This window comes from Mauremys mutica, chromosome 11 (assembly GCF_020497125.1).
Source record: "Mauremys mutica isolate MM-2020 ecotype Southern chromosome 11, ASM2049712v1, whole genome shotgun sequence".
Classification (NCBI taxonomy): Eukaryota; Metazoa; Chordata; order Testudines; family Geoemydidae; genus Mauremys; species Mauremys mutica.
The window spans coordinates 75,792,523-75,936,701 of NC_059082.1; the positions used below are offsets into that span (position 1 = coordinate 75,792,523).

The window sequence follows — 144,179 nt, forward strand, 5'->3', positions numbered from 1 at the left end:
AACAATGATGAATTTCCATAAATGACACCTCACTAGAGCACCCACTATGTGCAGATATGTGGTCAGATGTTCTAGTACGTGCCTCAAGCTGTATTACTGTGGAAGTCAGTTTCCCATGATGTAAGACACTGTATATGTAGTGCAAAACAAAATCTTGTCCACATCAGCCAGGCCTTAATTTTCTCCTCCATTTGACTTCGGAATGGCAGGACAGATGACTCGTATAGCCTGGTGGGTTTCACTTATAGTTCCACTGCATTTCATTTATAGTCCTAGACTTGCGTGTCTCAAGAGACTGATGCAAGACCTTCAGACAAGAGTTGTGCATCCACACTGATAAGTGGACTCCAGATCCTTGGCAAACACTGCACATGCAAGCAAGATCTGGTTACATATTTAAAGATTACATGTGGAATTGTGATTAATATATTGCCATTTATTCTCTAGTACAACTACCAACCTCATTATAATTTACATTAGTTTGACTGGTTAACTCAGCACCTCCAAACTACAGAGAAAGGCAGTCTGTACAGTTACTGTCCTTGCAAAACAACAGTTTTCATTAAAAGTCTTCCTTACATAGTTTGTCAGTTAGATTTTTCTAAGATAGGAAGGTGATTGTGTTATTCAACATTCCAAACTAGGTGTCAAACCCTACAACGGCCACTTTTTTCAGTAGTGTTACTCGTCCAAATGATTCAGTAGCTAACATCAATGTTTGACTCCTCCTGCCTCCATGACTGGCTAGTTTCAGCATTCCTGAGCCAAGTGAATAGCATGGGTCCTAAAACCACATGCAAGAGCCAAAAAGATCAAATAAAAGCTTTGACTTATAACCTCGGGTAGATTTCAACACGACAAGGGGTGCTCTTCTTCACTGCAACATAATATCCTTCAGATTCTCTTGAAGGATTGTGTCCTTCACTGCATGAAACACAAAGCGGATATTTTCAGTGTCTATGGCAGTTGTGAAATGATGGAAGAGTGGCTTACTGCGGTTCCGCCGCTTTCTGTCAAAACACTGCACCAAGTAACGCTGAACATCATCTAGCCTGTGAGGATCACCCTTGAAGTCTGAGAAATACTTCTTAATGCTGACTGTCTTTACTTTCTCTACAAGGAGATCCATTTTGTTCAGGAATAGGATGATAGAAACATTAAAGAAGAGCTTGTTATTGACTATTGTCTCAAAGATGTTCATGGACTCCACCAGTCTGTTTGTGCGTCTGTCTTCCATGAGAACCTGGTCATATTCACTGGAGGAAACCATGAACAAAATAGAAGTTATCCCATCAAAGCACTGGAACCACTTCTGACGCTGAGACCTCTGTCCACCCACATCCACCATCTTGAAAGGGATTTTTTTAATGATGAAGTCATGCTCTACGATTCCCTTGGTGGCTTTTCTGGCCAACAAAATATCTTGTTTGCTGGGGAAATAATTCTGTAAGAGAAAGGAGAGTAGTGTCAAATTGCCTCACATCTTCCTTTAAAATATGCATCAGCTGGCATTTTAAAAACAAAATGTATCATATCTCAATGTAACGATAGCTGTGGAGAGCTGTAATGTTCCTGTCCTAGGAGCTCTAGGTGACATCCGATACTGAGTGACCAAGTGAAGGACCTACTATACAAGATCAAAAGTAATGGACTTGTCGACCAATGGATTGTACATTGAAAATTTGCTGTTGAAAGATGGAGGAACGTGATGGAGCATGTGAAAGTTTATGTATAGATCCAGTACTTCCCTTCAAAGTTTCATCCCTTCTGCATATTTAAATTCAATTCTTCCTTTCCAGGTTGGAAACTACTTTATTATTAGGATATTCTTGCCCATGAAACTATTAATTTGTGTTAATTAATGCAAGTCTCCATAAAGTCACTGAAATTATCTTTTAAACCTGTTTTTTAAAAAGCTTGATACATTTACTACAACAACAACAACATTATCTTGCAAGCTTTAGTGACAGCATCCTTCCACAGTAGGTATGTGCTGACCACTACCACAAGTTGAATTTTGTTGTAAGTACTGGCCAGTCTCACTGCTACCTATGGGTACAATAGTGATATGGATGAAATTCTTCTGTCTTTCCCTATGCTCAGGAAGACGAGCAGCAGTACATCCCCATCTCACCTTCTCTCCCCGTTAGATCTTTTGCAAGAACCCAAGTTGTTTTCCCTATTACTGTGGCCCTTACAGGTGGTAGCAGCTCAATGGACAATTTCTTGTAAAATTCACACTGCTGCACAGGGCAATTGTGAATAGATCAGCATAGGAAATGGATGTGGTCCGAAGATAGTGAGAGAGAAGACAGAAGAGGAAGATGTGGATTTTGTTTTTGTTCATGCAACTTTTCATTGTATTCCTGTTTATTTGTCAATACAAAGGCTTAGTAAAATATTCAAATATATCAAATTGCATAGGACAAAATTTAACACACTTCAGGAGGGGGGGGGGGGGCGCTGTTTTCTTGATTAAAATATTTGCAACTTATGTTTACTAGTTTTAAACCAGGGATATTAAAGCATCTGCAAGAATGCCCTTCTTAACTTTAACCCCTGTGGACTATAAATAGTTACATCTCACCAGCTGGCCAATCCGATCCAGGTTATCCAGGAAGTATTTCACCGATTCACCCTGTTGAAAAGGAAAAAGATGCTTCTTAATTTTGTTTCTAGGCTAGCAAATCAAGCAGGTTATTGAATGAAAGCCTTTTTTGCCCATTTGCTTTTACACACACACACACACACACACACACACACACACACGATGTCTGGACTGGATCCTGGTGTGTTTAGAGGCTGTAATGAGAAGAGCATTGTATAGTTTACTTTGAAACAAACTGTTGGTAAGAATACTGGAGCAGCTTTAACATAAGCCTAAAACAGTGCAGCACTTCCTGTGGAAAAAAACAGACCAACGCACATTACTGGGAAAGCAATAAAGAAAGTTTACAGCAATAGGTTTGTGCAATAAGTGCTCAAAATTCATACACTGAACATCAGCTGCTGCTACAGCCAGCTCATGCTTTGTCTTAATGCACTGCGTCCTCTTTTGTATGTAGAATACAGCTTAAAAATCACTGGATAACAGCACAGTGGACTACATTTACTGGAAGCCAATGTATTTTTGTCTTAAAACTCATGGCAGAGAACAGCAGCACATCCTACACATCAATTGGCAATTTTTGAAGTAGCAAAAGGTTTAAGCAACCTGGGACTTGTCGGTCTTAAATTTTTACTAAGGAGACAAGCTTAGCAGAAAAATACATTTTTAAAAAAAATTTCCTTCAAAATATGGTCCCCCTCCTGAAGAATACAGTGATTTTCAAAAATCTAACCAGGTCGTTTTTAAAACTGAAGTGGCTTTTTGTAAAAATATATCAGACTATTGTTGAATTGAGTATATAATATTAAGCCTCAAGGGTTATTTATATGTATCTTTTAAAAATGCATTTCTCTGCAAAACCTCCAATAAATCATTTAAAAATCAGTCAAATCAAGTGTCATTTAAAGCTGACACACATGCAGGAATACTTTATACTCCTTTAAGTAGTGAAACTTTTTCCATTTAGAAGGAAGCTTCAATTTTGGCCCAAAGGGAAACAGGAATCTTCTTCCTCAAACCCATCTGTCCCAAAGTACTCCACATCCTAGATTGAGAATCTAAATTAGCATCCACTCCTTGTTGCATCACTAGTCACCATCCTTGCACCTATAAAAGTGTCTGAAATCTCCTTCAAAGCCCATCCACTGCACTCCTGGGGAGCAAAATGTATGCACTAGAGTGCTACCAGTAGACTGAACCAAGATTAAGATTGGTAGTTTGCGCTCACCAAATAGTTACATTCAGGATCAGATTTATTCTAGGAGTATAACCTGTTATCTCCCACTAGAAAGATCTGCCTACTTATTTGTATGATCCCCATCACCATAGTGTGGGAGGTGATAGAACCAAATTTCTTTCCAAAACAAATGAAAAGGGTACCATGTTTGGAAGTACCACATGGAAGACTGGAGCACTCAATACTAGTTTACTACAACTCAGCACAAGCTTTCAGACTAAGAGCCCCTCAATGCCAACTGGCAGAGGGCCCACCATACTATAACTCTACCACACATTCCCCAACACAGTGTTGTTATAATATCTATCTAAAAAGTATCACATAAGATATCATAACTTGTGTCACATGTGGTCCTGAAAATCATGTGATGTATATACAGGTTGTGCACAAAGAGTTGTGTGTGTGCTGGAAATATGTTCTTAAAATGTGTTTGGGAGGCAGTGCATAAGCCTAGCCTGCCCTAAACAAAGGAAAGTGTATTTAGCTGTCTGACCGTCTTGATTACTGGCAGAGGACAATTAAAATATATTTATATATACAATAAACAAAGCTATCAAGCAGCAGTTTAGTGAGCACACCAGGGTGCAGAGTCTGCACCCCAGGAATCCCTCCTGGCTCTTGAGACAGAAACAATGGATTTTAGGTAATATAAAGGAAGCAAAGAGACACTTCAGTAATCTGTCACTTGAGGAGCAAAGGGAACAGCACCCTTTGATTCTGTGTAGGTGGATCCCCTGGCCTGGAGATGCTGGTAACTTAGTGTAAGGAAACTGCTTATGCAAAGATTACAATGTGCTAAGATTAGTCACTAGAAAGTGGGATTTATTTTGTTTTGTCTGTTACCATACCTGCCTCTCTCTCATTTAGTATCACAAATATCATGTCTGTTAATAAACTTGTTCTTGTTTCATTACAAAACCATCTTGGCAGTACATTGAAGTCAAGCATGAGTCTTCAGCTATCCTAACAGGATGCTGTGCGCTCTGTCTCTTTGGAGACAGCAAACCTAACAATTTCTGTGTGTCCAGTGAGGGGGATTGGACACTGCAGGGAGATCTCTAATGAGCTTGAGAACTGGGATTCCCTGATTGTTACCTCTACAACCCCCCTTCCCCGGTCAAACCAACAAAAATGAAGGACATGGCAAGAACCAAGAATATACCAACATGTCATCTGAAGATTCAAGTAGTGTATCTACATCTGAACAGCCCACCACACAAATACAGCTATCTACTGAAGAAATAGGTCTCCAAAACCTAAAGGCAGTTCCTGATGTTCGTTGGTCAAACTTTTTCCATTCATTTAAGTTAGAAAAGATGACTACTGGCGCACCTCTTGCAAAAAAAAGCTTACAAAGAAGGAAAGCTTCTCACTGCTTCAATTAGTACAATTAGAGGAGCTTGGTTTGTCAGATCGATCAGGAAAGCCAGTGCTGACAAACTTATGTGAATGCTGCAAAAACACCAAGCCTCTGGACTGCAGCAATATGCAGCAAGTCTTATAAGCCAGTCACTGTCAAAGCCAATTTCAGAAGTACTTAATGAGGCTGTTAAGAATGCTAAACTCAACATAGTTTATGCGAACAAACGTGGCTGTTGCATCATACTTTCACTTAAGCAAGACATACCTCACACTACAAACCGGAGGCCAAAGTTAAGTGCATTGTCACTGGTTAACCCTGAAGTTGGACACTGGTTCCGAACAAGACCAGCAAATGCTCACTATCTTTCTGCAAGAAACTCAACTGACTGGTTAGAAGCATGAGGTGCAACAGTGAAAGACTCAGCAGTTGAAACAGTGAAGAACTCTCTCACCACATTAAAAAAAAATCCACATACATGGCTGATGAATGCCCCGATGCAAATAGGCATCAAGTATTAAGTCACTGCCTACGTTATCTTGATGTCAGTGGTAGGCCAGGAGATGCATTTCTAGATGTTCAGGTTACAATAGACACATTGGCTGCATCTGTGACATCCCCCATCTTAGAATTAAATGCTTGTAAACTGGACTCCAAACAGATGGCACAAGCATTTGATGGAGCTTCAAACTTCTCTGGAAGATATGGTGGGATACAAGCTTTGCTCAGAGAAAAGTGTAACCCTAATCTCTCCTATACAAACTGGAGAGGCCATCTTAACTTCAGTACCTGGAAAGATAAGCAATCAATTTGCAAACACCTAGAAGATAATAAGATAACAAATTGTGTCAAACCAACCTAATAGCTTTCTTTGACAGGGTAACAAGCCTCCTGGGTAGCAGGGGGAGGCAGTAGAGGTGGTATATTTTGACTTTAGTAAGGCTTTTGATACTGTCTCACAGGACCTTCACTTAAACCAGCGGTGGGCAAACTTTTTGGCCCAAGGGCCACATCGGGGATGTGCAACTGTATGGAGGGCCGGGTAGGGCCTGGACCCCGCCCCCTATCCGCCCCCCTCAGAACTCCCAACCCATTCAACAGTCCCTGCTCCTTGTCCCCTGACCGCCCCCTCCTGGGACCCCCATCCCCTATCCAACCCCCTGCTCCCTGTCCCCCCAACCCCTATCCACACCCCCCACCCTCTGACAGGCCCCCTGGGACTCCCACCCCCTATCCAACCACCCTCTGTTCCTCGTTACCTGACCACCACCCGCCAGAACCCTCCACCCCTAACTGCCCCCCCCGGATCCCACCCACCCTGCTCTCCATCCCCTGACTGCCCTCCTGACCCCTATCCACATCCCCACCCCAACAGGCCCCCCAGGACTCCCACTCCCAACCCTCCCAGTTCCCCATCCCCTGGCCGCCCCCCTCAGAACCTCCGCCCCATCCAACCGCCCCCTCTTCCCTGACTGCCCCCCAGGATCCCCCCGCTCCCCATCCCCTTACCAGCAGCAGCTCACAACCGTGACAGCCAGCCAGAGCCAGCTGCGCTCCCCACGCTGCCCAGCAGGAGTGGCAGGCCAAAGCTCAGTCCGCACAGTGGAATGGCTGTGGGGGAGAGGGGACAGTGTGGGAGGGGCTGGGGACTAGGCTCCCCGGCCGGGAGCTCAGGGGCTAGGTAGGACGGTCCCGCGGGCCCTATTTTGGCCATGTCTGGCCTAAACCAGCTAGGGAAATACAACCTAGAGGGAGCTACTATGAGGCAAGTGCATAACTGGTTGGAAACCATTCCCAGAGAGTAGTTATCAGTGGTTCACAGACAAGTTGGAAGGGCATATTGAATGGGTACTGAAGGGCTTTGTCCAGTATCCAGTTCTATTCATTAGCTTCATCAATGATTTAGATAATGGCAGAGAGAGTACACTTATAAAGTGTGTGGTCAATATCAAACTGGGAGGGCTTGCAAGTGCTTTGGAGGATCGGATTAAAATTCAAAATGATCTGGACAGTGTACTCTGGCGCCCGGGCGGCACGGCCACAACCTGCTCTGCAGCTGCTTTGGAGGCTGGGGGGGGGGGGGGGGGAGAAGAGCAGTGTGGCCAGAAGTGGAGAGACTCCGGCCCCGCCTCTTCCCTTCGGTCGCTGCTGGCTGTGCTGCCTCTCCTTGCTCCATCTGTTGGGGGAAGGGGCTGTGTCCCATCTCTCCCCCTCTATACCCGTTCATAAGCCGACCCCCGTCCCCGCTGCGTCCCTTTTTTACTAAAAAAATTCGGCTTATGAACGAGTATATATGGTAAATAGGATGAAATTCAATAAGGACAAAGACAAAGTACTCCATTTAGGAAGGAACAATCAGTTGCACGCATACAAAATGAGAAATGACTAGCTAGTAAGGAGTACTGCGGAAAGGCCATCTGGGGCTCACATAGTGGATCACAAGCTAAATATGAGTCAGTGTAACAGTGTTTGGGGGGCGGGGGGAGAAGCAAACATTTTGGGATGTATTAGCAGGAGTGTTGTAAGCAAGACATGAGAAGTAATTCTTCCATTGTACTCCACCCCGATATGGCCTCAACTGGAGTATTGTGTCCAGTTCTGGGCACTACATTTCAGAAAAAAATGTGAACAAATTGCAGAAAGCCCACAGGGGGAGCAATAAAAATGATTAGAGGTCTAGAAAACATGACCAATGAGGAAAGATTGAAAAAATTGGGGTTTGTTTAGTCTGAAGAAGAGAGGACAGAGGGAACATAACAGTTTTCAAGTACATAAAAGGTTGTTACAAGAAGGAGAGAGAAAAATTGTTCTTGTTAACCTCTGAGGACAGGACAAGAAGCAATGGGCCTAAACTGCAGCAAACACAGTTCAGGTTGGACATCAGAAAAAACCTCCCAGCAGTTAGGGTAGTAAGCATTGGATAAATTGCCAAGGGAGGTTGTGGAATCTGTCATTAGGAGGTTTTTAAGCAGGTTAGACAATCACCTGTTGGGGATGGTCTAGAAGGTAATATTTAGTCCTGCCTTGAGTCCCAGGGACCGGACTAGAAGACCTCTCAAGGTCCCTTCCACTCCTACGATTCTATGATCTACTCAACTAGCAGTAGTATGAGCTGCAGAATCTTCGAGACACATTTTAAAAGCCATACACTTAATGTCTGTGTTATATCTTTTCAACAAGAGTCCAAAAAGACTGGAAAAAATGCAAGATGCTCTGGGACTGATGTGCATATTAGTCCAACCTGGGAAAACCCGCTGGCTTTCTCATGAGTGATCCTTGGCTGTTGTCTTAAAATTACTGCAACCAGTATTACTGGCTTTGGAAAGTATCTACCGAGATGGGATGGATCTAAGTAGCGAGGCTGGTGGGCTACTTTTGCTACCACATTTAGAGAAGACAGTCGCTATTCTCTCTATGTAAGCTCTACTGTTGAAACCACTTGGGTCATTAAACAATGCCATCCAGGCATCTGCTACAACAGTAGCAGATCTTCGTCCAGCAATAGACAGGGCCGCCCAGAGAGGGGGCCAAGTGGGGCAATTTACCCCAGGCCCCGGGCCCAGCAGGGGCCCCCACGAGAGTTTTTCGGGGCCCCTGGAGCAGGGTCCTTCACTCGCTCCGGGGGCCCCGGAAAACTCTCGCGGGGCTCGGGCCCCCGGAGCTTCTTCGCTCCCGGTCTTCGCTGGCGGGGGGGTGTCCTTCTGCTCCGGGATAGAAGGACCCCCCTGCCGCCGAATTACAGCCGAAGCGGGACCCGCCGCCGGAGTGCAGCCGGGTCTTCGGCGGTAATTCGGCGGCGGGGGCGTCCTTCAGTTCCGGGACCCGCCGCCGAAGTGCCCCGAAAACCCGCGGTGGGGGCTGCACTTCAGCAGCGGGTCCCGCTTTGGCCGTAATTTGGCGGAGGGGGGTCCCCGCCATGGGTCTTTGGGGCACTTTGGCGGCGGGTCCTGGAATGGAAGGACCCCCCACCGCCGACTTACCGCCGAAGCGGGGCCCCCCGCCGCCGAAGACCCCGGGCCCCCGGAATCCTCTGGGCGGCCCTGGCAATAGAAGCTACACTTGGATCAGAGATATCCATTGAAAACGTACTGTAAGAAGCTAAGACTTCAGTCCAGAAGTTGGTTAATGAAGACTCTTATATTGAATCCTTAAAGTGAAGAAGACAAGCAATGTTTGTTAAGTTAGCTGGAGAAAGAGACAGACTTGAGTCTTACAAATTTACAGTAGCAACTTCTGGAGTCTACTCAACTTCTATGTAGCTTTTACAGATGTCTGTCTTATAAAACAACAGTTGAGTGAACTGAGGCTCTACCAGCAATGGGATCAGGACAAAATAGAGAATTTGAACACAAAGTGGAATGTCATGACGAATGAACAAAGATTTGACTTCAACTTTTTTATGACCGCTAGTGGCTTGATCTGATCTTTGTGTTGTGTCCTGGGATAAAAGAACTAGGAATTCATCTCTTGCTACTCCCAGTCACGACAGCTACAGGTGAGCATTCATTTTTGTCACTGACTAGAATTGTGTGTTCCAAAAGAAGTCACCTTCTGCCTGATCTTGTGAATGAACTAATGAGCATATCAATTCAAGGACTGGAAGTACAGGACACATGAGAAGCCACCAAAGATTAACGCACTGCATTCAACAAGCTCATTAACAGAGTTGTGCAAAATTACAACAAGAAATCAAGAAGGATGTAGATGTAGTTTTATAGAAGGCTTGAATAGCCAACTTTAATTCGCGTGATGATTTTAAAACATAGTTAAAATCTAATAAAATGGTTGTGAAACATTTTCCAGTTTTTACTATGGTGCCATACAGCTCACCTTCATCCTCTGAGTCTCATCCCTCGGCCCTTGCCCCCCCCCCCTGTAAATTTGAACACATCCCCTAATTTCAATTCTTGGGGAAAGTAATGTCTGCAAGGGAAAGTTTAGACTGGCAGAGTCTTGAAGAATTTGCTGGGAAGGCAGACAGGCTGATGTGTCAGGAAGCTGACACACAGCTTAGCAAGAGAGCTTTGCTGCTGCTAAGGCAGAGGAGTAATACAGTGGCTCAGAATTCTGGGCATCATGAGCAGGACATCACACTAATGAATGGAGATAATGGAGCTCTGACTCGTCATTTTCCATCTTCAAGTAAAATAGGAAGGGATCCAGCGCCTACCCACTAAAATGCAAATAGTCTCTACTTGTAAGTGATGCTGAAGGATTTATAGATGGATCGTAGGGAGAAACTATTTTTCCAGGACACATTTTCCAAACAACAATTGCTAAAATAAGAGCTTCTTCCTTGCAGTCATGAATTTTCAGAAGGTGAGTGTAATATCCTGCATTTTCTGGCACTCTTAAAAAGACTGTCTTGTCAAGGCAGGATGGGTTTGTGAAGAAGAAATCTCACAGACTCCAAGAATAAAACTCTTCCTGTACAGCATTAGTCATATGGGGGAGTGGGAAGGGGCGCCCAAGAGGGAAAGGTCACTGAACTAAAAGTGTACCTTTCCCCATATCCCTTGTCCTTAACAATGTCTCTAGATATGGTACAGGCTAAAAGTGGGCTGTATCTGACAACTTGTTCTTTTTCTTCAATTACTCTGTATGCACATCCTCCCACGCGCAGAACAGGAAACAGCTGTGTGCATGTAAACTGCTGGAATACATAAGTAAGTTTACCTGATTTACCGCTTGTGACTCCCCATATCCCCCGCCTTACACTGATTATTTTGTTACGTGTATATTACAGTTTTCAAGTCAAAACAAGGCTGAAGAATAGGGCAGTGTATTTAACAAAGCTTTCTTCAGTGATTTAGTGGAAACAGAATAATCTTTAGCTTTTTTTTTTTTTTTTTAAACAGAGGTTTTCCAAAGCCCTATAATTAAGAAACGCAATTCATTGGGAGTTCCAAGCAATGATTTTAAGCAAAACATTCTCTATGATAAATCCCAATCAGGAAGGTGACTACACTAGAGGGTTGAAGCAGATGCAAAGAACATAGAAAGAAATGAACAAATCTAAAGAGTTATGAATATTCTCCCCTACAAAGGAATGGAAAGAAACTAAGTGCTTAACAGAAACTACATGACCTCAAGGTAAGAACACCTCATAGCATTTAAAATGTCCACAAAAAGCTGAGGAAGGAGACAGTTTCTACCAGAATAACTTATCTCATCAGTTTGCCAACAAAATAATTTTTTTAAAAAAGTTTTCTGCATAACACACAACAGGACCCAAATAGAAATCTGAACTAACCCCATCAGTTTCACACACTGGCAATGTAAAGTTACTGCAACATAAAAATGGAGGCCAACAAATGGTCCAGTGTTTAGGGCACTAGCCTGGCACTGAGGAGCACGGGTACAATTCCCTGTTTTATCAGACTTCCTGTGTAATAGGAAGTCACTGTGTGACAGGAAGTCAGCATGTCACTGAGTCTGTGCCTCTGTTTGCCATCTGTAAAATGGGGACAACAGCATTCCTCTGCGTCACAGGAGTGTGAGAATAAATGCATTAACATTTTGATGTGTTCAGATACTGTGGTAATTGGGGCCATATAAATACCTTATACAGAAAACTCAAAGCTGTACGTAACAGGTGCCAAAGTAGCTTTTAAGTCTGAAACAGCATCTATTGTACCAAGTTATCTGCTCACCCTATCTTGGAATTAAACTTCTTCTCCTACAACTATTAGCAGCAATGAAATTTCAAATACAGACAGGAAGAAGTGTTCCAAATCATTTAATCAGGTATGTCAACAGTCTCAACTATCAGGAAGAGCTATCCACTTCAGGAAAGACGTCTCTTCCAACAATACCTCAACTCTGGGTTCTCTCCAGAGATACCAATACAACATAGAGTGTTTGGATATGAAAGAAGGCAATCAAGGTCTCTGAAGGCAAGCGACCAGGTCAGGTATGTTGTATGCAAAACAAAAAAGATCCAAATCTATATACAGTTAGATACGTTTGGCTGTTATACTGACTGCACTGTTGGTCCACCTGGTCTGTAACAGATTCTAACGCATTACCACAGTCCAACCTCCACATATTCTTGACTTTGCATACAGCTGAAGAAATTAACAAACAATGGACTTCAGCTCTTTATAGCATTAAGGCCATGTTGGACGACCACTCTAAACCATTAATCTATCCATTCTCTCAAATTCCATTTCACTGAGTGATAATATGCAACTTTAGAAAAAGCGTGCATGTCAGAGCCTCATTGAGTAATTGCTATGAAAAAAGCCAGAGAAGCTGAATAGTTGGAGGAAAGAGGGTCAGAGAGGAGTGTTGCAATAAAGAATATGCTCTGTACAATTTTCTTGGCTCCAGGAAAAAATCCCACAAACCAGAGGAAGGACAGTAACAATTAGATTAAAAAGTGAGGCCATGCTAAGACAATTTACACTAAAGGCTGCAATCTTCAGAGGTCACTGTTTTTAAAAAGTAGCTTCCTAAACATTCTAGAGCAGTGGCTCTCAACCTTTCCAGACTACTGTACCCCTTTCAGGAGTCTGATTCGTCTTGTGTACCCCAAGGTTTCACCTCACTTAAAAAAATACTTGCTTAGAAAAATCGGACAAAAAAATGCAAAAGTGACAAGCACACTATTACTGAAAAATTGCCGACTTTCTCATTTTTTATCATATCATACTGTGACAGGTTGAACCCCCCTCTTGGGGTGCCACCTGATATGCTGCAGTTCCACTGAGCCTGCCCTTTCCACTAGACTAGGTTTCCTCACCCTGTTCTTGCTATGCTAGACTCGCAAGTCTTCTCCAGCACACACACAGGCACGGCCACACCTAGCTGCAGGCACAGCCTGAAATCAGCTGTGTGGGGGAGGACTTCGCTAGGGGAATGGCAAGCACTCACGTGCACACCTCCTTTGGATATAAACCCAAAATAATATTGTCTTGCGCTGTATAGAAAGATCTGCACAGCGCAAGCTCATAAAAATTCACCCTCTCCCTCAAAGTGGAGAGAGCTATGCACAGCTTTCCCCCCCCCAGATATGAATTGCACACACTGGGTTTTGAAATAAATAAGAAATTTAACAACTACAAAAGGTAAATTTTAAGTGATAAGGAATAGCAAACAGAACAAAGCAGATTACTAAGCAAATACTATAACAAAACACGCAATCTAAGCTTAATTCACTAAAGAAACAGGATACAAAATGTAATTTCTCACCCTAAATGTTGTCTTAGGCAGGTTGCAGAGTTTCTGCAGCTTACAGTTCCAGTTATTTCTCTTTACAGACTGGACCCGTGTCTCTGCCTGGACTCAGCCCTTGCCTTTCCCTCAACTTCATTCCTTTTCCTTCAGGCGTTTTTAGCAATCTTCCTTCTTGGACTGGGAGGCAATGAAGAAGGAGTCCTGACTGACTTACTTCCCAGCCTTAAATAGAATTTACATAAGGTGGGAATCTTTTGTTTTCCAGTATGACACCCCCTCTTAATGGAAAAACACTGAAAGCCCAGGATGGGATGTAGTACCAGGTGACCCAATCACCTAACCCTGTAGTGTCAAAGCAGCAACCCCTGTATCTTCCAAGTCTTACTGTTCTTCCTAATGGCCCATTGAGGCTGATTGCCTACTGTCTGGTGGGTGTCTCCCAAATACACACACAGTTGTAACTGTTACATAGTCAATATTCCTAACCTCAGATACAGAAATGATACATGCATACAAATTGGATAAACACATTCAGTAGATCATAACCTTTCCAATGATACCTCACATGACCCATCTTGCATAAAACATATTAGCTATGCCATATTCATATCATAATATTTCTATGAAGAATATAGGGTGCAGTGTCACAATAATTATAAAATAAATCAATTGGAATATAAATATTGTACTTACATTTTAGTGCATAGTATATAGAGCAGTATAAACAAGTCATTGTCTGTATGAAATTTTAGTTTGTACTGACTTTGCTAGTGCTTTTTATGTGACCTGTTGTAAAACAAGGCAAATATCTAGATGAGCTGGTGTACTACCCGGAGGTCTTCGGGTATTTGTATCCCTGGCTAAGAACCCATTGTTCTAGAGTTCCTAATATCTGGGTACATGAAACATTCTGAAACAACTCCATAAGGCAAAATAGACACCGAAATCATTAGCTTACATTCTACTCAAGATTAAACCTAACTGATACCATGGTATCGAACACCTTCAACAACTAATTTTGAAAAAAAAAATTGAGATATAGATATATAAAAAAAAAATCATTCTCAAAATAGTTTCCCCTGAAAAAGAAAAAAGTGATCACGCACTTAGTTAAAATAGGTGAAACATCTTCAATGTGTTTCACTCCTGAAATATTACACTACTGATTTAGAATTAAGATCTTAACATTATTCATAGTAAATATTTAAATGCTGAACTCTTTTACTCTACTTTAGCTGGCACTGTAATTGTGGCCTATGGAAGTAACAGCTAGTAGCCTCAGTGAATTAAAGTGCAACTCTAATGGGAATATAGTTTTATAGCAAACCCTATGCTCCTTTTTCACCAACACATTTAGCATTAATCTGTGTTGCTCGAAAGCTTGTCCCTTTCACCAACAGAAGTTGGTCCAATAAGAGATGTTACCTCACCCACCTTCTCATGTGAACATCACCACCACAAACATTTAGCTCTAGGCAGTTATGTTAATGCTTGTGCAGCTCAAGGTTCTTTATCTATTACAATGCAGCTACAAATCAGATAATCCTGGTGAAGAAAAATATGGAGATATGTCAAACTGTCCAAAGTCCTGCCCCGACTCCATTTCATTTATTAAAAATAAAAATCACAACTCAGTTTTTACTTGTTTTGCATTACTAGGCAACTCTTGGTTAATGCTGAAGTGTTGAACATACTGGCTTCTTAGACTAAGTCTTCCTTAACTCCTACTTTACCACATGAGAGTTATCACAAACACTTGGATGACTCATTCCAGCCCTGCAAATTTCTTCTCCCTTTGCAATGCATATCCTCTAACAGCTTTGCCAACTGGAATCAAGTGAAGAAATAGGAGATGCTGTTCCCATTGTTCAGCAGCACGATGAGTCACTGCACATCTGGGAAATGCAGAAATGTAAAGAGCAGGCCTGAAATGAGCCACAAGTCCCAGTGTTCAACAACACTTCCAGTTTTACAAGTTTGCTCTTTACAGATTTTGTGAAGTGTAAGTTTGTGCTGTTTTCTAGAACTGCAATGAGATCAAAGGGTGATCTACAGAAGAAAAGGAAGATGGGCCCAAGTGGCCAAGCCTTTCTACTCCTTTATGATGTAATCAAGGAGTCCGGAAACATCCCTCTCCATCCCCCTAGAAGTTTTTTTAAATTTTAAAACTAAAAATAAAAATCCCAGGCCAGACAAGACCAGAAGACTATGGTAACTGGACAAGTGAAATTACATCACAAAATATGAAATGACTGTTTAAATTGATTTTTAAGCTTTCCTTCTAAATTCTTCGGCTTTCAGTGTCTTGTGAACACCAATCTAAAACCAATGCCAAACTAATACCCCTCCCCAAAGAATATTCCAGCAAAACCGTAACAGTAGATTTACATCACCGATAGTTCTAGAGTAGGAGGCAAGAAGAAAAAAAACTTGGCAAGACATCCCACAAACTTTTCAGGCCTTCTATATACAACAAACGTACAATCCATTTTTAAAAGATCCTTTGCAGGTCACTTTTAACAGTCCCATAAAAGCTTCATACTAAAAAGATTTACTAGAGGAGAAAGATAAAAAGTATTAACTTACCACTTGAAGTCTTGGCCAGAAATTCAAAGTAACGCTGGGTTGCTTAGATCAATTATAATGAAATATCAGAACTGTCTACACTATCTAAAAATATAGGCTCATTTCAACAGCTACTTTTGAAAGAAAGTCCTACTGAACTCTGCTCTGAACCAAGAGGACTCAAAACGGGACCCTCTGTTCTATATTTTCTGATTTCCTTTGCTTGTCCCAAGGCCCCTTTGACAAAATTAATTTAGCCCTTCTTGATAATTCTGTCTCTGTGAAGCCTAGCAGCTAAATTTAGATGGGACAATTTAAGGTAGATCCCTCAGTCTTTGCCTGGCCCAGATAAAAAACATTAAGCCATAGACATACTGTAAGGAAGATTATAACAGCGACAGACTCCCTCAAATCATAGCAAAATGTTCTCTTCATCATCAATTCTTCCTTGAGACAGGCTGGATGACAGGGAGAGATACACGCCTAGACTTCAGCAATCACTTAAAAGCTCAAGTGGATTAGCAATACAATGATCAGAATATAGTAGTGATGTTTATATCACACCTTCCATTCAGAGGGAACCTAGTATTTTGTAAGGTATTAAAGGGAAAGGAAGGACAGAGTCAGCTATCACAGCCAGCACAAATGACGAAAACTAGTATACCTCAAAAACAAGTCTCAGACTCAGCCTGGTGCATAGATTTCTACACATATGTACCAGACTTCATATTTGACTAAAACGAAGGTGGAAAGAAGCTGTTCTATTAGACCGTTTGGCCGAGCCTTCCTGGGATAATCTGTTACAAGCTGCACAGTATGTGAGGGCCCAGCTTTGGGGAAAGATGCCATTTGTCTACCATTTAAGTTTGTTTAAAGAAATTCACTGAGAGAAAAAACAGGTATATATAAAAAAGCAGATAACTGAAATACTAGTATTTCATGAGGTATGAATATTGAGAAGTCCATTCCACCATAATTCCCTGCAATCTCTCTAACTGTTGAAGCTATGAAGATGGATGTTATAAGTGAGATGTGTTATAGAAGCAGGTATCCAACCTGGCCAGGTGACCCACTTACTACACCACAGTGGAAACACGGGTTGGTAAACAACCATGGGTACGTCTACACAGCAATGTAAGCCTAAGGTTAGTGGGACTTGAGTCAACTGACTTGTGTCAGGGAACCCTGGGCGTGAGCATCTGAACTGCATTTTAACCCTTTCCCATGCTCGAACCTAGGGCTCTTGTGTCCACACAAGAGTGGACAGACCCATTAAAGTAACCCTATCCCAGAGTGCCTGGCAGGCCCCTCCCCCATGTCAACACTCAGCCCAGTGGTGGGCAACCTGCGGCCTGTCAGGGCAATCGGCTGGAAGGCCACCAGACAGTTTGTTTACATTTGCATGGCTGCAGTTCGCCATTCCAATGGGAGCTGTGGGAAGTGGCGGGGCCACAGGGACATGCTGGCTGCTTCCCACAGCTCCCATTGGCCAGGAACGGAGAACTGTGGCCACTGAGAGCTGCAGGCGGCCGTGCAAATGTAAACAAACTGTCTGGCGGCCCGCCAGCGGATTACCCTGATGGGCCACAGGTTGCCACGACTACTCTAGCCCTACAAGCGTGCTGCACTGTGGGGAAAACTCTGCAGCCAACCCTGTTTCCCAGCAGTGAAGGTGCTACTGAGGGGATTCAGATGCTCATACGGAGCACAAATACATAAACTACACAATTAGCTCCTTTGGTGGCTGTAGGTTGTGAAGGCTTTATACTGAACTACCATCTAACCTGAGAACTGGGATGTGCACCTCTAGGCTGAGTTACATTGGCACGAAAATGCCCATGTGCACCAGCTCTGAGGTTAATTAGGACATCAGTCTCCAGGGCTGTCAAATTATTAAAATGAAACTTTGAGATTCTTAACTTTTAAAATGGGATGTTCGAAGAAAGTGATTTTGCTCATTTGTTTTTATTCATTTTTGGCTCTTTGAAGTTCAACAGTTTCAGAGGAGAAATACACCCCACCCTCCTCCACACACCCACAGCCAGCCTGGCTGAAGTGCAGCTCCAGGGGTTGGAGTGCAGTGTGCTCCAGCACCCCCCAGGATCCCTTATCCCTGCCCTTGCCACACCCCAGGAGACAGAGATAAGGGATCCCCAGGAGGAACAAGGGACAGAGTGGAGTGGGATCAAGCAGCTGCCTTGCAGGGAGGCAGAGGGGCTGTGTGTTGGGGGTCATCCTCCCCGGGCCATGCTAAGCCAGAAGCTTTGCTGCTTCCACTCCCTGCAGCGCAGCTGCTTAGTCACGCTCTGCTCCCCTGGGGCTACCTATGCAGGGTGCACCAAAATCTGGCTCTGCTCTTGTGACCAGGTAGCAGCTCTCTTTGCAAAAAGCTTCTTCTAATCAGTGTCCATCAAAAACCCTTTAGGCTCTCTGACAGTATGCTTGCAGACGAGTGAGCAGATGGCAATGCGTTAACGCTGAACTGAGCTGCTGCCATTTGCAAAGGGAGGTGTGGCTTCCGTTTGCAATAGACTGCACCACAGATTGTTGGCATAGAGGACTAAGGAAGTGTCCCCAAGGAACTCTGGGATACATCCTAAAGACTTCCAGGACCCAAGTCAAGCTAGAACTACATGTACACAGGAAAGCACTAGAGCTCAGACCGTAGGTCTCTGCTTAATACAGGCTGGGATCCTCTAGCTCTGCAGGGTCCTGGGATCCTAGGTTAACACAATTGGTGTGTGGGCACAAGGGAGTTAAACTTGAGCCCAGGCTCAATCCCAGGCTTACACTGCTGTGCAGACATACCCGAAGAGACTAGTGCCTACAAACTATGAAGACCGTGCTTGAGTGGGTAGGTCCCTTTAATAGGGAATTGGGATTGACAACACAACACTGTTTTTCCTACTTTCCTATTTCAGTGACCTAAAATTCAAGGCCTATGCAACACTGCCTGTAGCTTAGCATCCTGCCACGATAACCCACTTAGGCTCTGAATGCTAACATGCAGCCATGCCTTCAGCCTGTCCTCTTGAACCACCACCCAACTTAGAGGGGAAAAAACCAACTAACAGATGTCAGCAGAAACCCCTCATGAGCAGCCATTGTCAAGCTGCTTTCAACTGGATACGTCATATGGACAGCACCAACAAGAGCAGAACATTTACCATTGTATAGTCAGACTGGTAATACTCCTGGGAACTATGAAAAACTTTACTACCCACCCTTTCACATAAAGCAATACTATAAATACGGTTTGTTTTGAATGAAAATTAATGGAATCTACATTAGCTATCTTGCAAGGGAAGAGGTACAGTGAAGATGTTTATGTTAACAGTTCCCCCCAAAGGTGCCAAAGTAACTAAACATGCATCTGAAATGTTTAAGCCCATTCTGTATCTTATGTCTCCGCTTCAGTGCATTCCAACTCCTGTCTGTGCACTGGGATTTATTGGCACTCTGCTTTTCAATCAACAAATAATTAGGAGGTGGAAATTAACCATTTCTCCTCATTTAAGCCGTACAGCATTATAGCTGTATCAGATCTTCCCCAATACCATTTAGATTTCCTCCTTAACTGCTGACTGAGTTACTGGCTCCCATCCACGTCTCCAGTGCTTATCCAAGTTGCTGCTATCTGCACCCTGCAAATACCAATTACAAAAAAGTTTACTACGAGTTTCCAAATTCTTACCCCACCCCCACCCCCCAAAAAAAGGCAAGCTCCACACACACCACGTCCCCTTTCCACTATGTAAGGGCTGGCAGTGAAGCTACCAAGCTTCAGCACCTGCAAAAATCTTAGAAATTTGTCATTTGCCAGCTTGGTACAAACAGGCTATGCAAAATCCTGTTCATGCTAGATAAGCACAAGGGCTCTCTGCAGTTTCACCATGGCGGCACCTTAGCAGACTTATCAAATATTTCACGATAGGGTTCAACGTCAGTCACTTTTTAGTTTTGCAGTGTACAGGTTAACTATTGGGGACTTGATGTTTGAGATATTGGCAACAGTGACAAGTTGCAGACAAGAGAGCACACCAATTGTATTGTGGGGGTCAGTGGGTCACACCATGCCCTATAATTAAGGTCTAGAGCCATAAATGGCCTTGACAAGAGACTATCCCCACATATATATCACCTCAAATGATTTCATACGTTCCACAAAGCTCCTATGAATTGGGGTTTATCCCTCATTTTACCAATAGGTAAACCCGAGAAAAGTAAATTAGCTTACCTAGGTCCCAGTCTAAGAGTCAAGAAAAGAATCTGAAGTCTCATTCCTAGTACTCTGTTTTAACTGCTAAACCACAATTTTTTATTCGCACTGGAACCCTTCCTACTAGAACAGCCCTTTCCTCAGAAGTAAAACTGGAAAGAGGTGCCAGTTTTGTGTACTGATGTCTTAACTAATTCGGTCCTACATGGAGACAAAAGCTAGTCCCAGCACAATACCCAGCTGTGAACAGATGATCAACTCTTTCTTCAAACAAGAATGCAATAGCAACCTCTTACCAAACTGAGAGGCTGGAAAGTTGGCATTGCTACAGGAGCAGAATTAACATGTTTTAGATATCTTAACTGTGCATTTACACACATTCACATTTGGGTCTCAAATATAAATCTTACCTCAACATCCTGGGTTTTAATGGTAGTTTGGTAACTACAACTTTGTCAGTATTGTACTACCAAGCTACTGATATGTTCTCTCAACCCTCACTGAGACTTGAAGTTACGGCTGAAATTCAGTTAATTTTCATTTTCAGTGTTCTAGGGCATGAGAAACTAAATGGTTGACTGCTATAGATCATTGCTAGATAAATGATGTGAAGTAATCTGTTTGGTTTAGACTTTATCTAAAGAAAGCACTTTCTGAACAATTAAATATTTCATAATGCTGGTCAAAAGCTTTCAGTGAAGAGGCCACACTTCAAAAAATCCTAGCTGCTCCTATCCTAAATCTTCAAGGAGACTGAGCACCTCTAAGATCACATATTGTAATGTAGTTACCAACACTGCTATTTAAGCAAACTAGATTTGAATTGGATCTTTTCACTAAAAGTTAACAGCAGGAACAGGTATTGAAACTGGCCAGTCTCCACAGCAGTGGATGACCATGTGTCCGACTATAAAAGCTCCTTTTCAATAGGGGCAGGGCATATTACTAAGCACACAACCCAGTCTGTCTGTCTCACAAATATGCAGATTACTGACTGTGCCTTAAAAGTGCTGCCACCTCCACACACGAAGCCATTTTCTTGCCAGGAGCAAACGCCAACAAAACAGCTTTGCCACTATCTCAGCTGCCACTGTCTACAAGCAGGAAATTAAAGAGGTGTGTTTTATTTACAACCAAGAGGGGTGGGGATCTTGGTTGCTTCACAGAGTTTAACAAGCCATTTACATTAAGAATTTGGCATATGCAGCTGTCTTTAGGCCATGCACATTTCATAGTACAGGAAAAAGCCGTTCTAGTACTATTTTGTATAGTCTTTCTGCAACATGATGTATTCAACTTGAGGGAATCCTTTAGATTTAAAATGTCTAAAAACAAAACAATTCTCACACCAAGTCATTAGTTCAGCTTCAGCCAAGTGACCAAAAATTGTCATCATCCAATGCCTTCCATGAAATGAGTTAATGGCATCAGCCTGCAGGCAGGGGTCTAAATTAGCTTTTTGGACGTCAGACACAAAGAAGGAGCATGGACACCCAACAACCCCAGGAAAACCTGAGCTGTTTCCCCTGCTGCCCTTCAGCCATGCTTAGAGTGAGGGCTGCATAGCCATTTCCTTTGATATTCCTGTTTTGAGCTCACTAGGTGAATTCATGCAAGGGGAGCAAGTCAGCACATCTTCCCACACTAAGGCCTAGTCTACACTGGGGGGAGGGCGGAAAAACGATCTAAGTTATGCAACTTCAGCTACATGAATAACGTAGCTGAAGTTGATGTACTTAGATCTACTTACCATGGTGTCTGCACTGCGGTAAATTGATGGCTTATGCTCTCTCATCGACTCCGCCTGCGCCTCTCACCCTGGTGGAGTACCAGAGTTGACAGGAGAGCACCCGGCAGTCAATTTATCGCATCTAGACTAGATGCGATAAATTAACTCCCGCTGGATCAATCGCTGCCCGTCGATCCAGCGGGTAATGTAGACAAGCCCTTAGTAACCTTAAAAAAACCTAGATGAATGTTTAGGACAGGGTGGCCATTAGTTTAGAGGAGGAAACTTCATACCAGATGAACTATCTTAATATCCTGTACTCCACTTTAGGTGTGTGAAGCCAAAGAATGGTGGACTCCCACCATTTTCTTAAAAATATACCCTCTGTATGTATGCAAAAGTAGAATCAGATTTTTACCATCTGACTCAAAGATTAAAACAATTAAGTGGCTCATATGCCGGTACAAATGAAAGCAGTAAAATGTTGTTAGAATGCTGTGCTCCTTTATATTAATCATTAATTACCCTCCTCAAGCCAAACAAAGAAAAATCCCCAGATGAAGAGCATTTGTCAGAAATATTCATTAGTCTTGAACATGTGTACACACAAGCTGTAACAGATTTAAGTAAACCAGTTATGGCACAAGATAAACAGATATAATTGGTTTTAAACAGATAAGAATGTGTCCACACAAGAATTGCACATGTCTAACTAAACTGGTATGAAAAAAATCACACACTAGTAATACTAGTATAACTGTTTAGAGTGGGCCTTACTTGGTCCACAAGACTGCTCTCTTGAAGGGTCAACTTGAATGTTTTTAATTCATGATTCTAGGATTCTAAAATGTACTAATTCTGATGAGTTCCCACTGAACTGTTCATCTTGATGCATTTTCTTTAATCCCCTTTTAGAAACAAAGCTTTTCTGCTCCACTATTTATGTTTAGAAAGACTTTTATGCAATCCTGAAACCAACATGACTTCACACCAACACGAGGCCCACCCCTTCTCTGTACATATTGCTGCCTGCTGCCTCTTGAGTTTCAGCACTGCTGCTACTGGTTAACACTATTGCTCAGACTGGAAGAAAGGTATGTACCATTAACACACAAAAGGCTATCATATGCACAAAGCAAGCCCATACTGGAGATAAAAGTTATTTGTAGTCTTTATTCTATTATTTGCAGAGGTTACATTAAAGAGAAATACAATATTTTCAAGTTAATGTGTTCCCTCCTCCCTTCCTTGCTCACAGCATATAGGAAAAGATGACAGACATCTTGTAAGTATGACAGAAGCACAGGAATTCAGCAACATGTTAATTATTCCAGTTCTAAAATGTTATTTCTGTATTTTGAAATCACATCCTGCAGCATTCTGCATAACACCAGATTTACCTCATGTACAAACTGCATTTTTACTCAAGCTTGTAGGTAGTGCATCTGGCTACTTATTTCTCTGCATCCCCAAGCCTTCTGCTGACTAGCAGTTAATAAGGATTATTTTAACACCACAGACAGTTTTGGGTGTGAGGAGGGTGTGTGTGGGAGAGGTGAAATTGTTTTGGACACACTAATGCCTCATTACTGTATCCAACATCAGCAGCGTGCCTAGCTCACCCACTCAACCTGGTACAGACTAGAGGCCTAGTCATAAGTATCCCATTAAAAGATTCCTTCCTGTTGCCCTGCCAACTATCTGAGCGAACACATGGTCTGCAATTGCCGTAAGAACCCTTTTTTGGAAGCACCGGCAGTTCTCTGTGGATTTGAGCCATACAGGCCAACCCAACTTTTGATTCTAAATGACACTGACAAACAGCCAACTAAGCACAGAGAGGGCACAACTGAAAGCAGCAACTTTGCTGCAGCTAAAATAAAAACACCCCAAATCTGACTCAGAGGGTGTATCCTAGACCCAGGTTAATGATTGGCGAGTAAGTCTGAATTATTCCTAATGGATAGCTGCCAAGCAAAAATGGGCAACTCCATCTACTGCTTCAGAAATTTGTGAAAGCAATTAATTGCTTTGACAGGGTATCAAGAACCATGCATAATAAGGTTATGAAAGGGAACCTGATCCCATACTTTAGGTTCCAGTTTTTAGCCATTGCATACAAGGTCTACACACTTGTGTGCCTCCACATGAGGGATAGCTCAGTGGTTTAAAGCATTAGCCTGCTAAACCCAAGGTTGTGAGTTCAATCCTTGAGGGGGCCACTTAGGGATCTGGGGAAAAATCAGTACTTGTGCTAGTGAAGGCAGGGGACTTCCAGTTCCCTTTCAAGGTCCCTTCCAGTTCTAGGAAATAGGATCTCTCCATTAATTATTATTATTTATTATTATGACACTCTAAAGATAGATGAATTTAAGACAGAAAAGAGGGTCTTAATATAGACTGCTCTCAACTTGGAGATCAAACAAATCACAGCAACAAAGCTTACTAATCAGTTTCCCTTTCAAACTGTTTCATTAGGCAAAGGGATGTGAAATAAATATCCAGGGTCAACTCTCTTCCTTATGGACTGAGAAACAGCTAACACCAGCCATGAGAGAAGTTTGAGCTTGGACCTTTCCATGGCAGAAGGCCAGCTGGCAAGTTAAATGCTTTCAAATTACTTGCAACGTGCAAGTATTTCACAGAATCTTATCTAGTCTACCTCTACACCAATGCAATCATATTCCCCCAGTATTTTCTCTTATCCAGTTTTTAAAGAATACCATCAATTTAAAGAAACATGGCTGAACGTTTCACTACATTTATCATTCGTGCCTACGGCTACTATAACAAAGACTGGAGAGAAGTCTCTCTCACTTTGTAGCTATAAGAGCATTTTTTTAAAAGTGAGTTTTACTGCTTTCCTTGTATACTCCATTTCCCTTGTTTGTATAAGAGAAAAAATCTGTCATTAAAAAGTGATGTTATCGTGAAGCCAAAATCTTAGGGGTAGGTGCACTATCTGAAGCCCATTAGATTTTGAGTTGAACATTCCACTTATATTTTCCTTTGTTAACTGCACCCTCTTAGTCCTATTTATGCTCAGTTGTACTATCCTAAAGAATTCATCTCCTTCAGTATTTACACCATTCAAATACTTTTTAAAAAGTAAAGATTTCAAACGTGTCTAAGCCTCATTGACTGTCTGTGAAACTTAGGCACCTAAGTCACTTTTGAAAGTTTTACCCTATATCCCTTCATCCCCCTCAATTAATCACTTGGCCAACCTATACAGAGTTTCATTTTCAATCTCTTCAGATGAAAATCCCTGTGGCATGGTAAGCTTTCGACTGTTCTTCAATCTATTTTGTGTCTATTTGATAATGGTATCTACAGCTAACTACTGTAATCCCAGTAGTGTCTCACTAGTTATAGAAAGGAACACCACCTCCCTTTGCATATACAACCCAACTGGTCAGTTTAAATTACAAGAGTTGACTTATTTTGAAAACTGCTATCATGCTTGCTTCTCCAATAACTCCTCCAGATACCAGAATTTCACCACGTTTGCTAGCCACTATACTCGATACTATGAGATGTACATCACCCAGACCTGATTTTCATTTATTCCTTACTTATGCTTTGATTAGTATTAAGTCTCAATTTGGTTGGGGGGGGGGGGGACGAAAAGGATGGCTTTATATTTTCCCCCTCAAAAGCCTCAAGTGATTTGAAAAAGACTTCTGTGGTTCCCTGTTCACAATTTCTAGTTTTCTTTTTACTGAGATATCTAAGCAGTCCCTTGAAAACCATGTTGTAATCAGTGACACTGATTATGGTGTCCAAGGGCTCTTAGTCATCCTTCTTCCATCACACACAATGTTCAAGTTTGTTGCTTTTTAAAAAAAAGTTTCCAGCACTTGCTTCCTTGAAACTTAATACTATTGACGATTTAAACCATTTCTTTAGTATGCAGAATTCAAGTAACTTGATCAAGCTTTCCTATTTTTTAGTTTGAAAATTGTTTCTTCATCATGAAAGATTCAGGACTGTTCTTTTACATACCCTCACGTCCCTGCCCCACCACTCCACAAAATCAATGCACTCAAACCCCTGAAGGGAATTGTTGCTAGGAAAGAAAGTACAGATCATTTACAACTGTTTCAGTTTCAGCCCATCAGGAAAGGCTGTAGTAGCACCTTTATGTTCAGGTAGTAAATTAATTCAGACAGTGAATTCTGGTCACAACAGCAAGGGCTTGTGAGATTATTTCAGTTCTATAGTGAACGGACTAATCACTCAGACACACTACCATGAAGTGCTATTCATTAAAAAAGGAATGGAACAATAGCCAATATTTACAAATGACATCCAATCAAAAAGCTTCTGTGTTATTTATTCTGAGACCCATTTGCTTTACACGTATCAAACGCTGCAAAAAAGACTTAGAACAAGACTGGAGAAAGGAACTTTGAGAATAGATGAAATATGAATACAGCCCCATCTGTTTCTTTAACCAAGCTGGTTAGAGTCTTGGCAGTTCACTATTTTAAGCTAGAAATACATAGGAAAAATATATACCATTAAAACTCAATTTATTCAATCTGAGATTTTACTGAATTATTTTCCAAGAAGAATTAAGTGAGTATCATGAAAAGTGAGCGGAATGAAGAGGCTTTGGGGGTGTAGTGGGGGAGCAGACTTTCTTAGGACAAACACCAATGGTTTGTTCAGGAGTAAAGCCAAGTGAAGCACAAGTCCACCACAGTCTGAACTGCAGGAATCTGTGTTGTACACAGAGGAGACATTTGAAAGGTGTCAATAAATTACTTCTCAAAGCAACATGTTTTCCACCTTCTCAAACAGAAAATCTTGCATGATGTTTCCAAGAGCTTTTTTTCAAAATGCTAAGTAAATAGAGTGAATTAAGTTTACTTCACATAGCCTCTTTTCTTTAAGCATAGCTGAAAACTAGTAGGAAGCAAAGAAGGGATTTTGCCCCATTTCTACCTTTATACTAGTGAATATTCCCCAAGTTACTTTACCCTCCTTCTTGGGATGTCAACCAATAGTTAGCCTGTGGAGTTTAGTATATTCCTTAGAGAACAGTGACATCTTAGCAGTTCTGCTCTCTCCGCTGGGTTTAATAATCATCTGGACAACTTGTGACAGCATGGAAACATCTCAAAATATTTTTGGCAGAAAAATTATACCCATCCTCTTCACCATTTTAAAGAGAAAACCCTAACTCTCAAAAAATGATGAGATTACAAGCCATCTGCCAGGTTTCCTCTGTGTCCAGGAGTGGAGGCAGGGAACTTGTCTGGGACAGCAGGAGTCCAAAACCTCCTTTCTTTCCCCAAATTGAATACCATGAGGCAAGAGCCCTGAACCACAAGCTCCCATGACTCTATTCCAGAAACGTCAGTTTCTCAAGGAGGCAGACTAGGGTAGTGAAATCAACAAAGCCTTTACAACTGAGTGCATCCTCACAGTACTGATACAGACACTACCTGAATGTACCTAAATTATGACTTAACTGACATCAAAGAGACTTCATGGGATAAGTTTCATCACTGGAATATTGGTAGAGCGGGGCATCGCTTGCTGAGGAAGGAGAGGCAGAATAAAAAGGGAGGATTTGTTGCATTATACATCAAGAACAAACATACTGCTGAGGTCCAGGAGGTGGTGAGGCAGACCATGTGGAGTCCAGTAGAGAATATTTGGATAACAAAAGTTGGTAAAAAAAATAGGGATCTCCTACATACCACCAAATCAGGAAGAGGAGATGGAGGCATTTCTTGCACAAACAAGAGAAACACCCAAAAACAAAAGACCTGCTAGTAATGGAGGGCTAAAAGCCCAGATATCTGTTGGGAAAATAATATGACAAAACACAAAGTAGTTCTTGAAATGTATTGAGACAACTTTTTGTTTCAGAAAGTGGAGGAAGTAATCAGAAGGACATTTTAGACTTGATACTGACCAACAGAGAGAAACTGACAGTGAACCTGAAGGTGGAAGGCAATTTAGATGAAGTGATCATGAAATGACAGATTTCATGATTCTAAGGAAAGAAAAGAGGGAGAGCAGCAGGACTGGGACAATGGACTTCAAAAAAGCAGATAAGGTCCCGAGGGAGGAAAATCTAAGGGAAAAGTTGCTCAGCCAGGACAGCTGGCAGTTTCTCAAGGAGACAATATTAAAGGAACAACTGCAAGCGATCTCCATGTGAAGGAAAAGAAAGAACAACAAGAGGCTGATATGGCTTCACCAGGAGCTTTTTAGTGACATGAACGTCAAAAAGGAATCTTACAAAAAGTGGAAACATGGACAAATTGCTAAGGAGTACAAAAGAATAGCACAAGCATGTAGGGACAAAATCAGAAAGGGTAAGGCACAAAATGAGCAACGCCTAGCAAGGGTCATAAAAGGGGATAAGAGGTTCTTTAAATACATTAGGAACAAGAAAAAGATGAAGGAAAGTGTCCTCTACTTGGCAGGGAAGGAGAGCTAATGACTGGGGACATGAAGGCAGCTGAGGTTTTTTAAAACGCCAGAAAATATTAATGGAAGTGTTGTTTGAAAGACATAGAAGGTAACGGTCTCTCTCTACTTCACACTGGTGGGGCTTCTGCTGGAATACTTTTCCACATCTAGGTGCTACGCTTTATGAAGATGTGAACAAATTGGAGTCCAGACAGCCACCACAAAAGTGATAAAAAAAAGTTTAGAAAATCTGACCTATGAGGATTTAGTGAGGGTTAGCGAGAATATCATCAGTAACAAAAATTGTAAAGAAAGATCAGTTTGATAGCTGGCAGAAACACAATAGATGAAACTAGGAAAATGATTAACGTTTCACTCCTACTTGCGTAGTGTCTGTAAAGATTATAAACTCTTTAGGACAGGGCCTGTCTTGTGTCTGAAGCACGCAGCACACTTTCAGTGCAGCCAGTCATCACTGATGTTGCCCTGACCCTTTTAAGTGTTTCAAACATCTGTTCTCATTAGAAAATAAGCATTTACAAACTGATATGCTAGTTAGTAATAAAAACTTAAGTATTTGCATGAGAGATCCTTGTTGTTTACGAGTTTGTTTACAACTAACGCTTATTCTTCATTTCGTCTTTCTAGCCTACGTCAGGCTAGCCTTTCCAAAGGAGCCCAAGTGAGTTCAATACCCAAAAACCATTAAAATTCAGTGGGATTTTGACACCTAGCTCCTTTGAAAACTCCCAGCCTTAACTCAGTCAAGATTATAGCAGAATAGCTCCACTATGATCCTGGTGTACACTAAGGTTTATGTTTAAAGGCTGACTTTTACATGCTCTGAAGTCCACATGGTTATTCGGGTTGCACAGAACCTTGCTGTACCTCACGGAGCGGCAGTTAGGGCTAGTGATCAAAACTTGGAGTCATTTTGACCAACGGGTTCCAAAGATACAGTTTTTCTTAAAAGGCTGGAAATTCTGGGATTTTTTTGTGCAGAATTAGAGATCAAACTATAGCTCTGACCCTGGACAAAATGTCTTAATCGCTAGATATTTACCTCAGCTAGTGCATGGCACCCGCTAATTTGGAGGAGCAAAACTGAAAACAGTATTCAAAAATAGTTTAGCTTCAGCCCAAGCCCAAATGCCTATACTATAATTTTTAGCCCCGCAGCCCAGGCCTCACGAGCCTGAGTCAGCTGACCCAAACTAGAACCGCAGTTATTTTATTGCAGTATAGATTTACCTTAAGGAGTCACAGGACCCATGTAGCTTTGAGGGAATGCTGTGGCCATCAAATCTAAGCACCAGCCAGGCACTACAAGTTTAAATTGAACTCGGGAGAAATCTGAAATTTAAGAAGGAGGCAACTTGCTAGACTGTGCATTTATCATAATGTTTGTTTTTGGGGTGAGGTGGGGGGAATAAGATTTTATAATAGAAGATTCAGAAGGCATGCAAACTAAATGTGAAAAGAACAAATAAATGCAAATGTTTTCAGGGAGGACAGTGGGAATTAGGAAGCAGAGGACATGTGACGATAACAGGAGAAGAGGGGTTTGGGACTGCAGCAAGGAGAGGTGGATAAATGCAGGTGGGTCACAGAGAAGGAGAGGGGATTGAGGTTAAGAGGTAGGTGCCAGGCATGTGGAAAGAATTGGGCTGGGGAACCTGTCAGTCCCACATTCTCTCCTCTCATGTGTATACCATGATCTTGGGAGGAGGGGGAAAGTCCCTCTCCGTACCCCTTTGTGTGAGCTGGAAATGCCTGTCCCTCTTGAGGGCCTGTGCCCCTCTTGCTGTCACTTCTCAGTTAAACCAGGATTTGGGAGGGCATGCCCCTCTAGGGATGTCAACCTCCCAGCCCCATCTTGTGGGATGGGGGAAAGGGGGTCTTGTCCCTCTAGGGAGGATGTGAGCCCCTCTCCCTACCTCCCTTGTGAGCTAGTATCTGGGGAAACCCTGAATGTCTGGGCTGGGAGCTGAGAAAAGATATGCTGGGAGCAGGCACCAAGCACACATTGCTGAGATTGGCGCGAGGAGTTGAGAACGGGCATGCTTGCTGCATATTACAGGGTCTCCAGCACTGTGAATGGGAACACCTACTGACATGAATGGAGCAGTTCACACTTCTCAGAGCAATTGTTTCAGGCTGTATTCATCTCCACCCAGGTGATCTCATTCAGCTAGGAACACTGAGATGAATGGACCCCTTCTCACCTCTAAGCCTTCTATACTGCAGATGGACAGGCAGAGCCTCTTCACTCCAATAGGTCTCTATCCTTCCAAAAAAAAAAAAGGTCTCCTTTCTAAAAGGCAATTTTCCTAGCACATCATAATCCTGAAACAGCCTGCATGGTGGGGCTCCCTGAGCTGTGGACACAGGAAGCTGGTCCTAGGACTGCCAGGCTTCCAATTCTAGGGCAGGGAACCCGATAGCCCAGAAATCTCCAACTCCAGCGAGGAGCCTAGCAACCCCCAAGAGCACCAGCAGGTTCCCTGCCATGGAGCTGTGGACCTGGAACACCTTCAGGTTTCAGTGAAAGTTTAGTGGAATCTGCAATAGATATAGTAAAACATTTTGCCTCAATGAATCGGCATTTTTCAAGGAAACTGTTAAGAACATTTCTCAACCAACACCCAATTAAGAATTTCTCTCTGTTTAAAGGTTGACTAAGTGCTCTATAATCTGCATGGTTACTCAAAACGGGGATATGTTGTAGGGTTAGTGATCCAAATTTAGGGTAATTTGGAGAAAGTATTTCCAAGATATGCCTCCCCTACCAAAAACTTTTCTTCAAGTTCACAGATTCTACCAACTTTTGGGAGGCACACCTGGCTTCTAAAGTTATAATGGCTTAATGGGACAAGGAGAGGGTGAGGTGCAAGTGGTAGTGCAGGGGTGAGAGTAGAGAAAGACACCACGTGCTTGAATTTACTGTCATGACCACATAATAAAAGTGTCAAATTTTTGGACTTAGACCATGTCTGGATTCTCTCACCAGCCCTGTTAGCAACTACACACAGACAACATTATCCCCATTCCATGATAACAAAGTTTGTTTGGGGGCCAGAGGGCACTTAGGAATCACATATCAGTGTTTCATTATAGAGAAAAAGAGTGGACTGTTACTCAGAAAACCTGGGCTCTATTCGTCGCCCAGGTCACCTTGCAGGCCAGTGGCAGAGTCAAGTCACTTCAGTTTCCCCAACTGTACAATGGGGATAATGATGTTTTGCTCCTTGATAAAAGTCTTTCATACTTACAGATTCGAAGTGCTACAGAAGAGTTAAGTAGCATTCTCGTTACCTGGCCATTGTTGCATCTCAACTGGAAGCCTACATAAATACACCACCTCCATGATACTAACTCCTACTAAAAACAACTGTCTTACTGTTAAAAAAACAAACAAAAAATGCATGACAAAAGCCTCCATTAACACAGAATTAAGGTTGCCCAATGGTATTTCAAACTATTCCAGAACATTGAGTTTAGCACACTTCAAAAACTTTGGAAAAGCAGGGAATACAGAGTGAAGGTATACCACCTTAACTCCACCCCCATGCTCCCACTTGCCTTTGCACTGTCCAGAACAGGACTTATCTACACCTGTTCTATACTCAGGCAGTTAAGCTACTTCACAGAAAAAATACCATAGCTGCTAAATTTTTACAATCTCTTCAGCATCCCGATGCGCATGATGCTATCCAACACTATACTTTCATTTACGCTTCATTAAACTTCAGACCACACTCAGCACCCAGCTTAACTGCTGACAATCCCTAGGGTAAGACAACCCTGTGCCCACTACTGTCACAACATGGCACTGTAAAGAAGTATACTCTCAAGGTACATAATGTACCTCCTTCCTTTGATCATACACACAGGGGTCAGGGAGAGACACACACACGCACAGAGTTAAGTTTGAATCTCATGATTTTCTAAAGTTTAAGATTTGCTGAACTTGATGTTCTAGAAGGGTATGAGATGCCAGTGGGCAACCTTAACTCTGGGAAAGGAATGTGTCAGGGAATATTTTTTTTCCTTCCAAAGAAGCTTTCGGTAGTTTACACTTACAACACCATCACTCTCTCAGAACAAGAGCTCTTGTGAAGGGATTAAAATTTTAGAAGCTCTAACAAGGGTCTTTGAAACGAAAGGAAGCATGAGGCTTAGTTTTCAAGCCTCTGTAAGCCTCTGTAGCTCCCTCCAACAATTCAGCTTGAAGAAAAGTAACCTACCACTCAACCCACTCCCTCCCCATAGCTAATAACCAACATCTAGAGCCTGAGCCTTGCCAGTATCACTCCTCTGGCACCCAGCTCCAGCCTCCCACTGACAGGGCTGAACCTCAAATCCCCATGCATGACAGCAAGTGACCATTTACAAGAGAATGCCGATTTACCACAGTTAAGTGTATGGAATCAGTGTACAGATGACAAGCCCTCAACTCACAAGCTTGGAACTTTTTGGAATGCAACTGTGGGGCTGGGTTTGCACCACAGCTATGTCTTTACATCCTCTGACTACAATTCCAGTCACCATTCAGTTCTGTTCACTAAAATCTAGAGTTTTGTCCATATGCTGATAATAGCTACTTCATTCTGTGTATAGCTGATGTAAAGTCAGTCTTTGAAACTTGCCCACAGATTATATGCAGTCATTCTTCAGTAGCCAAAATAGGTGTCATTCATGGAAACATGGTACTAAAGTCTTAGAATCCATGAAACGGCAAAAGACCATGTAATTACAAACACGATTTGGACAATAAAGCCTGCCAAGGAATTAAAACATTTTTGAAGCAGAGATACTATTTTATGTGCATACAGCAAGATTAATTGAGAGTAGGAATTACTGTAGCAAAACTGACACCACGAAGTTATGTATCCAGTTAAAAATGAATCAGATTAACTGTATAGGCCTTTTGAAAGTTAACCAGCAACACAATTACATGATTGGAATATGAGCACATTAAACAGGAAAATGCTTTTCATAAATTGGAGTAAATTAGTTTTGTTTGGTAATCTGAAAGATGAAGGCCAGGCAAATGAAGTAATACTTATGTAACTAAAGGAACAGAAAAGGTGAACTGCTTTAAGGGAACTCATTTCACAAATCAGAGGGTCCTGCAGAACTACATCCGGGAGCACAGAAAATGCCTTGAGAACCCATGAAGTGGAAGCAGCAAAAGATAATGAACTAAAACTGCTAACAGTGCTTTGAGCCTGACATCTTCACTTTGCAGCCTGGTTTATTTGAAGGGGGAAGGGGAACAACCGCCCCCCCCCGCACCCAAACAAACAACATAGCACTGATGAACCATATTCTATAAGTGCCTTTAGATCCTCTTGTGAGGATAAGACTAAAATGAGGTGTTTAACAGCCATATCTTTGTATAATGGAGATGTTATACATGTCTGGATCAAGTTAGTAGTACCTCTGCTCATATTAAACTCTGGGGGAATTCTGCACCAATGCGCAATGCAGAATTTTACAGAAATAATTCTGTGCGCACATCATCCTTTTTTCTCCCCCACAAAAATGGGCTGCAGAGACGTCGGCTGACAGTAGGGGCTGCTGGACCCAGCAGAGTCCAGCTCACAAATAGAAGACAAGGCCAGGGAGTGGGGGAGGAAACTGGAGGGTTCCCAGCAGCTGCAGTTACTAGCACACCCTGAAGGATGGAGGGGGCAGTGTGCAGGAATCGCCATGCAAGCCCGGGATCCAGCATCAGGCTGTTTCTCCCTCTGGATCCCTGGGCAGCAGAGGGTGTGAGTGTCTGGGTCGGGGGGAGGCTCACAGCTGGCATCTGGGGTGGGGTAGGGGATTTAAGTGTCTGTGCTTGGATTGGTCTGCAGCTGAGCTCTGGGGGTAGAGGGCAGAGAAACAGGTACTGGGTTGTGGTAGGGTTTCTTTAACTCTTTACTCCTGGGGGAATTTGTGCGTGTGCCTGTACTGTTACAGACATACTTGTTGAATAAATTTGGAAATAAATTACCAAAATAATTGAAACTGGCGTGATTATATAATGTTATTTTGACAAATAAAATTTGCAGAATTTTAAAATATTGTGCACAGAATTTAATTTTTTGGCATGGAATTCTCCCAGGAATAATATTAAGCATGCACTGGTACCTCATGTTATCTAGCATGGAGAAATGCAAAAAACTGAGGCAAACAGGAGAAGAAATGCCAACATGACACTAAGCTGCAACACACCTGCATCAATGAAAAGTCTAATCAGGAGCAGATTCTTAGTGCAACTTCTTTATAATCTTCTGATCTATTTCTGATCAGTAGTAGTTTAGGAGGATATTAGTTTTAAAAAAACAAGACTGAAGTTTCTACCATAAAGAAAACTCTTGTGGGAGGTTTTTCACAAAGTGCCTAGGGATTTAGGCACCAACTTGCCTGAAATTCAATGGGAATTGTGCATCTACCTCCCTTAGGCACACAAATCCCATCTTAAAATTTTAAGATACTTTGTTTGACCTCCAGGACAAAAGAATACATTCCTGAAACTGGTATCTCTAAAAACTATTTCAACAAGAGACTTGAAAATGAAGATCTATTTTAATTACTTCCTAAACATGGACACCAAACAGCTTAATCAAGAGCCAACTGGATTGGATTTAGATCTGTGCAGGTCTGAGTTTTCTTGCACACTAAAGAGAAGATTACACTAGTGGATTTTAGCCACAGTTGGGTACTGGCTCAGAGAGAGGCTGAGCTGAAAGTTTCATCCCTTGTTTCTCACAGCATATGCCAGCATTTCTTGATGGGAACGCAAAGATTAATTACAGCTGGACTTACTCTGAACAAATCCCTATACTTAATAAAATCCTGCAAGATTTAGAGTAGGACTAATTTGTATTTTTGTCTTAAATACTTAAATTGTTACTGTAGCTTGGTTTTATGCATAATAAAATTAGAGCCTTTTGCTACGAGTAGAGAATGCAGTCTCAGGAATTACAATCCCAAATTAATTCTTCATTCTAAAAAATCTAAGATTTCATGCTTCAGCAGAAGTGTTTGTTGTAAGGGAATATGCACTGGTAAACATGAAAGACTGCAGCCACATGAAACAGAAAGAGCAAGGACTGGTTCAGAATCTAAACTAGAAAGCTATACAGGGGTTCAGGTAATTCTGAAAGTCAAATGTCACTAGACATGAGCTGCAAAGGCAAACAAATGAATCCTGGATAAGGACTGGTAATGTACATATGAGTAGGAAGGATTTGATGACAGGAAGTATTTTCAGAGCAAAGTACAGCCATCATTATGCAAGATGCAAATTATGCTCACAAATTCTGAACATGGAATCGGGATCAAATTACTTTCCACCCTGAACATACCAAACTCAAAATGAATACTCGCTTGCATTTGAAGAGCTAGAAGCAGACACTCCTACAGAATTTATTTAGTGTTATAAATATGAAGCTTTTTACTTACCTCCAAGACCAGGCTATTTGAACAGAACCAGACAAGATCTCAACCTTAGCAATTTGGAAGTTGCAAGCAGCAAACAATAATAAAAATGCCTGGAACAGATGTGTTTTGTAGTCCTAAAATATGGTCCCTGCCCTGAAGCGTTTACAATTTAATTAGATAGAATACAGATGAAGGATTGGGGAAGGGAGGGGCCAATACAATATAGAAAACCACAGCAGCCCATTGGCACAGGTTCTCATACCATATTTTATTTAAACATGAGCTATTCCCAGCAGCCTCTCTAGCCTCCCCCATGTCCATACCTGTTCCTTATTAGCAGCTCATGTTTATCATACAGAAACATGTTCCTTTTACTCTTTGCCTCATCCTGCCAATCCCCATGCTAACTGCACTTCATCCAGCTGTTGCTATAAACCTAGACTGGAAGCTCTCTGGGACAAGAACGGTCTTTGTTCACAAAGAACTTAGTACAGTTAGCTTTTAACCCTCAATTAGTTGGAGTGTAATTTAAAACATTGGAGAAAGGACACCGTAACACAACCATTCTCCAATGTTTTAAATTATAGATAAAACAGCCAAGCAGAAGATAACCCTGAAGTAGAGCAAAGGGTAGAAACATGTCACTTTGTCGTCCCTATTCTACCTACCAGAGGAGGCATCTCACAATTGCTCTGTTCATGGAGCAGCTTTTGTTGTACGTGCTCCAGCTTGGGAGAAGAAACAAGCCTCCCCCCATGAGGGAAGGATATTGCACCAGTGTTTCATAATCTACATGGACTTCCAATTGATTTCCAGTGAAAGATTATTTTTCTCTTTGAATACCTAAATGGTTTGAGTCTTACCTACCTTAGAAGCAGGGTTTCTCCTCATGATGTTCCACAGCATTTATGGTCCAGTGAGATGCTCAAGCTAAGAGTTCCTTTGTTTAAATGACAAGGGGATACGAAGTAGAAATTTCTTAAAAGTGGCAAGGGAGTCCTCAACTTAGGATTGCGGGGGAGTGATCTCCAAAGCGTGGATTTTGGTGACCTTCAAGACATGTTGCAAGGCCTCTTTAAGGCATTTTTTGAGGTCGTAGAGTAAATGCTGGTAGGGCTTTGGAGTAGGCTACTTGGGGAGGTTTCTGTTGGTGTTGGGTCAGTTTGTTGATCTCATTTAGTGACTTTTAATCCTGTAAATGTACATAGGATTGCACACCGCAGAAGTACAATGCTAAAACCATGCAAAGTTGGTCTATATCCAGTAATTTGTTTAGAATTTTGCAGTTTTGTTTTGCATGGTGTCAGCCCTCAAGTTTTAAGTTTTCAAAAAGTACAATACTTTAGGGGACAGAACACTCAAAACCAGGGTTTTAAGTCTTGGTTCTGACATTTAATTTCTGTGTGGCTTTGAGCATCTCACATTACTCCAGGATCAAGCAGAGAAGAAAAGTATCACTTCTCTCAAGGTCCACCCATAACTCAAGATCCAGTCACCTCTGATGTCAAAGCAAGATGTTATTTAGCTTGTTTGGATCTTAATATGCAAAAGTGGAGGAACTGGAATGTTTTGATCAGCAGTTAAATGGTTAAATGCTCACATTTAACTTCAGCATTAATGCCCCTTCAAATGAACAGGGGCAGTTTACATCATTGAAAACTATTGTTTCAGAGCTGTCTGCATACACTTCTACATCATATTACAGCAGGTTCACAGTCTTAAAATTATTTTCCCAGCCATGTGAGGCAGAGACAAATTTAAGTGAAAGTTTAGGTTCTGGAGCACAAGATGCAACCATCAGCACATAGGGCTGCTAAGAGACAGCTTACACAGAACTTTACAAATATTAGTAACTGCAAAACATCATGGCCAGTGAGTGACAAGAATGTTTCGGGCTAGTAGCTTATGCTGCTTGTAAGGACACCATGGACTTCCACATTGATACTAAAGTGTGGTGTTAGATAGAAATATAAATGATGTTGTGCAAAGCTTCCCCATGATGCTGCAATTTCACAGAAGTTTTGCAAAGTTGAAAAATCCTGGAAATTTTTAAAATAGTTTTGCAATGAATATTGTGTAAAGAAAAGGTTCTCTCTGTAGCAGGCACCTTGTTTAAATTATGCTCAAGATGAAGTAATGAGTAGTTTTGTTATTTCTTCTGTATATCTTTATCAGAAGCCTCCAGGGACACAATTGATGTAATATGTAAGAGTGACTGGACTGAAAAGAGGTCAAAGTTACAGAACAAGCAACATTTGCAGCCTCTTGTGTAAGTTCATGATTGAGCAGTGGTTTGGAGAACAGCGGTCTACCTGTAACATTTGTTTTATGAACTACTGTACAACAGAGCTAATTTGGAACTTCAATTTCCCGAAGAGCAAATCCACAATAAGTATATAGAGTTGACATTAGATACACAATTCCTCTTCACCATGATTGTATATTATAGTTATACTATTTCACCTAAGAAGGAGAGAGCAAAATGCTATTTGAGTCATGCGCTTATGTCTAAAATGTAAAACCACTGAGGGCCTGAGATGGAGTTATAGCTTTCAATCCATATTTCACCTTGAGTACTGGAGGGACTGCCACAGCATGTTACATAGAGCATGTCTACACAGCAATAAAACACCCTTGGCAGGTCCACATCAGCTAACGGGGCTCGGAGCTATAAAACAGCAGTGTAGATGTTCGGGTTGGGCTGGAGCCTGAGGCCTGGGGACCTGCAGGCAGTTAGAGCCTGAACATCCACCCTGTAATTTTATAGCCCCACACCTTAAATCAATTGACGTGGGCCAGTCGTGGGTATTTTACTTCAGTGCAGACAAACCAATACAGTGTTTTGATAAAACAATGCATACTACTGAGTTTTCAGATACTAAAAAAGCACCATAAAACTCCATTAGCCTTCACGCGAAGATGCTATGTAGGTGTCTTTTCAGCAAGTAAATGAAGTGAACCCTTTCGGGAGATAGTGTTCCAAACACAGGTGTCCCATACAAAGACAGGGAATATCAAAAGAACCTATAAAAACAGTTTAAGTATTTTCTTGAGCTTCTACCGCAAATTGCTCCTCCCCCGAAAAAAAGACTTCAGGGGTTCTAGATCACTTATAGCTATCTGCACAAGGAATTGCATGGAACACTCCCACCATTAGTAGTAGTTGAACATGAGCACAGCAGGAAGTTTCCTCCTACCTCTGCAACCCCCACAACCCCTCCATCCATGCCTCTCATGGATTGCTGCTTCATATAAAAGCTAATATTTGGTGCTCTCTCATAGGTTCCAAGGTCAGAACAGACACTGTAATCATCTAGTCTGCATTCCTGTAGAACTCTTCCAAAATAATTTCTAGAGCATCTCTTCCCAATTTAAAACTTGCCAATAATAGAAAAATTCACCACAATCCTTGGTAAATTATTCCAATGGTTAATTACCCTCACTGTCAAAAATGTACACCTCCTTTGCAGGCTGAATTCACCTAGCTTCAACTTCAGCCAGGTTATACCTTTCTCTGCTAGACTGAAGAGCCTAAATGTTTGTTCCCCATGAAGGTACTTTACAGACAGTAAGTCACCACTTAAACCTTGTTTGTTAAGTTAAATAAACTGAGCTCCTTTAATCTATCAAGGTAGATTTTCTAATCTTTAAGAGGGCTGAGGTGCTGGGATAAAATTCACATTTACACTGACAAACAGTAGTCTCTCTTTTTTGCTTAACAAGTCCTATTAGGCCCACGTGTGTTAAGGACTGTATCCATTGCTATGGAGCAACACCAAGATACAGATAGCTAATTTATCTGAGCTATGCTCACATATCAATTTTTGTGTGCACCAATTTTGGGTAAGAAGTCCCCCTCCCAGACATACTAAAGTGAATAGCCAGTGCGTGCACAAGAAATAGCTTTTGCAAGTTCTATCCCTTGTAGTTTGGGTGCAAGACCTGCTGGATTAAAAAAAAGGAATCTGCTGCATATCTTACTTTCAGAGAAGTGGAGAAAGAGGGTTGAGCCTATGCCATCTCACTGCTGCCAAAGAGAGTTGCCATGATTTCCCCCTCACACACACTGAGTATACCCAGTGCAGGAAGAGGTGAGACAGTAAATCTACCACCCTTTCTTGCATCCATAGGACAGCTACTATTCTTGCACTGCGTTTCCCTAGGGCCTTTTTGACACAGAATGGAGCCTTCAGCTGGACAGGAGGTCACCAAGTACTCAGTCTGATGGACTTGGGAACCAGTGCTGTTCCAAGAGGGTGCAGTCATGGCTGCAACACCTAAGCCCTACAACCCTGAGATGTTGGTACATATGGAACTCCTGTTTACACAAGAGCACTTGGAATTGCGCCCAAGCCTCAGATTCTTCGCTTCCATGTACTAGAGACAAGCAACCAATGATTCTGTAATAACAAGCTCCTTTGTGGAAGTAACCATGCAAATCAAGTATTCTGTCTCCACCTGCTGGCAGGGAGGAATGTAATCCAAGTATCTGAGGTAGCACAGAAGACCTCAGAAAGAATAAGTGTTACAGGGTATCTATAATGTAGTGATAAAATGTATTCCTTTCAAAAATACAGACAGAAAATATGAGGGAGTGAAGAGAGTCACACACTGATTACAAAAGTATTCTTATTCTTGTAGCTAAAAAAATGAGGACAGTGACCTGACAATGTAACCAAATACACAATGAAGCTTTTGTCCCAAAACTACTTACTTGCATACAAGGAACAGAGGAACTTGGGAGGGGGGCGGGATGTGAAGAGAGTGAAATTGGTTAGCCTGATTTAGGAGAGAGACATTGAAGTAAAGAAAATACTGCTATTGTGGAATCCACCCACTCAGTTCTAAGAGGCTCAAATGCCCAGACAGGGATTTACAGGCAGCACTTGAATGCATTGTGTATGAAACAGAAAGCACTGATAAATGCCTAGAGGCAGCTCCTCTGGTCTAAGTGAAGAAAATTTCAGATTTTATTAGGTTATGGTCAAATAGCCATTTTAATTCAACAAGCTTTCCACTGCTAAACCAATCATTAAGTTTAGCATTACAAAGGAAGGCACATATAGTGTCAATTTTTTTAGCTATAGGTAGTCAATCCATGCATCACATTTATATATATATATATATATATATATATATATAAATATAAATGTGATGCATGGATTGACTACCTATAGCTAAAAAATATATATGTATACACACACACACACTATATATATATATATATTTTACACACACACACACACACACACACACACACACACACAGTTCAAAAGCAAAACAACTGCTATAATATGGTTTGGTAGACAGGTACAATGCATAATGACTGTACAAAATGTTACTACACAGAGCTTAAGTTTAAAACAATAAAAGTTTAGTGTTAAATTGACTGGAAGACCATCCTGAAGATATTTTACAGCGTTAAGCAAGGTCTTCACTGCAAGCATCCCTAAGGCCTGTTTATACACAGTCGTACCAGTTAGGTGTTAAACGGTTAAGTTAAACTGGTGCAAGAGATTGTATAGGTACTTGTTTCAGTTAAGATTAAAAATCAGGCTTATTTCAGTTTAAATCAGTAATTGGTTTAAACTAAAAAGAACTAAGGAGCAAACTTCTACGTAGATAATTCTATTTAACTAAGTCAGTTTAAAGTCACACCTTTAGTTAAACCAATTCAGTTTCTCATATATACACAAGACCTATAAATCAACAGAGACATGTTAAATCTGGTTTACATCTATTTAGACAAATTTAAGTGCCCACGTAGGGATTTAACCAAACCAGTGCACAGGTGTGGACAAGATCTAAACCAGTATCTACAATATGGGGTTATAAATAAGCCTTCCACTTTATAGCATTTGCTTGTTGAAAAACTGTGGGTGTTCAACACAAAAAAGCCAGACCACAAGCTACTCCCAATCTCCATGACCTCAGCTATCAGCCTTTGCTACATCCTAATGAGATTAGGCATGGCATGAATAGCCCGAAGAGCCAACAAGAGGTGAAGCAGAACCATTCCATTTATTAAGCAGCAAGATTATTTTTGAAAGGTCTTGTCTAGTAATGTGTCAATCTGAAAACTAGTACCTATGCCCTCAAGAATATTTTAATTCCATGTACCACATATAGTAGAACCTCAGAGTTATGAACACCTTGGGAATAGAAGCTGTTCGTAACTCTGAACAAAATGTTGTGGCTGTTCTTTCAAAAGTTTACAACTGAACATTGACTTAATACAGCTTTGAAACTTTACTGTGCAAAAGGAAAAATGTTGCTATTCACCATCTTAATTTAAATGAAAAGCACAGTAACAGTTTCCTTACCTTGTCAAATCTTTATTTATTTTAAGTATTTTATGTTTAACACAGTACTGCACTGTATTTGCTTCCCCCCACTCCCCATCTCTGCTGCTGCCTGATTGCATACTTCCAGTTCCAAATGAGGTATGTAGTTGACCAGTCAGTTTGTAATTCTGGTGTTCATAATTCTAAGTTCCTACTGTACACTTATGAAGCTTTAATGCAATAGACTTTAAGGTCAGAAGGGACCATTATGATCATCTAGTTTGACCTCCTGCACAAAGCAGGCCACAGAATCTTACCCATCCACTTCTATAACAAACCCCTAACCTATGTCTGAGTTACTGAAGTCTTCAAATTGTGGTTTGAAAATCTCAAGCTGCAGAGAATCCTCCAGCAAGTGACCCGGGCCCCATGCTAAACTATAATTCTTTTATATTTAAGGCATCATTCCGATTGTATGTGTGTGCCAGATCATGCATTATCCAGTAGTTGATAACTTTGAATTGCTGTCTTCTTTCTTAAATTATATTATTCACAGCAGGCTGCGTTACAAGTAGTATTCTGTACTGCTACAGGTTACATCTATGCCTTTGTATATAAAATATTCCCAAGTAATAGTTCTGGGGCCCATAACAGTTTTGTTTCCCTTAGAATCCATATAATATATTTCTACATAACAAATTTAAGTCATGGTTACATTAGAACAGAGGTCCCCAAACCCCGTGGGGTGCACTGATGAGTTTATTGGAGGACACAAGGACCTGACAGGTCAGCACTAAAGGGCTGGGAGTCTGGAGGGGGCTCTGTCTGAGTGGTCTTGGCTGAAGGGACGACGCTCCCTGCCCATCTCATTCCTCCATTTCTGCAGCCACCAACCAGCAGTCACCCTCCTTTGCTGGGAAGGCCAGAGGGGACTCTGAAAACTACAAGGGAATACTGATACTCCTGCCTGACACAGCCCCCTGCTCACCCCAACCCTTCAGCGTGCAGAGCCCTGTCCCCTTGCCTTTCTGGACAGAGTCTGCACAGGGAAAGCAGACAGGACCACACTGAAGGACCAGGATCAGGATGGGGCAGTGTCCAGCGGGTGGGGAGGGGGACAGTACTCTACTCCCCTCTTGCCCACAGCCCTGGTAATTTTCCCTGCAAAAGAGGTGTGGGGGAGAGGAGAGCAAGGACAGGCAGGGAACCAGGACCCAAGAGCTGAGATCACCTGACCACTGCAGGGAGCAGAACACTTCCTCAGCTCCCAGTGGTGAATACCCTCATGGACCCTCCTATGGGTACTGGGCACCCCTCCCTCTCCCTCTCCATGCATGTGACATGACTCTGAACGGAGGAGCTCTTCAAAAAGAGTTTGGGAATCTCTGCATTAGATGTTACAAATACTACTGACTTCAACAGAAAGGTGGAAATCTGGTATCTTAAGCATGTATCTCTGCCTTCCGTTTGTTTAAAACTTGTAGCTGAAGTTCAAAAATGCGAATGCAAAAGCAGCCTTAATTTATAGTCTTGGAAAACTTCTTGTACCAAGGAACTAGTCTTTCCAATATAATACAATTTCATTGCTATTCAGTGATGTGGAGGGAGCATCTGACCTATGTGACAGTTCTTCACTCTGCCACCTGCCCCCACCCCCGCAATATACTTAGTCACAGTGTAATAGTCAAAGGTTGTTTTTCCTGTAACCAACAACTTCAGCCACTTACAAGGGGTGAGTTTCCAATCCCACTATGGCAGCTCAAGTGGTCACAAAGCATTTAGGGCTAAGCAGTCTCAGTTATTTAGGGTTAGCAAGTATAAGAAAATAATTTACAGGAGTTAGGTTGGCAAGCCGGACACCTGAATGAAAGACTTCGGTCTGCAAATTAAAGGATGTTTAGGTATGCTGAAAACATAAAAGATTAATTTGTAAACTGTTAAAATACCTAGGAAATATTTATCCTAAATAAATTTCCAAGGACTATTAGTTGTGGTGCTGAGGTATATTGGCAAGGGTTTGGTTGTTTGTGTGGGTTTTTGTTGTTTTGTTTTAAATAAAACCCCTTGTGGCATTACCACACGTATGAAATAGAATATACAGCCTTTTCTTCGAGGAATGCAAAAAACTTACTAAACTGAAAAAGCTCTAGCTATTTTAAAAGAGTCACTCCTGATCTGAGAATTTTTAAGTCATATTTCAGCAAAAGCACAATTTTACAGTTGAAGTTAAAATTTCTGGAAAAGGGATATAATGGAACTACTGACAATCTTAACCGTAATGGCACAAAAATCAGAGCTTTAACAATCTGGCATGGACCCTTACTACTAAAAGACACAGCTAAACAGAAATGTTTGTTTTAATCTTGTTATAAGCTATTCCATTAATTCCAGTTATTCCTTTTAGGGCCAAAAAAGGAAGACACAGCAATGCTGTAATTCCTGCCCTTAAACTTCAAGCACATTCCATTTCAAGAACTTCAGAGTTTATTTATGCAATTAGTTTTCAGAAACGCTTTTCCAGAGTCAGGCAACAATGAGAATATAAAGAATGGCATATTATATTTTAGGAAGTTATTGAAATTAAGCCAAAAACTTGACTCCTTAGAAAAAGAGCAGCCACTTTGCTTCCTTGTATGAAAGTACTAACAAAAACATTGCAGACTTGTGCATCTGTGAACACAAGAGTATAGTGCAAGGGAAGACAGAATAATTTCTGATATAGGCAAAGAATGTGTTTTAGTGCTATGCCTGGTCTAGGTGAATTATTAGTGTTACATTACTGTCAGTTGCATGACATTACAATATCTGTTACTTTTACACGTCAATGCCTAGGATGTAAAAGAACTAAGATTATTCTGGACTGCCTATTTCCTCCTTAACTGTGAACTGACAGTGTGGGGGTGGAAATCTGCACAAGTAACAGCTTCCCATTCCAGACCTTAAAAGTACACAAACTAATCTCAAATCTGGAGAATTACAATCCCTACCGGATGGAAGAGAGAGGCTCTTAAACCCAACGTTTTAAGATGTCTCGGATCACAGCAGCACCCAGAAGGGAGTCTTTAGAGTACTTGTTCATTTCCAATTTTTATGTTTGCTTAAATCTAAAACACTGCACTTGACTTTGCTTCTCTCCCTGTCCTGTCAGCCTCAAACACCATGGTTGCTCAGAGGGGGAAGAAGGGAGATGGAATGGCATTTCTCCTGCTGTCTGAGGAGAGGGGTAATACTGAGAGTGTAATATAGTAAGGGGAGGCCCCAACTTGGAATTCACTGCTACTGAGCACACCTTTGCATCTGGCAATTCTCACATAAGTCACATTCTCCATCACACAGAATTAAATTCCTTTCTTTGAATACAATGTTATTTATAGCAGAAAAGCAAGGAAAACATTACTTAGAATAAAAGTCCCTCTTTTCCCCAATTTTAGGAAGTCACAACATCTCTTTTCAATGAAAAAAAGTGTTATGTGAAGTTACAGAGCGAGACACATGGAACATAACATATAAGCAGAGAAGCTAAGCCACTTAAGTGACTGGTCAGATTTTAGTTATCATACCACTGTTTGAACCCAAATAGGTAGCCACATCTTGAGGTTAGCGACAACCAAAAAACCCCAAATCAACCAAAAGAGGCTATAGTCCCTCAACAACCACCTCATTATTTGGGGTTGGGAGCGGAAAGGGGAGAAGAGGAGTGAAGACGACAAGACAGGGGAATAAAGGGTATCATCAACTGCTCCAACAGGCATAAAATAAATAAACAAACACATTATATATTAAATGTTCATTCATATCAAAGACAAAAATGTTCAATATCAGAAGTGCTTTCTTATCATACCTGCATTTTAAATTATGCAATGAGTTTTGTGCTGAACTCTAGAAGTCTGTTTTAAAAGGAAAAAAGGGGGAAAAAAAAGGTTTTTATTTTTAGGCTGACATCCAAATGCTGCCTCAAGTGCAACTTGCAGATATAAAAAAGGAAAGGAAAAAAAAATCCAAGAACAGCTTGGAAAGGGATCATATTAACTTCAAAAGAGTTGATCTGCAAATAGCAGTAGCCTGCCAGCATCAATATAATACAAGTTGGCAAAACTGGACAAATATAAAAAAAGTGTGCATTAATTAGTGGCCTACTATGATCAGCCCAACTGAGCAACTCAGGTTTTTGGGGGCTTTTTGTTCAATCATTTCCTACCTTTTTTTGGTTCCTCTTGTTCTTCCAGTCTATCCAGTCTTGTCCACTTATTCCACTTTTTCTCATAGTTTCTCTCAGTTTGGCTCCAATTATTACTCATTCCTGCTGCTATAGAACACTCAGATTTATAGCATTGCTACAGCTTGCTTGTAGTATGGCCACACACCGGATTTAGCAATCTGTTCTTAAACTGGATTCAGACTGAAAACCCCCCGTTTACAACTCTTCAATCACCATACAGTTGGATATACTTACCAGCTGATACTCACTCCGACGGCTAAAAGCTTCCTTGATCCCAGAATCCCTCCACAGTGCGCTCAGTGCAGGTACATACAACTGGAATGTGGCAGGCTCTATAGACATTCCAGCTTTGTTTTCAAAAGCCATCAAAAACATTCCATGCTTCTCGTTCTCCGTGTACTGCCAAGGAATCCCTAGTTTGTCCCGTGCATCAACGAGAACCTTGCAGCCCTACAGAATGATTCAGATAAAACAGAGTCAGTGATCAAAAAATAAAAGTATAAAGGAACTCAAACTTAAAAGTACATGGACCTTACAGTGGCACAAGTCCGTAGTCCTGTGGGAGGACAATTCAGAAGGGGATCCAAAATATGCTCCATTGCAAGGAGAAAATGTATGAAGGAACAAAAACTTTCCTTGTTTAAGCAACATAATTGCTATATATCTGGTGGGGGATGGGGAGAAACACTTTTACAATGACATGGTCAGACAGCAAAGTATAAAAATGAAGACCTATATCAAATGTATACTCGAATATTTTCTGTTTAGCAACTTAGAAGCAACTCCTACCCCATCACTGTATTATCCAAACACCTACTGAAGCAGACACATGCCTGAAATAGTCTTAAATATTGACATCGCTTTTCACCTGTCCTTAGCAGTTGGATACTGACATCAGTTATGTCACATCCTACCCCTGAGAAAGTTAGACTAACTCAGCCCAACAAAAGGCAGTTTTAATGATGATTAATTGAAAGATTTGGTAGGACTGAAAAGCTGAAATAATTTTGGTTGCACACACCTGAAAGTCCTTCAATTCAATAGTGCACTCCTATCCCTCAACCCAAATTATTTTTTCCCCTAAAGTACTGCAGAGACCTGCAGGTCTATTGCACCTTATTAGCCATGACCTGAAATACACAATATATTGTAAGAGCTACCAGAAAAGTCTACTGGAATATGAAACTGGCTTAAAAAGGAGGAGGTGGGAGCACCGTGGAGGTTATTTAATAGATGGAGTGTTTTACAAAGTTTTCTTGATACAGAGCCTGGGGGAATACCTTAGGAAACTTTGACGGTTGCCATGTAAAATGAAACAGGAAGTTACCAAAAAACATCATTGTCAGTTGGGTATGTCACACATGGAGAGCTGGCCACACCTCCCCTCAAAGCTTAGAAAGGAGTTATTCAGCATGGAAGCCAAAAACTGTTTTAGAAAGGGCATACAGCATATTCTATTGAAGTAAACTAGACTGATTTACAGATCATGGTCTCCATGCCCAAGAACACTATGTCAAATAAAAAAAAAATGTGAAGACTCATGGGACATGTCTATGTGTTTACCACATAGCCTTAAAGAACCAGAGCCATTTTACTCAGTCATGTAGTTGGAGTTCACATTAGAAGGTGGCAATTTTAATTTTAAATTGCCATTGACAATTTTTAGTGGACTCCTAGAGATGTTCATGTTGCTGTGAAACAGAGCTTTGAAACTAGCAGTGTGGTTCCAACATAATACCATGCCATTTTCTAGTGAACTTTAAGTTAAATAGCTTAGATCCTATTCTAAGTTTGCTCTGTTCTCAAGACACCTTTTTTTCACCAAGATGGCTGTCTCCAGCCAGTTTGTAGGCAGAACAAGACATTTCAGTGTATTTGTAATAAATATTTCATATTGTCCTGTACGTTTTCATACTGCAGGGCTGGGCAAAACAGGCACAGTTTGTTCTCTAATAGCAAGATTCCTTTTAACTTGCCACATTCACAAAAAGGGCTTTTTGGTGAGTAAATTGCCACTTTCTGATTTCATTTTTCTAACAATCAGATTTTGAGGGGAGGGGAGGAAGATATCTAGCTCTCTAACCAAATAGTTCTTGACAATACAGACTAGACCGAGTCAGTCTTCATGGTTTGAAGTGTTACACAAGGTTTTTATGTCATGCTGAATGCACAAGATAAATAAAATATCTTTCAAATTTAAACTTTAAGAGCGATTAAAGCATATCCATGTTCAAGAGTTCCATAGACATCTAGTTTTTAAAAGCAGAAGCAATTTGAATGACGGATATATCAACTACAAGGTTTGGTTTTATATGAGCTAACTGATTCACTGGTACAACATTTGACATTTGTTGTAGGCCAATTTAAAAACGAAACTGATTTGTTCAGAGGTGTGAGGGTTTTTTTGTTTTCCTTTAAAAACACACAGCACTGAAGTCTTTTTTTCAGCAGCTTTCAGCCCAAACTTTGTTTAAAACACACATGTAATCTTGGATTACTTAACAAGTCTGCAATTAACATTAGAGTATAGATATAAATACCGCATCTGCTCCAGCCATTTAAAAACACACAGCAAGGATATTGTGTTAAAAAAATTGGAGAGGGACAGAGTTGAGAGACGTTAAACTGTATTGAGTGCCACAGAACATGAGCTTATAACCAAAGTACTTCAGAAACCATTATATAGTAATGTTCTTACTAGTGCGGCTTCCCAAATAAAGTTAATCTTGAACAATGTTCATTTTAAAACAACATAATCCTCCAGACACTGTTCAAAGAACATGTTTTCCTGACACCAAGCACAGAGTACAATTCACCATTTATATCCTCAAAATGAGGTACTAAAGATACGCATTTAGGATTTTGATTTATTGGACTGACCCAAAGCTGAAAAGCCTGTTCTTATTTCCAAATAGTTAATTCACCCCCTCACGGATCCAAGTCTAAATTTGTTACTGTATGTGAAGTTCGCACCATAACTAAGAAGAAGGAAGACAACAGAATATACAAGGCTATCTTTCAGAATTGCACAGACTTTACACATTCTTTAAAACTAATCACTTACACAAAAGTACCACTCTGGGAGGAATTCAAAGTCACTCCTTTTTTTTCCTCCCCAGAACTGGTTTTGTACTGACCAGTGGAAAACTGCTATTTTTGGACTTAACGTCAAGGTTGAGTTTTATTGCCTATCAATATACAGAGCAATGTTTGGGGGTTGTTTTTGTTTTTTTAAAAGAGGAATGGTTATTTGGGCTGTTCTCCAGGGAAGCTATCCAAAATACAATCACATCAGTTGTTGCCATTTCTATCTTCCATGTCTCTTAAGTTTGGTTGCAAATATGCATGTAGTGTTCCAGCCCATGCAAGCCAGCTCTGACCTTTCACCGGCTCAGGCTCCAGCTCTCCAGAACCATCTCATTCAGCCATTTACTGTCTAGCATCGCTAACTTACAATTTTAAAACGGTTTCAGGCTTTACCCATCTCATTGCTTCAGCATTTCCTTAAGACTCTCTCCAATGAATGGCTAAGTGATGTTACAACAACTGCTTACAAGATAATGGAATTCCCATCAATATCACAACTTTAGTATTTTTTAAATTTCGGATATATGTTTTATTGCCATACAATGGTCAGCTCTGATTTTTCCTGCTTCCACATATACAAAAATACCAAGGGAGTGGAGTTTATTCTTGTTAAGTTTCCCCATCTGTTTGGGAAACAACCTGACAGCTGATGTGGAGATGTTTTGCAACTGTCTGCCTATGTGAATAACGTAGCTGGAGTCGACATACCTTAGGTCGAGTTACCGCAAGGTCTACACTGCGGGTGGGGGAGGGGGGAGAGAAGTCAATGGGAGAAACTTTCCCGTTGACTTACCTTACTCTTCTCATCGGGGGTAGAGTATATGGGTCGACCAGAGCGTGATCTGCTGTTGATTTGGCAGGTTTTCAATAGACCCACTAAATCGACCACCAGTGGATTGATCTCAGAGTGTCAATCCCGGCTGTAGTATAGACATAGCCTTTGTTAGGCTAGAAGCTTTAGACTGATGGTTATAAACTTGAGCTCATTTTAGATCAAGCAATAGGCTGCTCAGACACTTAATACAAATAGTCAGCCGAGATTATAAGACTACTGTCAAGATGGACAGAGAAGTAACACCTAATCACTGCAATCCTATCACTTCTGCAACTTTTTTCCTCCACAAAGATGGAATTTCAGAAGCAGATATAGGACAAATGCAACATAAGAGAAAGGGCATCAGATTTTCTCTGTATGGCACAGCACGCCATGCCCTTTTAAAATATCTTCCCCTTCTCTCTCCAGCTCCAGTGCGGTACCAGCATTAGGAGTTGTTCAGAGAACTGCTTGCCTCTAGCTACCTAATCATCTGCCATTGATGAAAAAGGCAGATTAAACTGCAATTAAAATGAACAATTAATCATATCTTGGCCTGGATACTCTCTGATCTATATATTCACTCACTATGCAATAAGTGAAGATTAAGATTTTAGGACGAAGCAAGATCCCAACAAGAGAGAATCCAATCCCAAAATTTCTCCATCTCCCTAGAGAAACAAGTAAGAAGATGGGAGTGAATGGGAAGGGAAGGACTAAGATTTTCCCATCAACTGGAAGTTATTCAAGTAAAGTGATGCCCCAGGTTAAGTCTCATGGAGCACCAGGTGCCCACTTCAGAGAAGTCAAAAATTATAAGTAATATTTTTACCTCTCCTCTTTTAGGAACCTGTTGCTCCTTGAACCATTACAACTGGAAAGTAACCAGTAGTACAAGTTTCCTCAAAGAATGAAAGCACATTTCCCTCCCATCTCAAGGATTTTAAAGAAGAACCACCAAGAGAAATACTGCAGAACCTTTAGTCCAAAGGTCATATCAGATGAACACAACACGTGTAATTTATACCACTTGGTGAAGGAATGGCACAATTTAACTCTGTACTTTTATTCCCAGGAAGAAGCCATGTGCCTCACTGCGTGAGCCCTCACTGAGTGAGCCCTCACTGAAACGGAAGATATTTATAAACTGTATATGGGCTTGAACTCTTGAGTCATCTGGAAAGAGTGAATATGATTAATTTATACCACTTTAGGTCCCCCATATAATCCTAAAAATGGATCAAATGGATCAAATGATTAGTTTTGCCTAACCAGAATTTGAATGCTTAGGCTACACCTAAAGTGTGCAACTGCTTCTCCTGAGTATGGAAGGGCTCAGAAGATACAGAAGGAAAACAGGCTGACTTACATAAAACCCCTAGGCAGAAATACTGGTGCAAGTCAGAGAGACACTGCATTTGGACAAAACCTCACATAAGGATCCCACTTAAAGATCCCAAAACTGAACTCTCCTGAACAATCTAATGGCCAACAGGAAAGTTACTTTAATAGAAAACAGCCCTATATATAGTTTGTCAGGCCACCTCTGACCCTCCCATTAAAAATAAAATCAAGCCATTCTTTCCAGACTCCTAATAAAGACTCTTCAGGGACACAGCTTGAAGAAAACGGGAAGTGCCAGGATGTAGGAAAGGAAAAAGAAGACTAGAAGAAAAAGGCTGCGAAGATTTAACTTGTACCTTCAAGAAGCTAGGCTTTTGACCCAATCAGTACCCATCTTGATGGAACTCCAATGTGTCTCCGGGATGTGAGACAAATGGGATGCTACTACACTCCATCCAGAGCCTTATCAAATGACTCTGAATTGCCAACACAATGCCTGCATCTCTTACACTTGAGAACCTCCTGATGTTTCAAAAAAGGCATTTTTCATCTATTTTTATGGCTTAAGTACATTAAAATCAAACGTTTAACAGGTGTATTTGCATTACATAAATTGCACAGACTTTTCGATATTGAGACAATATCACTGCCTTGAAGACGCTGCAATCTAACAAAGAACTAAGAATTTCTATTGGATCCAGTTAGTCTGTTTTTCTATAACTTCATTGCTTAGTTGTGTTTTACTATTTCCATACAAAGCCTTGTGAAAGGAGCTACCTTTAGATTTAGTCATTCACAAGGGGACGCAAGAACTTCCAATTGGTCCCCAAAAGTGTTAGTGAGGAAATAGCAATTGGCATCCATCTAGTTACATAAACAACTTGCTGGGGGCTTGTACTGGTATACCCATACATCAGAGGAGAATTAGGAGGCAAAAAGATGTTTTCTAGTATCAATGCAGTGGGTCAGCATTACCACAGAAAGTTACAATTCCCTACTTTCAAGCTCAGAAGCAAGTGAGTCACAAAGTTTGTCTTCCCAAATGTAAGGAGAGATCTCATTTATACATTTTTGTTCATTTGAATGCTATGTCTGAGAGAATACAGATTTGCTGTACTCCAAAATACTTGAGAAGTGGCTTTTTACCAGATTAAAACTCTCAAGATTTTACAACTTACACAAGTGATAAAGTTTTAAAAATTCTTACATAACCTGGCCCTCTCAACTCAATAAAGTTCAAGATAAGGAACACAGAAAATAAACTATAAGAAATCCTCACCACTCTGGAATGCATCAAAATATCATATAACACTGTCCTTTGCCAAGGCAATCATAGCGTGACCCCTTGTCTGTCTTTTCCAGATCTTCAGTGGCTGAGCTTTCAAGAGCCCTCCAAGATGCTGATACCTCTGCCATCACTCTCAGCAATAACATTCCATTTCTTTCTTGCTTTGGAGAGTTTAGTTTGTGTTCTTGTCATGGTGCTATCCCTTAAAGTAGAGGTTCTCAACCAGCAGTGTACATACCAGGGTCTTCCAGGGGATGTGTCAACTCATCTAGATATTAACCTAGTTTTACAACAGGCTACATGAAAAGCACTAGCAAAGTCTGTACAAACTAAAATTTCATACAATGACTTGTTTATACTGCTCTATATACTATATCAGCGTTGCTCAACCTGGGGCCACAATTTCTTTTATAATTATATGGTAAACACGAGAAAGTAAGCAAGTTTTCAGGCAAGCATAATGTGCTGAGACTTTTGGATTTTTATGTTTGATTTTGTAAACAAGTAGTTTTTAAGTGAGATGAAATGTAGGGCACACAAGCCAAATCAGCCTGCTCAAAGGGGTACAGTAGTCTGTAAAGGTTGAGAACCACTGCCTTAAAGGAGCCAATAAGCAACTCCAAATAAACAAAGTCTAAAAAAAATGTATAACTGATTGAATGCATAGACAACTTTTGATCATCTGAACCCTAGTAAACCCAATTTTCAGTACAGCCAGTGTGAGAAAGCATTGCCTTATTAATGCAAATACTGTACTTGAAGTCAGAAGATATGGGATACAGTAAAATAATATTATTTTCAGTCATTTACTTTGAGCCCAATTAGAAATCTTATCGGGAGCTCAATCGCTGAAGTTGAGAAATACTGGTACACCCTTTTGCTCAGTGCTTGTCTACACTTGAAACACTACAGCCGCATAGCTGTGCCATTGCAGTGCTTCAGTGCAGACACTACCTACACTGATTGGAGGAGTTCTCCTGTTGGCACAGGCAATCCCCTCCTCTTCCTCCCCCGCCCCCCACCGCCCCCGAGAGGCAGTAGCTAGGTCAAAAGAAGAATTAGAATACAACATACAAAATATGAATGCCCTGGAGGCTGCTGCCTATGGGCTTTATTTTAAAAAGCCTTTTTTGGTCATTTGCCATAGATACTCCTTTTAACTAGTCCTGTTATATCTAGTTTGATTTTCCCAGTTACAGTACTAACCTGAGCCAAAAAGGCTTGTTTTGTAACATTTTACTTACACTCATGACAGCTAAAATTTCATTATTAGTATTGGTATTACAGTAACACAAAGAAGGCCGAAATCAGGACTGTATCTTGCCTATTGTCATGCACACCAGTTCACCTACAAAAATCCAAATTCACATGAGATGGTGCCTGTCCATAAATCATGAAAAACAGTTTCATTATTTCGCTATGACAATTAGCATGGAAAAAAGGATTATTTCTACTTGCAAAGCAAGTTCCCTCTCTCAGAAAAGATGAGTTTTTTGTAACTGATCATATTTCTTTAGATAATAACAGAGCAAAAAATGTTTACTTTAAAAAGTAATTAGTTAATTCGGTAGAAAGGAAAGATAGTTACACTGTTTTGAGATAAACTATTGAAGTGTTTTAGTTAACAGACACCTTCCATATGAAAAGTTAATTCTTAGCTGTAACAGAGGAAAAAAATCTTTGTGTTTAAGATAATTGTGTACTCCACTGGGTGAAGTCTCATGATCCCAAAAGATCACATACCTTGCTGAAGACAGCCCTACAGATAGACTGTGATATTAAAGGTGAGGGAGGCAGAGGTAAGTACTAAAAAGGAAAATAAACCATTTTTGGTAACCACCAGCTCATGTCTGTGAAGTCAGCACGGACATGGGAAGAAACCAGACAACGCAAGTACCACCAGCCTGATGGTTCTACTCAAGCACCTAAGTCTACTAACATGAAATACTACCCAGAGTTCTACTTAACTGAACATTACTAAAGTTTGCTCTAGCTGACCTAGGAATTGTCTTAAGGAGCCACTTCAAATGCATTTCAGTTCCCTTGTAATTAGCAACATGATTCATGATTTCCTACTTTACAACGGATGGGCAACAGAATGTAAGCAAGCTACTTGTGAAGCAGTGGAGCAATAACCTTTTAGCCATTAAAAAAAACACATTGTCAGACCTCATACAAAAAACTGTAGATGGCCAATAGTTTATACTACACCATTTAAGATAGTATATTCTAAATTTAGGAACTGATGTGACAAATGAATGAAGTTCTGCCAACTCTTGTGATTTCATCGTGACTCTAGCCATGTTTCTTTTTAAAAAACCTGTCTCATGAAAACATGAAGAAAGGTTGCCAACTCATGAGTTTTCACTCATTCAAAATGGCCAACATCTCCTATTGCTGTGAATGGGGCTGAAGCCAGCAAGATGGCTGCCATTTCATTACAGTCAATCTGCATGTGGCAATGAAACTGCCACATTCTACTGTTTTCAATGAGACTGAAGTAACGCCCATGTGCAAAATGGCTGCAACTCTATGGTTCAGTGGCCTAGACAGGACACAGGGACTGTGAGAAGCAGCAGAGACACTGTACAAGGTAGACGGGGAGAATGAGGAAGACCAGGAGGCAAATTAAGGGGCTGCAGTGGAATGAGGTGTGGAAATGAGTGGAGCGGGGTCCGGAGGAGTGTGGGAGGGTGGGAGTGCAACCCATCTTTGGCAGAGAAGTGGGAGAGAGGAGGGAAGCAGGGAAGTGTGCCTTCTTACAAAAGACTAAACCAATTCCATAGTCTGTACAGTAATATCACTCATATGACTAAGTTTTTATATCTTTATCTGTAACTCGTCAACCCTAAATGTAATATAAGTTTATGTACGAGTCTGAATCATGATGCATTAAGTCAGTGGCTCTCAAACTATTTACCATCCAGACATTCTTTTATCAAAGGGAATCAACTAGGAGGGGAGAGTAACAGGAAATGGACAGCAGTTCCCTTATCTTGGGGTGTGGGGGTGGGTAGGGTGAGGATAAGTGGAGTCTCCATCTGAGCAGCCAGGGAGAGGTGTATATTTTAGGAGTGACTTTGCAACCTAACACTATCACAAATGCATTGGTAGGGGAGTAGAGGGCAGTTAAAAAAGTCAAGACAGACAAAAAAAAATTATGGTTTTAAAATCTCGTTATTTTTGTTCTCTTGATATTGACAATACTGTGACTGTAAGCAACATCATCATTGTATGCAGTGTTGTTGTAGCCATGTCAGTCCCAGGATATTAGACACAAGGTGGGTAAACTAATCACTTTTATTGGACCAACTTCTGTTGACAAACAGAGAGGAGCTTTTGTTCTTGCATAGAGCTGTACTTCTCCAGACCCAAAGAAGAGCTTTAGCTTGAAAGCTTCTCTCTCTCTCTCACTAGTGGTCCCATAAAAGATATTACCTCACCCACCTTATCTCAGCAAAATCACTCACTGAAACACTGGACTTTACCATGAAGAACTGCTGTAGTTTTCAGACTAGACTCATTTTCCCCATGCTGTATTATATTGAAAACTAATAAAGTGTTTGGTAAACAGTATTTTGTAACAAATGAAGAATTTTTGATAATTTAGTGTTCTGAAGCAGTTGCTTGAATTCTTGAATTCACTCTTAGTTAAAATTCACAAGCTTTTTCCATAGAACACACTAATGGCATGTTTAAAATACAGCCACCTCATTTAATGGAGTGTTTGAATCAGAAAGAGATAGACAATACCATTAACTTCAATTTTTATATATCTACAATTTAGCCAAATAGATGTTTTACTCTCGATTGCTTATAGAAAAAATAGTCGTTTGAGGATGAAGTATTACAGTCTGCTAGAGAATGGAAGTGTTACTCAGTACAAGAGATACACCCTAAAATGTCAGAAAGATCTTTTGAGTCTTAACTCGCCTTCAACATGAAACTTACGTCAAGTACTGTACTTTATTTGCATGGTGGAACGATACATGTAAATACTTAATCCAATGCTACCCAGGTGAGAGCAGGGTAAACAGTAAAGATGACTACTCTTCCAGACTGCGAGCCCAAATAAAATATACGAACAAAGGAAAGTGTCATTTACTTAGTCCACAGGAACACAAACATTAAGAAACATTTGGATTAGCTGCGGAATCTCTGTATTTGTAGTAGCAGTGACGTCTGCTTGTCTGCAAACTGTGAAAAGACTTCTTGTTTCCAAAGAAATCCAATGAGATGCAGCAGAACAAAAACTTCATGCTGCAAATGAAGCTTGCAACTAGAGTTCAAGATAGAGTGACCGCTGAACCCAGAGGTGCAGATTGGTACAAACCCTTTGAGAACTTTCAGAATTAAGTTAGTTTTTTCATTTAATTTGGATCTTTACAGATCAAGTGCTATGAACTTATGACTGACCTCTAGCTCATAATTGGCTAATACAGGGGTCCCCAACGCGGTGCCTGTGGGTGCCATGGTGCCCGCGGGGGCATATAAATGTGCCTGCGTCCTGGCTGGCGGTCGAGCATCCGCCAAAATGCCGCCGAATTCGGCGGCATTTCGGCAGCGACGCCTCTAGATGATGCCACTTGCTGACAAGCGACGTCATCCAGAGGTGTCGCCACTGAAATTCAGCCGCATTTTGGCGGATGCTCGACCGCCGCCACGGTCCTTCATCTGGCGCCCGCCAGAAGAAAAGGTTGCTGAAGCAGCTTCTAGTGTTCTGATTTTGATGTGTTGATCCTGATCTATTAATTGGATTGAGACCACCCCTCCCTCACACTGTACTGCCATAGTTTCAGTCAACAGAAGTAGACACACTGTTACCATCTCTCATGATTTTGTCAAGAGTCTCATAGTTACTGGTTTCTTTTAAATCCCCAGCTCCTGGACTCAAGGGAATATGTGATGATTCCAGCCTTCATTCTTAACGGAAAAGTAAGTTTCTAGCTCTGTGGATGTGAAAAAAGCTTCAAAGTGTGACTCCAGTGAACTCTAAAGGCTCAAAAAGCAGAAGGCAAATAAACACACCACATCTATTATTTTTTACATGATCTCACGATTTTAAAGCCAATCATGATTTTTTTGGTGAGCCTGACTCATGATTTTTGAACATTTTGGGTTGGCAATACTGTCAACATGAACTCCTCTTGATCTGAAAGGGAGGGGAACTGCTGGTGGAGCCCCTCAGCTCTAGAACAAAGTCTCTCCTTCCCCCACTCCAAGATAGCCCAGGTCTGTTGACCTTTAGAGCACAATGCCAGGTGTTTCTATTTGCATGGAATGATGCAAACATAGGCTTTTGAGATGAAACAGATTTGCTAACGAGTAAAAGAGCTGTGGCTCTTTAATTTTGTTTCTGTAATTTACAGAAGGGGGTGCTTAGAGCCTGTATAGACACTCCTTATTTAGACATACAAACCTCCCCTCCCCCAGAAAACCAACAAATGAATTATCCTATGCACAGAAGGCCCCTGGGTCTCAAGCTCATACTCACTATGCTAATTGCAGCAACTCCAGCCATCACTCAAGCATATTTCAATGGCTAGAGAATCTGTTTGAACTGTAATTGGGTATAGGGGTGATTTCTCCACCTTCTGCATTCCCAAGTGGTTTAAAAAAATTAAATGCGAGGCTTAGCCTGGAAAATGTCAAGGTTTGTGTCTTTACTCTCCAAAGACTAATCATGTTCTGTGAGATCGGTGAACCCATATGAATTAACTGAATGCTATTTTGGATCAAGAGTGAATATTTATCAAAGAAATAAGTATCAATAGTAACTGTTGATGGTATTCGTTATCCTGTCAGCCATGATGTAGTCAGTTACATTGACCACTTTCCTTCTGACCCAAACAAGAAACTATCCAGATCTACTTAGGGTTGATGGAATGTGGGATTTATTACAGTAATTTTGCATTGTGCAATTTATTACGTGTCTTATTGATTCTATTCCAAGTGCATTGCAAATGGGCACCCGGAAACAAATTTCAACAACAACGGCCCTTTACAATTAAGTCAGGAGTAAAGGTGGCAGTGATGCCGGTAGTTTTATTACAAAACTAGCTATATCTTGAAGACATATTAAGAGTGGACGGAAGGTAACAGTAATTAAGTACCAATTCAATCATACAATGTAAAGTCTAATTACAAAGCCATGTGTATACTTCCAAGGGCTGACATAGTTATATTACAACACTTATCTACTGAATTTTCTTTAATTACAAAGTCAGCTTTAATGTAAGAAAATTCAATAGATAAGTCTGCTGTAATATAACCACGCCAGCCCTTTGAGGTGTGCAGCTGCCATGATCGAGAAGAAAATGATATTGTCCTGTGACAGACTAATGAAGAATCAACCATACCTACTACAGATCAAAAAAACACTAATCAAGAATGAATACCCAGAATATTTTACCTCTCCAGTGAAAGACTATTGAAGGTCAAGTTTCTGAATCCACCCATATGCAAACTCAAAACACTGTGGATCAAGACCAAATTATACAGCAGCTTGTGGAATTCCCAGTAATGATATGACATTTCTCCCTGGATTCTCAAACTAATATAAGGGTTACGGTTTTTCTGCATGCATTATAAAGAGCCAAGTGTGTCCAAGGAGAACAATCAGCTTGCTCACGTAAGTGCAATTTACAACTGAATTCAATGGTATTCTCCAACTCCACCCTTTCTATTGCCTCATAAAACGTGTCTGCTTCAGACAAACCTCTGATCAAGCACAAACCTTTTCACTTGTGCAGCCATAATGAGTGCACATCTGTACAGCATCCTGGAACTTTTCTATTCAAAGTCCACAACTTAAGTTATGGATTGGAGTGTCTAGCAACAGTTTCTCTGAAGTCCCTACTCAAATATGAACTTTTCAGTCACTCTCAAATAATTCAGGTTGTGGACTGAAAAAAAATCACTCAGTGCTCCTTACAGTTTTAATTGGTTTAGTCCATTTCAGTATGGACACTAATTTGAAAAAGCTCCACAGATTACACTTTGTTTTTTTAAAGCTGAATTTAACTGTTAGATTTCTGTTCGAAGTAATCACACATGCTGGCACAGGCACTGCTTTGGTGTTAGTGGGTAATTTTAATTGTTTTCTCATGCAGTGAAGCCTGGCTCATTTCCATTTTTGTGGTGCTCTGTTTTAAAAGTCAAAAACAAATAGAAAATAGCAACAAACGTATACAAGGAACATCAGAGTTATGACTCACCAGGTCACAGTACAGCGAGAGGTCCCTAAACCTTCATTAATTGTAGTCAGGAGGCGCAAGAATGGGAGCACTTATTTTATGTTTGAAGAGCAGTTATTCAGTTTGTTCTTTGACACTCAGATGGGAACGCAGACAAACATTTTTACAGAATAGCAGCAGCAATTAACCAGATCTGAAACGTGCAACATGCAAAGACTTCCTCAGTCTCTCCATACATTTGAGATTCTTAAAAACAAAAACAAAAAAACACACACACCACAGCAGTTACTCCTGTACTATCCATTTTCCACTTCCAGGTGGGTGTGCTGAAGTAATGGAGTCTGTGTACTCAAAGCAGAACATTAACACTACTGCTTTTCACTTCAATCATCAAAAAGTTTCAAAGTTACTTTGAAACTTAGCCTTGATTAACAAGCAAAACCCTAGTTAACCAGTGATTATTTACTTTAAACCGAAGCAAGACTAATGTATTTGAAGATTGCCCCACAATGCCAGAAAAAGCTAGCAAGGCTCTGAACCATCACCTGTACTATATGGAAAAGTAAATTTTGGATCACAGGTTTACTTATTTCAGCATTTTGTTTTTAAACCGTGACCTCCCACAAGGAGAAGTCTAAGAACCATGCATTCATGCTTAATTTGCAACCAGATACAGGAAAAGTAAGAGGCTGTGGAGTCAGAAAGGAAGAAGTGGGAATTTTAGTAATAAAGGAAACAAACCAGTTGACATCAGAGTCAATATGACAAACTATCTGCACCAACTCATGCCATTTTATTTAATCCATATACAATGACCAAGTACTACTTCCAGAGGCACCTTAGAAAGAACGCAATGCAAACCATCAGGAGGGCATAATCTATTCTCTATCAGAGAGAAATTTAATCATATTGGGGAATAAAAGGTGACCATTTAATTAAAGATATTTACACTACATTTCTAGCAGAGACCCCAAAACTCTAGAAGTTTTAACGGAACTGCTCTTTGATAATGCTGACGAGTAGTGTGGAAAGAGGAGCTAAAATGCAGTTCAACTGTCAGCAATAGGGTCAAGCAGAATTCATATTTTATAATGATAAAAATGCTTAAATTCTGGAGCACAAGACCCCAGGGATGAGGGGTTCAGGGCGTGGGAGGAGGGCTCAAGGCTGGAGCAGAAGGTTGGGGTTTGTGGGGATGAGGGCTCTGGGGTGGGGCTGCAGATGAGGGGTTCAGGGTACAGGAGGGAGCTCAGGGCTGGGGCAGAGGGTTGGGGTGCATGGGGATGAGGGCTCTGGCTGGGGGTGAGGCCAGGGATGAGGGGTTCAGGGTGCGGGAGGGGGCTCAGGACTGGGGCAGAGTGTTGGGGTGCAGACTCTAGGGTGGGGCCAGAGATGAGTGGTTTGGGGTGCAGGCTGTCCCCCGGGCTGCATTGGGGAGAGGACTCCCCCGACTACTCTCTCACTGCAGCAGCTCGGGGCTGAGGGAGGGGCGCCTCTCTCCACCATGGGAGGTCTGAACTGGGGCCGGCCAGGAAGGGCGCCTCTCCCCGCTGCAGCCATGAGCCCCTGCGCAGGGCTTAATAGGCAGCTGTGCGGCCATGTAGCTTAGAGGGAACTTAGGTTTGAACATATTAGCCAACTGAAAATAAGTTTGTTCCATGATACTGTATTTCAACGCCACCTATTAAACCCACGTTGAAATTACAAGCAGCTCCCCAACATCCATGGTGGAAGAATGAACTATGTTGAAAGGCGAGAGTACACCTACTTTTTGTCAACTGCGACCACTAAAAACTCAGATAGATGCTGTCCACTTGTCTAGGAGAGGGGCAAAATAAAGTTATTATAACCAGGGTTTCTCATTCTGTCCCACTTCTTTTCCTCCCCTCACACATTTCACTGCTCTTTACCATCATTTTAACTCAGTTTAAGGTAGCACCAAAATAAACACACTAATCCAAGATTCACATTGCTCACTTTTGGGTATACTTGAAACCTAGCGATACTCTTCTCTTCCCTCCCTTTTCCCCCATTCTGGAATACCAGGGGAAGAAAGAGAAGTAAGTTGTTAATCTACGGATTTTGTAGCCTGAGCTCTCCTTGTGCATTATATGTGCACACTTCTTCCTCCTGCAGTAGAGTATAAAGCCAACCCACAGCACTTGCTAGCACAGAGAACTCCTTTTTTCCTCCCCTTCCTACCACCCATTTTCAGTGACTTGCCTCATGCTTCTTAAAAGCAATTCAGGTAGTAGAATTAAGCTACAAATGGTCTTCCCATTCAGTTTGGATGGACAGGGAAACTTCTGAAGGAGATCTTGACTGCAAGAGTCACTTATTCGACTTGTGCTTAAAGAGAGCGCTGTTATAAAAAGGTTATCCTTGGAAGCACATCTTATGACGTAGAAACAATTTTCCTTATCTCAGATGGTGCACAGGCCCCTTCCTTGATTTCTGCAGGAAATCCCACAGCAACTACAAGTTTCCTCACAAGTATGGGTCCATGCAGAAGTGAGGAAAGTCCTACACAGATACATTAAAAAAAAAAAAAGGTAGGCAGGGAGCCTTCCTCAGTGGGGAACAAGCTCTCTTGGTAGCCCTGCATTTGTATGGAGAATATAAGAAATAGCCCCGGTACACACCATGTATCTATTTTTCTGTGCACAAGGGCTCCTTGTATTCCCTTGGTGACCAGCTTTTTATGCACCTGTAGGATTATTATAAAACTGTGGTTCTCTACTAGGAATCTGCCCCTCCCCTCGGGGGGGGGGCACAAGCAGGTTTCAGGGCATCTGCCAACAAGGCTGGTGGTATTAGATTCGCAAGGGCCCAGGGCAGAAAGCTGAAGTCCCACCATGTGGGACTGCAGCCCGGGGCCCCGAACCCTTCCACCTGGGGCTGAAGCCCTCCTTGATACCCCCTAACACCAGCCCAAGTGTTTATATGCAGAAAACAGTTGTGGCACAGCTGGGCCAGGAAATTGTTATAGCATGTTGTGGGAGGCCTCAAAGAAAAAGGTTGAGAACCCCTGTTCTAAAAGATGACCACCACTTGGTTATTATGCAGAGCACTTAAAGTCTCCAGGCAGAAGATGTGGGCAGTCAATTTCCCCAAGCTCTCTACATGTTGAGGATGTTCTTGTACATCATGGCCCTGAACTCCAGCAACCATTCTATCCGCTCACCAGCAAGTCATCATGCCATAAGCCTCCGAGCACTGGGGGCTCCACAATAAAGATGTAAGCACTGACTGAAGGTCCAACCTCTCTCCCAGTGTCCCAATCGGGGTGCTCTTAATCTTGAGGCTATCACTCAATGGCCTCAACAGACCCTTGGGCAATCTCCTAGATACATCTCCACAAGTCTTTGGTGTTAAGATTCCCCCTATTCTCTTTAAAAATGTTCCCCAAATTACAGCTTTGAACTCCTGTAATCTATGCACCAACACAGGGGACCTCCTCTAGGAAAGGATCCTCAACACCCACTCCTCAGGGTGGAGATCCTCCTCTCCCTCTCACCTTCTTCCAAATATGGGGGTGCCCAACTCCCCTGAGGGTGTTCTCATCATGGTTTCCCAGAACACACCTATACCCCCTTCTCCTCTGGGTCTTACAATTCTCCCCCGAACCCCTCCGTGGGTGCCTGGGCCCTTTGAAAACATCCTCTTGGATGATAACCCAGGAGGCCCTGTTCTCCAACCCACCTGTAGGCGACCCTCGTTCATGGCATGGCACGGCACCCCCACACCGACAGGAGCCCCCAAGGGCTGTGCCTGCTGCCCGATGGCGGCCCAGAGCTCCACCAGCCCGGTAACTCTTTGTCCTGCACGGGGTCCCCTCCGACCTTGTCCCCACCCCCTTGGGGGCGGTTCTCAGGTCGGCCCTTGCACCCCGTCCTCCGTGGCAGGGTGAACCCCCCGCCCCGGGCCCCAGCGCCCCCTCCGCCCCAGCCCGGGGCTCGCCCCTACCTTGACCACGTTCTCGTAGATGACGGCCCGGAACTCCAGCAGCGCCTTCTGGTCGAACTCGCGGCCGTGGATGATCCGCATCTGCTTGAGGAAGGTGGACTTGCCGCTCTCGCCGGCGCCCAGCAGCAGGATCTTGACCAGGCGGCGCACGGCCCGCCGCTCCCGGGCCAGCATCGCGTCGATCTCCCGGCTCCGCCGCCGCGCCTCCCGCTCCGCGTCCCGGCTCCGCTCCTTGCCCTCCCGCCGCGGCTCCCCGCGGCTGCTGGCTTCGGCCGGCAGCAGGCAGCGGCTCAGGGTCCGCACCACCCCGGACATGGCTGCTGGGCAAGGGGACGGGATCGGCACTCGCAGCCCCGGGGGACCCCACCAGCGCCCCTCGCACCGGGCGGAGCCGGCCAGACGCTCGGAGCAGCCGCAGCTGGGGGGCGGGGGCGGGAGGGGGCTAAGGGCCGGGACCGCCCATTCCCCCGCTCCGCGAGGCGGCGGGGGGACGCGGCAAGGGGAGGGGCGCGGCCCGGGGAGCCGCCGGCCGGAGGGGGAGGGGGAGCCGGAGGGGCGCGGCCCGGAGGCCCTGACCGGGGCGGGGCTGGTGCCGCGGCGCCCCTCAGCCCGTAGGGGGGGGGCGGGGCGGGGCGCGGTTCAGAAGCCTGAGGAGAACGAGACGCGGCCCCGCGGGAAAGATCCGGCCGCTGGGGTAGCTCGGGGCGGGTCCCTTGGTTACTAGCCTGGCTGGCACCTACAGAGCGCTGTCCGTGAAGGGCGGGGGCGGGACTTCACTCCGCGTACCCTACGCCTCATTGGCCAACGGGGTGTCAATCAACCTAGCCCGCGATCCGACTGGGCACGCGGCACTAAGGGAGAGTGGGCGGGGGGAAGGCAGGAGGAGGGGCAAAGGGGAGGAGCTCCCGCGGCGGGGGAGGGGAAGAGGAGGAACTCCAAGAGGGGAGGCGGGGTAAAGGGCAGAAGCACCAATAAGAGAGGAGAGATTGGGACAAAGGGGCGGAGTCCCTAAGGAGGCGGGGCAAAGAGGAGGGGCCTTAAGAAGGGCGTGGTCGAGGGGAGGTGGAGTTGTTGGCCCAGGGGAAAGGGAGGAGGTGTTGGGGTGGGGAAAGGAGGCTGGTGTTATCCTGTCTCTCCCAGTGTCTGGGTTTCACGGATGTTCTCATCATTGGTGGGGAAAGACAAGTGCTAAAAAATTCCCAGCCAAATATGTTGCTCCTCCCTCCCTGATTCTTTAGCCGGGGGTTGTTGGTTGAGAGCTGGAGCTGCCAATGCGTTTGGAATAAAATCAAATCAGAGGTATAGTTAACACTGCTGTAGAAACTTCCCTTATAAAGATTATTAAGAAAACAGTGTCGGGATGGGTGTATTGAAAGCCACTGGCAAGCTTCTAATTATTGGAACTACGCAAGGGCTTGTTCCTACACAGAGCAGCTGAGGAGTATGGCTAATGTATGCACCAGGTAGTCAGTGATGAGCTAAGAGGAACTGGACAGTGCATTAGGTCCTGATTTAGCAGCCCCAATGAACAAATTCCTATTGTCTTTAATTCATGCAGGATCAGTCCCTCAATGAGAGAAGGGCTGCATTACTGCCAAGTCAAAAGTTATTTGTTCAGTCAAAATGTTGTAATCATTACAGACAACAAATCTTCAGACAAATTTTTAATAGACGCATCTCTAAACTGCCACTTAGAATCATAAGCGGGTTCCTGAAACTGCAAATTTGACAAAGTGACCTACACCTCAGGAAAAGATAATGCTGCAGAATGTATGTTCAACTGTCTGATGATAAACTACTCTGCAAAGTGTAGAGTAGCAGACACTCGTGTACTTTTTATTATTTCTCAAGCTACTCCTCAGGCCCTAATAAAGGAAGAAATTCAGATTGAAACAGCATGATTGTGACTTTCTTGTTGTAGTACTAGTTACAGTACTTTTATATTTCACGACAAAGACTCTAAAATAGTTAAGGTTAGGAGTACAGAGCAGTAACAATGGTTTAAAAAATATATAGTTACATTATAGTTATCTCCAAAATCATGCATTACTAACCCAAGAAATGCAGAGTGAAGGTTACACTTAAAAGAAATTCAAACATGTTAATGAACAGAAATGCACAGGGAAAACACCCAATGAACATTAAGTGCCCTGTATTGACATCAGGCAATAACCATACAATTATGATTAAGACATTTTAGTGTTTGTCATCCCAGATTAGAGGAGACAGAGTTTTTTCATTTTTTTTCTCTTCACAGTGCCACTACAGAAGCAGGTTAAGGTTTTTGTTTGCTTTAACTATGAATTTCCATACACAAGTTAAAACAAAACAAATTGTAACCAGCAGTTAAGACCCCAGCAATCTCCAACAAAAGTCAGTCCCCCAAAATCTCCCTTCTTACAGAACCATCAGCCTCTATCAAGCACCCTCCTCCACCCAAAATGAGAGCAGAGAAATAGAAGTACCATGATGATCAGCACTTTATTTTGGACTAAGGGAGGAATAGATTCCAAAACAGAGAGCCTCTCTGAAGAATGCTCCGCCACTGGTCCCCACTCTTTCAAATCCAGGGGTTCCAGCTCAAACATTTCCTCCAGTAGCACCTGTGGCAGCATAAAACAAAGAGAGAAGCTGTCTCCCAAGTAGGCAGGTCCAAACCTGTTTGGAGTTGAGTTTTACAGGTCAAGACCAACAATTTAAATTCCCGTGGAGAGCAGTAATCAGCAAATGGAGATCATGGAGCACTGGTGTCATATTCACCAACAAGCAGACTCCAGTTTAAGTTTCCAGATTGACTTCAGGGGTAGCTGCATGTACAGCACATTGCAGTAATCCAGCACTGAGGTGACAAAGGCATGGATTATACAGGTCTGTTGCATCTTACGCGCATTTAACATGTGCGATTTCAGCTTTATGCGGTTGGCAAAACCAAAAAAAAAAAAAAGAGAAAAATAACAATTTTAATACTGTACCTGTAGTGCGGGCAATTCCGACCGCCATTCAACTCAATGTAATTTTGTCTATATGTGGTTTTTGCTTTACGCGCTAACCGTGGAACGGAACCCCCGCATAAGATGAGACTTGCCTGTAGTAGCAAAGACTTGCCTGTAGTAGCAAAACCATCACACAATCCTGGCCAAGCACTGGTGGAAAAAAGCATTCCTGGAACTGTTGCTTGTGATTGCCTGACAACAGCTGGGGATCCAATACCCTCTGGCTGCAAACTCAAGCAATAAATAGCCCAGGGCCAGCTCTAGGATTTTTGTCTCCCCAAGCAAAGAAAAAAAAACAAACAACCTCCTGGAGCGCAACTGCCGAAGCAAAAAAAAAAAAAAAATTGTGCCGCCCCTGAAATTGTGCCACCCCAAGCACATGCTTGGTTTGTTGGTGCCTAGAGCCAGCCCTGAAATAGCCACACACCCTCAATTCAAGACAGAGAGAGATGTCCCCATATCTTGTTGATTCTCCCCCCTCTCTTGTCCCCCTCTCAGTTATTGAATGCACAGATGTACAAGGAACAATTAAAAACAAACTCATCCTTTCTGGAAGAGTACTGACTGAACATTAACCACACATGATGCTCATAGACTCATAGACTTTAAGGTCAGAAGGGACAATTATGATAATCTAATCTGACCTCCTGCACAATGCAGGCCACAGAATCTCACCCACACACTCCTGTATCAAACTTATGTCTGAGCCACTGAAGTCCTCAAATCATGGTTTGAAGACTTCAAGGTGCAGAGAATCTTCCAGCAAGGGTCTGCAGAGTGCCAGGCAAAAGAGGAACATTGCTGCTCAGACTTGCTTCTCTTTTTGACAAAACATGGCCCGTTCTCATGGGCAGACTTTCCACTTGGCCTTTTCCAGGGGTCCCCGGTGTAGAACGGTGTTGGTGTATGGGGCCAGACAGCACTATGCCTGTGACTGGAAACCAGGTGCAAGACTAGAGCAAGGCAACCACTCAGAGAGGAGAGGATTCTCTTTGTTCTACAAGTTTTAGAAGGTTGGGAAGAGCCAGAAGGGAGAGGAATTGCTTAGACTGGCTCATGGTGCAGAAAAAGGAGCAACAATATGGAACTGTGTAGGGCAACATTTAGACAAGCAGGAAAAAATGTCCTAACAGTGGGGTTGGAAGCTGGATGGTTTGAGTCTCCCAGTGGAAGTAGGTGGAAGACCCACTACTTGGGTCATTTAAAACTGCACTTGGACAAAGACCCTAATACAACAGGGCACTAGGCAGCATTGGCAGGAGCGCCGGCAGCCTTTTTGGCGCCCTAGGCGGCGGAAGGTCCCACCCCCAAAATGGCACCCCCGACAGAGGCGGTGGAAGGTCCCGCCCCTGAAATACCACTGACGACCACGGCAGCCAAACATCCGGCCGCCACGGTCACCGCCCCCCAAATGTTAGCCCCCTAGGCGACTGCCTAGGTCATCTGATGGGTTGCACCGGCCCTGAGCATTGGCAGAGGATGGACCAAATTACCTCAGAAACAAATCTTCTCCATCTCTAATTCCTGTGAGCCAATTTCTGCCTCTGGATCCCTGTGTAACTCCTACTGATTTCAATGGGAGCACAGTCCAAAACAAACCCTTTAAGCCTTAGTAAGTGCAGTGACTTAGGTAGTGCAAGAATCAGGAGCAGCAGAGCATATCAGTTTGTCACAAACTGTCCTCTTCTCACTATTGCAGGACCTAATTTGGGGGAGTTTGTGTTCCAAGACCTTTTCTCTTTATAGGGGTTAAGATGCAGCATTGTCTATCTCCAAGGCCTGGATGCTAATATATTACATGTAATTCACCAATTCAGCCACCAGATGTCACCATTGTCCCACAAAGAAACGAGTCAAAAGAGTAAGCTGGGGGGGGGGGGAAATCCTATGGCCTTTCAGAGCAGCTGAGCACCCAGCTGTCACTCCAGCTGACATCAGTGAGATGTGCAGGTGCCCAGCACTTGTGAAAATCAGGCCCGAAGTGACTATGAAGTGAGCAGCCTGGTACTTTCTCATTAGTTCCAGAACCCTCCTTTAGTATAACGCGGACACCCCTTCCTCTCTGCACTCCAGGCTGCTTCAGGGATTTAGAGAGTTCAGACAAGTACCAACATTAATCTCCCTGGAGACTATGGTCCCAGATGAATTGCTCAGCAAACATACCAGCAACTAGAGATCCTCAGCTCCCATTATTGGATCCACATTAACCACACTCACTTGTGGTTTGAAGTGGCTTGTCCATTCATCCTTTCATCCAGCAGAAGGAAAAGGTCCATCCCCCCTCAGCGCTGTGGCTGTTCATCTAACCATCCCTAAACTAGTCTCACTGCAGTGCAGAATGAAGTTTGATCACCATTGCAAAGCTGCTACAATACCACTTCTGTCGTCATGCTGAGAGGGTGGGAAAGAACCTTGCTATGGCTGGGCAGTGCTAGTGTAGCCACCTATTGATGCCTTTGCTAATTTTGCGTGTGTGTGTGCAGCACAATTAAGTGTAAACACCCAAAGAAAACATCTTGTAAGCAACATACGGTGCTCAGTCTGCCACTACGCCTCAAATACACCACACTCCCCATTTCCTGGACCCCTGCCTATCACCCCGCCCCATGACTCCCAATCATCCCTCTCACCCATCCTTCCATTGAGGAGACATCAAAACCACAACCAGTTGCATGAGTAAATTAAATACAATGTAGTGACCATAATATTGAGTCTTGTCTATAAATTTCATTCTCTCACTTCCTCTAAATGGTAGAGCTGGCCCTGCCTCCACTTCCCAGTTTCATCCTTTCTTTATCTCTATTCCATTTCCCCTTGTTCCTTCTCTGTTTGTTCCTTTAATTATTATTGTTCTTTGTGTCTTTTTCCTCCTCCTTCTGAGGTGAAGAGCTAGCTGAGAAGTTGGGCATATTTCTTACCTGCCTGTCTCTCAGTTGCTGGCAGCGTAAGAAAGAGGAAAACATAGGGTGAAAGATGAGTGTAGGGGAGGAGAAATAGCGGCAAGGTGAAGTAACAGTCTCTCCATTTCCCTCACTGGCTATGCAGCAGTTGAGCTCTGAACAAAAATATGGCTCTTGGGGAGCTGCTGGATGATGTCGCAGGGGTGGTTTGCCCCTTTAGGGCTGGAAGCCTGGTGCCAGCCAACCCTAAATACTGAAGGAACTGCTCCAGTCCACCTGTGCTGTGCGTGGAGAGGGCCTGATGGAGGATAGTTGATTCCCCTACACAAGAACATAAGAAAGGACAGACTGCGTCAGACCAATTGTCCATCTAGTTCAGTATCCTGTCTTATGACAGTGACCAATGCCAGAGGCTTCAAAGGGAATGAACAGAACAGGGCAATCATCCAGTGATCTATCCCCTGTCATCCAATCCCACCATCTGGCAGTCAGAGCCCTAGGGAATCCCAGAGTGTGGGGTTGCATCCCTGACCATCTTGACGAATAACCATTGAAGGACCTGCCCTCCATGAATTTATCTAGTTCTTTTTAAAATCCAGTTATAATTTTGGTCTTCACAACATCTCCTGGCAATGAGTTCCGCAGATTGACTGTGTGCTGTGTGAAGAAGTACTTCCTTGCATTTGTTTTAACCTGCCTATTAAGGCAGCAGAAAGCTTTGAATAGATGGTAGAGAGGATGGAAAGACTCTTGCAGTGAAGACTCTGAAACCAGGGGAAGTTGCCCCACCCAAGAGGACTGGGAGTAGGCTGCTAAGACAGGAGGAACACCCTGCTACCAGAGCCTGAAGGCTGAGGTCCATCCAGGTAAAAACTGAACATTGGTGAACTTTAGACTCTGTGCTTGGAAGAAGGGCTGGGAGATCCCTACCAAAGGAGGGGGGCGGGGAGATATTGAACTGGGAATGTGGCTTGGAGGGCCAGTGTGAGTAAAGAATAAATAAACTGGATCCCACAAAGGAAGTGTTCTAATTACCTTTTGAACTGTGCTGTTGATTTATTGCTGCAGAGTGACCTCTGGTCAGGAGTGGGTGCTAGGAGGCAGCTGACCCACTACAGGGGGAATGCTGTGGATTGGAGGTTGTGAAGCAGTTGGGAGCTCAGTTGAATGAGGAAGAAGGTAGTAAGCTTGAACCCCCAATTCTCTGTTTTACTCTTCCAAGTTGACCCACTGCACCTAGAAGGCTCAGAAGAGGACACAGTCTCATTGGAGAGCACAGGCACAAGGTAACTGAAATGAGGAAGGGTGGCACCATGGTCCTGCCTACCTCCAAAGCATCTCCCAAGTGTTCCAGACACAGAGAGGGGCAAGTGCTGCAATTCTTGAAAGAAGGCAAAGCTGTCACTTCTGGCTAAGCCAGAATGTCTCATGGGGAACTCCATGGATAGCACAGCCCCTCCACACCCATTCTAGTGTTACAGAATTATCTGGTGGCAACATCATCCTGTTGTGATGAGGTGGCACCATCACTTCAGTTAAGAGCCTTGTGAACAGAATCAAAATTAGTAAGTGCTACTTTCATCACACACTGGACACTTACCCATACTGAGGACACTGACTAGCAAGAACAGGACATTGCGATCATGGTTGTACCTGCCAGGTGTTATAGAACTGGGAATCTTGAGAGGAGGCAATGACAAAATATGTAGTAATGGAATCCCTGTTGATAAATCACCTGAGTTGTTCTTTCTTCTAACCAGTGGGTTAGGCAATCAAACTGAGTCAGATTACCAGGCTACTATTACCGCAGGGCAAAAGCAGTCCTGGTTTCTCTAAGCTTAGCTTAAAGATACCATATAATTGCTTACTATGCATTTAGATGGCAAAGTTGAGATTTGAAGGAGATTTATGATCTGCGCTCCCTTTGCTTCTCTTACATCGTGGAGATTGTGGCTATTACTGCCCAGATGAGGAGGTGTTCAGTTTCCAGGTACACTTCCAACACATCACTAATCTAATGGATTTGTAATGTTAAAAGGCCAGGCTCCTGTTCCAGTTGCTGTGTTGCCAGTGGTTTTTATGTGAATCTCTCAACGGCCTTCTCTCTGTGTATTCTTGATAGCTGAATAAAAAGAAAATAGTCAGACAAATTAAACAATGACATTTATGAGGAGGAAACAGAAAAAAGTTGTTTAAATAGAGAGGATGCTTTCTAGCGATCTCAGCAATGGGACCAGAGGCTCCCAGTATGGTAATTCAGGCTTCTGGCACTGGAATCTTGGCTGAATAGCCTCCACGTCTGATCATCCCTACCACAACTGGCTTTTTTCTTTCAGGGCCCAGTCCTAGTACCTGTAATCCCCAATGAAATCAATGTAAATTGATGTCATTCAGCATCCCCAGGATATGACTCTGAATTATGAATTTGGCTCCCAGATTCTGCCTTTTTTCCATTTCACTTTACTTTCCCCCATAGTGGAGCCTGGGAATATTCAAACTCCTATCCCACACAATTGGCGGTAATATGGGATCTGAAGTTACCCAAGATGTAATGGGCTGCAGGTTCATAATTAAGGGCTTCATTGAGCCTTTGGGGGCAGGGAAAGACACATTTGAAACAGGACTGGACAAAGCACAAGAGAACAGGCAACAATCCTGAATTGGTCACAGTGGACTGGATGGCCAGATAGCTCAATAGCGCGTTCCATCTCTGTGTGATTTCAGTACATTTCTATGTTTAGTAATTCCTTCTCTCCTCTTTCTTTTGTTACGTTCACAAACACAGAGTCAGTTCTTGCTGTGTAATTTATTCCCAGCATGCGTTATGCTGCGGATGGCACACCCACCACTAAACAGCGCAGGAGCTTGAGACAGGCCTGAAGGGACAAAGCAAGTCTGTTTCTTTTATAAAATTTGTAGCAGAGGGATTTTTTGTGTGTGTTCTTTGTAGCACTCATTTTCTGTCCCCTAGGGGATGAAATAGGAATAAAAGAAATATGTAAGTTGTGGCTCTTTACCCAATTAATCTTAATTCACAGACTATTTGGCAGCAGCCTGTTCTTTCGCCGCAGCGCCAGCCAGTGTCGCTCAATGAACTAGTTAATTTTCAAAACACTAAACCTCCTATTAGTCTCCAAGTTATTAGTAGTTGAAAGAAGCTGATATTTTTTAATCTAACTTGAGGTTTCCCCATGGAATTTCTGCAACATGGTACATATTGTGTACACCAGCTAGTGTCCTGATGAATATAAGGGTAGGCCTTGAGAGCTCACAAGGCCTAGGTTCTGAGTATAGGGTATCTTGAGAGCATACAGGGACTGTGACTTGTGGTTCTGAGTGCAGGACTATGTCTTGAGAGTACAGGGACTGAACCACCAAGCTGTGCCGGGATGATGTGTTGTCACCAGAGTACACAGGCCTTTGGGGTCCAAGCATGGGCCTCTTTGAATGTGTGGTTATGTCCTGAGAAAACACAGGGACTGGCTCTTATGTTCTGCCTGGGAGAATGGATCTTGGAAGCAACAGGGACTGGAATCTGAGAACAAGCGTATGTCCTGGGAAAGCACACACAGCAGTGGGCTTGTGGCTTATGAGCATGGGAAGTGCAGCCTTAAGTAGTCCTGTTGGTTCACACTTGTCCATGAGACATCTATATTATAAAAACAACCGCTCGGTAATAACATGAGAAATGGGGAGAAAAGCAACATGGAAAAACGACAAACACAAACCAGGGAAAATGGAGCACCCTGAGAACGGAACTCATCACAATCACTGCTAAATTATGCCTGTTTTTTTCTGCAGTGTTTTTTAAAATGACTTATTTAGTGATGCAGAGCCAAATATCTCTATGGATAATATATAGCTCCCCAAACCACTAGGAAATTAGCAAGGCTTAATATAATTATGTGCATGACCTGCTAGTGAAGCTCAAATATAAAGGAGAAAACAGATGGTTCTCATTGGTTATTCTCTCAGATTCAAACAAGGACTCTATTAGTTACTTAAAAAAAAGAAGCCTGGTGCTAACTGTAAAAAGATTACAATGATGTCATTTTCATTAATCTATTGCAGAACTGTCCAGTGACCTCACAAATGCAGGGTCACTCACTTGCATGTCATCTGCTTCTTAACACCTACACTTTAGGAAGAATGAAACACTGTCCCCAGTGTTTGCATGAGGTCATTGAGGGACTGGTATGTTGGAGGTCCAGCCTTGGTGTGGAGATCAGTATGCTCACTCTGCCTGGGTTTGTTTCAGAGAACATACAGAGCAACTGGAGTATGAGGTTTGGTGGTATTTGAGTTGCCACTGAGCGAGTCCCTCTCTGAGAAGAATCTGAACTCTTTTACAAGGAACTCCTGGCTCGCCTCCTCTAGTTTATGGTGTAAAATCTGCCCCTGTAATTTTGCACTGAAAATTGCAGGTGGACAACCTTCTCTTTCCATGTCTACACAATATTTTAAGGGTATAAAACAGCAGTAAGTGTTTGCCACTTGAAAGAACATGCCACTGCCAGACAGTATGCAGATGTCCATGCATAGGGGTAACCCTCCTTTTTTCACTTTATAGATGTGCATCTAGCATAGATTTAAACTGCCAGCCACCAGTGCTTGAGAGTTTATTTGCTCCTGTGAAATGTTTATTCAGTGTCCCCTGGATGAGGTGATCACCTGCCTCCTCTAGTCTTCTGCAGAGGTTTCTGTGGAAAGGAGACACTTATTAACAGACAAGTATATTTCCAGAACAAAAGTGCAATACTTAGATATTCCTCCAAGTACTGACCTGGCATAATGTTTCTTAGCTGGTGAACAGTTAGGAGGTCACAGACAATCGCATGCACACAGACAAGAGACTACCACCTAATTTAGGATTTACTGGTCTCTGATGATGAGGAGGCGGGGACTGTGTAATTTAAAGAAATGGTAGTGAATGCTGCAGAACCTGGCCAGCAGGAAGGCAGAGGAAAGCTGGCAGAAAGCTAAGCAGAGCAGTGATCAGCATTTCACTAAGATGATATGTTTGAGTCCACACAGAGGAGATTAAGTATCCTACCCCCTTAATGCAGAAAGGGATAAATAAATCAAGCTTTACTGCAAGCAGGGTGGCAGGGAGTTAGTTAATAATGGGAAAACATATTTAAATTCACAAAGGAAAAGAAATGAGTGAGAAAGTAAACTGGAATAAACAGAAAACAGTTTGAAGAGCACCTGGGGAACAGAGACTGGGAATCTGGCAAGCAGCCTCAAGCTAATCTACAGCAGGGGTCTGCAGCCCCTGTGGATTCACAAACCAGGTACTGTGTGATCTAGCCAGCTGAGTTAAGAACAGAAGCCCAGTAGCGAAGTGGTATTGCTCTGCATTGCCACATAGAAGCCTAAGCTTTTTATGTCCTGTCCAGCTCTCACTCTCACCAGCAGCAAATCTGGTGGAAAATGGCCGACCTGTACAGACAAACCGGGTTCTGTTGGAAACTAACAAGATTTTAAAAATAAAAAGTTGCAAATAAAGATTCAATTTAAACTTGGGGATAAACTCGCTCAGTTAAATCCTGACAGGTGCTGAGCGCAAAGCTCTGACTTCAATGGCTAGACTGTGCAGAAGCTGACCTCTGGGTTTTACCCACAGGGCAGAATGTGGCTGGTTTTGCTACCAGAACAAACAGGCAAACTAAGAGAATTGATAACTCAATGTGCACCACTTAGTGGCAGTGTTAGAGAGGCAGCAGCAGGTCAGAGTACGGTGGTGAAGCACCTCCCCTGAGTCACTCAAGAATGAAAACTAATGAATGAGCTGTCACTGGAGTTATGCTGAGTTATGCCAACTGAACATCTGGCCCTGGGTTTATATATATCTGCCCAGTGATACAGAGCACCCTGCATGGGTAAATATTCTTCTGGATGAAATCTGACCTGACTAGCCAAGTGTCTATGGTTATACCACCCTCTAGCGTTTGGCCTACACAGAGACTATAGACCCTAATCCTAGTGACAGTTTATTGATGGTGGTTATCTTTTACCTCAGTGGCTCTCAACCTTTCCAGACTACTGTACCCCTTTCAAGAGTCTGATTTGTCTTGTGTATCCCCAAGTTTCACCTCACTTAAAAACTACTTGCTTATAAAATCAGCCATAAAAATACAAAAATGTCACAGCCACACTTTTCAGAGTCTGTATCTGCAAAAAGAACAGGAGGACTTGTGGCACCTTAGAGACTAACAAATTTGAGCATAAGCTTTTGTGGGCTACAGCCCACTTCAGCCACACTATTACTGAAGAATTGCTGACGTTCTCATTTTTACCATATTATTATAAAATAAATCAATTGGAATATAAATATTGTACTTACATTTCAGTGTATAGTAAATAGAGCAGTATAAACAAGTCATTGTCTCTGTGAAATTTTAGTTTATATTGACTTTGCTAGTGCTTTTTATGTAGCCTGTTGTAATACTAGGCAATATCTAGATGAGCCAATGTACCCCCTGGAAGACCTCTGCGTACCCCCAGGGGTACATGTATCCCTGGTTGAGAACCACTGTTTTACCTCAAGTGATAAAAGCCTGTGTTTTGGGAGCAGAAGATTGTGAGTACTAGGCCCCGGACAGCGTGTGTGCAGGATAACTGGTCACTGCTGTGTCTCTGTGTAGTACTGTGTCATCACCCAGTGGCACATGAGCATGAGAGAACAGGTCTAGGTTTTCCTCCCCATCCATTATTACAGGAGCACAGCTGTGCAGCAGCAGAGCAAGAGCACAGCTGTGGGTGGAATGGTGCAAGAGGGAAGTGAGAGTGCTGCCTTGCAGCAACTAACTCGGAGCTCTTATTTATGTTCCAAGTCACTGCTCCTTGATTCCAAAGGCATTTCAGCCTCTGACCGTGAAGCAGAACAATGCACTATTCCTGTTAAACACCCCCCTCCCGCCCAATCCCCACTCTTGTCAGAATGCAGGGATTAGCTTCAGAATAATGCAGTCCCTGCTCAAACCTCCAGCTTTAACTCAGTCTCTGGACACTGCTGCTCAGGAGTGCTGGAACAATTTGTATATTGGGGGTGCTGAGACTCACTGAACCAACCTGTAAACCCTGTATAGGATGGAAACAAGTTCAAGCCTGGGGGTATGATAGCACCCCCCCTGCACCCCTAGTTCCAGCACCTATGTTGCTACTGCCATAATTTTGTGAGGAAAGTGCAGCTGAAGCCGTTGGAGAACAAGAGCTGGTGAGTCCAATTGAATTACAACTCTGGGAGGCAGCTGGGATCCCCCTGTGCAGCACTATTAGTGGGCTAGTCAGGGAATGACTTGAATGAAACTGAGATATCATTATAACCTAGGCTGGAAGAGGAACAGGTGACACAGAGGGGAGTTGGGTGTGGGTGGCAGGACAGGATAGAACAAGGAACCCAAAATAACCCAAACCAAAGTGCCTCCGACAGGAGGGAGCAAGATGACAGCATCTTTGGTAAATCTGGAATGTTTTAGCAAATGGCTGCAATGCAGTGAGGATCCAAGGAAATCATTCCATGTAAGGGTCGGATGACAGAGACAAGGCAGATGACACAAGTCACAAGATGGAGGTATTTCCCTTTGACTCACCACGGCCCATTGATAATATTTTCAGGGTATGTCTATATTACCCTCCGAATCGGCGGGCAGCAATCGATCAGCAGGGGTCAATTTATCGTGTCTAGTCTAGACACGATAAATCGACTCCCGAGCGCTCTCCCTTCGACTCCTGTACTCCACCGCTGTGAGAGGCACAGGCAGAGTCGAGGGGGGAATGGCAGCCGTCGACTCACCATGGTGAAGACACTGTGGTGAGTAGGTCTAAGTACGTCGACTTCAGCTATGTTATTCACGTAGCTGAAGTTGCATAGCTTAGATCAATTCCCCAGGCCTCAGTGTAATCTGCCACACTGAGATTTTCTGGGCTGTTGCAAAAGGGACATAAGACCCTCTGGGGACACGTGAGGTAGATATCGTGCAACTAAACGCTGCCTCCATCACTATGAAAATGTCCGGAAAAATATGATGGTGCTCAGGAGAAGGAGAAGGGCTCAAAAGTCTCCAAAACCATCATAGTCCATCATTCCGGAGTCCAATCACCAGGATGTCGTGAATAGATAGTATTGACATTCTCATCCGATAATCATGTTCAGCTTGTTTTATGAGTATCCAGTTTTGGCATTATATGGATATTTACGGGCAGCAAAAAAATAAAATAAACTAACTAACTAAATAAAAAGCAGACAATGCTAAATATCAGTTGAAACTGGGTGAGGTACGGTTTTGTGGCATTCCCAATCTTGGAACATCCCCCCCCTTTGGTTCAATATTCTTTGTAATACCACACTAGGGAATACAGTCGGGCCCATGGTGATCAGGAAAGAACAGGGAGATGTGGAGTTCATACCAGAGACCAGGGCCGTCCAGAGGATTCAGGGGGCCTGGGGTCTTCGGCAGCGGGGGGCCCCCGCTTCGGCGGTAATTCAGCGGCAGGGGGTCCTTCCGCTCCGGGACCCACCGCCAAAGTGCCCCGAAGACCTGCGGCAGGGGCCCCCTACCGCCGAAGACTCGGCACTTTGGTGGCGGATTCCACCCCGGAGCAGAAAGCATCCCCGCCGCCAAAGACCCGGAGCGGAAGAAGCTCCGGGGGCCCGGGCCCCGTGAGAGTTTTCCGGGGCCCCCGGAGCGAGTGAAGGACCCCACTCCAGGAGCCCCAAAAAACTCTTGTGGGGGCCCCTGTGGGGCCCGGGACAAATTGCCCCACTTGCTCCCCCCTCTGGGCGGCCCTGCCACAGACCTAGAGATGAGAAGATCTAGGGAGCAGTAAAGCGTTCGTTTATAGCCAGGAACACATGATGGATAATTAAGAGGAAGTTACAGTTTACAGCAGAGGCTTTCAGACGTGGGGCTCACAGCCGGACGTCTGCAGCTCAGGGATGATTAGAGTGATATGGGACACACAGCAGAGGGGATGAGACTGGGGGCTGGCAGCAGGGGGCACAGGAATCAGACAGAGTTCAGAAGAGGCGGTGAAAAGTGCCTGGCTCCTTGGCTTTACGTACATTTTTACAGAAAGTAAATCAATATTGCCTCACTCCAGTGCACTTGTATCTTATGGCTGTGTTACAAGGTGATCAGGGCTTGAACATGTGTCATCTGAACTGAAAACAGCTTAACCCAAAGAGATTTTTTTCTGTAAAACATATGGAGTGTTCTATTACCCCATCACCTCTTGGCATGACCCAATATTTTATCCTACACCACTGGAGTTAGGAGGGAGAAAAATCACGTCCTATGACTAAAATGGGAATTCACTGTCATTCAGGGCATTTTAAAAGGATGTTATTGCAATGGGGGCATTAAAATGGGATTTAATATACAACAGCTGGAAATCAAAGATAATGGGGGTTTCTATGAGACAGAACATTATAAAAGTAAACAGCTAACACAGGGGCTTTGACCCCTTAGATTTGTCATGCCATTAATTCACATACATATGCACTCCTGTGCGCACACGTCTGCATGCCCATTGCTTCTGGAAACTGAAGTTAACCCCTTTCACCACTAGAGGAAGATAGAATTCTTTTAAAAAATCAGTAATGTCTTTTGTTGGCATAAGTGCACCAAAGAAAGAAAGGAGAGGAAAAATCTTGAAAACCTTTGCAGCTGATTCTGATCCAAGCCAACTGCAGTACATCCTGGTCCCTAATAACAATAATAATAAAGTATGAATGAACCAGTGCCAGATTTACAAAGATATGCAATGTTTTGACCAATACTGCTCAACTGAATCTTATCCAGACTTCTGTACTTGGTCCTGGTTAAATCCGTCGCTAATGTCTATGTACCTCACCTCCTCCCATCACTCACAAGCCTGTGCTTGTAAAAACACATTTACGATATCAACTCCTCAAATGCTTGTTTCCTAACCCTGGGAGTGCGACTTCACTTGTGACCAAATATTGGCTTGATTGATGGGATCATCTGAATTTCCACTGACTGTGGCCTGGTGGGCCATTGTGCAATCACTCAACTATCCCCTCCTACTGCTCCAGAAAACTACTGAGAAAACAATTATTTGCTGTAGCCCAAGGACCTCAGCCACAAGAGGTGAAAGGACCATCATAAAAACTCCGTCATCCCCCTCAGATGCTATGGGACAGCAGACCACTATATGCATGTGGTATTGAGAGGTAGCTAAGACAGTCCAGCTCAGCATCTCCAGCTTCAAAAAACAAAGGCTTCTGCCTGCGAAGATAAAGGAGCTATCTGCTAGCTGAGCAAGTAGAGGAAGAATGGTTATCTCTGATCAATTCTGCCACACTCTATCAGAAGGTAGTGGTGACACACTCCTTCCCCCTCCCCAATCAGTACAAAACAGCATCTGAACAAGATAAAGCACGTGATAAGAAAGAAATTCCTGTCTGAAGGAGACTCACATTTCCAGTAACAGCGAAGAACCACCCATGGAAACTTTCAACACAGCTGAATAGTTGTGGTTTCTGTTATGAACTTTATTAATGAAACAGTGCTAAAGGCCTTTGTGACCTGGCAGCTGCCCCCTCACTCCTGACCTGGGCTAATTATAAAATACAAGTAGAAAAACAACTCTCTCTCTCATCTATTTTCATTACCTCCCTCCACAAGTGCCTTTCACACCCATGACTGCAACCAACCTCGGGCTTCCTGTTGTATTCCTTGAATAAGGCAATTGCAGAATAAGTGCAACCAGACCCTCAGATGGTTGAAAATCCCTAGTGTGAAATCCTGGTCTCCAGTAAAACCAATGAAAGTTTTGCCATTGACTTCAGTACGGCCTGGATTTCACCCCTAGTATCTGGGGACCCTAGGTTCACCACTACTTTATTTATGGGGCTGAGATGTCTATTGAGGGCCATTTGTAAGGCCTGTTGCAGCCTCCATCCTCCCTTTATTGATGCAAATGTCAACTTCAATGAGAACCTTTCACTGGCCACTTCATACCAGCACCAGCTCCAATCTTTTAGATCTGCCCTGCTCTGATAGTCTAGACAACAGGGAGGAAATCAGCAAAATTTGCTCCAGTCTGGTTTGAAGATCAAAGTCAAATTGCCATGAATGGTGATTTGGGAGATTAATGGAGATCCAGGGAAGAAGATGACCAAGTGTATTTCATCACCAGCACAGTCTTCATTCTTTCCACTGCAAGACAAAAACCTCACCATGAAGCTTCCAAGCCATCCTTGCGCTGAGCCAAATATAACTATGCAAGTCCTACAAATCTCCTCAGTTTATCCCCCTACCTGCTGCAACCTTGTCCAATATAGAGGACCTGTAAGACTAACATCTTGGGCTCTGGTTTTCAGAGCACCCATGGAGCTCACTGATTTCAGCAGGACTTGTAGATACTCAGCAGCTCTGAAAACCAGGACTTCTATATGTCTCAGTCGAACTTCATTTCTATAACAACTCCACTCTTTCTGTCCCTTAGTAGAGAAGATGTTGAGCCCTGGCCATTGGAGAACTAGCTGTTCTTACTGCCATAGTAGGACTAGCAGGTGCTAAAAAGAGGAATTAAAATAGGTACCCACAACACATTGCAGTTCAATCTGTTTTGAGGCACACAAAGTAAATAATAATAATAAACTATGACGGGAAAATCAATCACTACAAATGAAGCACCGTCCACGCTGTATTCCAGGCTTCTCTATCTCACGGTTAGTGCTTTGATTAATGAACAGCAATCTGATAATGAGGGGAGCAGCTCAGCACCAGGGTGTAAGAAGCAGCAGCGCTACAATGGCAGAGTTCAGACTAACCAGCATGAGGTTGTCTTTAGAAAAAGGCTCATTTATTCCAGGCTTCTAGACAGGAAAAGACCATTAGCACAGGAGGGCAGGCGCATTCCAGGGCAGAGCTCACCGGGAACAATGCCGGTGGGAGCCACTTGGTTTTCAGTTATGTGTTATACCTGAATATTTAGAGGCACGTTCTGATCCCCCTAAATAGAACTGTGCCCCACTAGCAGCCCCATAGAGGGACCGGGGTACAGGAATCAGAATCTGGCCCTTACTACTGTATTTAATCATAAATTTACATTGGTGTGAAGAACTCAGGCTAGGTCAGAGAAGGGACTCAGCTTAATTTTTTCTGGACCATATTTAAGACCAGTCTGAATGAGGTGCAAATCAGTGGAGTTATGTCCACTTACACCAGGAATGGATTGGGCTCTGTTCTCCTCTCTCTTTCACCTTATTTTGCTTAATTGTGAATTTTTCTTCACTTTTTACAACTTGGCTTCGTTTTCTTCCTTCCCGTACATTCTGGTCTTCTCGGAGCACAGTGTTGGGACTAGGTCCTTGTATGTTCTGGCCTTCTCTGCGCACTGTGCTGGGACTTAGCCCTTGTGCATTCTGGCCGTCTTTGAGTGTCATGCCAGGAACTGGCTCCCTGCACGTGTGGGCCCTTTCTGAATGCCGCACCAGGATGGCAGCCCTGTGAGTTCTGGCTCTACATGGGCTCTGGTGGGACTTCCGTGGGCATTTCCTCACTGTTTTGCTAGAGCCATAATAAGTGAAATTGCTGCGGGCGGTGCTGGTGATTCCTTTTTGTTTCTCTAGACCCCTTTGTTGGCAAAATGAACAGGCTTGTAGAGCACGTCTCTCCTCAGCGTGCAGGGAGCAGCGTGCTTAGTGAGGTACTTATAAGAGGAATATTTACGGTGACTTTAGCTCAGAGAGGAAGGGACATTCTCCAGGGGATCAGAGGCACCTGCCCCTTCCCATCAAGAAATGCTTCCAGAGTCTACTTGTCAGCCCTGCAGTTAATGACAAGAGAAGCGAATGGTAGCGGGTACAAGACAGATGCCATCCTGGTCCTAGATTGCGGGCTGAATTCTTCCCCTCTCTTGTTCTGCATTTTCCCGTCTCTCCACCTTCTCCTGGAGCTGCTTACCCCTGTGCAGATTGAAACAGCAACTTCATGTGACGCAGGACACCCCCGACCAGAGCTGAGAGGTTTTGGTGCAGAAAAGGGGAAACGAACTCTTTTCGCCCTCTAGTCTGGGGCCCTGCCCCGTGATGAACTGCGTCGGTTGAACTAGCCCACACATCCTTCCTGATAACCTCCAACCTGGTGTCTGCTATTTACATACTAGCTGATTCTGGTGCTGCAGTTACTTTGCTAGCCGGCTTGTCCTGTCTTGTTATTCCGCCCAGGCCTGATCTGCAGCCTAGGATTTTCTATATGAAAGCACCACCTCTCCATCTCTCATGATGTCTGTAGTTTGGAATAAAATCAATACTGCTGTTTGCTGCTAAATTGACAAACGGCTTTTGATGCTAATATCTGATGAAGCAGCCAGGCTGGTATAGATATTTACACTCAACGCAGTTTTTCTGTCACTCACCATCGGTTTTTAAAGGGTCTTTTTTTCCCCACTGACTAATGGCACATTTAACCCCCAAGAATCTGCTTGTGATCTGAACATCAGAGGGTTGCTGCAGCGGAGGAACAGAAAGAGACAGCGGGGGAGGGAGGGTGAGTGTGTGAAACAGGACTCATGCAGGAGCTTCCTGTTGTTCTAAACTTGGCTTACGGGTAAGGTTTTCAAGTCAAACTAGAAACCTCACCTGATAGGGCTGCTGCCACTCAAATGCTAGATAGGAGTATCAGAATTGGCCTGTGTCTTCATTCAGAGCCTTGAGCCTATTTCAGTGTATCACTCTATATATCTATGTGACTCAGCATTGTCCCGTGGCTAGGGCATGAGTCTAGCAGTCAAGAGACCTGGGCTCTATTCTTGGCTCTGCCACTGACCTGTTGTTTGACCTTGGGCAAGTCCCTTCACTTCGCTGTACCTCTGTTTTTCCCATCTGTACAATGTGGATAGCAATACCTTCTTTTATAAAGCATTTTGAGTTCTACAGAGGGAAATCCTAAGAGCTAAGTGTTATTGTTCATCTTGGAAACTCAGGGGTGGGGGCCTGGGGCCAGAAGAGATTTCCCTAGAAAGACTCAGGGGACAATCTCTGAGTGCAGAAGAAAGCATCAAGTGGAAGGGTCAAGAATGATCCTTGAAGGCTAAAGGTAACTTTGCAGAGAGATTGAGCGCTATCTCCAGAAGCATAGGAAAACTCTGTGTGCCTTGCAAGATTCTATGAGCAGCAGCATTGCTGTGGCTGAATTAGATTATCTGTTCAGGAAAGGGACAGACAGAATGGCCACACTGGTTCCATCAGGTATTGTGTGGGAACTACAGAGCTCTGCCAATAGAACTAGTATTCCAGACTGAGATGTCTCCACCAGATACTCTGTTAACATGTGGCTAAATGGCCATTTAGCAGCAAGGGCAAAATAACCCGATTTGTTTCACTTGTTGCAAAAATCACACTGGGATTCAGGTCTCTCAGGCTGAAAGATCCACAGTAGATTTCCTCACCCACCTTCCCACCTTTCCTTGTGTGGATAAATCTGATAAAGCCAGTTCTCTTCTGGGATTATTGTTGTTGATTACCCCTCCCCCATTTTAATCATTTGGTGTCGCAGATTGCCGCACAGGATAGCTCTACAGTGAAGGACCCTAGGGCAATACAAGTGCACTGCAGGCCCTGAGTAGGTGCATTTATAGCTGGGCTGGCCCACAAGAACTTTGATAACTGGACAAGGCAGTTGAAACGGGAAAAACAAAAGCACCTGTAAGAGAAGAACCAAGCATTTAGTGGCTGGCAGTTTTCTTGTACATTTTAATTTTGTTCAGTGGGTAGAACAATAGAAACAGTGCTACATTAAAACAGAAATTGCAATGCTGCACCTTGTCTTACAGGTCTTGTAACAAGACTGTTCTGATGTGTGTGCGCATGTAACTCACCCTCTGATTTACAGGGGGACTAGATGTACAGAGCAGACCCATCGGGGCAATAATCACTGAATAGAAATCGCAAGTGATCTGGATTCTAAGAATGCTTTTTTTCAGAGCTGCAAGTCTCTTAGCACACTTAAAAGGGGGAGTAGTGAACCAGCCATAAATGCAATCAGTAGGTCTAACAGTATGGCTAGATTAAATCCTAGTGCTCCAGCTCATTCAGCATTAAACACAGATGCAAAATCCTAGATTGTCACTGTTGCAGAAGCCCTAAACCCCTGGCTGTGCCTTGCGGCCCCAGAGTCATCATGAGATGGAGTAATTACTGCTGCTTAAAATCCCCAATTTTACGTAGCCATTTGGCATGTCCTAATCCTCCTGAGAGCACTGGGTTTACACGCAAATTCTGAATCCCACAGCACTGAATTCAGTCTGCCTGGATACAGCATTCTGATTTCAGCACTTGGTCACTGCAAGAGTCCTCCAACCTCAGGCCATGAAAATGGTTCAGAATAAACGAACACAAATATATAAGTAACATACAGACATTTCTATAATAACTGCAGCTGACCTCCATCTAAACTTTGTAGGGAGGAATCTGCTTTGTGTACGCTCTCCCTCCCTGGCAAATTGTGCTACCACTGCTGTCTGCTACTGCAGAACAATTGACAGGTTAGCCTCCAGCCAGCATGCTGATGCAAAAGAAAATCAAATACTGTGTAATAAAGTTTGCATGAAATTCTTACGTGCAACAATTCCCCACTGTGCTGACCTGTATGATACTGACTTATACAATACAGCATAATTTAAGAGTTGGGCAAAGCAGAATAGAAAGTTGTATTTAGTTTGCTTTTCTTTATTATCATAAATACTGCCCCACATCTGATGACTGTAAACCACTATTAACGTTACTTTAAAGTTATATAAATAAACTTTAATACCCCACTCATGACTTACTGGTACTTGATCAAAAATATAGTAAACAAAGTTTGTTTTACTAGAGCTGTGTGGGAGCCAGAATTTTTGTGTGGGGGAAATTCCATTATTTTTGAGAGATGTTTTCAGTCTAAATTGTAGCAAAACATAGAATTTCAAGCAGCAAAGAGTCCTGTGGCACCTTATAGACTAACAGACGTTTGGAGCATGAGCTGCATGCATGTACATGCATCCGATGAAGTGGGTACTCACCCACGAAAGCTTATGCTCCAAAACGTCTGTTAGTCTATAAGGTGCCACAGGACTCTTTGCTCCTTTTACAGATCCAGACTAACACAGCTACCCCTCTGATACTTGATAGAATTTCAAAATTTCCTGTGAAATTAAATTTTTGAAAATGTTTTGTTTTGGGTGAATTGAAACATTTCAACTTAAAAAAATGAACATAAAAATGTCAAAACCAAAAATCAAAACATTCTGTTCTGAAAATGTCAAAATGGAATGTTTCAACATTATCAAAAGGCTTCATTTTGATGTAATGACATTTCATCAAAATTATCTTCCTTCTGTGGAATGTTTCCATTTTCCACTTCTTGGTGGAAAAACATACCATTGGAAAATTTTCAACCAGCTCTTCTTATTGCAATTACTTAAGGGTAAAGAAATAGATTTTCCAACAGTTCATTTTTTAAAAAGATTTTTATTTCCTGGTTCTGTAAGTGTTCTTAGAAAATAAATAGCTCATCAAGTGACAAGGCAATTACCTTGGATGTTGGAAATCTCACCTTTTCAACTTAAGATTTTTGAAGAAAGGTGAGACATTTTCCAGCTTCCAATTACAAACCTTCAGCAACTTGTATTTTAAGAGTTTGATGTAAACTTTGCTTACTTACTATAGGCCTATACAAATCAGATGCATCTTCAGTAGAGATGGGCCTGAGCCAAAGCTCCAGATTCAAACCCTGGATTCCAGTTTGAATGTGGTATTGCAGCTTGAATGTTTCTTTAATGGACTGTTTTACTGATATTATTTACTTGTATCGCGGTGGCACCTAGAAGCCCCAGTATTGGACCAGGACCCCCATTGTGCTAGGGACTGTACAAATGAAGAATAAAGAGACACTCCTTGAGCTAAAGAGCGAACCCCCTGACATTTGGGAAAGCTTGGATTCTAATCTAGATTTCAGACCCCCACACCCAGGAGAGTTCAGACTGGGATTTTTGGCCCATCTTTATTCTACAATAAATGAAACCAATTTCCAATTAGTTGTCTGGTGGGCAATTTGCTTAGTTATTGCTCCTAATCCCTTACAAACTCGGAATAAATGTTGTCTGCTACCCAAGGATGATTAACAGATTGGCTGCGCTCAAAAGAATGTCTGGGTGACTGAGGGAGGTGGGGTTGGTAATTTAAAAAGCTACATCACAAATAAGAACTAGATGAATCAAAAACCTGGAACTGAGCCCCAGCTCCAAGGGTGGATCTCAAACCTATTTTTGGAGCAGGCGGAGTCTGAACACCAATGCTGAACACCCTCAAATTTGGAAAAACACATATTTGTTTGCATATGTGTAGATACCAGAGGTTAGTTTGCCCCATTACAGAGAGGTGACACTTGGATCAGGATCCAGATCCTCAGCTGGTGTATGTTGTCATAGATAACTCCACTGACTTCAATGAGGCTATGGCAATGTACGCCAGCTGTGGCTCTGCCCCTTGAGTTCACATCTGGGGATCAGATGGGGAACGAAACTTCCAGCCCATCTCCAATAATTCAGCCTGGAAAAATGGATGCGGATTCCACATACTATACAGGTTGCCAGACACCTGTGTAAAGGAATTGGGCGTACTAGAACTGGGAGTTCTGCCTGTTGAGCTAGGGATGACTCCACTAGTTCACACCAGCAGACACTCACAATTCCTTACAGTATCAACGGCCGTGGAAATCACAGTAGGTGCGTTAAGGTGCCAGGAGACTGCATTGCTTCCATGGAGTCACTCCTTTTACAAAAAGAATTAGTTCTATCATCTCATCCAACCTCAGTCTCTATTGTCACCTTCCCATTGTCTCTGCATAAAGATGGTTCATCACTAAGCCTTGTGGTCTCAGGACATTACAAATACCTGGAAAATGCCACTCTGACATGTAGCCCTCCTAAATGATGTTGCCTTCAGCTCTTGTAAGTGACAAATGCCCTCTAGAGAATCATGCAATGTGCTAAGTAAACCAGTTGATTGTTACCCCCTGCCACAGGATGGTTGCATGTCATTGCATATGCATACTATAATCTGTAAAAAAAACTTTGGGATTACAAACTACTAGTAGTGGTATAATCTCTCTACTCCCCTACACTGCAGAAGAGGGCAGATTCCCAGCATATGGAGTAGGACAGACAACTAACTATTCTCAGAGAAATACTTGCTATGAACAGCTTTTCAAACATTAATGATGTGATGGGCACAGTAGCAGGGAATGAGAGGGAAAATAGGCAATGATTTCTATAAGGTACCATAAGAAAAAAATAATAAAGTACACCACTGCATGTGTAGGCACAGTCTGGCAAGCTGACCAGGACAGAAAAAAGTGCATCACCGTGGAGAGGCACCCAGCACACATGAACATCAGAGACACCTCCCAAGGATAATGCAGTCACTCATCTAGCAACTGTGACAGTGCCAGATGTTTTGCTTGGGCGCTGTGTGCCTTTTTATTACCAGCTGCTGCATGCTGGCCTGAAGCACTGAAACAAGGGACTCTGGATGAGCACAGGAGCAATGACAACTTTCAGTGTAGAATCCATCTAAAAAGGAAGGCAAATGGGGAGGCATGGATGACTCAAGGGAAAAGGGATGTACGGTCACAGGTCACTGTTTCATTTATTCCAGGTCAGTAGTGGTGCACATCATTATTATTGGAAGGCTGCTGTGAAAATTAATTTGGTGGTTTCAATCCAGTGCCTAGTGTTCAGGCGTAACATTTTCAAAAGCACATAAGTGACAAAGGAGCTTACGTCCCACTGACTGTCAACAGAAGGCAGTGCTTTGAAAATGGGGCCCACATTCCTAAGTAATTTAGACACTTTTGAAAATTTTACCCCAGATGTCTAAAGCCAAGTGTGATGCTCATTGGCTTCCATGCTGGCAATCATGGCAGAGGCCAAAGACTGAATGGGTCACAAAAACTGAACTTCCCCTAGAGGAAAAACTTCCCCAATCATCCTCTAAAAATGGCCCCTCCTATTCAGAGCGGGCATGTTGGCAGATGCAGTGCTGGGGAAGCATGTAGGTCTCTGGGGTAAATGCAGACATCCAGTTTCCAGGAGTGTTAGTCCTGCACCAAAATTCTTCTTTTTTGCCACTTCCCTATTGGGAGTCAGCGACTTTTATAGCCTTCTTCCAAAACTCATGATTGTATGCCCGGCTATCATGCAGATTGGTTTCTCTGAGGTCTACAGATATTTGGTCTATGTACCAAGTCTTTGGTCTCCCCTTTTGTCCTCTTCTGTCTACAATCATTGCAAGAGCCATTCTACCAATATAGCTCTCAGGTCTCCATATCGACATAACCTAACCTTCCTCAACTTGTCTTCAGTTGCGGCAACCCAAATAAGGCCCCTTACAACCTCATTACATTTCCTATCATGGAGCATCCAACCATTTGACAATCTCAACATCTTCATTTCCATGGCGGAGAGCATACTGATTTCCTTTCTTGTGGCTGGCCAAGTCTCTGTTCCGTAGATTAAGATGGGTTGAGTTATAGTTTTATACACTCTACTTTTTAACTATATTGGCATCTTTTTGAAATTCAGGATTGAAGTAGTGGGACTAGTAAAATAACAGTAACGGGGATCAACTAAGTGAAGTGTGGGCCCATTTGGAAAGGTTTGATTTGCCATTGGGGAGCTGGGAGTTTGCTTTGTTGAGGGTGCCACGACTAAGCAGGCTGCTGTAAATTGCTAAACAGAACTGAGGTTTAAAAATAAAGGGAAAATAAATTGTCATTTTCATTAATGCCAGGAACAAGGGTTATTTTCTTTCCTTCCCACATGACTGCACATACGTGTACACACAGGGCTGTGTAGCTGCGGAGGGTATCAGTTGCAGTGTTTTTGTTGCTACTGGGCACCTTGCAGCTTCTTTAATGGAATATACTCAGCTTCTCACTTTGGACTGGGCGTGGGGTGCTCCATAGGTTCCATGTCCTTCAGCCTGACCCTGATCCTTTATCTCCCTATAGATTTCACTACTCTGGTCACGTCAGGAGATTAATGAGGTCCATCTTTATACATAATAAATTACCTCAAGCTCTCTCTCGAGATCTTTGGCCTTCTCATGTGTTAAACAGCTGCCGACTCTGAATGGGGGATCCGGCGCTATGCCGGTAGCAGCGTTCTCATCCATGTCCTAGCTACCTAGCATCTGGGACACTCACTGTTAAACACACAGCTCTGATTTCATTCGACACACAAATTCTGCCAGCAGCAAGAGTCCCCAGCCAGCAAAGATGAAACAGGAGCAGCCGGCACTGCATCAGAGAATTCTGAAAGCCTCAGCTCCACTTTACGGTGTCCTTTCATTGCCACTGAGCTCCATTTTATTTGCTGCTATTTTTATAGCTGATCTTCGTCTATCCAGATGGTTTTACGCTGCTCTTCCCCAATCTTCTCCTTGATTATTCGGATGAGATCCTCGATACTGCTCCACATGTCTGCCTCTAGGGTGGCATAAAGGCATGGTAGTGTCTCCAGTTCTTTCTCCTTCTGGCGACACATGCGTAGGAACTCCTCCTCAGTCTCTGGCTTTGGCAACAGCTTCCTGCATCAGATGACCAAGCCGAAAATAAGCAAAAACAGGGTTGTGTTTAAAGTGAATCCCTACAATGTCCCTCTCTCCCAGCAAGAGTTGATGTAAAGAAGGGTGTAGGACAGCTAGAATGTGACAGCTACTCCGGTCATGTCCTCTCCCACCAAAACTGACATGGAGAACAATGAAGGAGTGCTCATTGTAGGGAGATTATCACTACTCCAGACCCAATCTTTCCCAGTAGGGAATGGCACAGGAGTGCTCAGTGTGGGGAAGCGCACAGATAGTCCAGTCCAATGCCGTCCTCCTGCAACAAACATTGCCATCAGGAGTGGTGACAGAGTGCTGGATTTGGGGCAACTCATAGCTACTTCAGTGGTCATATTTCTGGGGAGGAGTCATGGGAGGAAACAGAGCCATACTGAAGTACTAGATTAGCAAGAAGAAGCTCCCCCGCTCCCATGATAAAGTCATTGGACTATAGTGTTATTCAGTGACAAAGACACAATAGCATATGTTCCAAAGATTTGATATGTTACCTGAACCTCTTGATGTTTTTCTCTGAGACTCTGATAAAGAGAATAATGGGATATATCTTGGCTTTGATTAAATCCTTTGTGCAGCTTATTCCAGCTTCCAGCAGACAATGCTTATTCTAAAAACATAAAGTCATAACAGGGTCATGAGGGAACATCCACAGCTAGTATCTTACACTAATATCTTGTGATACAGACAGACATATCTCAATAGGGTCAGGTGAATTGCTCTTCATTCATCAGACCTGATGTAAAACCTTTACATCAAATGTACATTTCAGGTCCAAACTCCTCCCATGAATCCACAACTAGCCTATCAGACAAAAGCTCATTTTAGTACTCAGTATGAGAGCTCTCCTTTTGCAAAGGTTTAAAAATGAGTGACCCGAACTAAAGGTAATGAACAAGCTAAAATACTATAAATAAAAAATAAAGTCAGACATATATTATATAGTCACATGCACGGGTGTGGTCTTTGTTCAAAGAGAACATATACTGTAATTACTTCTGAAAAACAACCAACTACTCACTTTAATCCTTTTTTTCTCCACCGTGTAACAAATACACTGTATTTGAAGCTATCTCTCTGTCTGACAATGTTATCTTTATACTGCATATCATTGTCTCTCTCTGTATCCCAGTCTATCCTTTTCCTTGTCTAGCTCCCCGTCTCTCTCTTTTGCATTCACACACAGCCGAAACAAAAGGGGGACTGACTAGGGAAGAGTGGGTAGGAAATGAAAGGGTATTTCATTCTATCAAGGTAGGCCATCACAGAGAGAGAGTGCAAATGTAAAAGGATATGGCTAAGGATCAAAAAGAAAGGAAAGATAACTGCACAAAGCTAAAGCTCTTTGGGGAAAGATAAATAGAAATCTGGGAACAGGATGTGAAAGGGAGAAAAAAGAAGCTACTCTGAAAACATAAGCCCTTAATATGGCAGTTAACTGACCACTTTTTTTATGAAAAGCAACCCGCTCTGTAGACAGCCTAAATACTGGCTACATTCCACAACCCTCACCTTGGCAGTGACGGCCTCAATATTGGCAGGTACAATGCATTCATAGGCGTTTGGATTCTTCTCTCTGGAAAAGATGATAGTCTCCGTCCTTTGCTTCCTTAGGAACTCTTCCTTTGTCACAATATCTGGAGAGGGAGGGGGATGAAAGGAAGGTTAGTAGGTTCACATAATATGTGCACCTAGGAAACTGTCCCGCAGGAATTCAGACAGGACTCTGACGGTACAGGGAAAGAAGACCAAGAGTCTTCCTGAGTGCTGGTCTCATTTCATCATTTAATTGAACTGAAGCCTCAAATATGGCCTGCGCCAGTGAATTTCTGAGCAATCACCACAACACAATCAATGCACCCAATTACAACAATATGATGTAGTAAAAACTATACCAACACCTAAAATCAAAGAGCAACTATGTTCCACAGCACCAAATCACAAGGCTGGGTAGTAGCTTAGACAGCATTTCACACAGTATTAGGTTACTATATCACCACATTATTATTGGTGTTGCCATGGGGCTAAGGGGTCCCAGCCCGTTGTACTAGGTCTTGGACAACCACATAGCAGAGAGATGGTCCCTCCTCCGAAGAGCTTACCCAGCTCTTGTACTCATACTAAATAAACACTGCAAACCAAACTCTACAGCACGGTACAGAGCCTAGGAATCTGAAAATCAATCTGACTAGCAACAGACCAATTTCACTATGCAAGGTGTGTGAAATACAGAATAGTAAACAAACTATACAAATGGCAGAGTAAATTAGACTCTTAAAATTACTGTATTTATATCAGTCTAAGTTGTTCCTAATAACAGAGACCAGGGTACTGGGAGTCTCTCTTCATGAGATAGTTGTGATGATCTGGGGAATCTGTTTGTATAATTTATTATTATTGTGTTGGATTATGAATTCTTTGTCGGTAACTTTACCAAGCTGCAAACTCCCTTTTGACTTCTCTGTGACCTCTTTACCTCCGTGTTGGACTGAAATTCGAACGGGCTGACAACAGTGGGTCATTAACTCGGATGGTCTTCTGTTCAAATATAAAGATCCTAGACAATTGACTGGTTCCAAACCAGGAAAATTGGTTTGTCAGGGGAGAGATCACCTGGCAATGAAGTCACCCGATAAGGGTCTGGGGTCATCAGAACAGGCTGATTGAGGAGTCACCTGACTGAAGAACTGAAAAGCTATGAAAGGGCTCATAGGGAGACACACAGAAAGTGTGGGCAGGAGAGGGGAAGAGGATGGACTGGCCAGCCAAAGCTGGCATGGGTGTGCAGGGGGAGAAGGCTCCATGTTTCAGAACACAAACCATGCACTGCAATGGAAGGATGCTGGATGGCCTCAAAGGACTCTGACTCCAGCCCACAGAATGCTCCAGAATGGTGGAGAAACTAAGGCAGTGCAATGCACATAGGGTTTCTTATTTGTGTATAGGGCTATGTGTCTCCTGCTATTAAGAAAGAGCAATAATGTGTTAGAATCCTGTGCGACGTCTGTATGTGCTATGTGCTACACCTTACCACGTGCCCCTAAGAGGAAACCCAGAAGCCTCAAAACTGCAGGTGGAGTTCTGAAAGAGGGTGTGTTTAAGCTATGGCAGGAGTCTGAGGGTGCATTTTGATTAGTTGCTGTGGAGTGGTTGCAACTTAAGCTGTTGCATCCCTGCTGTATTACTCAGAAGCACTTGAGCTTCAGCCCAAGACCCCACCAATGGGCTAGCTAGCCCAAGCCTACAGCACCAATTAATTCAAGCTAGAGATTTGCGTGTGTGGATGGGAATTGAGTTAGTGGTCACAGTCAAGTTACAACCCGAGATAACTGTGCTGTGAAGACACATCCTGAGGGACCAGCACTGGTTCTAGGGACTGGGCTGTGCAGTCTAAGCTCTCAGGAGCGGGTGCCAGATTAAGGTCTGTACTCTGAAGGCATGTTAGGGATCCTAAACCGGGGGAGTGACTGTACTCTGTTCATGGTCTGCAGGCTTAAAACAGAAGGGATTCAGCACCTGGATCCTCATAGCTGTCTGGTGAGTGGAAGAGAGGTGGCGCTTAATTGGAGCTATGACAGTAGTGTATCCCAGAGCAATCACGGAGCAGGATACTGCTTTGAATGGTAAACAGTTAACAAGAAAGAGTTTCACTCAAAAACCCAGTCTTTGGAGAAGATCAAATGCAAGATCTTCATGCCCTGGACTGGAAAGAAACCTATCATTGGTTGGAAGGAAGATATTCATCATTATAGCAACAGCTAGACACGAGCTGATCGAAATGTCACACTACCTAGAGTTAAACACATTAGTACTGACAAAGAACACTCACAACATGCCAGTCCCTGGAGTGTATCATGGCAACTATAGAACCTACACATGTACAACGTTCACAGACACAGCACCTCAGGACCATAGATATCTCAGACACATTCAGAATGTTCTTACAAATTGTCACGTTGCAGGATGCAGAGCTATGCTGCGTGGTGACATGGCAGCAGGAGTCCCAGCAGCTGGCGTTTGTATGCCTATAGTAAAAAGGCTTGCTAAATTTAATACGTACTGCAATCTTTTACACATTTACCTGGCTTGCACATGTTGAATTCCAAGGCACCTCCAGAATTGAGAAGCTTCTGCACCAAGGTCTTTGCAAGCATAGTGGGAGTGAAGAGGACCGGGCGCCTGCGGTCACAGTGGATTGGTCGCACCAAACTATAGGGGATCAGACTTAGGCTCTTATTGATTTCACTTTCTGAATCCAAATCTGAGTAAAGAGGAGACCGTTTACAATCTAGTTTGTTCTTCACCAGTACTAGCAGAAGGATGTAGAAGACTCACATACATTAAAGAAGGGAATTGCATGTTTGGTCATCTTATCCATCCCTCCACCCAGAGCAGTGCTTCCCCTACGGTATATTCTCCAGTGCAATGTCTGGTCTAGTTTTAAATGACTCAAGCAATAGCCCCTCGTCATTGTCCTTGGGAGACTATTTCACAGCTAAATAGACCACTCAGTTTGACATTTTTTCCTGATTAACAGCTTAAATTTTCCTTTGTTTAACTCTAATTCACTACTTGGAGTTATACCTCCTTGGAGGAAGAACAGGAGAGAACCTAGGAACAGTTGTCAACAAAATAGGAAGTTTCAGGCCAGTGGACTTGTTTTCAAGAGCTATCTTCCCCTTGCCTCTCCAGAAAACTCCAAGGATTGAGCCACATGCAGAACATAAAAATTAGAGACGGAAAAGGCCTAGGACCTGATTGTGCACTGCCTCCCACTTGTGTAGTCATTTAAGCTATGTCAAGCGGGTGTAAAATCCTGTTGTGCTGTTATGTCCTTACCTTCCAGTTTATCAGGCAACAGCTTCATTGCTTCAGAAGAGGTCCGGGCCAGACTGGAGGAATAGCCAGTGACAATGCGGACTCGCTCATTGCTGTTCATACGTTTGTATTTGTTTTCAGACCTGCTAACAAACTGAAAGAGCAAACAAAGAGGCTTGACCCTCACCCATTCTATGGAATTATATTCTTTATTCTTCCATATATTTGTTCGCTCCATGCCCCTCTCCATTATCTACCAGATTTGAATTACCTCTGTGTCTAGCAAAAACAGGGCTACAGGTTCACCAACCCTTCCACGGAGCTGCTGGCTGAATTTCAGGGCTATTTTAAACAACGTAGATCTGACCTTCCGCTTTTGTTATTCCCTTGTGGAATTCTTTTCCTCTTGTTCTCTCTACTTATGAGTCATGTTCTATTTCTTTCTCAAAACCCTCCGGCATCAACAGAGTTACTACGGATGGACTCACTGGGGAGTAGCATGCCCACTCCGAATGTTAGCACAGCAGTTCCAGAGACTACCCATTTCTGTACCCTTACCTTATTGCACCCCCCAACATTTAGCTTGTCAGCACTCAACATTTTTTTCCTATAGCAGAATTTAACACCCAACAAAATGCTTCTTTCATACACCATCCACCCAAATATTCACTCCCCCCCTGTGCATTTTCTAACCTTCCCAACCACACCCTTGGGGATTTATGTTAATAATGTGCTCTTCGGTCTAGCAGAGAAAGGCTTAACATGGTCCAATGGTTGGAAACTGAAGCTAGATAAATTCAGACTAGAAATAAGGTGCAAATATTTAAGTGAGAGTAATTAACCATTGGAACAATTTACCAAGGGTCATGGTGGAGTCTCCATCACTGACAATTTTTAAATGAAGATTGGATGTTTTTCTAAAAGATCTGCTCTAGGAATTGTCTGGGGGAAGTTCAATGACCTGTGTTATACAGGAGTTCATACTAGATAATCGCAATGGTCTCATCTGACCTTGGAATCTATTAATCATACCATTCACCCACCCGTTCGCCATCCTCTCCACGATATCTGGCCCTGAAATTAAAAAAACTATTCTCTTCTGGGATTTCATTCTCCTAAGTACCAAGAGAGTTAGTCTGGCCAAGAGAATTTATTGTCATGCTTCAGATGAGGTCCATTTTAGCCCTTCAGGGCAGGGCTGTATGATATATCCAGATTGTATTAATAATGGAGATGAGAGTATTAAAAGCTAAAGGTCCCGCATGACAGGGACAGTTAGAAAGTATAAATCAATCAGATTTCTCATATGTTAAAGCTCTTTGTGACAATCATAAGCACTTGTACAATGTCTCCAGCACGGGAAGTTAGACTCTGAGCGAACATGATACCTGAGAATGTCACAAAGAGATGTCTGACTCAAAGCTCCCAGTGAAAAATCATGCTCTGATGTTTTGTAGAGGAGAATTTTAACTTTATTACCTGTAAAATTTGTCCCAAAAGGAAGCTTGCGCGGGAGAGGCGAGGGCTGGCTTTGGGGTCATTCTGTGGGTCCTCTGGCTGCAGTGTATTCTGATAAGAATTGTACAGGAAAAGATCAATTTCAGTAAATCGTAGCATCCAAAAACCAAAACAGGCCTTGAGCAGCTATTCAGCTATTTACAGTTAAGGAGATAGCGACTTGTTAGCAATCATACCCATTACAAAGTTAAGGAGTGTTCTGTGCAAACCACAGACCTAGCACTGCCTAGGCTGAGAAACTCTGCTCCTGTTACTACTTCCCCACATGCCTCTCTTCAGAGGAAGTTTTGTGACTGTGTCTGCACTAGAGATTTGACCAGAGGCCACCTGTGCAGTGACCAGTTTATTGTGGGATGGCAGGGCTATTTGCATCCAGTCATGCTTTGATGCCAGTGATTGCCATCTACCCTGACACTTGATCAGAGGAGACTGGAGGACCATCTGGTACTTTACCTTGTTTGAAGTTTAATCCAAATGGTGAGTGTAGCATCTCTGCATTATTGGAAGCATTCTTATGTGTGGTCCCAAAGTGTGTTAAAGGAGTGCTAGGTGCACACATGGTGGCTAATACAGCAGAAAACCAATGTACTAATGTACACAGTAGGAACTCTTGGGGCTAAAGGAATAGACAACCTAGTATCACTGTGAGTAAGGGAAAAAGTCTGAAGACGTGATGCACAGAAGATACAGTAATCCCACTTCTCTGCATGGGATATACTTTTGGAGGAGACAGATTCTTTGGGCCCAGGACAAAGAGAATTCTAAGGGTTAGATGCTTGTTCAAGACAGGAGAGAAAAAATTCTGATTATTAGCTCTAAGGACACAGTTTCTTCCCCATGTACGATTGAGGGAAAGACCTTTGGAAGATTAGAGGTGTGGAAGACTTAAAGAGACTAGAGGCCAGGTAGAGTGGCTATTAAACATGTGGCGACTTCTCCCTGTCAGCATCAGGAGTTAAAATAATACTGGAGCTAGACCCTGAGCAGGGAACACTGTGGGTAAAAGGAATGGAGACACAAGACAGTTACCCACAGAGTGGACCAAAGGAAGCTTCCAGAGGGTAATTCACAACAGGAATGTAAGGTAAAGATGAAGTAGTGAGCAATATCGAGTGCTGGAGCAATTGGTGTGGAAAGACCCTGGCTGTGGAGACCTACCCGGAGTGCTCGAAGAGTGTTGGATGAACTTTCCGTCTCATCCCTGCTGCCTCTGTGCATCAACCGCTGTAGCTTCACCAGAAAGAGCTGCTGGGCTCTGCAAGAAACAGTGAACATGTGGATCAAGAAGACGCATTTGAGGTCATCAAGAGGAAGAGTGGATGCAATGGTCAGTGTTTGGGAAAAGACTACAGAGAACAGCAATGAGGAATGGATGAATCACACAGTGAAGACACAGAACAAAATAGTCAGCAGGACTGTGGTACACAGCTGAGGAAAAGGGGGGTCTCCATTGTACATCTTCCTATCCTGCTCTCTAAGAAACCCACAGTCTCCTAATAAAATCTGGGGTCTCCCCCTCAAAACCCTTATGCTCACATGCTTATGCTTATGTTGCAACCAAAGACCCATCCTGATCACCAACCCTGAGAGTTGCACCTCCCCCCATTATAGCAGGTACTGATTTACACAACAGTGCTCATATAGTTGCTGCTCGTGGTCACGGTCACTGTCCTATTTCAGCCTGCATTATGCTCACCTGCTGTAGCTGGGGATGGTCCCCGTTTCCAGGTTCCTGTCAGTGAAAGGGTCAACTCTGGCACACAGCCACTCACACTTCCCCTGGTACATGGTGTCAAGAATATGCACAATCTCATCACACTTCACCGACAGGGAGCAGCAGTCCAGCTGGCTAGAGATGTTCAGATTCAGGCGGATGTGAAATGAGTCCCCTGACGTGATCAACCCTTCCTCCAGTTCCGACAGCAGTTTCCTGTAACCTGCAGCAACAAAGGAAGGAGCCAAGCATGGTCAATCTGTGGCCAAGTGCTGCTGTATTCCTAGCTTTCAGTGAGGAGGCACTGTGGTGGTAGAAGTTCACTGCACTGAAATCCTAGTTTAAATTGACAGGGCACTTCTGAGAGGAAACTCATACTGATAGAGTGATAGTTGGAATAGTTTGGGAGCAGCTCACGCTGCAGGTATCACAGTCCATAAGAGATTCCTGTTGTAAGGATACATTCAGACAACATCATTTCTGGTAGGTTTTATACAAATCATCCATAAAACAGTGAACTTCCCAACAAAGACACAGGCTGAAAAGCTTAAGCTATTATACTTAATCCTGCAAGTATAACATGAGTTCTACCAGGTGGTCTAATGGCAGGCTATTCGCTTTATTAACAGCTGTAAGCGGCACTCCCCACAATCTGTAACATGCTTTATCTGCAGCCAAGTGGTGCTCAAAAAAGGGTGATATTCTTTTCTACTTAAACATCAAAGGAAAATCAAAGAAATCACTTCCAGCATGATCTGTACAACTGAATTCCCCTGACTAGGATAAAGAAGGGGGCAACATAGCTACACAAGTAAAAAATGGGTTTTGGAATGTAATTTTTAATCCAAAATACCAAATTATGGCTACAAGCCATGATCATTAAAACCAAACTCCATTCACCATGCACGTGCTTCAGCTGTTAAAGATAAGATAAAACTGCAACAGTAATAAACAAGGTAAACTCCAAAGTGTAACTGTTAAATCAGACTTTAGAGGTGTAAAAGAAAACGTAGCACACCATGTTACATCACAGAAAATAGTGCACAAAAATCATCTGGCACATTGTGATTATTGTCTCCAATGACCCACCCAGTAAGCTCTCCAGACTCTTGGAATGACAGATGTATGAGCTATGTCTGCTTTCAATCTTGCCTTAACTAGAATTTCAGCAATCTGTGATGAGCTAAACTTTAGGTCTTACCTTCATGGTTTGGTTTATACTGGAGTGTTACTGGTCCACTGCACCTCTGAATTGTCCAGTGAGCTTCTTCCTTTGTGCAGGTATCCAAGGGAACACTCTGATTTTCCCCTTTGATGCAGCCTTCCAGCTAGATGAAAGAGATACTCTTAGCTGTGAGCTCAGTGTGTGAGACAATTAGGCCATCCATTACATTCTGTAGTTTCTTTCTAGATTAAACAACCTGCCTATTTTTGCTAGCAGTGCAATTACATTTAAATGATTTGTCTGTAGCTTCTTTTCTCTCCTCTGGAAATTCTAGAAGTTGACAGAACTGTAACTCCATGATAATCCATGTTTCCCCAGTAGGAGTCACTACTGGGAATGGTATAGGGATGGTGGCTTTAGGGTAAGCCAGCAGCTATTCCTTTCCCGGCTTCTCCTATCAAGAGCGGCAATAGGGAAGGGCGTAGGAATGCTGGTGGCGGGGGGAAGCTCATAGTATGTCCAGTTCCTGCAGGAATCATAGTAGGGAATGGTGCACAAGCCATGGGGCTGAACAAAAACACAGAGCTACCACAATGACAGCTTCTCCAGGCAGAAGTGGCTACTGAGTATAACAGTTTTAAGGATAACAGCTCATAGACTCGTAGACATTAAGGTCAGAAGGGACCATCATGATTATCTAGTCTGACCTCCTGCACATTGCAGGCTGTAGAACCTCACCCACCCACTCCTGATATAGACTCCTAGCCTCTGGCTGAGTTACTGGAAGTCCTCAAATCATGATTTAAAGACTTCAAGTTACAGAGAATTCACCATTTACACTAGTTTAAACCTGCACGTGATGTGCGCTCCATGCTGCAGAAGTCAGCGAACCCCCACCCCCCTGGATCTCTGCCAAGCTGACCTGGGCAAAAATACCTTCCTGACCCCAAATATAGTGATCACTTAGAACCTGAGCATGTGGGCAAGACCCACCAGGCAGATACCTGGGAAAGAATTCTCTGTAGTAACTCAGAGCCCTCCCCATCTAGCATCCCATCTCCAGCCATTGGGGATTTTTGCTACTGGCAGTTGCAGATGGGCCACATGCCATTGTAGGCAGTCCCATCATACCGTTACCTCCTTATCAAGCTCAGTCTTGAAGCCAGTTAGGTTTTTTACCCCCACTGCTTCCCTTGGTAGGCTGTTTCACAACTTCATTCCTCTGATGGTAAGAAACCTTCACCTAATTTCGAGCCTAAACTTGTTGATGGCCAGTTTATATCCATTTGTTCTTGTGTTCACATTGGCGCTTAACTTAAATAACTCCTCTCCTTCCCTGGCATGTATCCCTCTGATGTATTCATAGAGAACAATCAGCCTTCTTTTGGTTAGGCTAAACAAGTCAAGCTCTTTGAGTCTCTTCTCATAAGGTAGGTTTTCCATTCCTCAGATCCTCCTAGTAAGCCCTTCTTTGCACCTGTTCCAGTTTGCATTCATCTTTCTTAAACATGGGATATCAAGTGTGACATTCTATACCTTGGGGGAGTGTCCTATAACCCCCATATTCCTTATTTTTATATGTTTGTGATCTTACATATAAAGCATGCCTTGTAAGGTACCAGGGGAAAGGTTATGATCTGCTGAAAGTCATTTCTCTATCCATATATGCGTATCATTAATGCATATGAAGTTATGAGAATTGTGTTGTATGGTTGTCACTAAAACATTCTGTAAGTTGGGGAATCAGCCAGATATTAGCTCCTCAGATGCAACAGCAAGGAAAGTAACCAACACCCAGGCAGTGTCAATCAACCCATCAACAACCATTGTCCAACAAGGAAGCTACAATTCAATGACTCACTTGCATGAGGCCACACCATGGGAATTGCTCAATCTTGCCTAGAGACTCAGTAATGCCCACCAGACATGCCTGGACTTGTGTGTTCCCCAAGCACATGGGACTGAGGTTATAAAACAGAATAGAGCAGGCCCATGCTTTGCCTTTCTCCTGCCCCCAACTATGTTGCAAGCAACCAAGACACTTGGAAGAAGACTGAAGACTCCAAGAGAGGAGACTGGCCCAGATTTAAGGGAAAATCAGTATATTAAGGACTGCAATATCCAGTGGGGAGAGAAAAACTGCTTAGTCTAGTTGTTCCCCAGTCTAATAGGGTAGAGAGTTTAGACTGTGTGCTTATATTTTGTTTCTTTTGGTAACTAACTCTGACTTTTTGCCTGTCACTTATAGTCACTTAAAATCTATCTTTTGTTTAACTGTTTATCTTTACCAGTGAGTTTGCCTGAAGTGTGTGGTAAATTTGCTCAGGTTTTATACAAAGGCTGGTGTATATCCACTTTCCATTGATGAAGTGGCAAACCAGTTAATAAATTTGCACTGCTCATCTTGAGCAGTGCAAAACCGTATATTCCCGAGGTACAGTGCTGGGAGCTGGGGGGATTTGACTCTGGTGCCTTTCTCTCTGTGATTCATGAGTGGCTCTGGGAGCATTCATGCAATCTAGCTAGGTGTTGGGTCTCCACATGTGGTTGTGCTGAGTGATAACAGCCCCTGGAGGGATTTGCTGCTGGTCACTAGCAAGGCATTGTGAGAGGCAACCCAGGCTGGAGAGAGTTCAGAGGGAACAGCGGTCCCATGGTCACAGGCTGCACCCCGGGGATCCAATCACATCCAGAATTGCACACAGTATTCCAGATGAGGTTTCACCAGTGCCTGGTGTAATGGTACTAACACTTCCCTGTCTCTTCTGGAAATACCTCGCCTGATGCATCCTAGGACAACATTTTTCATGGCTGCAACACATTGACAGCTCATAGTCATCCTGTGATCAACCAGTACACCCAGATCTTTCTCCTCCTCTGTCTCTTCCAACTGAAAAGTCCCCAGCTTATAGCAAAAATTCTTGTTCTTAGTCCCTAAACACATGATCTTGCACTTTGCACTATTAAACTGCATCCCATTTCTATTACTCCAGTTTACAAGGTCATCCAGATCTCCTTGTATGATATTCCGGTCTTCCTCTGTATTGGCTATGCCTCCCAAATTGGTATCATCTGCAAATTTTATTAGCACACTCTCACTTGTGTCAAGATCAGTAATAAAACTGTTAAGTAAGATTGGTCCCAAGACCGACCCCGAGGAACTCCACTAGTAACTTCCCTCCAGCCCTACAGTATGACATGTTGTTGTCTCCCCTTTAACCAGTTCCTTATCCAACTCTCATATTAATCCCCATCTTCTCCAATTTACCTAATAATTTTCCATGTGGAACTGTATCAAATGCTTTATTGAAATCCAGATAGATTAGATCTACTGCATTTCTTTTGTCTAGAAAGTCAGTTATCTTCTCAAAGAAGGAGATCAGGTTGGTCTGGTAAGATCTACGTTTTGTAAAACCATGTTGTATTTTATCCTGATTACCATTCACCTCTATATCCTTAACTACTTTCTCTTTCAAAATTTGTTCCAAGACCTTGCATACAATTGAGGTCAAACTAACAGGCCTGTAGTTTCCTGGATTACTTCCCCCCGCTTTTTAAAAAAATAGGAACTATATTAGCCATTCCTTTCTCCATTGCTGTGTCCATTCTTACTTGATTTTCCTTCCTCTTAATGTTAAAATCAGACATGGAGATTACATGAGCTTCTCCCAACCAACTCCCCCCCGAGTTCCTAGTTTACAGCTCTTTTAATGAGTTGTGCCAACCTCCATCCCAGAAATCTATTTCCCCTCCTACTCAGGTGGAGTCCATCCCATGAGAACGGTCTTCTGTCCACGAATGACTCCCAATGGTCAAACATCCCAAAGTCCTCCTAATAGCACCACTGCTTGAGCCATCTGTTGATCATCATAACTTTGTCTCGCTTTCATTCTCCTCCTCTAGGGACAGGCAGAATCCCTCTGATCATCACATGAGCCTCCATTTCCTTAAATGTTCCAGTGAGAATCTAGCTGTGTCATTTGTTCCCACATGAAGGATAATCAGTGGATTCTTTTCTGCTTTCATTAGGATCCTCTTTAGCCTCAAGTCCACATCCCATATCTTAGCTTCTGGCAGACAGCACACCCTTATGTTCTCTGGTTCAGCTCTGGTGACAGGCCAGTCTGTTCTTTTTAGTAGGGAGTCCCCAAACATGTAGACCTGCCTTTTCCTGGTAATGGTGTGATTCTCCAGTCTTCCTCCTGTTCTTTCTGGCTGCGAGTCCTCTTGTCTTCTATTCTCCCTTACAATCTTCTGCAAGTCATCCTGTATCCTGCTGGGCTCTGAACTCTGGCTATCTCCATTGACTCTTCCCCTCTTCTTGTAGGACTAGCCACTCTTCTCTTCTTCCTTGCCCTCCCTGCTTCAGTTACAGCCTGCTGTGCCCCTTCTTCATTTTCCAACTCAGCAAACCTGTTCCTGAGCTCTATTTCTCCTTCACCAGCCAGTCTTTTCCTCAGCCTGGTTCTTGTAGTCACATGCTTCCACTGATCACTCTCCTCACCCATCAGGCTCTGCTCTGAGTCCTTTCAGTCCCGCTTGCCTCTGCAAGTCTTGACTTTTCCCTTCAGCCTCCTCTTGCCTTTGCTCCATCATCTGCTCAAATCCCCCTCAAAACTCCACCATACTTTACCCACATCTCCATGCTTCGGATCTTCTCTTCCATCAGCTCTATCAAGTGGAACTTCATAGAAACAATTTTTTTTCAGGTACCCGCTGTAGGATCATGTACATCCCACAGCTTCCACATCCGGTCATCTTCATTGTCTCTTCCATGGCTTGGGTCACTACCACTGCTGCCTCTGTACCTGCCATAGCTTTCCTGCCTAAATTCCTGTCAAGGAACAAACAAACAAACAAACAAACAAGCAAACAAACACACAAAGACCCAAACACACAAACACTAGATCAAAATCAGAAGACCACACATCCCTACCTCTATACTCCCCTTACAAACTCCCACTCAAACTCCCCTATTTACAGCTCTGTTTGCTGCACCTGTGCTGCTGGCTGACTGTCTGGCTGCCTAATCAGGGCTCTGTTTCTCTCACAGCACACTGCCTCCTACCAGCCTCTACAAACCGAACAAGAGAAAACAAACAAACAAGCAAACACACAAGACAGAGGTGACAGGGAAAGCTCACAGCCACTCCCGTGCTAGTCTTTTCCAAGGGGTATCACTATAAGGAAGGGTGTAAAAGGAGGGGGCAGTCACTCCTGTCCCAGCTTCTTCCAGCTGGAGTCATTGTAAGCTGTAATTGTGCAGGTGTCTGGGAAGCCCACAAATACCCCCACTTCCAGACGCGCTCAGCAGGATTCCTGATTGGATCTAAAGATGTAGGAATATTGGCTGCAGAGATGCTCATGTTTTGTCATTACTAGATAATTAAAAGAAGAAAAAAGAAACACGGGGGATTAGTGCAATAAGCACACACTGTTTGTTGTTTGTTTAATGCTCACCAGAAGCAGCTGATGTCCCTCCCGGAGGCCTGCTTTCTCTGCTAGGGATCCCAGCTTGACAGAGCTGATGAAGCTTCCTTTGTCATTCCCCCCCAGCAGAGTGATTTCTGAGTTGAGGCTGTCTCCATTCAGTGTGATGCGCTGGATAGTGTGGCAGGAGTTCTTAATGCGACCAACAGATGTCACAGAAGGACGGAAAGGTCTGTGTTCATGAAACAAATCAACAGCTTAGACAATGCAGTTCTCAGCTTCCCTCAACTAGTCTGGGACTAAAATAGAAATTCTCCACTCAGGACAAATGTGGGGAGAGAGCGGGGCATGCAAATGAGCGTTCTACATTTATCAAGCACTAGGATCTAATGGCCCCTGAGAAATCTGTCCTTTCTGCTACAATATTACATAAGTTATATTAGAGAGCAGCATCTGGGCACCTCCTAAATGCTGAAACAAGACTGAACAGCCTCAGATGTATAATGGCACAGTGTCTAGTAACCAGCAGCAGTGAGACAACAAGGTCACTAGGAGGAAGCTGCTTTCTTCAGATCACTTTCCTGATTTTTCTGAGATAGTCATGATAGTCAATCACAGCCTCAGTTTGGTCCCAACATAACATGCTGTGCTGCTGCACTGTGACATGAGGGCATAAGGAAGCGAACTGCCCATGCAACATTGTGGTATCACCGTGTCATACGATATCCCATCCGCTGATATTCATGGAGTGATCTAATATCTTGCATTTAAAGATGGCAACCCTGCCCTGGGTAGCCTGTCTACCCCCAGATCAGCCTTGGGCAAATAAAACAGCATCCCCAAAATACCTTTCCAGAGAGAACTTCCTAAAAATGGAGCTGACGTGCTCAAGGTCATAGGCTTCCATGCCTTCAGACTGGTGAGAGGACGAGGAGGAGTGCACTGAGGGGGCTCCATGGGAGTATCTGTCATGACTGTCATCTGAACAAGGACACACAAATCAGAAGGAATTCCAGATGCCATGAGGAAACAGAGACTGGGGAAAGGTGCAAGCACAGCTGATCCCAGGGGAAGCCTGAGGTGGGGCGATGGGGGAGAGACACATTATTTTGATTCAGAGCAGGGAATGGGATCCACCAGCCCTGGAGGCAGGAATGAGAATCCCCCTCATCCAAAGTCTATTCGGTCACTCTCAGCTTCATATTTCTGTCATGCTGACTATTAAGCCTGGAACGGTCACCTAGTCCTCACCACCCAAATGCCCTCTCTCTCCTCCAAATCAAATCCCTCCCTAAGACCACTTCTTCAAGCATTAGCGCCTCCCTCCTTCTCATCACTAATCACCACCTTGCTTTTCCTCTTCTGAAGCGCGAACCTGGGCTTTTTCTTCTGCTTTTGTGTCCCATCTTATTTATTAATTTATTACAGTCCCTGGATTTGGCAGAACCCCGCACAGAGCTTTGGCTCATTCCCACTTCTCACCTACTGGGGTCTACTCCATATGAAAAAAAGAAATTCTTGTGTGGATTGATTTGGTCTTAACTGTTACATTTTCCAAAAGGTGTGAGGGTGGGAGTCCTTTATATTCCTGCTGAGGTTCTACCTGCGTTAATGGAGGTCAGTGAATGTGAGGCATTCCTCTCCTATCCCAGTTCTGCCTGTGATAATGGAAAGCCAGTGCATATCATGTATCCTCCTTCCTCCAACTCTATGTAACACCGACAGATCCCAGGAGCAAACCTCGGGAGCTAAATGCATGAACCTCTCCTGTATGAGCTAAAAGCCACATGGCTGTTAGCGAAGGCTTTAGCAGACTCATTAATCTCTCTAAGTGGTCTCGGTGCCATTAGATGGGACAGAACACCACACTCAGGAGGTGTTACACCTTTATGTGATCATAGGGGCTGGTGGATAGTATCTGAATCTGGTGAGTTAAGGAAGCATGATCATGGCTCATAGCTAAGGTTACGGACTGGTAACCTCCCCTTACTTACCATCTAGTTCCAAAGTATCATAGCAAAAGCTGTCATTGTCCTCCTCAGTCAGGCTGGAATTAAAAAACAAAGAGAGAGAGAGAAACTTTCACTTTTCAAAATTCAGCAGGTATCGGTAGGCTCTGACAGTGACAGAGGAAGCTCTGTGATGGAGGAAGGTGTTGGAGGTGGCAGGTGAAACAGCAGGACAGCGCCAACAGACTAAGCTTTACAGATGTGGCACAGGGAAGAAACAGGAAGGCTGCATAGGAAACATTATCTGGAGAGGCCTGTGGAGGAGAGAGAGGCGTGGGAAGCAGCAGGAAGTTTCAGAAGGAAGAAGTGTTAACAGAGAGGTAATGAAGGTTCTGACAGGTGGAAGGAAACTGTGGTCTCTGGTGGCCTGAACTGGTTGATCTGCACTTACTATTTCAGTTCTTCTTTTGAACACTTTGATATAGTGCATGCATAATACCTGCTTTAGATTGCAAAGTGCTTTATTCCACACTGGGTCCAAAATGTAAGGGAAGGACTTCAAGTAGAGCAATACAAATGATTTATTTTGGTTATACCTTTGAAATGCACTTGCAGTATTATATAACAGCTGCACGGGTCTTTCTGAGGGACACCTTTGACAGTGGAATGTCTGGTGAAAACAGAGGAATGTCTGGGTGTACCCGGCTATGTGCAGAACCTCCCACTCCACAACTATCGTCCCAATCCAAATCCCGTTGAAATCAGTAAGATACAGCGCTTCAATGGAAGTTGGATCAGGCACCATGACAAAATACTAGCCGCTTCAGGTCTTGCTGACATCTTTACTAAAAATAAAAATAAGGGACCACCTTCCTCCACAATAGGTGACTTCACAGGGACTTCTGGAGGAGGGAGTAAGATGCTGCTTATCATGAAGAAGATCAGCCAAGATTAAAAACAATGCAGCTTCTGTCTCTGGTGTTGACTCTGACTTGCAGCCTCGCTGCTGGAAAAAATACAGGCCCAGCACATGGTCGTATCAGTCACTCCGAGACCTGGCAAACTGGTACTGGCATCGGGCTATTTAGGGCATTGCATTAGTTGCCGTTTTGGTAATAGGCTTTCATTATTAGACAGAAGGAAAAGGAGAGGATAGGAAAGAGAAGAAATACGGTGGGGAAGGAAAAGGACACACAGGAGATGACAAAGTCTCACACCCAGCTTGTATTTGGCATTAGCTGGAGCCAGTGGAGATGGTGATGTCATCTGGTCCCTCTCTGTTGGCCCACTTAGGACATCTTTCAGGATAGGATGATAAAGGTCAGAGGTCTCAGGAAATTGAGGGGGAGGTAGCCATGATGGTGAGGCTTGCTCCTTCCCTATCTCCTGTCTTTTAATCAGCGAGCTTTATGGTAGCCAGCTTACCCTGCCACCCTCAAAGTCTCTTAAGGACCCCAAAAGGGAATGATGGGCAGAATAGCCCATCCCCTCATTATTCTGTCCACCAATTAGGCCTAATTTCCAACACAACAACTTTGGTTCATTAATTTCCGGTCCCACACTTCTCTTGTTTACCAGGCATGATCTTAACAGTCCTTGAATTATATTAGAAGGCCCTTTTGTTTAGACTAATTCAGTCTGTCTCCCTATCGCATCTTTTCTCCCCAACATTTGTTATTATAGGTTATTGTGACATTTTATGAACTTGTGTTCACTTTTCACCATTGAACTCACAATTAAGGTAAATTTGTAGGCCCAGTTATTACAACTGTGTCCAGCCAACTGAGTGATCCAATTGGCTAAAATCTAGAGCAGCTTGGTTATGGCAAATGCTGCAGTTAAGACTGCAAATTGGTTTAAATGATAACCCCCCATTCTTGCCTTTGAGGCTGACATTTTCTCCACTTGATCCAAGGTGAAAGGGGAATTTTTGCAGAACGTTTGGGGAAAATCAATTCAACTCGTTTTAAATTATGTGATGCTGCAGGGGGAAATAGACCCAACCACTTTTCCTCACTATCATAAATTGCCTCAATTCATTTTCACGCAGATAACTCAAAAACAGCTGAACGGTGAAACCTGAAACTTGGCATGTAAATAGTTTTTGAGTATGTCCATGAAATGAACAAGTTTGAAAAAAGCTTGGCAGGCTAATCACAAAGTTGTAAGCTATTGAAAAATTACTTCTGAGCATGCTCCAGGGACATTTGTGAAGATTTTTGACTCAGCAGAAAAAGGCTACACCTCTACTCTGCTGGACACTGTGCACTTCTGTCTTGCCAGACAGAAACAGGATGTGCTGCTGGAACAGCTTGCATGAAGGAAATGCGAGAGCCTCTCTCTCTCTCTCTCTCTCACACACACACACACACACACACACACACACACACACACACACACACACACACACACACACACACACACACACACACACACACAGCTCCAAAAACAAACAAACAAACAAACAAAAAACAGCAAAAAAAACCCCAGTGCCTTAACATCTGGAACTGGAGACAGTCATGGGTCCAAAGGTTTGCAAACATGGCAATACCATGATTTTTAAGATGGCATTCTAGTTTTTACTGCACTCTGCAAATTTTAAGTTTTCATTTGAAAAAACGAAGACAAATTTTAAAAAATGGCCACTGATTGTGGGTGCCCAGGTTGAGATACGTTGGTTCTGATTTTAACAGGTGCTGCACCCTCTGCTCCTAGTGACTGCAAATGCACAAGGGCTCTGCTCCTCTGAAAACCAGAGCCAAGCTGTCTCAGCCTGGGTATCCAAAACTGGGGCAGCCCAACGCAGTGGCCTAAACGTCTATCTTTTTCACATGCTGACACACAGCCAACACTTTGTACACAGATGGGCTGCTCTCTCCTCTTAGCTCAGCCATGCTGAAACCTGTCTCAAAGAGATATGAACTCTACTTCCTCTTCCACCCCATTTACCTCAATGAGGTGGGAACTTCAGAACCTCTTTGGGACCATTTCTGTGTTAATGTTACCAAAGCACAGGCTATTGCCTATTCTCTCTCCTTTGCATTTATAAAACCAGCTATCACATGCAACCCTCTGGCCCCCACAACTTAAAGAGGGCACAGTTAAACCAAAGAGAGTCAGGAAATGTGAAAAATTAAGTACCTACGGCAACATGTTGTACATTTTACAGTAAACATGTAGTGAAACAACCAAAAATGTAATACGCTAGATTTGAAGGAGAAAAATAGAACTAAAAATGCGACTTTTGTGCAATGTACCAAAGTTAACATTTTAGAAAGGACCTTAACTTCTGTATATATGGGCTGGGTGAATGGACGGTAAGGTGGATAGAAAACTGGCTAGATGGTCAGGCTCAACGGGTAGTGATCAATGGTTCCATGTCTAGTTGGCAGCCGGTATCAAGTGGAGTGCCCCAAGGGTCGGTGCTGGGGCCGGTTTTGTTCAATATCTTCATTAACGATCTGGAGGATGGTGTGGACTGCACCCTTAGCAAGTTTGCAGATGACACTAAACTGGGAGGAGTGGTTGATACGCTGGAGGGTAGGGATAGGATACAGAGGGACCTAGACAAATTAGAGGATTGGGCCAAAAGAAATATGATGAGGTTCAACAAGGACAAGTGCAGAGTCCTGCACTTAGGATGGAAGAATCCCATGCACTGCTACAGACTAGGGACCGAATGGCTGGGCAGCAGTTCTGCAGAAAAGGACCTAGGGGTTACGGTGGACGAAAAGCTGAATATGAGTCAACAGTGTGCCCTTGTTGCCAAGAAGGCTAATGGCATTTTGGGCTGTATAAGTAGGGGCATTTCCAGCAGATCGAGGGATGTGATCATTCCCCTCTATTCAGCACTGGTGAGGCCTCATTTGGAGTACCGTGTCCAGTTTTGGGCCCCACACTACAAGAAGGATGTGGATAAATTGGAGAAAGTCCAGCGGAGGGCAACAAAAATGATTAGGGGGCTGGAGCACATGACTTATGAGGAGAGGCTGAGGGAACTGGGATTGTTTAGCCTGCAGAAGAGAAGAATGAGGGGGGATTTGATAGCTGCTTTCAACTACCTGAAAGGGGGTTTCAAAGAGGATGGATCTAGACTGTTCTCAGTGGTAGAAGATGACAGAACAAGGAGTAATGGTCTCAAGTTGCAGAGGGGGAGGTTTAGGTTGGACATTAGGAAATACTTTTTCACTAGTAGGGTGGTGAAGAACTGGAATGGGTTACCTAGAGAGGTGGTGGAATCTCCTTCCTTAGAGGTTTTTAAGGTCAGGCTTGACAAAGCCCTGGATGGGATGATTTAGTTGGGTTTGGTCCTGCTTTGAGCAGGGGGTTGGACTAGATGACCTCCTGAGGTCCCTTCCAACCCTGAGATTCTATGATTCTATGATTTCCCCCTTTTTAAAATTTCCACTGATTTTAGGAGTGCTGGATGAGTTGGGATTACCAGTTAACATGAAGAAATGGATTGCAGTAACTATTTTAGTAGCCAAAAGAGTTCTTTTGAGAAAATGGAAATCTGCAATTTCTCCCTCATACACAGACTGGCTTAGTGAGCTCTCCGCTACTGCATTAATGGAAAAAATGACTCTGTCTAATAGAAATGCTTGGAAAAAATTGATCACACATGAAACTATTGCATTTGTTAGCAGTTCAGTATATACTAGTCCCCAGTACTCAGAGGTTATGTTCTCACTTATTTATCTAGCTAGTCATTTAAAAATTAATGCCCTGCATGACCTCTATGGGTTCAGGTTTGTGTTGGTTGGTTGGTTGGTTTCTTCCAGATTTTACAAATAATAAACACTGAATTGTGTTATTTATATGGTATTTCCATGTTGTGCATGCATTGATATATGTTTTGTTTCGTTATATGTTTATATTTTATATAAAAATAATAAAAATAAAGTTTAAAAAATTTTCCACTGTGTCCCCTGAACACCAGTGTTGTGCATTTCCTCATAAAAGACCAATATTTGATGTGACAACAATAACAGCAGTTGGGGTGCTACAATCCAATACAAACACATATCAAGGTCAGGTCCCAGGACTTCTGCTTTCTTTTTTTTAAAAGGAAGTTTGAACTTAAACTGCACATCAGCAGTATCTGTACTATTTGTTATGAATATAGTGCAGGCTTCTGTGTGTTTGGTTACGATGGAGGTACTTCCTCTGGAGTTTAATTAAAGGAACCGAGGACTGGTAAAACAATGACACAGATAAGGTTTGTTGGGGAATACCCCCATACCTGGCTCCATCCAGACTGGAATGGATTACTCTTCCCAAGCTTAAAACCTGGAATCAAGGGGGACCCTCCCCTCAAAGACCTTAGAAAAGGGCGGAGGGTTGGGAGAGCTAGGAGAGGCTGCTCACAGTGTGTCAGTGAAAAGCTATCAGGCTAGCAAACGCAGTAGAAACTGCAGCACGGTCAGTCTGTTTCCTCCTGCCAGAGATGGAGAGAGCTGGGCTGAGGGGAATTTACAAAGGTGTAATGATAGCGATGCACAAGCAGGCCATTCGTCTGGTTTTAAACCAGACACTCCTGCTTTTCTAAATCATTGTCCCCCGTCCAGTACTGAGACTAAACCACACGTCGTTTTGTCCGGGTATCAGATGAGAGACGCCATAATGAAGAGTGCACTGCTCTGCCTCTGCCAGTGTGATGTCGCATGCACTGTGTGAGAGAAGTCATGCCAGCAGGGGCAGGGTGGCATGCTCTTCAAAACGGCACCCCCATGCGGGGTGACCTGGCCCGCACCATGCACATGAGGTCCCAAGAGGCGTAGGGTCATACCAGCGAGGGCAGGCCCATGCCATTCCCAGAAATACCAGAATGTCCTCTACTCCAGGAATGTGTGAGTGGCCATCCTACCCATGTGTGTAGGGGCTTTTTATTGCTTTAACCTTGGGTTCGATGTACTTTGAAAAAGGAATAAAGAAAGCTTTGTTCTGACGATGCTGTTTCTGTATCACTGCAAGCATATGCTTGTCACAGGCTCCCCAAGGAAAATTCTTACAGGGGCCAAAACCAAGCTGGGCCTGTGTCATTAACATGGCAGGCATCCAGTCTGAGTCTGGCTGGACCACGGGGTTCCACCCAGAATGAGGTGAGGGAAGCCAGGCCTGTCACCTGAGGGGTGCCCTTGGGAAGGACTAAAAGGGGTAGGAGACACAGTTAGTTCTCTAGCCTTAACAGCGTTTTCTACCCATCTTTCACCAACACAGCTACCCACCTGCAATGAGGAGCATCTTCTTTGCACCGTCGGACTATTGAGTCATTTCCTGGCGGTTCTGGAGTGGTGGACATGATACTGTGGTTGCGATTTCTCAGGGTTTGCTTTTATTTTAAAAAGAAAGAAAATCCATGTTAAGTGTCATATCCATTTCTCATTTGAAAAGTCATCAGTGTTTTGGTCTGGTGCTTTACTGCTAGTCTCCATCTAACATGGACTAGGACAAACTCATTCCATGGTCACAGAGTCCCATGCACATGAGCACACGTCTGTATGTTTCAAATGTTCTGTGTGTGTGTCTGTGTGTGTGTGCGCGTGCATTGTGTATAGACATGATATGGTCTTATGTGGCAATGCAAGTGGCTGATTCACTGCAGAGTTTTAGCTTTAACCTTGTTAAGTGGGACATATGTTGCATTGTGAATACATGTACCAGAGGATACAGAAAAAGAAGGAAAATACATGTGCTCATTCTAAATAAACTAATAACACCAGTTCGTAAACTATTCCAAACTGCACTGTAATCAAGACAGTGTAATTCATCAGTGTATCTGACTAACAGTCCAAAGGGTATCCCTATAAAGGCAGCTGAGCTTATTATGAGTGGCAGAGGGTCCCCCACTGGCTAGTCTAGGCTATAGTTTTTAATTTCCTGGGGGCAGCATTTCTTACCGTGCTCCGGCAAGGTGTTTTGTTCTTCATCAGATCTTTTATTAACACTCTGCAAAATCATTCTCTCTAACTATCCCTGCTGTGCCAGTGCTCACATTGTGTATAATGGCATGTCTGCCTTGGGAGATTATGGGGCTACTGCAGAAACGGATTGGTTAGTGTGTGCAGAAATTACCAGCTGCTAGCTGTGCCCCTTCTCTGACCCATTGCTGCTTATGGACATGAAGGGCATGAGAAACTCCAATACAATTTCAAATGTTCCACTAAAATCAATTACAAAGTAGCCTTTGAAGAAACGTCTCCACCTCCTACACTAAGTGTTAAATGGAGAGATGAGATATAGAGAGGCTGTAAATACCCTGTGAAGTCCTGTTGAAATATATTTAAATAAACATAAGCCAGTTATATGATTTTGGGAAAGGTTAATAACATGGTTCTAATAAAATGCCGGTAAAAAGGATTAGGGAGCTCGTCACAGGGCCCTGAGTTTGATCACAGCTGGGCTGCTAGTGCAGAACTAGTGCTGGGTTGTGGGAGCTCTGAATCACATTATAGGGAAGGTCACAGACAAACAAGGGACACCCGAAGGCTCCTTACAATTTTGCCAACTTCACAGCTGCTGACTGAGTTATTGATGGAAACAGGATTGGAGGAACTGGTGTCTGTGCGGCTGCTGCTGGCATCAGCCCCATCTTCATCCTGTGCTCTGACTGCTGTGCTCACAAATGACAGAGACAAAGGCAAAGGCAGAGAGGGAGACAGACAGCAGAGATATTTATATTAGATCCTCTTTAGTATAAACTCTTCCTCACACTCCCAACAACATGTAGGATTTTCCACCCATTCAGGTTTATCTTCTGTCTGCTCCTTCATTCTCTTTACTGAATGGGAGATTGAGAAAGCTCTCCTTTGCCTTCTGATTCCATCACCCTTTCCTGTTGGGAGATGCACTAAACCAGGAATGTGCACACTTCTGGGGAGCCCCTCATTCAACTCCCTCTTTAAAACATGTTTCTCCTATGAGGTTCATGAACATTAATCCACCAGTTAAAGAAATGTCTTATTTATATAAAAACTTAAATGAGCTGGAGCTGGTCATTTGCTCCATGGGTGGAGATTAATCCATCTGCTCATTTAACATACTATGTGTCTGAACTCTACTGATTGTCTGCTTAACATGTAGGCATGGAGCAGTGACAATCTCTTCTTCTACCTTCTACCATTCTACTCGGTACAATGCTGCCTGCACATACCAAATAATGCACATATTCCTGGCTCAAACCGTTTCTTTTTGTTAAGTGTCTGTTAGTTAAATGCAGGGCACTAGGAAAATTCAGACAGCCAAGACGCGCATGATAATTTGGTACGATTACAGCTAACTGATGGATATGTACAAATAAATATCAACAGGGGATTAGAGTTAAAAATGGACTCCAGCTTGCCAACAGATAAGGGGACTGTTTAGATGACCCAGTAGATTAGGGGCCCTTCCTGCTCAAAGATTCCATCAATATTCAGAAGCAGGAGAATGGTGTGATGATCTTTAAAGTAGGTCTAATTTTGTCCCTTTTAAAATTATAATCAGATAGCAGATGCCAGTTAAAAGTAGCTAGAAAGCTGAGACCGTCTATGGGACAGGATAAAGCAGTCTATAGAGTGACCAGCAGCCTCTCGTCAATTTAAAATGACGATTAACATCATTTAGTGCAAAAGAAGACTGCTGCTTGGGTCTCTCGGGTTTAGTTCTGTTGGCACGTTTGTTAGAACAAACTGACGCAGATGGACTAGGTGAGACAGACCGAGACAGGCAATAGGGACGCTGGTGCTCTCTCTGACCTTGAAAATCTGATGCTTTGCTTGTATTGATGGGGGATTTAGCTCGTGGTAGCTGAAAGAAAGAAGACAGAAATCAAGCCAACTCAGGATATGTGTCACATTCACTGTAAAACAGACACCTCCCTTCCTTCCCCTCTGTCACACTGCAGAGCCTATGTGCCCTCATCAAACAGGGCCTGGAGAAGAGTTATTTAAACACCGAATGCACTGCAGTTCCCATATTCTGCAAAGGGAACGACAAAAAATGAAGTTGGTCTCTTGTGACTGGTTTAAACAGGCTGCTCATACAAGAAGCCTCCCTTTGCCAGGTAAAAAGGAAAAATGGACCGCTACTGCTCCTGGCAATAAAGACAACCGGGGCTCAGAAAGGTCAGGAAAGGCAGAGAGAATTCAGATGGGGACACAGAGAAAGAGCAGCTAGACATTCTATACCAATCTTAGATGGTAGGTTTTTACAATTCATGAATGCAATGGCAGCCACAGGCAGCCCAGTAGTCAGGGAAGTCAAGGACCTCAGTCATGCTGCCGCTTATATTGGAATGGGTAGGACATGCTTCATGTAATTCTGAATTAGCCAGCTAATTTTGCTCATTTCTTCCGACCGTTCCTTCCAGACGATGCCAGCTTTTCCATCAGTGCTGCATTTTCCATCAGCCATTCCACACATACTGGGCTCAGGGCATTAAACCAATTTTCAAGATGTACTTTTTTCACTACTATTAAGGAGGCAAAGATCCATTTTATTGAAGCCACGGTGAGAATATAAAGGAGCAGCATGAGTATGGAGAGCATAGGGAAGGAGGAAAAGGGGGCAGCAATTGTCCCGCGAAACCTGATTGCTTTCCCCGCCTCCCCAAAAGCCTGACTGTATCTCCTCCACAACCCATCTGAACAACACAATTCTGGCCTCAGATTGGGACACACCTGGATTCCCTTCAGGTTCATTCTTCTCTTAAGTCGAGACTGATCAAGGAGGAAGAATTTATTGTCTTCTGCTGACTCTTCAGAGGTGGAGGAGTCATCTGCTTCCTGACCATTGGCTTTGGGGCCAGGAGCACCAAAGGTCTGGGAAATAATGGTAACTGGCAGATTCCTTGGTAAACTCTAGAGATAAAAGAGAGATTTTAGTGACCTTTTGCTGAAGGCTATTGCCAAAAGCTTAGCACCACTTCTGTGGCCTCCCTTTAGTACATCTGGCGGGGCTGCCTGTGGACCGAGTGAGGCCTGCATTCTCAGTTGTCATGGTGTTCAGGCCACATACCTGTAGTTCAAGTGGTTCAGCCGCTGTCTGTTGACCAAATAGATTGTGGTTCAGGTCTCAAACTAGAGACTGAAACTGAAATTCACAGAAATTTCTGTTCGTCTTTAGCATTAGTTCATGGCCCGTAACCAGTTTACCTATTTGCAAACTTCATTAGAACTCGCTCCTCAGAAAGAGTTGTTTCCTTCCCTAGTATGCAAGCAATCCACCCTCTACATTTCCTCCTCTTCCATTTAGTGTCAAGGCTCAGCAGAAGTGAACTACCAGCCAAGTTCCACCCCTTAGCCCTGGAGGGCTTCTCACACCATTGAAGCTGAATGGAAGAGAAACTTCCCTCAACTGCTTTTTTCAGTCTAGCATTGCTGCTCACAGAGGGAATAAAAATAAAATCCCATCCTCTTCTACGTCATGCTGTAACTGAGGCAGAGCCATGAAGGGAAGAGAGCACAGCTAACTCTCCCTGGCCCTACCTGGTCATGACAGTTCTCCTTAGAGAGTCGTCGGAGTTTGCACTCCAGGTTAACAATGCAAGCCTCCTTCCGGACTGCCTCGATCCGAAGTTCATCGTTCTTCTCCTCCAGCTCCCGGATCTGCTTCCTGTACTTGTCCTTCTCAAGCAGGCACTGTGAGTACTGGGTCTGTGCCTCATCTCGGGAACGAAATGCCTGCAGAGGAAGGAAAACACTGCTTACCCGTGTGCGCCACATGGCTTCTCATCTTAATTTAGATTGCACAGTCTTTGGGACAGAGACTGTCTCTTACTGTGTGTTTATACAGTTCCTAGCACAATGTTTGGGACCTCTGTGCACTACAGTAATACAATTAATGAAGATGATGATGGCTGACAACTTTTAGTTGGCAACAAATGTTGCAGAGTGCTAACCAAAAACCTTGACACTAATAAGCAGCCTACTGTGTTGCCATTAAAGAGTCAGCACCCACTGGCAGCTGCCACAGAACCTCGAATAATCTCCCTATGCTTAGACTAGTAGATAACAGCAGTATTGCAAATGCCACTATCTAGCAAGTGTTTACTTTTTTTAATAGCAACCACTATATGTAATAAATGTAGTGACACTTTGGGTTCAATTACCTTCAATTCCCAGAGGTGGCTTCCAACAGAAACAGAAGAAAGAGAAGATCCAATTTCTCATTGCTACTTCCCCCACTTCAAATGTGACGTACCTGGTCTCGCTCCTTCTCCACCTCCTCGAGCTGTATCATCACCGTGGTCATACGGTGCTTGTACATCTCACAGTCTTTCCCCAGAGTTGAGCACTTTAATTCCAGGTCTTCTTTCTCCTCAAGATACTGCAAATGACACAGACTAGTCAATAAAAGCAGTACATCAAAGTAATCGGGAGGGCTACCCTGCTGCACGGAGGAGATTCCTGTTCACCTCCAGGTGTGCGCTAACCTATTCATTTGCTTACATAAGACATAGACACATATGGCTAGAGTGTAGCTCCGTGCTGAAAAGGCATGGCTGTGAGGAAGCTCAGGCTGCCGCAGTCCAAGCGGATGCTAATGGGGTCTTGTTGTAAATTACTCCCACAGCAGTGAATGTTGTCTATATAAAAAATAATTGGTTTGAAGGAATTGCACCTGCCCTGTCTGGATGACCCTAGACAGATTCATGTGAACAGCTTAGGATGGGAAGTGAGGACCAAACCAAATTGCTACTGCACTTCTCCACCAGCAGTCACCTGCAGGTATCACTGGCCATCGCAATCAGAGATCCCTCAAAGAGATCTGATCCCACTCTTTCAGTCCTGTCTTTCTCTCACCTTGTCTCTCAGATCCTCCACCTGACGGATCTCCTCCTGGAGATAAAAAATCTTGTTGACCAGCTCCTGGCGGTCCTCTAGCGCCTCCTTACGATCATGCTCCAAGATATCCAAGATGGCTTTGTCCGAATCTGGCAAGCTACGTTTGCCAGCCTGAGGGTACAAGGTTTAAAGATATAGGACAGGAGGAGAGAGAAAGAGAGAAACAAAGGGGTGGTGGAGAAGAAAGACACAGACAGACAGTAGAAGAAAAAGAAGAGAAAATGAAATTGCAGTCGGAAAGTAGGAGAAGGGCGGGATATTTGTTAATGTTTTGAAAGCTGAACAAAGCCCAGCTCACTGTCAGAATGGCTACGGAAAAGGGGTTATTTTTATTGGATCTGATATAATTTGATACATTTTGGATGCAGTGACAATGAGCAGCCGCTCCTTTGCTCCAGGCCCTGCATTCAAAACCTCTCTCTATTAATCAGCCCACTGAGCACAGAGTTTGCCCTTTGCCAAGGAGCAGAGGCCAAGAAAACATGCAGAGGAATTTTTAAAGCATGCAGACTTTGCATGACTATGCTTAATGAATATTAAACACATGCCTAGAGCCACCAATGCCCCTGCCTAGAACTAATACTTCATTTTCTACAATGTCCAGAAACTTTCTTTTCCCCTTTAGGAATTAAAATGAACAAGGTGACTGTGGGAGAAATAAATTGCATCCAAAAATAACCACAGAAACCGGGAATCAAAGACAAAAAACTTAAGCAAGAAAATGCAAATTTATTTTAAAAATACTTATACTAAGTTGGAAAGTCCACTGACATTTTGATTACTGAATAAAATAAGTATTTCTAAAATAAGTTGGCTTTTTGTTATGTTGGGAGTGTTTTGTTCCCATTTTTAGGTTGCTATTTTTTGGTGATTATTTCATTATTTCCTTAGTAATCATCATGTTAATTTTTTAACAGCATACGAGTCTTCAGATTAGACTATGTCTCAAAGTAAGCTTAGATATTATACCTTTTTTAAGATTTGAGCTTCACCTTGTAGAAAACTAAGGCCTGCTCTATACTAGGAAATTAGGTTGGTATAACTGCTTCGCTCTCACACTGCTGAGCGATGCAGTTAAACTGACCTAATCCCCTGTGGAAACTGAGCTAGGTCGACGGGAGAATTCTCCCATCGATCTACCTGCTGCCTCCCTGGAGGCGGAGTGCCTACGTAGCATAGGTAGTGTCTTCCATGAAGCACTATAGTGGCATAGTGGTTTATGGGTAGGCAAGCCCTAAGACTTTTTAGGCACTGCCAGAGAGGCTACAGTAGTGCTCTGGCATAAGAATGAGTTGAGAATCTTTACAAGGTGTCATTCGAAAAAGGAAAGTCTGTTCCTGCGAGGTGCTGAGCAGCCACACATTGAGAGAGATTCTGGGGGCTGGCCAAGCCCTGCTTAGTACATCACCTGAAAAGGGGGGCTAAGGTGGCTGTGCCCTCCTTTATGCCCTTCCCTTACCCCAAACCTGGAGCTGGCCACCCTTGGTGAAGCCCCCCGTGCAAGTTAGAGCAGTTTTCTGCAATAACCTACCAGGAGGTCGTTTCAGTACCTTGTGACTTCTGGAGCGCAGAAACATTCTGACCAGGCCTCCTTTCTCCAGTCAAATCCCTTACTCCAGCCTGGGTGATGACATAGGACTGGCTATGCAGACCCTACGCCAGGAGAAGCTAGGGGAGCTAGCTAAACTGGTTTTGCATTGGTGAGCTGGGGCAAAACAACTCCAGCAGAGCCAGGATTTGCCTCATTGATTTCAATAGGAATCGAGAGGGCTCAGCTCTTCATAGCAGACACTCAGCACCTTGCAGGATCCAGCCCTGCATTTGCATCTGGCTTTACTAGGTTAAGAATTCTTTTGGCTTGTGCATCTGCTTTATATGGGGTAATCTGTAGAAAGTTGGGGGCTGTACAACCTTTTGGTCTTTGCAAACTTTGTGATTGGGTTCATTGTAGTTTTGGGGGCACAGCTTCCCCCCACGTTTCCCACCAGTATAATGGGGGCGTGTACTGATTTCAAGGCAGAGATTAAGAGGACGGGGTGTAATTCCTTCTCTGGCTTACCTGAATGATAGATTGTAACTCTTGGATTTTGGTCTTCATGATCTCATTCTCCCGCTCCAATTCCAGAACCTGTTCCTTCTTGGGTCGGTTTTCAATGTCATTCTTCAGCTTCAGTGACTGGTTCCTCTCCAGCTTGCATTCCTCCTCCATCTTATTCAACCGATGCTTCAGCTGGTCAATCTAGGACACCCCAGGAACCAATGAAATGCAGAAAGAGAGACAGAAAAAAAAAAGATTATCCAAAATACATCAAGCCCCTGTATATGCTTCTCTAAAGAAAATCCTCACCTCTAGTTGAGTGCACAAAAAACACGGACTTCATGCTCTTGGGGTGGTTAATTCCCAACAGCTCAATACAGTGCTAGCATGGTATGCTGGAACCCTTGGATAATCCACCATGAAATTTTAGTGCATACTTCGGTAACTGCCCCAATATACTATTGATGCTGAAAAAAACAATGTTTTTCCTTTCTCCATAGGCTGGGAAGTCCCATCCTTCACAGGGAATCTTACACTAAGGGTATGTCTTCACTACCCGCCATATCGGCGGGTAGCAATCGATTTCTTGGAGTTCGATATATCGCGTCTCATCTAGATGCGATATATCGAACTCCGAACGCGCTCCCGTTGACTCCGGAATTCCACCACCACGAACGGCGGTGGCGGAGTCGACAGGGGAGCCGCGGACGTCGATCCCGTGCCGTGAGGACGGGTAAATAATTCGAACTAAGGTACTTTGACTTCAGCTACGCTATTCGCGTAGCTGAAGTTACGTACCTTAGATCGAACCCCCCCCCAGTGTAGACCAGGCCTAATACACATCATCTCAGCATAACATTTCATTATGCTGTGAGCCTCTAACCTGGATAAGCAAAGCAAGTACAAGTTCTACACACCTTTAGCATAATTGCCACACTTCATGCTCCATCTGTGTTTTATACCCAAACCTATCCAGAGCATCTCTTTTACCTCTAGCTGGAGGTCCCGGCTCCTCATCACAGCCATGTTCTTCTCTTCGCTCAGCTGGGCGTATCTCATGGCCAGGTTGTAGTTCTCATCCTTCACCTTGATCAGCTCGTCATTGTAGTTGTTCCTTTCCTCCTTCATCTTGTTGTATCTCTCCTGGAAGGTCAGCAACTCTATATTGTTCAATTTCAGCTGCTTCCTGTCATCCTCCAGCTGGCGGGACTTGGCCAAGAGTTCACAACGCTGCACATCCTTTGTCTTCACCTGCTGCTGTAGCTTAATGATTTCATTCATTAGGAAATGGGTGAGACCCTCATGTCCCTCCTCCACTGAAAAGAATCAAGCAGCCCATCAGCTCCAAGGTCCCTGGCACTGCTCTGGAGCAGGTTAATAATGTGGGTTCAGGCAAAGTTGAGACAGCGCAGGTGGGGAACAAACAAATGCACATACACACACACACACAATGAAATATACAGACACAGTCAAACTCACTAGCAGACACACAAATACCATACATAGACAGTACAATCATACATATACGCACCCCATCATATATAGAGTCACTATACACAGACACATATGTATATTTATATTCATTCATGTACATGTTCAGAGTACACACAGACAGCATATGCAGCTGCATATGTACACTCAAACTCATCTACTCAGTCTTCACACACATTCTCATACACAGGCATATATACTACAATGGTGAATACACACATATTCATGCACCTGTTTTTGGAGTTGGTGGAGCAGGTTCATGTACACCCACTGGACCTGATTCTGACCTCAGTTACCCTGGTGCAAATCCAGAGTACCTCTGTCTATTTCAACAGAGCTACCCCAGACTCACAGCAGTGTAACTGAGGTGAGATTCTGGTCCCTAATGTCTTTCCGTGAGGCACCTTGTAGTGACTGCCATTCTAGAAACGGAGGCAGACTGGGTAGCACTCCTACTGAAGCTCTTCAGCTTCACTCCAACAACCAGGGGTGTAGCTTTCACCAACAGCTTAGTCAATGCTAGGCCGTACCAGACCAGAGAGTGAGAAGTGGGAATGAGCTACTACCTGTCACTACGCCTCATTAACACGTCTCATCTGAAAAAAAAATCAGTCTTATCTCGTGTCTTGACTCCAGCCCTTATTTCCTCAGGGACTGATCCTACTCACCGACAATGGTAGAAAATCTCCGTGTGGGCTCCTTCCCCGTCACCAGTTTGTAGAGTTCAGGATAGTAAAACTCCAGGCTCTCTAAGAAAACGACATAGCCCCTTTGCCCCTTGGTATGAAGGATGTCCAGCAGCCGGCCTATAGACAACCCAAAAATAGTGCAATGAGAGAGGACACAGGAGTACTGAGAACAGGATAATCAGATATTGCAACCCTGAAGCCAACCTCGCTCCAGATTTAACAGTCGCTGGCACATAAATACACTGTGGAAAAGCCAGTCTTGTCACACTGCGCGCAGCTGATCTCATGAAGCTCTGCCACGTATTCTCCATGTTTGTGCGGGCTGTTACTCTGAAGGAATGGGGTAGGGAAGGTAGCATTTGGATCTGAGCCTTCGAAAGACAGTGGTATTCAACACAGCCCATGCTGTACAGTACTGAAATGCCAGAATTGCAAACCTTTCCACCAAAAGTGATGCTCAGATCAAAGGGGTGCTGCTGACCAGCCCCAATTGACAGAGATATCTGGGCACCAGGCGTGAAAGAGCAGTGGTTGCTGCCTATCATAACTGAAATGTACTGGCAAATGTAGGAATGAAAACTTGGTGAGCATCATTCTGTACAACACAGGCTTGGCTATAGTCACTATTACCAAACAGCTCTTCATTTTCATGAACATCCGATTTTTCCCAAAAAGCTAACTTAAAGGGAACAGCGAGCCCTTCATAGATTTTAATTCAATGCTGGGGTCAGGTCAACCCAACCCTGGCAATGCAGCACATAAACTGGTGCAGTCTTGGCCATTCAGGAAAGAATTACCTGCTCGGTTAATTTTGGAGAGCAGCATATGCGAGTTGAGCACCTCATCCTCATCTTGCTCGTCGATGACTTTGCACTGACGCAGATATGGGGTCAACTTGGCTGGATTGATGTACCGGCTCAGCATGTGCCGATTGCACTCTACATTCTCCCACAGGGCTTCCTCCTCATCTTTCAGCATCTCTAGGCAGTCATCCATTTCTGGCTCTGCTCCTTAGCAAGGGAAACAAATCAGCAAATAAATACGAAGCACACCGACTCAGGAGGGTTTCAATCCTGTTTACATTCTGAGCTGCCCTGTCACATGCGATGAACTCGGCTGCAGCTCTCAGGAATGCTGATATTGCCCTATATTAAAACTGTTTGTGCTGAAGTGCAACCTGTCTTCAGCTCATCTGAGAAGTGACAGCTTGGAGAGGTTCTAGCTAGACGGTGAACGACTGCATATTGCTCAAGCGATGATTCTGCAGCCCAGTTAACTCTATGATGGTTCCCTAAAAGTCAGAGAATTCCTCTTCTGAATGGTTACTGTGCTGCAGGATGTGTAAAGGAAGAAAGGGGCCTGAATTTGCAGTGCTCAGCAGCACAAAGACTTGCAGTCACTAAACTACTATGGGGCATTCACTCTCTCCCCTCCCATACAGGTTTATCTCAGCTTTACAGATGTGTGGTTTGAGCATTGGCCTACTAAACCCAGGATTAAGAGTTCAATCCTTGAGAGGGCCATCTAAGGACCTGGGGCAAAAATCTGTCTGGGGATTGGCTCTGCTTTGAGTAGAGGGCTGGACTAGATGACCTCCTTAGGTCCTTTCCAACCCTGATATTCTATGTGAGCATGTACTCTTTCAGGTGTATGTGCAATGTACAGCTATACATGTAAGTGAGTGCATCTGAATTTCCAAAAGTAGATGTATGCATGTGCAGTACATGGTGGATGTCTGTGAATCAGTGCCTGGGCATGAACATAAGTACCTGTGTGCATACTGGTGTCTGTCTGTGTGTGTATGAGTGGGTTTAAATGTGAGTGACACCATCGGAGCATGAAAATATTCTTGACTCATGCAAAATGTGGTCACATAATATTTGAGCTGTTGCTAAACAGTCTCCTGCCAACTTTTTCTTGGTGACCAGCTCATCCGGGAAGGTTACAGGGCAGGCAACAATGAGGTGAGAAAACATGTAGCGAAGTAAGTCAGCACACAGCAAAAGAAATCTCCCAGGCATCAGATAGGAACACTAGGTACACTGAATTTGAAATGTTTCTATAATGCACACTAAGCTTAGAAATCAAGTCAGAGTTAGCCATTCTCGCTGGCTGGACTCAGCCTGTCTTCAAGATGTTAGCAGCAGCCTCCTATTATTATATCACAGTAGTGCCTGGGAGAGCCTAACCTAGACTGCAGACCAGGGGCGGCCCTACTTCAAGCAATCCCCAAAGCACCCTGTCAAGCCCCGAAATTCCACCAGGGACAAAAGGAGGCTAGGGGCTCTACTCAGGAGGTTTCCTTAAGCCAAATATTGAAGCTTTTAAAAGGATGTGATCTAAAAACAATGTGCTGTTCTCCAGGTCTGAGAACAGAGTTCTGCTTTATGAGACTTTTCTTAGTAACTGACTTTTAATCAGTAACTAATTAGCTCAACAGCAATAAACTATTTTCCTTGGGCCAGACGAGTTCTCGTCAATGTGTTCAGACTTCCTCAGCCTCCAGTTTCAGGAACTGCAAAACTGCCTGGCAAACACTGGGCTGAGCCAGCCTCTAGGTCTATGAAGCCTGGGGCTGAAAGCACCTTCAAATTTGGGGGAACTAGAAATTTGACGCCTCGTCTATGTGAGGAAGATTTTTCTGAATATGTTTTACTGCTAGAACTAATGCAGAATAACTATAGTGAAGGAGTCTGTACACTGCTTTGTTGATGCCATCTGTGGTCACTTGGGTGCCTTTGGCAGTTGTTTCAGTGCTGTCTGAGGCCTTCCTCCCCATGCTGGGGTTTGGCGGTGATCTCCCTTGCAAAAATCCAATCCAGCTCCTCATAGCATGGACAGATAGTGGGAGCATTACCGGAGGTCCCGTTCTTGTCTCTTGCCAGAGCTCCTTTGTTTTGTAGCAGCACTGGCCTGATGTCCCAGGACTACCCTTTCTCCTCCATTTGTTTCTCCTTGCATCTAGTGACTGCTGTTCAGATGGGCCTGGATGATCTATTCTTGCCTGAGGGCAAGGAAGTCCAGACCTGCCAGCTCAGAGCACGAGGAAGCACAGGGCATGGCTGCTATATTGGGGTATGCGGCACCAGGTCTGTGAACTCACCCCAGCAGGAATTGCAAAGGAATGCACTTGCCTGAGTGCCAGCATTTAAAAGAAAAGATGACATCCAGTCAAAACGACCCCAAAGCGGTAGAGGGCACGCAAGAGGACACACAATCCAGATGTGAAGCTATGCAGTTTCGACAGCAGTGGGAGGACTGCCCGAAGCGAAACAGTTCATCCAAAATACAGACATGTCCACAGGAACCTTACACTGAAAAACTCATTCTGGAATAGTGGTAGTTCACTTCCAAAGCAGAATCATAAGTGTGGGATACGATGCCAGAGAATTTAAAAAAAAAGTGTGTGTGTGTGTGTGTGTGTGTGTGCGCGGTAGTTCTGTCCCCTCCCTCCCCCCCCCCAAACCCCCTACAGTTATTCCAGGCACACAAGGCCTAAGAGTATCTTAGCTTTCATTCTCTTAAAGCTAAATGTCAAGCCCCTTTCCTTGAGAGGATGAACCAAATGTGGACCAAAGCTTGGACCTAAAGATCACAGAGGAACTAAAGATCACCCTTATATCCACCCAGGGCTTGTCTTTTGCATCCGAAAGCCCAGTGCCCCAGATCCTTTGATTTTTGATAGGTTCGCAATAAGCTCAGAGCTAGGCCTCAAGGGGAGCAATATAAACTCTCCTCTGGAGTTCACAACACCCCAGAATCTCTTCTAGCCGGAATCAGGAACTGTTACATTCTTTGCCAGTGCTCCCTTGGGACATCACCGAGGGATCCCTCCATGAGATGATTCAAAGAGCGGAGTTCACTCAGCAACACCACTCTATTGCAGAAACATTTTCATAGGAATTTAAAAAAAACCCTCCATCAAGATCCCCCACATTTAGGAATAGAAGAACTTCATTATAAAACAAGGATTTACTACACATGCACGAGCCGTCAAAAAAATCCTAGAGGAGTGGTCCTCTGTCTCCATACAAGAGCCTTTTGCTTCTTTCTTTATATCTCCCACCTTTGAAGTCCAGCATGACAAACGCCCTTGACTCCTCTCAGAGCTGCTGTTTGGTCTATTAGAGGGGCTATTGGTGAGTAAAATACAGCACTCTCTTCCCTTCAGGAGCTCAGGGTTTTGCCATTGCGGGATTCCTTGGGTCTGATTCTGTTCTTATTTACAAGAGTGTGAGCCTGGAGTAACTCCATTGTCTTCCATAGAATTACTCCAGCTGTTCACTGGAAAAACTGAAGGTGATTCTATGACAGCACCAAATGTCGATTTAACTTACTATTTAACCTAATACTCTATAATGAATTAAATACTAGTGAGAGGCTGGAGCCTTGGTGCTCTGGTCAGGAAACAGAGGAGGTCAACTGAAGTCCAATGAAAACTAACAAATTCACTGCATTAATGGCTAAGCATTTTAAATGGAGAAGAGACTTCCAGCAGCACACACTTCCTGCATGTCTGAAGTGCATTATTCCTTGCCTCTACCCTTCCTTCCTCTGACACCTTTGCAGAGAAGCTGTTTTCACTTAAAATAAAAACCAATTAAAAATGACAGATTTCAATGTGCTTGAAAGGTGTAAAAATATGTAACCATTTATTGCATCTGATCTTTCTAAGCATTCTCTGGCATCCGATTCCAGCACGTCTTGAGTTGTAACCTGACACCTTCAGAGACTATTAAGTACCATGGAAACACTTTGGCATCCATCACAAATCACAGGTGCAAATACACAAACTTGGGCTGACTTGAACTGTGATTTGGCCATAAAGAAATAAGACTACCCACAGCAGTTGAGGAATTGCTCTCCCGCTGTTCCTTTCAGTGTTTAGTATACAAGATATTCTTTAACAGTAGGAGATCTTAATCCAATAATAACCTCCAGCTAGTCCTAACTATTTCAAAGGTCTTCGTGGCTTCAGAAGAATAAAAGAGAGAATCTCGGGGACTGGCCTTCTCCTGGCTGTTTCACACAAATGCACCTTCCTATGTGTTTGCTATTTTTTTCTTTTCGTTATAATTTTTGACTGAATGAATCACCTCACAGTTAAAGCTCTTCTCTGGTCTCTCTCAGCCTTCATATGCCAGGGACTGTTCTCCACCGATCAAGGGAAAAAACCTCCCAGGCTTCAGAGCTAAAGTTCCATAAAGCACTCATCTCCAGGTCAGATCGAAAGCTTCATTTTTAGACAGATAAAATGCTTGGGGTTTATTATTATTCTAACAACATCCAGTGAACGAGTTTAGCTTTGAATCCTGGGGTCTCTTAGTTAGGTGGAAGTCCAAAGGCAGGACAGGCAAGGAGCTTCTCTTAGGAGCAACAAGAACAGCAAGGGAAAATCCTGGGGATGGAGGAGTTGTTTTCTGCAATTCAAGCGAGCATTGATAAAACACTGTTGTGGAAAAGCTCCCACAGCCAGACTTCTATTCAACGCCATGATGGTGCAGAAGTTAATCCCTCCAGCCCCTTAATCGTTTCCATTACCCCTTCCTCTGAATTCTTGCCACTCTATCAGTCCTGAGGTGACCAGAACCAAACTCTGCTCTCCAGAACAGGCTGGGAGCACAGTGTCCAGCAATCTCTGTGGATCACTTGGTTGCTCCTTCGTGAGACATGAAAAAACACAGAGTGCCGTGCAAGTGAGGAGGAAGAGGAGGAGGAGGAAGTTTATTCTGGAAGTGGTGAATTATCTGGGTCCCTTGCACTTCCGCATTTTGTTCACAGATGTTCATAGCGTGGTGGCAGTTAAAAAGAAACCACAACACAGAAAATTCTCGTGTTAACTACACGTTAATAGTCAAACGGGGGTGGGCAGGGGCGGTCGGTTAGTGTTTGATGCTAAATAGATGAAATAAAAGCAAGGTTTTAAATAATATTTATAAAAAAGAAAAGGGTTACATAAGAAAGAGAACATTTTAAAGCTGGAACCTGCAGGCTGTGTGCCTATTATCATCAGCAACGCTTTGAGTGTATGCTGTAGCTCATTCTCCTCCTTTGTATGTTTCTCTAGCACATATGGGACAGGAAGTGCCTTCCTACCATGTGTTTGTAGAGCACCTAATACAATAAATCATAATTAAGACTGCGAGTTTGTCATGGGGGTCACAGAAGTCACAGATTCTGTGACTTTCCAGGACCTCAGTGACTTCTGCAGCGACCGGTGTGACTGGCCCGGGGGCTTCCTGAGCAGCTCAGGTAGCCCTTGGGTCAGCCGCACTGGCTGGGGCAGTCTCAGGTCACCGTGCCCTCCCCCCCAGCAGCAGGAGTTTGGGTGTGGGAGGGGGCTCAGGGCTGGGGGTTGGGGCGTGGGAGAGGGTGAGTGCTGTGGGTGGCACTTACTTTGGGGGGGGCTTCCCAGAAGCAGCTGGTATGTCCAGCTCCTAGGCAGAGGAGCAGCCAGGGGGTCTGCGCGCTGCCTGTGCCTGCAGGCACAACCCCTGCAGCTCCCATTGGCCACCAATACAGCTCATGGCCAATGGGAGCTGCAGAGCTGGAGCTCAGGGTGGATGCAGCATGAGGAGCTGGCTGGCTGCACCTAGACCTAGGAGCTGAGGGACAAGGATGTCACTGCTTTTGGGGAGGCATGGAGCCAGGTAGGGAGCCTGCCAACCCCCCAGCACCAGCAGGGTCCTGGGCCACACGCCACTACCCACGCCCCCCAGCACCGGCGGCGCCCCCAGCCTGCCCCACCAGCACCCGTGGCAGCCCCCAGTCCACCCCCCCCTAGGACCCACGGTGCCCCCAGTCCACCCTCCCTAGCACCCGCAGTGCCCCCCGGTAACCTCCCCCTCGAGTACCCATGGCACCCCCAGTCCGCTCCCCCACCCCCAAGATTTTGTCAGGGGTATATAGTACAAATCATGGACAGGTCACGGGCCATGAATTTTTCTTTAATGCCCGTGACCTGTCCATGATTTTTACTAAAAATACCCTTGACAAAAACATAGCCTTAATCATAATAATAATGACAGCAGAGAGCTTTTTTCATAAGCCCTCTCTTTGGATAGATGCAGCTTTGCAGTATCAGAGTAACATCCAACAACAACAACAACAAAACACAATAAAAGGAGAAGGATTTAGTGCTATTTTTCCTCATAAAGGAAAATCAGAGTGTGAAATGTGATAGGGAAATCACTTCTTTTGCTTAAAGAACCAGGAAACGTGGTTTTATTCTTGGCTCTGCCACTAGTTTTTCATATAGCCTTGGGTAGGTCATTGAAGGCCAAATTTTCAAAAGTGGCCTCTGAATTGTGGGTGCTGAACTTTAGACACCCCCAGTCTAATTTCAGAGGTGCTAAGCACCCACCACGCTCACTGATTCTGGCTGGAGTTCTGGGTGTTCTGCACTACTGAAAATCAGGCCCATGGATTCAGATACCCACCGGTAACTTTGGGAACCACATTTGAAAAGTTTGTCCAGACAGGTGTCTAAATATGGATACCCTAAAGGAGAGAACCCTAAAATCAGAGCCTGCTTTTGAAAATTAGTCTCTTTGTGTTGCAGTGTCTCCAACTGATAATCAGGATAGCAATAAATACCAACATCACAAGGCAGAATTCATTAGTAACTGCAAAGCACTTTGAAATCTCAGGATGGTAGGTATTAGGGAAGTATTAATTATTATAACTACAGTCTAGAGTAAGAGATGTTGTCGTTGAAAGCAGGATCAGAAAAATGCGGTGGATGGGACATGTGGCCCGACTCAGTGACAACAGATGGACTGCAGCTATATCTGAGTGGTATCTGCGAGAACTGAAACGGCCACGCGGTCGGCCTCCAAAGAGGTGGGATGATTTCCTAACAAGGAGATATGGACAAGCATGAAGAAGGATGGCCAGAGCGAGAGAAGATTGGAAGACGTGTTGTGATCTGCTCAGTCTAAACTGATGAAGGACCGACAGTCTACGCAGTCTACGCTTTATTACTTCAGATTCTGAAATCCTCCAAGTATCTCTAGGAGGCTGAGAGCACTGCTGGATAATCAGGGTTGAAAATAGCTACATTTCTGCTTTACATAGTTTGGGTGGACACTGAAACAACCATTTCAATCAGCACTCCCTCTCTCTGTCTATAAGAGAGTCAACCAGCTTGCAAAATGCCCCAGCATCAGCAAAATGTAGAAGATATAAAATGACGGACCCATAAAAAATAGAATAGAAAGTTTTAAACACAATATAGTTTTCAATTAGCATAAAGATCTTCTATCTACTTCTCTTACTGAGTCAAATAACTTACAGCGGGAAAGAGACCATTACTAGATTTTCAGGGGATCAGTGAGGTAACGCTGGGTCCTTGTCATAAGGCATGTCCCCATCCCAATCAGGAGAAGGCTAACGAGCTTCTCTGGACTCAAATGGTACCAAATTGGCACACCTGCAAAGCGTGCTCCAGCTGAAGGAAGTGAGCATAAAAAAGAAAGCTTGTCACAGGAAGAAGTAGCAACCAGGAGGAAAGCTGCTGTGTCTCAGAAGTAGCTGACTCTTGCAACAGAGCAGCTGAGAGGGAAACAGCTGACAAGCCTCTGCTGCCTACAAGGACTTACTAGATCCAGGACAACCTGATAACTGCAGGGCAGGGGTGGAAGGTAAACCCTGACCCGGATCCATCTGTGCCAGGCTGCCATATACAAATCAGACCTTTATAAGGGAACTCAGAGGCTGAATGTCCCCTTAAGCAGGAGATCCCCATAGCGCCAGAGAGTTTGGAGTAAAGTTTCCAAATGGGGAAAGGACTCTGGAAGTGGAAGAGACTCAAACTGCTGAGTGTGACCCAAAGGAGATGCCTGTGTCTCTCTAGCACACAAGGGACAGGAAGTGCCTTCCTACCATGTGTTTGTAGAGCACCTAATACAATAAATCATAATTAAGACTGCGAGTTTGTCATGGAGGTCACAGAAGTCACAGATTCCGTGACTTTCCAGGATCTCAGTGACTTCTGCAGCGGCCGATGTGACTGGCCCGGGGGCTGCCTGAGCAGCTCAGGCAGCCCTTGGGTCAGCCTATCACAGTCCTCACTGAGGACAGTTGAGAGACACACTCATACATCACTTGATTTCACTTGCAGTTCACAAGAGAGTTACCCGTTATTCAGTTTGCCTCTTGGCTCACAAGGGAACCAACTATCATTTTCAGTACACATCAGAGAAGAGAGGCAGGGACAATCCAAACCAAACACCTGAACTGTGGTTCAGAATGCTCTGCCAGCAAACCCAACTCACTTCTGGCAAAAGGAGAGAGAAAGAATTCCTCTTCACTCTTCATACTCATTATCACTTCCTCAAGAGATTCAGACCTAGGAGAATAAAAAGGAGAAATCTACAAAGTTGTCCCTATATTAAAATATTAAAATAGTGGAATAAATCCCTGGAGATTAGTTCCTAGTCAGGAGTTCTAAACAGGAGAGAACAACTGGAATGAACCTCAGAAGAGTTCTACTTTCCCAGCTAATAACAGAACCACATAAAACTCCATTCCACCAAAAGTGAAAGACTCATGCATGGATGAAGCAAGGATCAATTATTATCATTATTGCGTAGTGCTCAGGAGTGGCTTTGCACCTCACAGTCTAGAAAAGATGACATGCATCAAAGACAGAATGCTGGCAATTGTTCTGCATGACAGGAGAATCTTGCTAAATATCTGAACAGTCCACACTCTTGCTTATTCCATTTAGTTTTACTTGAGGTTGCATGGGGATTCCCAGCCCTAGGTTTAATCTATTTTGTGGAACGGCAAATTGCTGAGAAAGCTGGTTTGTCCTATGAGATGTTGCTGTGGAGGTCATGTGTTCTCCTAATCACTGCAATAATATTTAGTATGTCGTTGCAGTGACTTCAGTCCGGTACAAGATTAAGATCCATGTTTTCTGCAGTTCTCTCCATCTGGTAAGATATCTGAGGTCCAGGGCAAACCTACTGTGCATTCCTCAAGTCCGTTAGTGTTAGCCCTTCAGAGTTCTTATCAAGTTCTTATACAGGAAGGAAAATGACTAATTTTGTCTGAATAGCAAAACCCACAACAGATTGTGATAGCCCAGACAGGCAGCATCCAATCAGATTTGCCTGCACAACGTCTATTACCAATAATAAAAACACAGAAAATGGAAAAAACCCTCCTTCGCAAACAGCATGGTAGCGACACTTAGGCTTTTTTGCCACCCTTTCTGTGTGTATTCTCTTCTATGCAGATACTTATATCCCGCCCACCACCATAGCATCTGAGCACTAGTTGCTAATCATTTTGAAAAGCATCTGTGAGTGACGTAGGAATCTACATCCCATTTTGAATGCTGTGAGGCTATGTCTGCACTTAAAATGCTACACCGGCATAGCTGCAGCTGTGCCACTGTAGTGCTTCAGGGTACACACTCACTACAGTGCTGAGAGGGGTTCTCCTATCACTGTAGTTAATCCATGTCCCAGAGAGGTGGCTAGGCTGTAGCTCGCAGTAGCTAGGCTGACAGAAGAGTTCTTCCATTGACCTAGTACTGTCTACACCAGGATTAGATCTGTGGATTTTTCACACCCCGAGACACAGCTATGCCAATGTAAATTTTCAGTGGAGACCAGCCCTAAGACAATGAGACTTGGGCTCCTAAGTGTCTACATCATTTTTGAAAGTGGGATTTAACGTAGGCTCTTCTGAAAGTGTTACCCATGGCATTTCTCAATACATATTAAGAGAAAATGGAATGATTAACACTGTGATCAGGACAGACAACTTGAGAGGTGTTACTCCTAGGGGAATTCTGCGCAATGCAGAATTTTGCAGAAATTAATGTTGTGTGCGCAGAATTTCCTTTTTTCCCCACAGAAATGGGCTGCAGCAACGTTGGCTGCCACTAGGGCCAGTGCAGAGCCCAGCTCGCAAATAGAAGACAAGGTCTGGGGAACTGGAGGGTTCCCAGCAGCTGCAGTTCCCAATACACCCTGAAGGATGGACGGGGCAGTGCACAGGAATCTCCGTGCAAGCCTGGGACCCAGCATCAGGCAGTTTCTCCCTCTGGCTCCTTGGCCTCTGTGGGAGTAGAGGATAAGAGTGTCTGGGCTGGGGGGTGGTGGTGAGTGTCTGGGGTGGGCCCATGGTTGGGCTGGGGTGTGTGTGAGCATCTGGGCTGGGGCAGAGGTGGGGGCATGGCTGGGCTGGGCTAGGAGGGCGGGGGTGTGAATGTCTGGGCTGGGAGAGCTGCTCTAGCGGGGAGGGAGTGTGAGTGTCTGGCTCCCCGGCTGGGCTCTGTGGGGAAGGGGACAGAGAAAAAGGAACTGGGTTGTCGTAGGGGTTTCTTTAACTCTCTACTCCTGGGGGAATTTTTGCGTGTGTCTGTATTGTTACAGATATACTTGCTGACAGGGATTTTGAAATCAATTACCAAAATAATTGAAACTGGTGTGATTATATAGTGAAATTTTGACAAAATTTGCAGGATTTTGCACAATTTAAAAAATGTGTGTCAAATTTTTAAAGCGCAGTATTCCCCCGGGAGTGTCTGAAGACATACATCTGAATTTACAGATGTGAGCATCTTAACAGGGCATCTTAGGTGCATATGTAGCTGCTTTATACACACACACACACACATTAGGTGCCAATCTAACATCCAAATGTAGGATTTCAATGCTTCATTTATACCACCATTGTTTAAAATGGTGCCTCTAGTGACAGCTCTCCTGTAACAGAAGGATGGGAAACAGGAGGAAAGAGAGATGGAGAAAGACAGAAAAGAGAAACAGGGATAAGAAAAGATAGAAGGGAGGAAGAAGAAGGAGGAAAGGTGAGAGAAAGGGGAATGCAGAGAAAAACAAAGAGGAGACGAAAGAGAGATGGGGATGAAAGTAAGAAGGGTTGTAGTAAAAATCGTGAGACGTGAGAAGCAACTGGGAAGATACAGGGAGTGTAAGATTGGGAGGTCCAGAGCCAGATCTTGGCCTGCTAAAGATTAGTGTTAGTTCAGAGCATGCAAATCAAGCTAATGGCACAATAATTTTAATAATTTACCACAGGAATTCAGTGCATGCATTTAAAAGGATTTGAGAAGCAGCAAGCAGAGAGATGAAAGCTTGACACTTAGTAAATACTTTAATTTACACGTCCTCCTACTGTGCATGATGATGAGGACAATGACAATGAGGGTGATATTGTAATACAAACATGTTTAAAGACTGGATTTTTTTGTTTGAATGCAGCATTTAGCTGCTGACACAGACATTCTCTTGACTCGTATGTGGGGAAAGCAGAAGTATAAAAAGAAGCCGTTGTCCTTGGGTAGTACATGGCTCATGAGATACTTGATATAGGGAATGTTGTTGAGATTACGGAAAGCCCATTGCCAGGCTTCACACTTGTTTTTAGTGGTGATGAACAGTCTGTTTTTACAACTGGCATCTGGATTCCAACTAGGCTAAGAGGAGGAAGAGTTATGAGTTAAGAGGAAGAGGATGACAAGATGCTAGGTACTGGAAGGTCACGTTGCCAGCCTTTCAACTCAGGAGATCTGGGTTCAAAATTCACTTTGGCCATCAGTGCAAATAAGTCTGGTGATCTTAGCTTAGGTCTTATTGTTAAGGCTAAGATTTTGTCACACATATTTTTAGTAAAAATCACGGACAGGTCACGGGCAATAAAGAAAAATTCACAGAAGCCTGTCACATATCTGTGACTTTTACTAAAAATATGCATCACAAAATGGGGAGCTGCAGGGTCCCCACACCATCCCAGAGGTCCCCATCTTGGAGTTGTGGAGTCATCCCCACTGCCCATGGCTCCCAGCTTGGGGCACCCCAGTGGCCTGTGGTGGCTTGAAGCTCCGGGGCACCCTCACCACCCGTGGGGAGCTGCATGGCACCTGCCTGCGGTGGCTGGGAGCTCCCATGGCAGCCAGGAGCTACGGGGCATCCCCATTGCCTGGGAGTTGTGGGGCACCCCTGCCCACCCCTGCAGCAGCTGGGAGTTGCAGGGTACCCCCGCAGCGGTTGGGAATTGTGGGTCACCCCCTCCGTCCACTGTGGCTGGGAGCTTGGGCCCGCCACAGTTTCCAACCACCATAGGCTATGGGGAGGACTCTGCAGCTCCCAGGCGCCACAGGCTCAAGTCCCAGAGGTCTCCATGACAAAATCGTTGCCTTACTTATCGTATATATCTGTGTGTGTGTGTTCGTCTCCATCATAAAACTAGCACATAACTCTGGTACGTGAGCCTTGGCTCATGATTAAGTTGAATTGACAGCTGTGTGGGAACCAAGATTGGGATAGAGGTTCATTCCCACATTAGCAAAAGCTCCCACTGCCCTTGCATGCATTATAGCTGGTTCTCCTTAGTGCTATTAGCAGCTCCCTTTTATGTGTACAAATAGATAAATATTAAGAGAGAATGAAATGTAATTGTACCATATAAAATTATCATAGGTGTTATTTACTTAAGTTTTGGCTTATTGTAAACCCATGTGTTACATGGGTTAGAAAATGCGTCCACAAAATTCAAACTTGCAATGTTTCTCTCATCCAGTGAGGTCAATGGGATTCTTGTTGAAAGTACAGTATTCTGTCATTTCCAAACAACCAGTTCATGACATGGAATGTCTGAGAGTCAGGACCGGATTGTCTCATTTACCAGTAAGTGTCCAAATTCAGCAAGAAATTAACACAAACTCATGTGACATTCCAATGAGCAGAAAAGCCAAAATTTTCATCTGTTACATTCATGTAATTCCACTGTCTTCATGTTGGCCCAGATAAATTCATGAATAATACTTTACTCAAAGGGCTGTATGAGATCCAATATCACCATACTGTTAGGAATGTACTGTCACACTCCTGCTCACAAATGAGAGTACTATACTGTGGCTAGACAAAATACAAGAAATATGAGATATGAACAAGTAACAAGCTGACTGACAGTTTCAGAAGAAAGATGGATCTTAGCAGACCTACCACTCTCAACACATAAGACAATACAAGACACGAAACCTCACCACTAAAATAAAATATCACAATACAACAATTCTGGCCTTTCATGGGAATATGACAGCTATTTCAAACATCTCAAGTGCACTATACACAGGTATAATGATTTCACACCTAGCTCTCTATATAGAATCAATCATTTGTATGTTTACCAGCTAACTATTTACCATTGAGTTTGTCATCCCAAAACCTGCTCAGCATCCTATGGCCAATGATTGTTAACATCTGTGTACTACTTCTTGAACCTCAGATATATAGCATTCACCTAACTACTTATTCAATTTTGTACCTCCCTGTAATTATGCCTTTGAAATGCCAACAGTTGTAAGGTAAAGACTACTCTTTGGTGCACAATCCAATTTACTAGTCCAGTTGTTCACACCTTTCTTTCTCAGATCTGCCTGAAGAATGAAGTAAATGCCATACATAACACAGGCATCAGGTGTCTTTCCAAGCCAGAATCAGTGAGTCAAATGATGGGACATGCTACTGCACTACAACTTAGCAGAGGGTGTGCTAGCCTCTGGGGGAACGTACTTACTCAACTGGTGATAGGCTCCATTCTCAGTCTTAAAGCTCCTTGGAAATGCCTCTGGATGGGCAGTGCCAACGTTCCTAAGACTCCCTTTGTGGTACCCCTGGCTTAAAGCTGGAAGTATAGTGCTGTGAGCTCTTCTCCGCCAGCAGAGCACAAAGCACATGTAGAAATCTGGATGTCACTTGGGAAGGAAAATTACCCAACAGATAAAATGCAACACTGCTGAGGAAGTACAAAGTCCTACTACAAGTGAGAAGCAGCACCTGGCAGGCTACCTGCTGTTCTGCTGGTTAGAAAGCTGTGCCTTTCATACTGAAGTGGCTGAACCTTTTAAATAAGTTTCATCTAGTAAAAGTGGCTTCCCCTCATTACCCACTCTGATCCCCTCTCCTTCCTCTCGCTCTGTGTCCTGCCTCTTCACTTGCTGCCGCAGCGGGACTGTGTGACATAGCTCCGGAAGCGCACACCCACCATCCTCTCTCAGAAATGCTGTGTCTATATATAGCAGGGGGAGAGGTGTTGGGGGCTGCCTCACTTCCCCATTTCTTCTGAACAGAGGCTGTGGGTGACTTTAAAACATGACACCTCTGTAGAGGGAAATCGAAGAGGAAGTGTCTCATGGTGATAGAAAGCTCTGCTCTGGATGTGATGGGGGAGAGGGGTATTACCTGAAAACAGCCTTCTCTTCCACAGACATTACAACAGAGGTGCTTCTGCAGCAACATGTGCATCAGTGAAAGGGTGGGGAAAACAAAGATGGAATGCACAAGACCATTCCCAGCCTGGGAGAATTAGGGCAGCAGCATGACGAGCCCCGCCGTAATAAACTCCTAACTCCTCAACAGGTGGGACTGTACTTTGTTCCTGTAAGTAACGTTCTCCATTAATCATTATCCCACCGCCAGGGAAAAGGAATAATAGCAATATGCAGGACTTCTACAGCAGCTTCTACCATCAAACATTACTGTTTGTGCTGTGCAAAACATTTTCTTTCAACAAGAGCAGAACCCGCAATCAAGGCCATATTTTGCAAATAGCTCACCTGCCATGTAAGCAGCAAAATAATGGCTGGGGTGACCCAGGGACCCCTTGGTGTCAACTGGCAGAGGACATCAGGGATGCATAGGGGTTTACAGGGATTGCCTGGGACTGACGTCTACAAAATAGTGCACCAAAGGGTGGGATGTGAGGTCTCTACCAACCGCTAGTAACATACTGGTCGTCTTAATCATTGCAAGATGTATGTATGGATATTTAAGCAGCTATGTGTCTACACTAAAAACAATATTCTTAAGGTATGTGAGTTATAAGACAGCTCCCCAGAAGATGACAAGCAGGTTTGCATCAGGCAAGGGTAAAGTGACCATATGTCCCGTTTTTAAAGGGACACTCACGTTTTTTGGGACTTTTTCTTATATAGGCACCTATTACCTCCCCCATCTATAACTGAACCAAGTTAGGTTCCCATTCCCCTCCCATTTTTTCACAGTTGCTATCTGGTAACCCTAGGCAGAGGGTAGTAGACGTTTCTCTCTCTGGCTGATCATTGTGTGACTTACAGTTTAAGTCTTGGCTGGAAAATGCAGCAAATACTTTAGATGGGCTAAACTTCACCAGACAGGAGAGTATATGGGTAATTCAGTCTTGCGTATCATGTTATTTTACATGTAACCTTTTGTTTCCAATTCTTTGACTTGCTACTTCTCAAATCTCTAAGCTTTGTTAAATAAACTCTTACTTGTTTTCACTTCAACCATATTTAAGTGCTGTGTGTTAAACAGAGCAGTGATCTGAAGGAACACTGCTAAACTGGTGCACAATGCTTCTTTGGGAGCAGCTAATCTGTGAATACTGAGAGTGTTCAGTGGAACAGGCGCTGGACACTCCAGGGCGGATGCTCAGAGGGCTCAGGGGTTGGAGTGTGCTGATCACTAACCCACAGGGGGAATGTGGGGCCTGCACATGTCTGGAGGGGAATGCTTGTGCTGCTGGTGGAGTTGGGGAGCTGACTCCTGGTAGGCACAGACAAGAGTTCCTCATGCTAGTGGCAGGTGGTGCCTCACAACCCTATATGCCTTTGGGAAATATCACAGCTGGACTTTTGAAAGACCTAGCCCAGATGGTGAGAAAATCTGGTCCTATGTGTCACAATGGGAGGGAGCTGCTGGGTACTCCTTCAGAAAATCTGGCCCTTATTTAGATGCCTAAATTGGCTGAGCTCTTTGAAAATCTCGGTTCACTTATAGATGCTGAGCACTTGAAAATCTGTCCCGTAAAGCCTTCTTCAGATGTTAGCTTTGCATGAATAGGATGCAGCTATAGAGCCCTTCTTGCATACAAAGCTTGCTGGGAGTAGTAGTTTATAGTTCTGGTTTGACGACACCGTATAAACTCTCCACTACTACAGAAAAACTACAAATTCCAAGAGGAAGAGACTTGGCACCATAAATCAATGCTTATGAATGGCAGTATTTAATCCTTGGGACCCCAAGAAATAGACATTCTACTGGAGAGTACATGGTGGTAATCACTGTCAATGGACCAGTCTAAAGTCTTTTTCAACATATTATCTCCCATCACAAACAAGCTTTTGAGAGTTAGATTAGTATTTACACCTTGAACCCTCCAAAAAAAATCAAAAAGGTTCTTTCCCATCTCCTCAGCAACACTGCTTTCTCAGAAGAGCAAACAGAATTGTTTTTCTTGTATTCAAAAATGAATATAGTGTAATAACTACATGGGGTTTTAGATTAGACTCTCCTTCCATCATTATTTGTTCTGTTTATCCTCCTTGTGAAAGCTGGGAAGTTTCATCTTTGCAGACTCTCTACTGCTGACTCAGCTGCCTGAGTCAAAATGCAAAAAAAAAAAAAAATTAAAATTGAAATGACTATTTAAAAAAGGTCCAATGATTTTATTTTCTCATCATAAATATGAAATGTAATTAGCAGCTCACAGCTAACGAAGCCACCATGGAAAATGAGACTGAGGTGACAGGCAAGCATAAAACACAACTGTTATGCAGCAGCCAATTTAACTCCTGCTTTTCCCTGCCAGAACTTCAGCTCTTCTAAGGCTGTTGTGCCACATTTTACTTTGTTGGGAAGGATTCTCTTTCCTTATGGTAGCAATCGCTCCAGTGTGAAACAGCAACAAACAAAGTGCAAAAGAACAGCAGAAGAGGAGCACTGTGGGGCTTACCAGAGTCCTACAAAATATACAGAAACCTAGTGTCCCTCACAAGAGTCTTCAGCCCATGTCCAGGCATTTGTGGGCTGTGCACCCTTGCCTCAGGGCTTACCATGTTTCTAGGTCCCTTAGCTCCAGAGGGAAAGGAGGTTGTATGAAGGGGTAGGGTTCCAGTACGCGGGCCCCAGCCTGAGCCTGAATGTCTACACTGCAATCACCTGAGCCAGCGGACATGGGTCGGCTGCAGTGAAGCCATACGCTAAGAGCAAGGGGCTTGTTCCTGGGAGTGTGTGTACGTGTGTTGTTGCGCCAGCTCCTCTGACGCGGCTCCTGAACAGCAGGAGACAGAAGTTCTTGCAACTGGGTCTGTGTATCAGTCTGAGTGTAAGGGGGAAGGAGTGTGCCAGGTTCCTGCACAACCACACAGCCACAGCTGCCTGAGGTAAGTTCAGAGCAAGGATGCACAGGTCCTTTTTGCCCTGGTGGAGAGCACAAGTTGCCAAAAAAAACCCCAAACAACCCTGTACAGAGTCATCACTGAAAAGCGGGGAAGCACTGTGGGAGAACACTGGGAGAGCTGCCTGAACCAGTGCAACCACAAAACCCGCACTTCCCACCTACTCTAGCAGCGAAATGGTTGGGAATGAATTGGTGTGGATGGAAATGGTCACGGGAGCTGCCCGGGCTAGTGCAAGTGAAACGATTTCTGGACTATTTTGGAAGCATTTGGAGCAATTCTGTGGGTGGGCAAGGGTACTGCTGGTACTTGAACTAGTGCTTTTCTCATTGTTGTATGCAGTGTTGTTGTAGCCGTGTTGGCCCCAGGATATGAGAGAGACAAGGTGGGTGAGGTAATATCTTTTACTGGGCTAACTTCTGTTGGTGCGAGAGACAGAGTCAAAAGCTTGTCTCTCTCTCTCACCAACAGAAGCTGGTCCAATAAAAGATATTACCTCACCCACTTTGTCTCGCTAATATTTTCTAACGTAGATGGGCTTTAACAGCACTGGCCCTGGTTACTATTTAATTCTTCTGGCTTCATTGCTGAGACTTCAGGGCAGGTTTTAAAAACCTGAAAGATGCTGGCATGAGGTTGCATACAAACAGTTTGCCTACCAGTGTGACATACCCAGAGGCAGTTCTTCTGGTCAGTAACGGAAAACAGTGGCTAAGAATGAGCAGCATTCCACCTAGTGTGGAACTGCTACAGAGGTGGCTTGGGGCTGCTGAGGATTTTCCAGATGAAACAGGATCTTGTCATCCTCAGCATGGCCTAAAGGCAGGGAGTTTACATCTCTGATGTTTGTTTGGAAAAGTAAGAGCTTTGTAATGCTGGCTCAGGAAAGTGCCAGGTGCTGATACCTAACTGCTGGTAAAGCCTCTCAGATCAAATCAAAGCACTTTACAAACATCATTTAACTCTCACAACACCTCCATGGGGCACATAAGTATCATTATGCGCAGTTTACATGTGGGTAGACAGAGGAACACTGTGAATTGGCAGCAGAGCCAGGAATGCATCCAGGAATTCCGATGCCCAACTGCCCTGCTCTAATCACTGCACTGCCCTCCATTTCTCATCACAGATTTTTTTTCCCAGATGAGACTGCAGCTCCTATTTATATCCCGATGAAGAACAGTGAACAACAGCTCAGTCTCTGGGTTCTATTCTCACCCTCCTCCCTGCAGACCGTAGCTGAAGCTGGATCTGAGCAGGTGAAAAATAAAGAAACCACCTGCCCTATTTTGGCATCCTGGCTACTTCTATTTCCTGTAATTAACCCTGTCTGTTTCTGTAGCCTGCCTGTTCAGAATTATTTCTTACCAGCTGTGGACGCTGGGGGGAAGAGGACTGGAAGAGTGATAACACACCAGGAATAATGAAAATGGAGTTAGCAAAGATAGAGGTGACTTTTCAGGTTTCCACTCACCAGCAGTGATTAATATGAAGCTTTTTACATGCTAATGTTTCCCTGCCTTCTGCCAGTAATAAATAACCAATATGCTTTAATACCTAGTTATTATTCATCCCTTTCAGATATTCGGATTTTGATTCTTTGCTGCAGCTCAATCACATTGAATTTCTTTAACCGGGACAGCTCCATTAAGGCGCCTCTCCAAGGACATCCTGGCAGGGCTGGTGACAGTAATGGAAAACATGGCACATGAAAGAGAGGAAAACTACAACACAAAATATTACTAGCCATTGGGAAAATAAGGGGAAACTCAAAGATACACAAAGCTACATTTAAAGTAATGTTAGGGATGTGACACAAGCCAATAAAATGAGAAAACGGACAATTACGCCTGACACTCCATTCTCAACTTGCTCTTTAATGTCTGGGCACTACAGCAAATACGTTATGCTACTTAATCAGTGTTTGACATCCTTACAACACATTGATATAATGTGGTGAGTTAAAAATGCAATGGCTCTATTAACTATGAATTTCCTTGGGATTTTTTTTTAAACTCATCTGTCACAACTTTAACTTTCGGTTGTTAATTTGTTTTGTCTTTTCAGAGAGTTTTTTTTTTAGAAGAAACAAAGGGTAAAATTTTCAAAAGCACTTGAGTGACTTAGAAATCTAAATCCCATTTTCAAAATGTTAGTTGCTTAACTCCCATTAGGATTCTCATTAAAATAAACAGGACTTTAGGGTTACCATATTTCAGGTCTCCAAAAAGAGGACACTGTGGGGGAGGGGAGGAAGGGATCTAGAGGAGGGTACATTTCGGGGAGCTGGAGGTGATACCTGCAGCAGGGTTACTCACTGGAGGTGGGGGGGACGACAGCGTCGCGCCCTGTCATGGTGACAGGGCAGCTGGAACAAGTCCAGGATGCAGCAACAGCTGTCAATTAGCGCCTCTCTGAGGGCCCGCTCCCCAGGGCTAGGAACCAGGGCCTGAGTGGGCGGGATTCGACAGCTGTGGCTGCAGAGGAATGGCCCAATCAGCTGTCAATGCAGGGAAGGGACCCATCTGGAAGCAGACCAATTGGGCCTCTTTCCGAGCTGCAGCATCTGGCTCTGAAAAGTCCCGGACACTGCCTGTTATTTGAAAAATCCTCCCAGACAGAGGATGGAGGATAAAAAAAGAGGCAATGTCCAGGAAAAACCAGGCTTATAACTTAGGTGCTTTTGAATTTTTTATCCCAAATAACATTCATAATCATAATCCACTGATTAGTGGACACTCATTTCTAGGATACATGCTCTGCAATAATCTGCCAATATACCCCAATCCTAACCAGCAAAACATCTACTATACCAGTGCTGAGGAGACCTTGGGAAAATTCAAATTAAATTT

At 43.6% G+C, this 144,179-nt stretch overlaps 2 protein-coding genes across 3 annotated transcripts in view; both read right to left on the minus strand.

The window, feature by feature from the left end:
* Positions 1-415: 415 nt before the first annotated feature.
* On the minus strand, positions 416-64,680 carry GNA12 (G protein subunit alpha 12). Its single transcript, XM_044979943.1, has 4 exons — positions 63,964-64,680; positions 46,503-46,718; positions 2,588-2,638; positions 416-1,444 (listed from the first exon to the last, which is right to left on the minus strand). Exons 1-4 carry the CDS (start codon positions 64,276-64,278, stop codon positions 875-877), a joined length of 1,152 nt encoding a protein of 383 aa, XP_044835878.1. The 5' UTR covers positions 64,279-64,680; the 3' UTR covers positions 416-874.
* Positions 64,681-86,274: 21,594 nt separating this feature from the next.
* CARD11 (caspase recruitment domain family member 11) overlaps positions 86,275-144,179 on the minus strand; it is a 73,495-nt gene continuing 15,590 nt past the window's right edge. Inside the window, exons 1-24 of one of the 2 annotated variants that reach the window (XM_044978606.1) lie at positions 138,350-138,421; positions 123,926-124,138; positions 123,108-123,245; positions 121,939-122,264; positions 120,970-121,149; positions 118,869-119,021; positions 118,267-118,392; positions 117,552-117,746; positions 116,745-116,924; positions 115,821-115,872; positions 114,582-114,697; positions 113,313-113,416; positions 107,131-107,183; positions 105,985-106,117; positions 105,167-105,368; positions 99,743-99,869; positions 98,524-98,764; positions 97,986-98,082; positions 96,789-96,878; positions 95,331-95,463; positions 94,573-94,752; positions 92,004-92,128; positions 90,986-91,101; positions 86,275-90,458 (exon numbers count right to left, since the gene is read on the minus strand). In XM_044978606.1, the coding sequence (XP_044834541.1) occupies positions 90,254-90,458; positions 90,986-91,101; positions 92,004-92,128; positions 94,573-94,752; positions 95,331-95,463; positions 96,789-96,878; positions 97,986-98,082; positions 98,524-98,764; positions 99,743-99,869; positions 105,167-105,368; positions 105,985-106,117; positions 107,131-107,183; positions 113,313-113,416; positions 114,582-114,697; positions 115,821-115,872; positions 116,745-116,924; positions 117,552-117,746; positions 118,267-118,392; positions 118,869-119,021; positions 120,970-121,149; positions 121,939-122,264; positions 123,108-123,245; positions 123,926-124,124 (3,471 nt within the window). In that variant the 5' untranslated portion in view covers positions 124,125-124,138; positions 138,350-138,421 and the 3' untranslated portion in view covers positions 86,275-90,253. Of the gene's footprint in view, positions 90,459-90,985; positions 91,102-92,003; positions 92,129-94,572; positions 94,753-95,330; positions 95,464-96,788; positions 96,879-97,985; positions 98,083-98,523; positions 98,765-99,742; positions 99,870-105,166; positions 105,369-105,984; positions 106,118-107,130; positions 107,184-113,312; positions 113,417-114,581; positions 114,698-115,820; positions 115,873-116,744; positions 116,925-117,551; positions 117,747-118,266; positions 118,393-118,868; positions 119,022-120,969; positions 121,150-121,938; positions 122,265-123,107; positions 123,246-123,925; positions 124,139-138,349; positions 138,422-144,179 lie in introns of those variants that run through there. The other variant, XM_044978605.1, reaches the window with a different exon arrangement.

Coding starts and splice junctions, on each gene's coding strand:
- GNA12 (XM_044979943.1), bottom strand. CDS start 64,278: ATGTCCGGGGTGGTGCGGACCCTGAGCCGCTGCCTGCTGCCGGCCGAA. Junction 46,719..63,963: donor TCTACGAGAACGTGGTCAAG/GTAGGGGCGAGC, acceptor ATCATTCTGTAG/GGCTGCAAGGTTCTCGTTGA. Junction 1,445..2,587: donor TGGATCGGATTGGCCAGCTG/GTGAGATGTAAC, acceptor TTTCTCTTACAG/AATTATTTCCCCAGCAAACA.